Below are 144179 nucleotides of genomic sequence, written 5' to 3' on the forward strand. Positions count from 1 at the left end.
CTGGCTACAAATGAAGTCCATCAAAGTCACACTGGAATGGATGTTTAATATCTTTGTGAACGTGCTTATTTCATTGCATTTAGGTAACAGTCTCCAATTTGCAGCAAAATAGCAAATGAGACAGGACCAATGATGCCCCTGAATCACCAGACAGAAACTCAAGACAATGACACACTCTTGGAGCACAAGAGCATCAACCCAGACTGTACTCTTAAACCCTGGAGGGTGGCTCAAACCTATAATCTTCTGACTAAGGGGTGATAGTGGTATATACTGACTCACTTGAAGTAATGGTGGAGATATCTGAGAAGCCTATATCCCACGGAGGAGTTCACCATGTTTTCAAACACATACAAGGGGTTAAATTTTACATACACAAATTAGTCGGGTCTTGTCATCCAACCCCGCCTCCCAACATGAACATAAAATAGTGGGGATGTTGTGTGGACAATACAACGTCATCACGCCAGTCTCACAAATTATGAAGGGTGAGCGGGCCCAGAAATCGACAGCCCGCCTGACATTTTTAAATTAATAATGAATAAGTTATCGAGCTTGTTAACTAACGATCCAATCATCTGCAATTTTTTGTTGCCCGCTAAATTTTGGGCATTGGGCATGAAAACGTTTGGGAGTCTTTTATGGCAGCAATGACGAGGATGTACAAGAGTGGAAGAAAAGACCTGCCACTGGGACCGTGGTTGAATGGAGAGGCAGTTTCTGATGGGAAGGTAGAAACCTCTGTATGTTTTTTTTTATTTTTAAAATGATCTTGTTTTGTCTTCAATATAAAAAAAACACTGATTCTGAGAGCAGACTGCATTTACAATTCTAGCTGTGACCGAGTTTCTGATCACGGCATTACACCTCTGCCTCATGTTCCGACCTACAGTGCCAATTGGGTGCAGAGCACCCATCCCCCACCACATCCCCCCCACCGCATCCCCACCCTTTGCTTCTCTAATTGGCCTCCATCCCGCTGAACGGGCACTAATTGGCCATCCGACGCTTGCTTGGACAAACTGCGACAGTGGGACCAAGCGGACTCCTTAGTCTTCGTTCTGCCTCCCTGACCCAGTTTAAGGTGAACTCGAGTAAAAACTCTTTTGCCCTCAAGCAATCACTTGAACCAAATGGTGAAACATATGGCTGAGATCTTCCGGTCTCTGAATTATCGCAGACTGGACGTACAACCCAAGATGAGTGTCAGGACCCCGTGGAAGTCCCGATGTGCTGAGTACTTTACTCAGGAAATGTTAGACAGAAAAATCCCAGTTGAACTCCTCGGTAACAACAAAACTGACGCCCTCCCCCCCAATCAGTCACACTGTTCCCCGAGTCCCCCCTTGAATCCCTGACTGCCCCTCATGACCTTTGCCCAACCCAACAACTCCATTGACCACCCAACTGCCCCAACCTCCGATTACCATCCCGGCTACGTTAACCACCGACTGCCCCCCGACAACACCTGACTACCCCAGACCCACTTCACCTGCCTGCCACCCTACCCACCTGCCCACTTACCTCACCCACCTACCCACCCTATCACCCTAGCCATTCATTCATTCATCTACTCACCCATTCATTAACATTCACACTGGACATTTAAACTTACTTTATGGCATACTAGTGCCATAAAAAGGGGGCATGTCCAATCTTCCACGTAAATGATTTGGAGGAAAATGTCACTGGGTTAATTAGTAAGTTTGCAGACGACACTAAGGTTGGAGGAGTTGCAGATAGTGAAGAGGATTGTCAAAGGATACAATGGGATATAGATCGGTTGGAGACTTGGGCGGAGAAATGGCAGATGGAGTTTAATCCAGACAAATGCGAGGTAATGCATTTTGGAAGGTCTAATACAGGTAGGAATTATACAGTAAATGGCAGAACACTTAAGTGCATCGACGGGCAGAGGGATCTGAGTGTACAGGTCCACAGGTCACTGAAAGTGGCAACGCAGGTGGATAAGGTAGTCAGGAAGGCATATGGCATGCTTGCCTTCATCGGCAGGGGTATTGAGTATAAAAGCTGGGAAGTCAAGCTGCAGCTGTATAGGGCCTTGGTTAGGCCACACTTGGAATATTGCATGCAATTCTGGTCGCCACATTACCAGAAGGATATGGAGGCGTTGGAGAGGGTGCCGAGGAGGTTTACCTGGATGCTGCCTGGTCTGGAGGTTATTAGCTATGAGGAGAGGTTGGAGAAACTCGGATTGTTCTCATTAGAGCGACGGAGATTGAGGGGCGACTTGATAGAAGTTTACAAAATTATGAGTGGCTTGGACAGAGCGATAGTCAGAAGCTTTTTCCCAGGGTGGAAGAGTCAATTACTAGGGGACATAGATTTAAGGCGAGAGGAGAAAGCTTTAGAGGAGATGTGCGGGGCAAGTTTTTTACGCAGAGGGTAATGAGTGTCGGGAATTCGCTGCCAGAGGAGGTGGTGGAAGCAGGTACGATAGTGGTGTTTAAGAGGCAGCTTGACAAATACATGAATAGGATGGGGATAGAGGGATACGGACCCCGGAAGTGCAAAATGTTTTAGTTTGACAGGCAATATGATCGGCGCAGGCTTGGAGGGCCGAAGGGCCTGTTCCTGTGCTGTACTTTTCTTTGTTCCCCTTACTCTAATCCGCTGCAATGGAGTTCTCTGATGGATTGTGTGCCCTGCATTTCTGGAGAAGCTGGGCTGGGAAGTCCTGGCCAGAAATGCGGAACTGCCTCAGAGCAAAGAAAAGCGTGGTCGGAGTAGTAATCAGAAGGTGATTGCTGCTTCTCGGAAGAACTCAGCCAGTTTTCATACAACAGGAATTTTATGGTCTGTGGATCGTCAGCTAGAGCATTCTTTGCATTGCACTGTGGAATACTGATGTACAAACACTTAACCACCTCAAACATTGTCTCCCTCAATTAAATTGGGAGAGGTGTCAGTTAATGTATTTTAAATTGATTAAACCAAGGTTGCACATACAAGACTAAAAAGGGTGCGGAAGAGAGGTTGGTTGATTGAGCTGAGAGATTTCCTGCAAGTCACAACAGCTGCAGATTTAGATAACCTCTGATGTGGCAGTAAATATACTTGTCAATAGCGTAAACAGGATGAATGGTCGTTAGTTCAGATATTAGAATTCACCACTTCAAATGATTGCTTGAGGGCAAAAGAGTTTTTTCTGGAGTTATGCAGAAAGAGCAAGGAAGCAGTTTTCATTGCAAATCTTTATCAAAGAGCTGGCACAGACATGATGGGTTGAATGGCCTCCTCCTGTACTGTAAGACCATAAGACCATAAGACATAGGAGCAGAAATTAGGCCATTCGGCCCGAGTCTGCTCCGCCATTCAATCATGGCTGATAAGTTTCTCAACCCCATTCTCCCCGTAACCTTTGATCCCCTTATCAATCAAGAACCTATCTATCTCGGTCTTAAATACGCTCAATGACCTGGGCTCCACAGCCTTCTGTGGCAATGAATTCCATAGATTCACCACTCTCTGGCTAAAGAAGTTTCTCCTCATAGAGTCTATGAATCTATGATTCAGAGTGTGTGTTCTATATCTTTATCTTCTGTTTTTTTCTTATATCTACTTATATCTTTTCTTATATATACTTTACATCAAGTGTGAGATTTACAGGAGCTGATAGGTATCAGGAAGAACAATTATTTATCATGTGTCTTTCACGTCTTGAATACATGCAAGGAGCTAAGTTGGTTCACTAAATTTGTCCCATACTGTCACAGTGTGACTTCTACAAACTATCAGTTTTTTTTTATTCATTCACAGGATGTGGGCTTCGCTGGCTGGGCCAGCATTTATTGCCCATCCCTATTTGCCCTTGAAAAGGTGGTGGTGAGCTCAGTTCCATCTGCTATTCTGACCCACGAGCAACTTAGTCTCCTGAGAAGGCTAAAAAATACCCAAAAAAACCATGGAGTGCATTTTATGGGCGACATATCCCTCTTCCCCCCAATCGAAAAGTGATGTCGACTTTAAATCTGAGGTGCCCTGCAGCAATAATACACTGTGGGTGGGGTGGGGGAGGGGATGACCTTAATGAGGTAAGAGCAAATCTGATTGGCCAGCAGCTCTGAACAGCCAGCAGTGCCGGAACACAATCGTGGGCACTGTTGAGATTACAAGGAGTCCCGAGAGGAACTGAACATGTCTCCTGGTCTTAATGTTTGTCCAGGAATGAATTAGCCCCAGTGAGGGTGGTGGCGGGGGGGCGCGCGCGCGCGGGTGGCTGCAGGATAGAGGGTTGGGTTTTAAAGGTCAGGTTGGAGGCACAAAGAGGGTGGGGGGGTACCATCTTGGTGTTGGTGCCCCTCCGTGGGACACTGGGGTCCCCCCTCCTCCACAAAAGGAAGTAACCCCATTCCTTCCTGCCTCTACAGTGAAACCTGCTGGGCTGCTCGCCTTCCTTCCGCGTCATTGCACCTTCCCCTGCGCACATATTATAGCAGTGGAGGTGGTATGAGGTCCTTAAATGGTCATTAATTGGCCACTTAAGGTCCTCGACAGGCTGAAGGGTGGGCAAGCTGCTTGATGCCTTACCCAAGCCCCTGTAATATGGGGGACAGGGCGGGAAGGTGATTGTCTGGTCACCTGCTTTATTTTACGTGTACCCCCACCTTCAAACATGCTGGCGGGAGGCTGTAAAATTCACCCCCATGTTGCAATTTAGGAAAAATCTTTTTGATATTTTTGCAGAGAAGTCTGAAGTGATTCATTTTGGTAGGCAGAACGAGGAGAGGTAATATATATCAAAGGATACTACAGTGTATTGCACTGACAAAAGACTGATATGGGGATTCACTGTAAACAGCCATTATGAAACTAATTTTATTTACACCTCACTAACAGAGAGGATAGCAGAAAGGGATCTATGTTACACTCCCTCCTCATTTTAAAAAGATACAACATGTACATCAAAATCTAAAATGCAACGTGTGCATAATTTTCCAGAATATAATATGACTAAACCAATATCAACAATGCTTGAAATTTAACAGGTTGAGTTTCAAATTTGTTTTTACTGTAATCACAACTAAAACATATAGGACCAATATTTCCAGAGTAATTTACATGTAAAAATGCTTTTCCTTAACCTCAGTATGTACTTAACAAAAATGTCATCATTTGACAAGAAATAATGAAAAGAACAATCTTTTCTTCTTCCTTTCTACATACTTTCAATTAACTTATCTGGCTTCTTTCTGTCTGGATATCTTCATCATTTCCATGAGCTTGACTTTGCTCTCTCAACATCTCTGTGTCAAAACTGAACTTTGACTTTGGCTACCAATTTCACCTAATGGTTGGGACTGAGACAATATGATTAGTCTTAATCAAAGATACTGGTTTACTTCGTTCTACTGGTATATTTTGTGATACCAACAAAATTTCAGTTTCTTTCTGATTTTCCTTTTCGTTCTGATTTTCACTTTGGACTCAAGGAGGGTTATCATGCTCTTCTTTTGTCTGATTTCCTCTCTCAAGCAAATGATCTACATGACACGGCTGCAGATTCTCTCTAATCTTTACTAGATATGTAAATTCACCCAATCTCTTTACAACAACAAGGACTCAACATTTATGTACTTGCTATAGCTACCGACCAAAACAAGGTACTCTTCCTTCCATCTGAAAGAAATCAACATACACTTGTTCCCACGGTTTTCTTGTGTTTGACCATGGAATGAAAGGAACATTGGTTGGATCATTTCTCATTCTGAACACACTTCACAACTTTCCCCTTCTTAATTGTCCCTGTTCTTTCTAATCTAACCCGCTATTTACTTACAGCTTCTAAATGTACGTACACTAGCCTAGCCTTGCAAAATGTTGGCTGTACATTGCCCTATCCCTTGACTTCAGCCTTGTAAGGCCTCATTTATTATTTGGTCTGCCTTGCTCAAAGACCACTTTGTGCTCTCTTAACACTTTTCCAATTTCAGGCATACTGTTACTGGTCCCTATTGTAAATAACTTGGCCCAATTTAACCATATCTGCTTCAGCCAATTCCTTCACATCAGGGAGACTTTGTTCCCTCCTGTGACTACAATGGCAAGAATTAAGATGTATCACCATATTCCACCCTAACACTAAGTTGACCTAAGAGTGGAATACTGTTATTGGAGTAATAGTCAGTTTCACACCAGTTTTTACAGAAGGGAATGTGACTCAGGGATTTCTTGCACATCACCGACTCTCCTGTCTACTGAAATCCTATGGACCTTCCCTGCTGGCTCAAGAAAATAATTCCCTTGCAATTTACAACTCTCTCTTTCTGCCATTTCCATGGCAGTGGCCTTATCACTGGCCTCAATCCTTCCAAATCAGCTTGGAAACTTGGTCTGGATTTTATTGTTCTTTAGGCCTACTCCGAATGTGTCTCTAAGGTTGAGTACAACTCTTGATCTTCCTGCTTGATAATATCAACTTCTGTTTCCACGGTCAGAATCGTCCCAGATTTGCACTAAGTGCGGTAGCGGCCTGCTAAAATGACATTTTACCTGCCGGCCACAATGGCGGGCTTTCATGCCGTATTGTCCGAATCCCGCCACATTACTTATGCATTGCCAGAAAACACGCTGTTTCCATGGGGGAGAGCTCTCATTCGCCTGCCCATCATCACCTTGCCGCTTCATCACGCTAGGGGCCATATTTAAAGCCCAGCCACATGCTCACATCTCAGTGTTTCCACGACTGCTACAGAGAAGATGTCACGACAGGTAAGAAGACTGCAGTCCCCAGGTTTGGCGACACAACCCTCGAGCTCATTTTGGATGCCGCGGTGTCCCACTGGGATGTCTCGACCCCGCTCTGGCCATAGGGTGGGCAGAGGCATGACCAACCAGGCTTGGGAGGTGGCGGCAGTGGTGGTCAGTGCGAACACCCTTCAAAATAGGACAATACTGCGGGAGGATGAATGATCTCCTCCGTTCCACCAGGGTAAGTCACTCTTCTCATCACTCTCAACTCACACACTCACAAACCCATCACACACCCACAGGGATCTCACTCACTGTCTGTTCAAGGGACATCACCATTCACTCTCTCACACTCACCGTCATTGTCCTCATCATGTCCATGGGACCACTCACTACCCATACATGCCAGGCATACTTATCATCCGCCTGGCAAGCATCCTGCTTACGCTTTCTCCACCTCTACTCATGCAGGACAAGCTGGCACACAACAACAGGGAGAGGTCACAGATAAGTGGAGGAATGCCTGAAATCAAGTTCCTCATGGACTTTGAAAACAGAGCCATCCAGCTGACCAGCGACAATCTGGACCAGTCCTGTGCTGACGGTGAGGTCGGCACTGCTCTACTAAGTGAGGGTCCAGTAGTGCAACATCCATCAGGCAACCATGCTGTGAGTGATGTGTCCTGCTTCACAGGCCACTGCTGTGCACTAATTATCTCCCCTTGCTTCTGCAGGCACATCTGGGAAACAGCCGATGGAGTCCATGATCCAGGGCCTCCAACCCCAAAGAAACCTCTGAAGAGGAGTCTGGAGGCACCCTCCTTGAAGTCCCGTCACAGTGCTCATCCACACCCTTCACCAGTGCAGAGATGCACACTTAGGTCCTTGGTGGGACCTAGCTTTAGAATAGCCTCGGGATCACAACCTGGTGAGCACGTCGCACTGTCTGATCCGCAGCAGGTGGAGGCAGGGACTTCCCAGGTGTCCAGCACTCGGAAAACTGCTGGAGGCCAGAAATTTGCTGAGTCCAAGTCGGATGATGAGCCTCTGGACTCGGTCATGTCACAGTTGCTGGAGCCGCAAAGACAAGCTCGGCAACATCAGGAAGGGATGCCCGCTGCACTCCTCAGAATGCAAAGCACGATGGAGGAGTCCGCCTGCCTTCACTCTGAGGTGATAGCATCGGCATGCCAAAGCAACGAGGTCAACACTGGTAGGATGGCAGCTATCATGGAGACCTTGGCCCTGGACGTCACTCCTGCACTGCTGCGCGGGCTTAACTCCATCACTGATACCATAGTTGCCCTCCAACAGTGTGTATGTGAGAGGGGTGCCAGGCAACTCGATCTCACTCCAGTTACCCCTTCTCCTCAAGAACTCAGTCTGGGGCCCTCAGGCACCTATAGGGAGGAGGATCAGCAGGTGCACACCCCGGGGCCATCCAACCAGGTGACTCCAGGAGTGTCCAGCCCATCTGAATCCCCTCTTCCTGCAACCCCAGCAGTTCCAGCTCCACAGGCCAAGGAGAGTGCCACTGCCCCACAGCAGGACCCTGAAAGCAGGCTGGGGTCCTCCACGGCTCTGCCCTCCAGAGGACGCCTGCCAAAGTCCTCACAGACAGGGTGTTGCAGTCAGCAGGCTGTCTCCACCTCTGCTGTGGTTGTCCGGGGAGCACCAAGATGTAGCGGTAGGGCTAGGAAAGTTAAGAAGAATTGGTTGCACAGCCTGGGTGTCAATCACTTGTACATACTGTTCACTACTGTCAACAAACTCTGGTGAAGAGTCATACGGACTCGAAACGTTAACTGTATTCCTCTCCGCAGATGCTGTCAGACCTGCTGAGTTTTTCCAGGTACTTTTGTTTTTGTTTCAAACTCCCAAGAATGTCTCTCTGCCTATGGTTCATTCTTCAGATGAGCAGTGTTCTTGTCACTCAGGTGTGAAACCGTTCTGCATAAAATAAAGGCAGGTGTCTCAGTCCAGGGCCTCTTCTCTGTGTTTTGTGCAGCCTTCAGTCCAAAGTGATGGTCCTACCTCACACTCCCTGGACACATTACTGATGCCTGCACCTTGTTGGTGCTTGTCATTGCTGCCAGAATGTAGTGGGCAGGTGCCAGAGTTCCGTCATTCTCTGTGTGTGCTCTCAGCACCTTTAACGTAGAGCTGGCCCCCAGTTCTTCAGCATCTGTGACCTGTGATGCTGTGCTCCTGAACGGCTCAGGTGCTGAAGGCGGACAAAGGATCAGATGCTTCTAAAGTTTCATGGCTGCATCTCTATGATATGACCCTGATCACAGAGCACAAGCAAGCTGCCCTCAGCCAGACAGGAGTCAGAAATTCTCAGAGGCTATGTGAAGATTTATGGAGTGTCCTTACTGCATGTTGTCATCATCCTCCTGCAATCAAGGAACTATTAGGGCCTCCACTTGTCTCCACGACAGGAGCATTCGCACAGAGGGTATTTGCGCTATCATAAGCCAGACTGGAGTCAAACGTTCAAAGATGCAATGTGAGGATCTATGGGGTCACCTCACTGCATGTCGTCATCATAATCCACAAATCTAGCAGCTATGAGGGCCTCCTAAGCGCGCCTGTCTCATCTGGCCATTGCGAGGGCTTCATCCCCATCATCGTCACCTTCGAGGACTCCTCACCCTCATCCCCGTCAGCGTCCTCATTGGAGGAGACCTCCAGCTCCTCCATCTCCTGCTCAGCCAGCTGCTCTCCCCATTGCAGTGCCAGGTTGTAAAGGGTGCAGCAGATGACGACGATGCGTGACACTCTGTGCAAACTGTATTGCAGGGCTCCACCAGACCGATCCAGGCACCAGAACCTCATTTTCAGCATCCCGATGGTCTGTTCCACTAAGCTGCAGGTTGCAGCATGAGCCTCATTAAACCATCGCTCTGCTGCAGTCTGAGGCCACCGCATGGGTGTCATCAGCCACGTCTCCTGCAGGAAGCCCTTGTCTGTGAGGAGCCAAACCTGCAGCTTCTGTGGATCCTGTAAGACATCAGGGATCTGAAACCTACTGAGGATGTAGGAGTCGTGCACACTCCCTGAAAACCGTGCGCACACCTGCAGGATGTGTTTCTGTTGGTCACACACCAGCTGCACATTCAGCAAGCGGAACCCCTTGCGGTTGATATGGTCCACTACATGTTGCGATGGAGATCTGAGCACCACGTGAGTGCAGTCAATGGCACCCTGCACCTGTGGGAAACCCACGATCTGGGCGAATCCAATCGCTCTTGAATCCTGGCTGTTCTAGTCCCAGGCAAAATGCACAAAGTTGTGTGCCCTCACAAAAATGGTATCCATGACCTCATGGATGCATTTGTGGCTGGAGGCTTGTGATATCCCACAGAGGTCACCTATGGAGCCCTGAAAGGAGCCACTGGCGTAGAAATTGAGCACTGGTAGTGGATGCCCTCCATGCCCCCGTGGCGCCAAATCCTGCAGTAGCTCGCAGATGTGACCGACCAGTTCCCTAGACGTACGCAGTCTTTGGCGACACTGGTTCTTGGTCATCTGCAGGAATGAAAGGTGGTGTCTATGGACCCTGGGTGTCGCTAGGTGCCGGCCAGCGATGGCTGGCTGTGGTTCTTGGGCAGCGTGTGCGGAAGCCCCAGTGCCCCTTCTTCCTGAGGTTGCTGCTCCTGCCTCTGGGCAACCAGGAGCCTCAGTCGCTCTCTCCTCCATTGTCTTTGCTCTCTGTAGGCCATCAGGCATACAGCTAGTTCACCAGGCTCCATGATCCTCTTGTACCCCTCCTGCAGGATGAAAGAGAAAGACATTTGGCTAGCATGGGCGTACTAAGAACCTGTCCTGGTTAAGTGTGAAGGCCCTGTAACGCTTCCTGGATAGTGCTGGCCACTACTTGAATGGCCATAGATTAGTGCACTGCATGGCTGCTCATGACCCCGCTCCACTCCACCTGACCGATTGGTGGCAGCTTTGCCCATTGGACTGCATGCTGTGCTCTTTGCTCAGGTGCAGGCATTCTCCTAACCCGCACTGCAAGGCTGCGCTGTTAGCTTGAACCATCAGGGAGACTGGTCCAAACCGGGATTCGGATATTGCAAGGGGCTGTCAGCGCCTCCAGTAGTGACTGCTCCTTGGCCCAGCTTTAGCAAGGAGATTGTACGATGTGTGCAGTTGTCCAACTGTTCTGCAGTCCACCTAAAATGCTCGTGACTTTGCAGTCTGTGCTGGGGGGGTGAAAAGCTTTGGAGCACTTGGTGGCATTTTGATTCCTCTGCGTTGCTTGAGTGGGCAGAGAAACTAGAGGCCTGACTCCAATCATATCAATGAGGCTGCGCCTGAACTGTCTCAGCTGCAGAGGAATGGTCACTTTATACAAGTTTCTCCAACGGCAGGCCACTCCCCCCCGCCCCAGCCATGTCGCCTCAACTGTAAGGCAGCCCTTGCACGCCCCCCCACTCCCCACTACCAATGCTCCTCAAGCTTGAAGTCCAAAGGCGACCCTGGCAAGTGCTGCACATTGTTGCTGTGTACTCAACTCTGAGTTCCCCTCAAAGAGCAGCCCGACAAGTGCATGCTTTTTATGTGCTGTTGTGAAACATGTCAGCGGGAAGGATGGATGATCCAGAGCAGGTGGGGGAGGGGAACGATTCCGGCAGGCTGGCCTAATAATATGCAGATGTATTACAATGAGGTTTCCAATGTCCGATGGTGGGAAACGTGGCCCACTGTCAGCGGGCTGAGCAGATGATTGCAAACTGGTTTCACACTGTTGATATTGTCCGCTCACGCCACCAAACATGCCTGACGTCGGGGGGGGCACGGAAAATCCCGGCCCATATCTATCATATGTGCACCGATTTCCAGCCTCCTGAGCAAGCTTTCGATTGACCACAACCCCAACTTGGTGCATTCCTGTGACCTGGAGCAAATGGAGGCATTTAGATGGTTGGTGGCTACCATGGCGACAATAACATCTAAATTTCTGACTCTGAGGCTGTGAACTTGGCTGCCGTAGCCTGATTCCTTTTGAAATCCAGTGGACCTCCCCTGCCAGTTCAGGAAAAGAACTCTCTTGCAATTTGCAACTATCCCTTTCTGCCATTTCCATGTCCATGGCCTCAGCACAGGCCTTCTTCTACGTCAACTTATTACCTTTACTCAAAAGCTCGGCCTGGGTTTTATTGTTCTTTAGACATCATATGAATGTGTCCTTAAGGTTGATTTCTAAGTTTACGCAATACCACCAACAGCGATGAGAGAATTTCTTTAACTCGAGAATGTAATCTGCAATAGTCTCACTGGACAACTGTTTTCTTTGACGGGATGCAACTCTCAGTGTAATTTCCAAATGTCATTCTTAGTCATGCCATAATATGAGTCCAGGATCTCATTAATTTCAGCATAGTCCATAGTACTGAGGTCTCATGGACAACACTAATTAAAAGCTACATCAAAAGCATGTAGCTCCATCATGCGAGGAAAACATTTACTTTATTCTCATCTCCTACTTTATTAGTTTTCAGCCTCTGTTTATAATTACACAACTCCTCTTTCTGAGGGCTAAATTTCACCATTCTCGCCAAATATGTGTTCTGTTCCATCTTTATCAATTGCATAACATGCTGACTCACTGAGCTGTAAAGGGACATGATGTACATACACAAAGCCTATTTCAATTCGCTCAAACTTCCCCAAATCAACTTTAGAAGTTTGAAAAAGTGCATCACAATGTTCTTCAGTCCTCAATTTTTCAAATGAAAGGGAAAAGAGTTCTACCCCATCCTTGTTGTCACCTTTCTGTCATATATTGCATTGAGAAAAGACTAACATGTGCATTCACTGCAAGCAACTATAGTAGCTGCAAACTAACTTCGTGAAGTAACACCCCCAACAGAGAGGGCAGCAGCGAGGTCTCCATTCTACAGATACAATTCTAAAGGGGGATGCAGGAACGAAGAAACCTGGGCGTATATATGCACAAATCATGGAAAGTGTTGAGAAAGTGGTTAAAATCCTGGGCTTTATAAATAGAGCCCTAGGGTCCAAAAGCAAGGAAGGTTATGGTGACCCAACTCTGGTCTGACCTCAACTGGTTCTACTAGTGGTTCAAACCTCTATTTTGTCCAATCCTTGTAATATTCAATATCTTACCTCTTCATGAACTTTCCGTCTACAAAACCTGACTGACTGTTGTCAGATTTGTGGATGAACTTTATCCATTATAACTCACTCTGCAGACATTTATAATAAACAAACTGGCTCTGTCCGCTTATCATGCTGTCAATACATCCTCCCACCAGAGCCCAGCTTTGCATTTGCTTTTATTTTTTTCATGGGATGTGGGCATTGCTGCCAAGGCCAGCATCTGTTGTCCATTCCTAAAGAGGCTTGCTAGGCTATTTCAGAGGGCAGTTAAGAGTCTTCCACATTGCTATGGGTCTGGAGTCTCATGTAGGCCAGACCAGATAAGGAGGGCAGATTTCCTTCCCTAAAGGACATTAGTGAACCAGAGGGGTGTTTACAACTATCAATGACAGTTTCTTGGCTGAGACTAATTTACCGTTGCAGATATTTATTAAGTAATCAAACTTAAATTCCATCAGCTGCTCTGGTGGGATTTGAACCCATGTCCCCAGGCTAATACTAGTCTAGTCACATTACCACCAAATCTCCCAGTCTTTCAGCGTGGACACCTTTGGGTTTTTTCTCTGTTTTTCATTAGCCCTCCCAGAAGACTACTTGGTTGTGGATAGGACATGGAGAGAGTGTGGGGGTGGAGGGGGAGATTGGAGTGGGGGAGATGGTTGTGAGAGGCAGAGAAATGTCCAGTCATAATACTCCAGCTATCCTGATAGCTGTTAGAGCTGGTCTATTCTCCCCATCATCTTCTTCTGTCTGTACGTATACCCACCTCTCCTAAGTTTTGTATTTAACTAAAAATAATAAAATAAAATGGAAATGCTGGATACAAATAAGGGGAAAATGAATGAGGTTTAGATGAGGAATGATTTACCTCAGCAGGGTCAGGCCCAAATCTTCCCTGGTCTCTAACCCTGCTTCAGTCAAAGGTTACCACTCCACTAGATATAAAATCTGTTGAGATTTTAACCATTTGACATTGAACCTGATGGGAGAAAATTGAGGCCCTGTTGGAGGTGCTGTGCTTCAAAGGGGAGAAGGGAATGGAGGTAAATAATGGTAGATTTAGATGAGCAAAGATGGGAAGATGATCAAGTGGAACATAAACACCAGTATGGACTGGTTGGGCTGAATGGCCTGTTTCTGTGCTATATATCCTATGTAAGTGAGGATCCTCCTCCTCCTTTAGGTATAATGCTTTATGGGCTTCGATTGCAATGGTCCATAATTATGCGTGGCAAAGAACTGCAATGGTTTGCCATTGGTAAGTGAAGATACAAAGACAAGATGAGGGCTTACCTACACCATGGGGAAAAGCTCATGCGATTTTAATTCTGAGCCGATCAAAACCTCACCAAATCTGGCAACCAGCATGGTCAAATGTTCCTTTTGGTCTCATCAGGAGACCAAGGACTTCCCCTGACCTGGGCTCTCCACTGTCCCCTCCACGTCCCCTCCTCACCCACCCCTCCCTATTGCCTCATGCCTTGCTCACATACTTTGCAGGGGTATTTCCTTGATTCTACAGCTGTGTGGATTCCTGCTATCGCCTGTCGACATCAGCACCCTCCCCGCTGGCTTCAGATGAGAGTCCATGAGGGAATGTTAGGCCTGGGCCTCACATTCTGGAGGGATTGCTGGATGGATTGTAGCCCTGTTTCCCACCCCAGGTTAAAATCGGGTCCTTAAGAATCAGCCGGTGATCCGACTTTGGAAAACTCAGCCAAGCCCCAATCTTGTCCTTGACTTTCCCACACACCACTTCTGTCTGGGGAGTTGTGTGGTGTGGGTTGGGCTGGACTGAATGCCTTTCCTCCTCTCTATCGCTGGCTCTTTCACAATAAAAGAAGATTAGAATCTTCTTTTAAAAAGTAAAGAAAATAAAATTCTTCAGTAGCTTCTGTTAAGAGAGTGGTTTCTGCTGGGAAATGACGAACCTAAAAAAACTCCCCTTAGTAATTATACTACCTCCGTCTGTGGGAATGCAGCTAGCTAGTGTAGATTACAACATTCTCAACCTTTACTTTCAGACTTCTCCATGGCCTCGCCCTGCCCACCACCACCCCCAATTCTCTGTAACCTCCTCCAGCCCCACAACCCTCCAATGCCTCTGCACACCTCCAATTGTGGCCTCTTGCACATCCCTGATTTTAATCATTCCATCATTGTTGGCCGTGCCTTCAGTTGCCTGGGCCCTAAGCTCTGGAATTCCCTCTCTAAATCTCCCCACCTCTCTACCACTCCTTTATCATGCTCCTTAAAGTCCACCTCTTTGATCAAGTTTTTGATCACCTATCTTATTACCACCTTACTTAACTCAGTATCAAATTTTTGTCTGATTCTGTGAATGTTTTACTCCATTAAAGGTGCCATATAAAGGCAAACCATTGTTGTCTTATCTTGTTTGAAGTTACTTCTTAGTGGGAGGAGATGTGATGGTCTCAGCTGCTACTGGGTCTTGTTGTCCAATAGGGACTGTCATGGCCTTTCACCTTTGAGGGAGAGGTGTTACATCTGATATCTCTCAGACGTTCAATCAATCCTTTGAGCAGTTGGGCTGAGTGGGAGGACATGAGGATGTGGTCAGAGAGGAAGGCTCCTCTGGCAGGGATTTTCCAGTGTTGCCAGGGCAGGACTCGTGGTGGGTGGGTGCACAAAATTTGCAGTGATGGCAAAAGTCAGTTTTCTCCCAGTGGGAAAATTAGTTGGAAGATTCCCCTCTGGACTTTCATGGAGGGTCGAGTTTCCCGCGGCTCCAAGTCAGCAACTGCCTTTGCATCTCATGAATATGTATTAAAAACCCAGCCCGCCTGGCTCACATTCACATTCCAAATCTAATTGCCCTGTCAGCGGGTAATTAGACCAGTCTGATTCACGGCCTGATATAAGTGGCGTGCATCTGGCGACCTGCACTTTAAGGTTTACACACACAGTGTTCACCTACCTTTCACTGCACTGATCTCATGACTGCCCTGACTCCATGCCAAGGCTGCTCAGGCAAGACCGGCAGGAAGGGGAGGGGTGGAAGGCAGACGTTTGTCTAGGGGGAAGGATGGCTGAACAGAGGCAAGCAAAGGGGTGGAAGACAGATGCTTGACTGGATGGGGCGGGGTGGTGACTGGAACCCAGAAGGTAAGGTGTGGACAGAGACACATGACTGTGGGCATTGGTGACTGGAGCATGGAAGGGAAGGGGGTGGACAGAGACACATGACTGGAAGATGGGTGTTTTAAACGAAGAGGGGAATAATTGTGAGTCAGTGAGGGCAGTGAGCAGTACAGTGTCGGAGCCAGAATTTATAGACAGTCCTGGGGCAGTGCAGACCATTTTATAGGGCTATACCTGACACAGGTGCCTTGATCCCGGTCCATGGAGGGGACAGTCTGCAGTGTTAGTTGTGCGCAACATGGTGTGCAGGGTGTGGTCAGTTTCTCACACATTTGGGTCCTGGGGGTTGGTGACCTGGCACTGTCACGGTCAAGGGAGGCATCTGTAATCTAAATGGAGAGATGGTAAGTAAGAGGGGGGCACGCAATAGCCTCATAGGTGGGAGGGGGGTTCTCGGTAGGTCACTGTGCATAGGGCCTCAAGATGGGGAGGGGTGATGTCGACATGGGGCATGGGGACATCGACAGAAAACAGTTCAGGAGAGAGTAGAGGGATATCGACTACAATGGCGATGGGCTCCAGGGTTAAAGGGGTAGGCAGGAGAGTGATCAGAGGGAGGAAAACCTACACATGGTGAGCTTCGAGGATGATAGGAGGGACTTGGATGGTGACTGAGGGGAGGTTGGAACTGGTTTTGAAATAGAATCGAAGCAGTACCATCTCGACAGCTGATGGAATGATGCAGCTGACAAATAATCTTGGAAAAAAAATCACTGGCTACAAAGAGCAGTCCCTGTGGTGTCTTCCATGTGAATTACACCCATTATCATGGCCCTTGGCAGAACCAGTCTGTCAAATGGTCCTGAGAGGGCAGGTGCCTCAATGTTTAACGTATCATCTAAAAGTCATGCAGCATTCCCCAGGTATTGTTCTGGAGTATCAACCTAGATTTTGAGCTCAAGTTCCTGGTGCAGGATCTGAACACATGACCTTCTGAATCGGAGGTGAGATTGCTGCCCATTGAGTTATAGCTGACACCTTATGAGGTGCAATTTACCATCATTCAACTTGCTGCTTGTAACAGGCTGCTAGAGTTTGTGGAGACACGGTTCACAGGATAAATTATCACAGAGGAGGGGAAGAAACCAAGTAGGGAAATTCTTAAAGCAATGGTCACCGGAGTTAGGTGCTGTTGGGATTGAAGAGCTGTCGGCCATCTGATTGGCTAGCAGCTCTTGGTGGCATGACATCTGGCCTCACAGAGGTGTCGGACATGACATCAGGAACAAATGGCCCTGAACCGTGTAAAATGCTGTGGCTACCAGGGCAGGCGGAGGCGGACTTCTCCTGGACTTTCCAGTTGGTGGGCGGGGCTATCGCCTCCGTGCCAAATCCCGCTTCCGTTTCCCTCTGCACAGATGCTGTCTGTCCTGCTGAGTATTTCCAGGGCTTTCTGTTTTTATTGCAGGTTTCCAGCATTCACAGTATCTTGCCTGAAGTGCCAGTATTTAGTCTTAGAGTTTACCACCCACTCTGGGCTACATTCACAAGCAATCTGACTTTGAGAAAACTCGAGCCAGGGGCCTCATACCATCCACAGGTTAAACCTCAATCAGATAAGCTTCATCACAGAATTTTAACGGCACAGAAAGAGGCCATTTGGCTCAGCGTGTCTACACCGGCTCTCCAAATAAGCATTATGACCTAGTGCCTTTGCCCTACCTTTTCCCCATAAACCCTGCACATTGTTTCTATTCGAATAGTCATCTCATGCCCTCTTGAATGCCTCGATTGAACCTGCCTCCACCACACTTCCAGGCAGTGCATTCCAGGCCCAAACCACTCGCTGTGTGAAAAAGTTATTTTCACGTCACATTTGCACATTTCATGAACTCTGTTTTCAAAGTTCTTCTCTATGAACTGTGAAGAGGATATTGATAAACTTCAAGAGGACATAAGTGGAATGGGTAGACACGTGGCAGATGAAATTTAATGCAAAGAAATGTGAAGTGATTCATTTTGGTTGGAAGAACGAAGAAAGGCAATATAAAGAGTGCAGGAGCAGAGGGACTTTTGGTTATATGTACATAAATCACTGAAGGTGGCAGAACAGGTTGAGGAAGAGGTTAACAGGATCCTGGGATTTGTAAATAGGGACATACAAAAACAAGGAAATTATGTTAAACCTGTGTAAAACACTGGTTTGGCCTCAACAGGAGTATTGTGTCCAGTTCTGGGCACCACACTTTAGGACAGAGGTCAAGGCATTAGAGAGTGCAGAAAAGATTCACGAGAATAGTTCCAGGAAGGAGGAACTTCAGTTGGGTGGATAGATTGGACTAACTGGAGCAGTTCTCCTTCAGAAAAGGAGATTAAGAGGAGATTTGATAGACGTGTTCAAAATCAAGTTCACAAATCAAAATCTGTCAACAGGGAGAAATGGTTCCCGTTGGTTCTCAATCCTTCCACCAAAGGACACTGATTTAAGGTAATAGGCAAAAGGAACAATGGAGACATGAGGAGAAACTATTTGTATGCAGCAAGTAGTTGGGATCTGAAATGCTGTTCCTGAGACTGTGATGGAGGCAGATTCAGTTGTGGCTTTTAAAAGAGAATTGGGTAATTAGCTGAAGAAAAAAGATTTGCAGGCCTATGCGGAAAAGGCGGGTGAGTGGCACTAGGTGAGTTACTCTTGCAGAGAGCTGGCACAGACATAACAGGTCTAATGGCCTCCTTCTGTGCTGTTCTATGATTCAAAGTGGAAGTGTATCTCAATGATATATTGCGATCCATACCTGTCAACAGTTTAATGAAGTGGCTGGTCCTTTGATTAATAATACAAAGTAAAGTGGCCATTAGAGGTTCTGTGTGTACGCATTTTGTGGAAAGGTAGGTCAGAACCAGAAATGGGAAATTCTGAACAAGAAGTAGAAGTTCTAAATGGGAAATAAAATCTAGAACAGTTGCAGTGAGTTCCTTATTTTGACTCACTCACTGGGCTGAATTTTCCCCAGGCTTCGAGGCGCTGATGTCAGGAGCAAATTGGGACCCGAGCTCGCACTTGTCATCAGGGAAACTGGTAAAGGGATATTCCCAGAGACAACACCCGATTCTCCCACTCTGAGCTCAGTGTTGAATTAAGGATGGCGGGGACCTCCAAATGCTGCTGGCCCAATCAGGGGGCTGTCAGCTCTGAAGCCTCAGCAGCCCCACCTAGAGAGGTGGGCACTGCTGAGGCATGTCAGAGAACGTGAGGGTGCCTCAGCACGGTGAGTTTTAAATAAAAACTTAGAGGGGCCAAGTGAGCAAATGGGACTGCCTTTCCTGCCTGTCAGTCTCTCTTCGCACTGAGGAGCCTTCGATGGCCCCATGGATTGCTCACAGGGAGGCCGCTTCCATGGAGCTATTGGCCGCCCTAGATTGTCCAACTGCAAACTGAGCATAATGGGGTGATACAAATATTGTCCTTGTTTACAACTGGGACAAGTACAGCAAATCATAATGGAGGCAACCAGATTAATCGCTGGGATGGCGGGATTGTCGTATGAGGAAAGATTGAGGAGACTGGGTCTGTATTCCCTAGAGATTTGAAGAATGAGGGGTGACCTCACTGAAACTTACAAAATTCTTGCAGGGCGTAACAGGGTGGATATAGAAAAGATGTTTCCCCTGGCTGGTGAGACTAAAACCAGGGAACATAATCATAGGATAAGGGATAGACCATTTAATACTGAGATGAGAAGGAATTCTTTCAGTCAGAGGGTGGTGAATCTTTGGAATTCTCTACTCCAGAGGGTCGTGGAAGCTCAATCATTAAGCATACTCAAGACAGAAATCGATAGATTTCTGGAGACCAATGACATCAAAGGATTGGAGATAGTGCAGGAAAGTGGTATTAAGGTAGATAATCAGCCATGATCTAATTGGAGTGCAGATGCTGGAAATCTGAAATAAAAACAGCAAAAGCTGCATGTACTGAGCAGGTCTGGCAGTACCATGGAGAGAGAAACAGGGTTAACGTTTCAGGTCGGTAACCTTTCATCAGATCATTACTTGATTTTAGTTGGTGAGTAAAATCATAACATCACTGAGAATCTGCAGTTAATTTCAGCATTTTCTTTAGAAACCAGCAAAGGACAACCAAAAAATTGCTAAAAGGAAAAAAAGAGAGGAAACTAGCCAGTAAAATAAAAAGAGATTGTAAGAGCTTTTATAAGTATATAAAAAAGAAGCGAATTGTTAAAGTTAATGTTGGTCCATTAGAATCAGAGACAGGAGAAATTATCATGGGGAATGAAGCATGATAGAAGCAGCGAACAAATATTTTGTGTCGGTCTTCACAGCAGAAGACAAGAGTTTCATTCCAGAAATAAACGGTAAACCAGGGACTAAAAACAGCGAGGAAACTAGGAAAATTAATGTCAGCAGAGATAAAGTATTGGAGAAACTTAAGGGACTAAAATCTGACACTTCCCCAGGGCCTGATGACCTACACCTAAAGGAGATGACTGCAGGGATCGTGGATGCGCTGGCTGTGATTTTCCAGAATATGTTGGATATGGGAATGGTCCCATCAGATTGGAAGTTGGCAAATGTTACACCACTTTTCAAGAAAGGAGGGAGAGAGAAAACAGTGAACTACAGGCCAGTTAGCCTTGCATTAATTGTTGGGAAAATGCTGGACTTAATTATTAAGGAAGAGTTAACATTGCACTTAAAAAGCTTAGTAGGATTAGAACAAATCAATATGGTTTTACTAAATGGAAATCCTGTTTAACAAATTTATTGAAGTTTTTGAGGATGCAACTAGTAAGGTAGGTAAAGGGAAACCAGTAGATGTAGTATACCTGGTCTTCCAAAAGGCTTTTGATAAAGTGTCACACAACAGGCAAGGTAAAATGTGCATGAAATGGGAGGTAATGTATTAGCATGGATAGAGGATTCGTTAACAGACAGGAAGCAGAGTGTGGGCATAAATGGGACATCTTCAAGTTGGCAGGTAGTGAGTAGTGGAGGACCACAAGAGTCAGTGCTGGGGCATCAGCTATTTACATTCTATATTAATGACTTAGATGAAGAGAGAGAGAGAGTAATGTTTGCTGATGATACAAAGCTTGGTGCAAAGGTAAGCCGCGGAGAAGGCGCGGAGAAGGCACAGAGAGGCTGCAAAGAGGTTAAGTGAGTGGGCCACAAAATGGCAGGTGGATTATAATGTAGGGAAGTGTGAAGTTATTCACTTTGGTTGAAAGAATAGAAGAGCTGAATATTTTTTAAAAGGTGAGAAACTTAAGTGTTGATGGGTATGCTCGTACATGGAGCACAAAAAGTTAACACACAGGTACAGAAAGTAATTAGGAAGGCAATAGGCATGTTTGCCTTTATTGCAAGGGGAAGCGGTATAGGAATAAAGAAGCCTTGCTAGAGTTGTACAGGATTTTTGTGAGACCACATCTGGAAGTAGTTTTGGTCTCCACATTTAAGAAAGGATATACTTGCATTGGGGGCGGTACAGTGAAGGTTCATTAAATTGGTCCCTGGGATGAGGGGGTTGTCCTATGATGAGGAGCTGAGAAAATTGGGTATATTTTCTCTGGAGATTAGAAGAATGCAAGGTGACCTCATTGAAACATACAAGATTCTAAAGGGGCTTGATAGGGTAGATGCTGAGAGATTGTTTCTGCTGGTCGGGGAATCTAAAACACAGGGGCACAGTCTCAGGATAAGGGGCCGATCATTTAGAACGAGGAGAAATTACTTCACTCAAAGAGTTCCAAATCTTTGGAATTTTCTACCCCAGAGGGTTGTGGATGCTCCATCTTTGAACACATTTAAGACTGGGATAGACAGATTTTTGGTCTCTCAGGGAATTAAGGGAAATGGGGAGAAGGCAGGAAAATGGAGTTGAAGCCCAAGATCAGCCATGATCGTATTGAATGGCAGAGCAGGTTCGACCGGCCATGAGGTCTACTCCTGCTCCTATTTCTTGTGTTCTTGTGTTAAAATGTTCAGTTTTAGTAAAATGGCAAAAGACTTAAATCAGGCCAACTGGTTAAAGAAAGATTTGCATTGGTATAGTGTCTTCCATGACTGGAAGACACTCCAAAGCTCTTTAGTAAGGAATTGCGATTGAAGTATAGTCATTGCTGTGATGTAAGTACAGCAGCTGGAAATGCGATAATGAACAGACAATGGGGATGTTATTGGTTGACACCCACAGCCAATTGGCAGCCGATTTTTCAATGCGCCAGGTTTTATTTTCCATTGATTTGGAAAATATTGTCAAGGTTTTTTTATGGCAAACCAAGTAAAAGCAACAGTGAGACCAGGAAGCGAGTCTCCAAAAACAGCTGGAACTATTGTTCAGTGAACTTCAGTGGAAAGAAGATCAGGCATGGTGAAAAACTGATGAGCCCATTCTGCACTGCCAAATTCCACCAATTTCACTCCCAATCTCTTGTCAGTGATGTTGGTGAAGGGATAAATTTTTTATCCATGCTACAAGGGAGAATGTCCCTGCTCTTCTTCGAAATACCAGCATGGGATCTTCCCCATCATCCACCTGAGAGGGCAGGTTTAACAGAAAAGCAAAATACTGTGGATGCTGGAAATCTGAAATCAAAGCAGAAAATGCTGGAAAAACTCAGCAGGTCTGACAGCGTTTGTGGAGAGAGAAACAGAGTTAACATTTTGAGTCCAATATAAAAACTGATAGCGCAGCACTCCCACACACCTGATTTTAAATTCCACTGTGATGAATAGTTCTGCAGCAGTAGATCAGTTTATTTTTTTAATTCAACCTTTTACTTCAAAGAACAATTAATTCCAATATATATCTTTGCTTAATTCACCTCAGGGGATAATTGACCTCATTTACCTGAAAACTGTGGATCATCAGTGATAGGCAGCATAAAGAAAAAAAATCATATTTGCCAGTTGAGTTTTGTCCCTTTGAAGAAAGATTGATTGAGAATTTTCTGCTGGGAACTGAAACATCCAATAAAATTTTTTAAATGTGACTTCTGAGGCCAATAGTTAATTTAGGTGATGAGGGGGTGGTGAGAACCTCACGTCGCCTCCTTTGGGAAAGGCCAAACAGGCACTTAAGTGGTCAGTTGGGGGCTTTCCTCAGGCCCAAGGACCCTAGGAGATGAAATCCTGCCCCCTCGCCCGCCACGAGAGCTGTCAGCCAATCAGAGGTCGGCAGCTGCCCATTGCACGCAGCGCCAGTGGGAGTGCTTGTAGCTGCTGGTAATGTACCCACCTAAATGAGGGATCCGAGGTCACCGGTAAGGGAGGCCGGGATGGAGGCCGTGGGATGGGGGTCATGGGAGGGAGCAGGGGATTTGACAGCAAGGGCATGGGGTGTCTCTCATTCCCTACCCATTCCCTATTCATGGTTCTTTGATCAGGCAATGAACGCCTGACAATAAGGGACCCCTCCACCAACCCTCCCCATCCCCTGGGAGCCCACAAGCAAACACAACAGGGTATGCTTTACCTGGGCTTCCTGTGTGGTGACTGCCCCGCCCGCCACTGGGTGAATACTATTAAATGCTCACTTAAGGGCCTCAATAGGTGGCAGGGCAGCAAGGCGGCAGGGACCCCAGCCAATAACCTCATGCCAGATTAAATGCCCCCACCTCCAAACTTGCCTTGAGGGCATTAAATTCTGCCCAGAATCTTTCCCACAATTGCTCTGTTGCTTCAGTTTTGGATATTTTCTTTATTTATTCATGGTATGTAGGTGTCACTGGCTAGGTCACCATTTATTGCCCATCCCTAATTGCTCTTGAGAAGGTGATGGTGAACTGCCTTTTTGAACCGCTGAAGTCCATGTGGTGTATGTACACACGCAGTGCTGTTAGGGAGGAAGTTTCAGGATTTTGACTCAGCAACATTGAAGGAATGGTGATATATTTCCAAGTCAGGATGTGTAGTGTGTGTATTGGAGGGGAACTTGTAACTGGTGATTTTCCCATGCATCTGCTGTCCTTGTCTTTCTAGATGGTAGAGGTCATGGGTTTGGAAGGTGCTGTTGAAGGAGCTTTGGTAAGCTCCTGTAGTACATCTTGTAGATGGTTCACACTGTATGCTATTGGACAGTCTGAGACAATGAACTGAAAACCTAGAGGGTATACCCAAAACATAACACTAAATCAAGAAACCTGGTGCTCTTCGAAAGGCACTTCATAGGGCAACAACTTATCCCTTTTGATACAGACATTTTCCTTCTGTAAAACTTGGAACTTTTTGACAAAACAAAATCAATATTTGTAGAAACAGTTTAGGCACTTATTCCAGATTCCACCTTATTTTCTTTGCTGAACATCTCTCTTCATCCATTTGTCTTTCTCTTTTACTCTCTCTACCTCAATCTCTCTCTTCCCTTAGTGTTTTCTCCACACTCTTCCTCAGTTCCCATTTATCTCTCCATCATTATCCTTCTTTCTCTTCTGCCTCAATCTTCCTCTGACTCTGTCTCCATCCTGACCTTTTTTTTCTGTCTGGCTCTCTCCTCAGAGTATTTTTCTCTACATGCTCTTCGTCCTGCTCCATCTCTCTTTGGCTTCATCATTCTCCTCCTTTCTCTTGCTTCCCTGCATTGTTTGTTGTTTGTTCATTCTCATTTCTCCTTTTAATCCCTCCCTCATTTTCCTTTATTTTCTTTTGCCCATTCTATTATTTCATTGGGAGTGTCTTTTCCCCTCGTGTATGTGATATTTTTCGTCACTATATTTTTGCGCAACACCAATTCTGGCCCCTTGAACATGCCTGATATTAATTGCTGTACCGTTGGTGGCCTTACCCTCAGCTACCTCACCGCTAAGCTCTGGAACCTCCTCCCAAAACCTCTCCACCTCTCTTTCCTCCTTTAAGACATTCCCTAAAACCTTTCTCTTTGACCAAGCTTTTGGTTATCTGGCCTAACATCTCCTAGCTATCAAATTTTCTTTCATGATAATGCTGCCAAGTGTCTTGTATGTTTTACTATGTTAAAGGTGCTATATAAATGCAAGTTTTTGTTGTTATATGTCTGAAACTATGATCCCTTAGATTTCACAAAACAGCATTTTCCCACCATGGCAGATGGTGGAATCCGAATTCAATAAAAAAATTCTGGAATTAAAAGTCTTATGATGAGCAAGAAACCATTGCCGATTATTGTAAAAACCCATTTGGTTCACTATAGTCTTTCATGGAAGGAAATATGCTGTCCTTACCTGGTCCGGCCTTGCAGATGACACTAAGATTGGCCGAGTAGTGGATAGTGTAGAGGATAGCCATAATCTCCAAAACGATATAGATGGGTTGGTGGAGTGGGCGGTAAAGTGGCAGATGGATTTTAACATAGAGAAGTGTGAGGTCATACATTTAGGGAAGTCAAACAGTTACAGGGATTACAAAATAAATGGGAATATACTAAGAGGGGTAGATGAAGTGAGAGATCTTGGCGTACAAGTACACAGGTCCCTGACGGCAGCAGTTCAAGTGGACAAGGTTGTAAAGAAGGCATATGGAATACTCTCCTTCATTGGCAGAGGTATAGAATATAAAAGTAAGGATATAATGTTGGAATTGTATAAAACACTGGTGAGGCCACAACTGGAGTATTGTGTGCAGTTCTTGTCACCACATTACAGGAAGGACGTAATAGCTCTGGAGAGAGTGCAGAGGAGGTTTACAAGAATGTTGCCAGGGTTAGAAAAGTGTAGTTACGAGGAGAGATTGGAGAGGTTGGGGTTATTTTCCTTAGAACAAAGAAGGCTGAGAGGTGACTTGATTGAGGTGTACAAAATTATGAGGGGAATAGATAGGGTGGACAGGATAAAATTGTTTCCCTTGATGGAGAATTCTAGAACTAGATTCAAGATAAGTGGCAGAAGGTGTAGGGGGGACATGAGGAAGAACTTTTTTACGCAGAGGGTAGTGGGTGTCTGGAATTCGCTGCCCAAGTTGCTGGTAGAGGCAGAAACTTTAAACTCTTCTAAAAAGTACCTGGATTTGCACCTAAAGTGCTGTAAGCTGCAGGGCTATGGGCCAGGTGCAGGAAGGTGGGATTAGAAAGGGCACCTGGGTGTCCTCGGGCTGGCATGGACAAGATGGGTCAAATGACCTCCTTCTGTGCTGTAACTTTTCTATGGTTCTATATGGCTCCAGACCCTCTGAAATGCCCTCTGAACAAGGGCAACTAGGGATTGGTAATAATTACTGGCCTGAACAGTGATGCCAACATCCGATTTTTCACTGAATGAATATTTTTAAAAAAATCACATGTCATAGAATCATAGAATGATGCAGCACAGAAGGTGGCCATTCAGGCCATCATGCCTATGCTGGCTCTGTAAAGAGCTTTCCAATTAGTCCCACTCCCACATTCTTTCCCCATAATCCTGTAAAGGATGTATCCAATTCCATCTGAAAGTTACTATTGAATTCTCTTCTGCTACCTGCTCAGGCAGTACATTCCAGACTATAACAAGTTGCTGCATAATAAAAATCCTTTCATCTCGTCTCTAGCTTTTTTTTTGCCAATTATCTTAATTAATTTGCACCTACATTTCCCCAGTTACTCCAATTTTCCAACAATATTTGCATTAGAAATTCCTGGAGATGTTGTCACTTGTATAAACAGCTCCCTGTCTATCTTGGCATCTAAAGGTGGGGTGCAGCTGACCAACTATTTCAATGTCATTTTTTTCCGAGAATACAACCAACTCAGAAGGAAAGAGGTGTTAGGAAACAAAGAGGACGGTCGGCTGAAGGACTCAAAACTCTATGACTCGATTTAAGGGGGTGAATATATTTCCATTGATGTCACACGCCTAATGATGTGCTTTGATGTAATTTTTTGTCTTGCCCACTCTTAATAAGAAGACAAGAACATACACTAACACTTATATGAACACTGTGCTCATTTTAAATCCGCAAACATGCAGCTATATTTAACTTGCAGCATTGTGGCTTTTAGACCCGAGTGCATTTTTAGGAGTCAGCCACAAAACCAGACAAGCATGAACAGAATAAGGCTCAGTGTGCACAGACCTGTCACTTCAGTCCTAGATTTTGTTGATATACATAGAAACAAGTGACTTGGAGTTTCAAAAGAGCCCTGATAACTTTTTAATTGTTGTGTAGAACTGACACTGTTTTTCCTTAAACCTTTTGTTATTTAATTGCTTCCGCTCTCCGGTCGATTTGCTTCAGTTCTTTCCTTGTCCCACTTTCCACATTTGCTTAAACCCTGTTCCTCCTTTAACATCTACCAACTCTGACAAAAAGTTACCAACTTGAAATGCTAGCTCCACTTATCTGCCTACAGATGTTGCCTGACCTGCTGAGGATGCTTCCAGCATTTTCTGTTCTCATTTCTGCATCCGTAACATCAACGACAACACCTCTACCAATCAGAGTCCATTTGCCAACCAATCAGAACCCTCTTCCCATGCAATATAAATTGTTGTTCCGTTTACAATTGGCATTCTTGCGTATCTGTCCTGATGAGTGCAAGATGAAAAGCTTCGACAGCATGTCTGTTTTTTCAGCAAGATTAAAGGGCATTGTTAAAAATTACAGCTTGTTTTTGCTGCTTCATTTTCTTAGAATGGGTGAATAACACCCACCGAAGAAACCAATGGAAGTGGTAATTGTATTTGGTCATTCCCTTTTAATGATCATGAGTTTGCAGTTAGAGAGAAACACACAAAATAAAACAGATGTGCATTCCCTCAGCATCTGACACCCACTCTGGTTTCCCACATTGTTTTCCATCCTATATAAAAACAAAAAACTACTGCGGATGCTGGAAATCCAAAACAAAAACAGAATTACCTGGAAAAACTCAGCAGGTCTGGCAGCATCGGCGGAGAAGAAAAGAATTGACGTTTCGAGTCCTCTTGACCCTTCAGTAGAACTGAGTAAAATTAGGAGAGGGGTGAAATATAAGCTGGTTTAAGGTGGGGGGAGAGAAGTTGGGGGGGTGGTTGTAGGGACAAGTAAGCAGTGATAAGAGCAGATAATCAAAAGATGTCACAGACAAAAGGAACAAAGAGGTGTTGAAGGTGGTGATATTATCTAAGAAAATGTGCTAATTAAGAATGGATGGCAGGACACTCAAGGTACAGCTCTAGTTGGGGTGGGGTGGAAAGACTGTCAGGGTATTACAGTTATAGATTTAAAAATAATGGAAATAAGTGGGAAAAGAAAAAAAAAATTTATATACACGACTACAGCTCCTCACACCCCACTTCCTGTAAAGACTCCATCCCATTCTCTCAGTTCCTTCGCCTCCGTCGCATCTGTTCTGATGATGCCACTTTCAAAAACTGTTCCTCTGACATGTCTTCCTTTTTCCTTAACCGAGGTTTTCCACCCACAGTAGTTGACAGGGCCCTCAATCGTGTCCGGCCCATCTCCCACGCATCCGCCCTCACGCCTTCCTCTCCCTCCCACAAACATGATAGGCTCCCCCTTGTCCTCGCTTATCACCCCACCAGCCTCCGCATTCAAAGGATCATCCTCCGCCATTTCCGCCAACTCCAGCATGATGCCACCACCAAACACATCTTCCCTTCACCCCCCCGGCGGCTTTCCGCAGGGATTGTTCCCTCCGGGACACCCTGGTCCACTCCTCCATCACCCCCTACACCTCAACCCTCTCCCACGGCACCTTCCCATGCAACCGCAGAAGGTGCAACACCTGCCCCTTTACTTCCCCTCTCCTCACCGTCCAAGGGCCCAAACACTCCTTTCAAGTGAAGCAGCATTTCACTTGCACTCCCTTAATTTAGTCTACTGCATTCGCTGCTCCCAATGCGGTTTCCTCTACATTGGAAAGACCAAGCGCAGACTGGGTGACCGCTTTGCGGAACACCTTCGGTCGTCCGCAAGCATGACCCAGACCTCTCTGTCGCTTGCTATTTCAACACTCCACCCTGCTCTCATGCCCACATGTCCGTCCTTGGCCTGCTGCATTGTTCCAGTGAAGCTCAACGCAAACTGGAAGAACAGCACCTCATCTTCCGACTAGGCACTTTACAGCCTTCCGGACTGAATATGGAGTTCAACAACTTTAGATCATGAACTCTCTCCTCCATCCCCATCCCCTTTCCGATCCCCCCTTTTTCCAATAATTTATATAGATTTTTCTTTTCCCACCTATTTCCATTATTTTTAAATGTATTTCCTTTCCATTGTTTTATCTCTACCTTTTAGCCTATTTCAATCCCTTCCCCCCACCCCACCCTCACTAGGGCTATCTGTACCTTGCTTGTCCTGCTTTCTACCCTCAATGTCACCTATTAGCACATTTCTTAGCTAATATCACCACCGTCAACACCTCTTTGTCCTTTTGTCTATGACATCTTTTGGCAATCTCCACCTATCACTGTCCCTCTATCCAGCTCTACTTGTCCCACCCCCCCCCTTAAACCAGCTTATATTTCACCTCTCTTCTATTTTTCCTTAGTTCTGTTGAAGAGTCATACGGACTCGAAAGGTTAACTGTGTTCCTCTCCGCAGATGCTGTCAGACCTGCTGAGTTTTTCCAGGTATTTTTATTTTTGTTTTTGTTATGGATTTCCAGCATCCGCTAGAAACCAATGTGTCAGTGCATGGGGCAGTTTAACATTCAGCAGATTCCGTTTAATGTTTCATCTGGGAAATGGCACCTCCGGCAGTGCAGCACACCTTTATGTGTTCACATCCCACCATTCACTCAGCCAGAGACAAGGATATTTACTGAAACAGTTGACCTGGTCATTATCCCATTGCTGTTTGTGGGATCCTACTGTGTTAAGTTTGACAGTGGTTCCTGCATTACACCAAAAAGTACTTCATTGGCTGTAGAGTGCTTTGGGATGTCCTCTGGTCATGAAAGGCGCTATATAAATGCAACTATTTCTCAATTTCTTTCATAACAGTGGGAGCTTGCTAAGGAAGGTTCTGTGTTTTCTCCCCTTTATCTTTTTTCTATCTGATAGACTGTAATTTCTAATTCTGTTCTAATGGTTTGTTTCTCAGTCTCACAGAATCTTCTCTGTGACTGAACACGGCATCTGACTGCCCTCTACTGGAGACCTCAGACAGTGCAGTATCTAATATATACAGTTCAGCGAGCTCTCCCCCTAACAGCAAATGAGAATGATGGCATAGTCCTTGTTATATGGCACAAAAAGATCCCACAAGCAGCCACGTGATGAATAGCCAGTTAATATTGGTTTCGGTTGAGGGAGGAATCGTGGAATAATGCCAGGGAAAGCCCCACGGACACTTAAACATTCAGCAAACTCTATTTAACATTCCATCTGACAGATGGCACCTCAGACAGTGCAGCACTCCCTCAGTGCTGCACTGGAGTGTCAGGCCTGGAATATGTGCTCAAGTCCTGGAGTGGGACTTGAATCCATAACATACTGAGCTCAAGTTGAGGTGGCTGCCAAGCTGAAGTTTAAGTCATTATGATACCAAACAGATATATAATTAGACCAAAAAATCTACGATGAATTAAAAACTTTGTATAAGCATGCTGCTTACATTCTATCACTGTTGAGATGTCACACATCAACATATTCTGTTTCTCTGAAAAGGTCTTAAATGTGTTGTCACCTCCCAAATCAGTGCCCATTAGTCCCACAACTCCATGTATGATTTCCTCTAATTAGGTTTCTGCCCTTGTCACTGTACCAAAATGGCTCTTATCAAAGTCACAAATGACATCCCATGTGATTGTTTCAAAGGTAAACTTTCCCTCCTTGTCTTTCTCGATCTGTCTGCAGCCTCTGACACAGTTGTCCACACCATCCTCCTCCAATGCCTCTCCACTGTTGTCCAGCTGGGTGGGACCGCTCTCACCTGGGTCCATTCTTATCGATCTAATTGTAGCCAGAGCATCACCAGCAATGGTTCCTCTTCCTGCTTCTGCACTGTTAGCTCTAATGTCACCCAAGGATCTATCCTTGGCCCTGTCTAGTTCTCATCTATATGCTGTTTAGTCATTCTGCTTGTTTGACATCTAGTTTTGGATGAGCAGAAACTTCCTGGAACTGTGCCCAGTACAAACCCCATTCCCTCGCCACTGACTCCATTCCTCTCCCTGGTGACAATGTGAGGTTGAACCACACTGCTCGCAACCTTGGTGATATTTGATCCTAAGATGAGCTTCCGACCATGCACTCGTGGTATCAGTAAGACCACCTATTTCCACCTCAATAACATCGCCTGACCTCTCCCCGTTCACACCTCATCCGCTGCTGAAACCCTCATTCATGCATGTGTTACCTCTAGACTTGACTATGTGAACACATACCTGGCTGGCCTCTTCCATCCTCCGCAGACTTGAACTCGTTCAAAATAGCACTTTCAGCGTGGCAAAACATCGTAAGGTGCTTCATTAGTGTGTTGTTCATCAAAGTTTAACAGCGAGACACAGGAGGAGCTATTAAAGCAATTAAATAAGAGAGAGAGGTGGAAAGGTTTAGGGAAGAATTTCCAGAGCTTAGGTGTTGTAGGGTGGCTGAGTTGCACTATTAGTAACAGAGCTGAACTGAAGACACTTAAGTGGAAACATTAAGTTTATTTACAACATACTCAGCAGCAACTACGCGTGTGCTTTCAACTCCAACCCGAGCTCTACACTGACTGCTGAGGGAGCCCGCACTACTCTCCTATTGGTTACTACAGATCATGTGATCTTTCCTAACAAGCATTATTCTTAAAGTTACGTTACACACTAAATAAAACCATAATTATTACATTAGGGCCTTGGCAGCTGAAGGCATGGCCGCCAGATTTATGTTCTAAACTCACCATCAGCAATATCAGGACAGATCTATTCATGGTATTTGGAGGCCAATTCTTTGTTCACATTCAGCTGTTCTCACGGTATTTTGTTTGGCGTTTCACAAAAATCTTCTTCTCTGTCACCGGATCAGGCAAGTTCAGAGTGATCCACAATTGGTCTGCTGCTGTTTTCTTAGAAACTATCGCCATCAGCTGGAACCTCTGCAGTTTATCCATTTGCCTCTGGAGAGCTTCGGAGAATTTGAGACAGATCAATGCTGGCCTCTGTTGGTGAACAAAGGGACTGCAGCTGTATTTTTTTTGCCTGGACAAAATGCTCTTCTCCTTAATGTAACCGAAAGCTCCAATTTAGTCACATTCTGTAATAAAAAGATGTTCCAAGCAACTAGGCTAAAACAGGCGATATGACCACTATCTGTTTGTGGGATCTTACTGTGCTGAATTTTGCTGCCATGTTTACAGTGACTACACTTCTAAAAGTACTCCGCTGGCTGCAAAGCACTCTGGGTCATCCTGAGGTTGTGAAAGGTTCTATATAAAGGTCTGAAACCCGGAAAGCTGTGTAAATATCTCAGAGGCTCTAAAGCGCTGGGTGTTTTACCAGAAGTGGCTAAACTGTGAACTGGGCTGTTAATAGTTGGCTGGTTGTAAAGGAACTCTGGAAAGCTATACCGTCAGGGCTGTCGTGACCTGACGTAGGGAGAGTTTGTAGAAATGTGCCTTGCTGATGATAATTATAATTGTGAAAATAGAAGGTAAAATCTGTTATTGGTTAGGCCTCCTGACCTAACCTATGTGAATAAAGAAAAGCATATTGTTGGGCTGTGTAGCTACATGGTGCCACATTTGTGCGCGGAGTGACGCGGGTGCATGTGGTTGTGTAAGACGTACCTTTGTTGTATTGACAATTTAAAGTGAAATTTACCTTTTAATTTGAGGTTTTGTTTGCCTGTTAATTCATATTTAATTTGTGTTGGTTCCGATTCGTATCAAAGTAAAAGTTATAAAAATTGTTCGAATTTCTTCATTTGGAAGTCATTCAGTAAATTTGGTTATTTTAGTTTACAGATCGTCACCATTCCTCTGTTCCTCACCTTATTTTTGTTAATGGTATAGATTGTCAGAGATGCCCAGGAAATGAGACTGCACCTCAACACAATGCATCCGCCCCGCCTTCATTGTTCAGAATTCGATCATCATAGACATGATGGATCCTAGCGGGCCGGAGGAGAGTCATGGCTGATGACACCGTCCTGTTCCCCACAATGCAGCTTGGGAAGGCTCTCACTGAACACCCGTCAGGCCGTGGAGGCGGGTGACTCCTATTGGAGAGCTGACTATCTGTGCCAGGTGGGCAGGTTCAGGGGTGTACAGCGGAGGAAGTGACTCAGACTGTTGTAGGCTTCCTGTCCACTAGATTCTGCCTTTAACATGGCTGAGAATTCTGACGCACGGGTCCTGGAACCCAGGGGTGAGGGCCATTTGGAGGAACCATTGCTTACAGCTGGTAGAGGGCAGTCTCGAACAGAGGTGGGGGTCACGAATTGATTGTCCTCAAGTTTCAGGACTGTGATGTCAGTTATGTCAGATGACAGGGCTGTGATGTCAGTTATATCAGATGACAGGGCTGTGATGTCAGTTATGTCAGATGACAGGGCTGTGATGGCAACGAACAGCAACAAAATCTTGCATTTATTTAATAAAGTGAAATGTCCCGACATGCTTCACAGGAGCGTAATCAAATCATGTCTGACACCAAGCCACATAAAGCAGGTGAATAAAACCTCAGTCAAAGAGGTTCAATTATGTCAAGAGGACCTCAAAATAATTTAATCGGGGTCTGATTGAGGAAACTGTTGCTGTTTTCTGCTGAGGTAGCAGCAGGACTGGAAGGGGCTCTTCTGGTAAGTGGACAAGTTTCCTCATTCAGCTGTGGCTCAGCGGGTAGCACGCTGGCCTCTGAGTTAGGAGGTTATGAGTTCAAGTCCCACTCCAGAAACTTTTAAACCCAGTACTGAGGGAGTGCTGCACTGTCAGACATGCTGAGTTCTGAGTGAACAGTACTACCTATCAGCACCTGACCACATTCCAGAGACATCTACAAACACCTGACCATAGACAGTGCCATCGGGCATCTCTGGGCCACGTTCCCTTAATCGCTCCATCTAACAGCTCCTGGCTCCCAATCTCAAAACAGCAGCACCTACCAGAACCTGCTGATGTTCCTTAAACAGTGCAATCTAACAGCACCTGATGACATTGCATAAACACTGCCATCTACTGCTGTTTTTCAGAACTGCGCCATCTGCCAGCAACTGGCAACATGCCCTGAAGAGTGCCTTATCTACTAGTATCTGATTACATTTCCTGAACAGTGTCATCTACCAACAAATGGTCGCATACAGTAAACAGCGCTAACTACAAGCGCCCTGTCACACTCTGTCAACAGCAACATAAGCCGCACTGCATTTCTGGATCAACACCATTTACCTGGAACCTGACAATATTGCCTAAACAGAGCCATCTACCAGCAAAAAGACCACATTCCCTAAAAAGTGCCAGCTGCCAACGCGTGGCAGTGGACTGTAACTTCCGAGCTCCAGGGAGTCTTATTGTGGGGGTACCCCAAAGGTGCACTGGGGAACCCCACTTGGAAGTTCACAGGTAAGAATTGCAGAGCAATTGCCTGGAAGCATAAATTCCCATGGACAATTTAAATTGCAAACTTCAGAAGGTTCCGACTATGGTACCAATACTTACCCAGAAAAAGTTAGAAGAATTAAAACCTCTTCAAACTTCTGGGTAACTATTGTACAGTCCCACATCGACCCCCAATGGGTTTCCCCCTATACCTCTGAACCCCCAGTGGACTCCCCTCAGCCACCGACTATTCCCCCCACGGGACTCCTGCATCCTCCTGACCCCCAGGGATCTCCCCACACCACCCAACTACCCTCCCATGGGACTCCCCCCACCACCCCCAAGGAACTACACCCCACCGAGGGAAACTCCCCAACCAATGGGATTCCCCCCACCCCATGGGGACTCTTCCAACCACAACAACAACGAGGCCCGACCCAATATGACCCCACCCCTCCCCGAGGCCAAACCCGACCCAACAGCGTCCCCCCCCCCCCCCCCCCGCCCAAGGCCTGATCTGACCACCGCACCGACCTGACCCTCCCCACCAGACTGACCCGACTCGATTCCCTCAGACTTAATCCCCCTGAATCCTCCCGACACCCCCACCCCCACAAATCCTATCCACTTACCTTAGACATTTAAAGGATCCTTGACAGGCCAGGGGGAAGTTAACTTTCCTGGTTTACGACAGCTGGCACTGTGAAAAAAGGGGGTGATGCTTCCTTCCCTTCCACTCTCCTGCGCTTGGCGCTGGGCCCCAGGGACGCTCTTCACTGCCTGGATCTCACCCAGCCTAAGTCAGAAAGTTGGGCGAGACAGGATTGAAAAAGGTTCAGGTACAAAACCAGGAGTGGAGAGGCAATCCGACACTGATTGCCACTCCGAGGAAGTTCAGTCCCAGTGTTCCCAAAACAACACCAGCTCCCATACATGATCACATTGCCAAAAGAATAATCTACCAGCATCTGCTCACACGCACACTAAACAGTAGCGTCTATGAGCCCCTGACCACATTCCTTGAGCAGTGCCAGCTATCAGCACCTACCCACATTGTCAAACTGGAGGTATTTACCATAACCTCATCATAGTTGCAAAACAGCGCGATCTACCAAAAACTGCCAATACTCCTGAAGAGTGCCATCTACCAGAACTTGACCACATTTCCTAAACAGTGCCATCTACCAGAGCCCAGCTACATTCCAGAAACTGTGCCATTCACAAGCACCTGGTCACTTTGCTTAAAAGAGTGACATCTACCATTACCTGACGAGTTCCCTGGGCAGAGACAGCAACCAGAACCTTTCCACAACTTTTCCTGAACAGCGCGATCTACCAACATATGAGCACAGTGGGTAAGCAGTGCCACCTATCAGCCACTGCACAAATTCCACAAATCCTCACCATTTCCCAGCCCCCCGACTACATATACTTAACAGTATCACCTTTCAGCCCCTGGTTACATTCACTCAACAGCGCCTTCTAATATCGCCAGGTCACATTGCCGAAACAGCAGCACCTACAAGCACCTGTCAACTGTCCTGGAACGGTGCCATCTACCAACACCTGATCAAATTCCTTGAACAACACCATCAACCTGCACATGGCTGCATATACTAAACTGCAGCAATGACAAGTCCCTGATCACATCCCATAAACAGAACCATCACCCAGAACCTCAACACATTCATAGAGCAATGCCATAACCAGCAATGCCATAACTAGCATCATAGCCTATAGTGCATTCTCCCAGCAAATAGTCTTCTTCCCTAAACAACAGGATCGGCCAGTGCTTGTTCATATCCAGCAACAGCTCCACTGACCACCAGCTGACCATACTGCATGAACAGAACAGTCAACTAACACCCAGTGACATGCCCTCAGCTGCTCCATCTACAATAAACTGCCCCATTCCATAAACAGTGCCAACTAATACCACTTGGGCACATTTCAGAAACTGTGCCATCTACCAACTTCTCATCATATGCTCTGAACAACACCATTTACCAGCACCTGGTCACGTTCCCTAATTGACACCATTGATCAGAAACTGGTCATATTCCCAAAGAGCTCCCCTATAGCAGCACCTGACAACTTTGCTAGAACAGCAAATTTACCAGCACCAGAACACATACACTAAACACAGCTGGTTACCAGCCCCAAGCCACAATCCCTGTACAGCGTCTTACACCAGAACCATGAATATTCCCTGAACAGCTCATTCTACTGTAGGGGTCCAGCACACAAAGGGTTAATGTGGAACTGAGTACACGACCGCCACACAGTGATGTAAGAAAACTTACAGTAAAGGTCCCGCACCTAGGGGTCAGTGTTGTGTTGGACAGAGCTGTTTGTAGAAGCAAGCATGGAGACAGCTTGTAGTTTGGACCTTTACTGTACCTATGTATATAGTTTCCAGTAGTTAATAAATACTTACTGTTGAACTAACTAAGGCTACGAATATCTTGTACCTACCAAACTATGCCCAACACCTTACAACATGGTGGCAGCGAATGGAACAACTCAAAACCCTGCGGAGACTGCAGAAGAAAATTAAAATCCTGGAAAACTGAAGGAAAAATCAAAGAAGCATTCTTACCTGAAGAAAAGCTCAAGAAATGAAGGCATAGAAGGAAATTGCCAAAGAAAAGCTCCAAAGAAAGGCTTGGAAACTGAAGGCAGAAATTAAATTCTTCACTGCAGCAGAAGACTCCACTGAATCCCGTGGAAGACCAGCTTCAACCCAGAGTATGCAGAGGTGAACTAAAAATTTAAAATTCCTGGAGAACACAAGTCCTGAAAAAATTCAAATGCTGCAGTGGTCAGAAATTGCTGATTAAGTCGCAGTCCAAGAAACCCAATTCCCGAGTTGGTGCCTGAACACGTGGCAGCCGAACTCGCTCTGAACAGAGAGATTAAAAAAATTAATTAAAATGAATTGAGACTGAGTGCGCCGCTTAAAAACTCAGCAAAAACTGCAATTCCAAGACCCGGGAGCTTTGTGCTAAAGTGGGAAAGACTCTAACCAGCCGATGCGGACAGCCATTGTCGCAAAAATTTAAATGCTGAGATCATTAACTCATTACTGCGGGAGCCCGCCAAAACCAGCAAGTGCGGGAAAACCCTGTGTGAAGAAGAGTATGGCGGCGCCACCTTGGATTTTCGGAAACCTCTTTAGGCTGAACCAGCAATTTAAAAAATTTAACGATGGATCAGAAGTCCACTCTTCCAGATCAATTTGGACTTATCCAAGGCCCAGATCAATTACAAAATTGGGGGCTTTGGAGAAAGAGATTCCTTAGATACATGATTGTTTCAGCCCTGGATACAAAGACAAAAGCTGAACAAGTTAACACACTGCTTTAATCAGTAGGCCCAATAGCCGATGGTAAACCAAGGAACCAATGAATCATTGGCAAAATTTGATGAGGTTTTAACCTCAGAAGTAACAAAATCCTTGAAATGGCTAAATTTAATAAATGTGTTCAGCAACCGGGAGAACCGCTGATTCCTTTGTTAATAAGCTGTACAGAATGACTGAAAGCAGTGACTACAGTGACCTGAAATCTGAGCTAATCAGGGATAGAATAGCTGTCGGAGTAGCGGATGACGCACTCTCAGACATACTTCAAGCGAAGGAAGATCTAACTCTTGAGAAAGCCACCCAGATTGTCAAGCAATCTGAAATCTGTTTGCAACACAGGTCCATATTCAGGGGAGAAAGCAAGCCGTGGTATAAGGTAAACCCCACTGCCCAGTTAGTGAAACAACGCAGAAACAGGAACACTCCAAGCTAAGGGAAACAATAGACTAACCAACCAGCAAAGTGACCATGCCAGCGTCCCACAGGGATGATCAATGTCCAGCAATTTTCAACCCAATGCCTTCAATGTAAACGAATAGGACACTTTGGGAAGCTGGGCAAAACATCAAAATGCACAGAAGATCCCAAGAGGATTCACGAGGTCAAGACAACAAAATAACAGGACATACAACCATGCTTCGTGGGTGAGGTCAAATATCCCGGATTTTCATTCTGGAATGCAGATATCTCGGTTAATGGCCATCTCACAAACTTTAAGTTGGACATGAGAGCCAGTGTTACTCTCCTATCGAACAGAGAACTGTGGCTGAGAGACCTCTGGCTACGAATAACAGACACACCCCTTGATGGGCCCGGAGGAATCTGACTTCCGGTCATAGGCATGATTCTGGAACCACTAAGGTATGGCAGCAAACAAATCTTCGAGTCGATGTACGTTATCCGTAACCAGTCTTTTTCTCTCTTGAGCTGGGTTGCCTACGTAGCCCTGAATCTCCTCAAAATGGCAGAAGATGTCAAGACAACCACTGTTGTAAATCATACAGAACTGCACATTCCCAATAGCTCCAACAAGAAAGATTCCTTTGACTGGGACTTCAGCTCTGAATTGTCTCCCTCTCTTTGCAGAGCAGGTTTGTCCACTTTCATTACAGGTGCCAGAAGCCCCTCATTGGTCAGACCAGCCAACCACTCAGATGGTTACCACGGCACCTCGAGAAGATGACAGTCAAGAGAGGAACCAGCAACGAGAAGAGCCTCAACCTCTGGCTCCGATGCCAGTGGGAGAGAAAAACCCTGAGATCACAGAGCAGAGACTGCAATTCCCAGCCAGCATAACAGAGCCACAAACATTGCTGGAACTGAGTAGTAGCCATCCATTGACAACAGAACACCACACAGCCAAACGCAGAGGTGGCCTGACCACCAAGTAACAGAACAGGAAGAGCCACCTTCCCCCCTAGTTTGTGTCATGGCAAACCGCATGAAGGGAGAAAAAAACACTATATAGACAAGCCCAGAGCTTGTTTGCCCAATAAAGAGCAGGATAAACCAACTGCCATCTATCACTACAATTGGGGAATTGACAACGAGGGATTCAATGCCAAAGATCAGAAAAAGAGGATGAAAAGACACCTAGACCCAGAACAACCTCCAATTCAACAAAGTTTACCTGCAGCAACAGAGTCTACCACTCCTCTGACAGTAATGAGATCAAGCTCTGGAAGGGTTGTAAGGCCTCCAGACTGCCTGAACCTATGAACTCGGAGGCTTAAGGGGTGGGGTTGGGAAATAGGCTGGTAGTAGTGATATTGTAAATACATGGGATAAATTGGGTTAACTTGTAAGTAAGATGAAGTAACTTATAAGATGAAGACTTGGGTGGGGCGGGGGGTGTAGTATAAGGGTCTGGCACATAAAGGGTTAATGTGGGACTGAGTACAGCATTGCCCACAGTGATGTAAGAGAACACATGTCCCACACCTAAGAGTCAGTGTACTGTTGGACAGAGCTGTGTGTAGAAGCAAGCATGGAGACAGCTCCTTGTTTGGACCTTTACTGTATCTATGTATACAGTTTCCTAGTAGTTAACAAACTTACTGCTGAACTACCCATGACTACGAATACCTTAATAAGACCTACCAAACTACTTCCAACACCTTACAATATCTAACAGCACTAATCACCTTCTCTAAACAATGTCAGCTTCTATGAGGAAATGCCAACATTCCCTAAACAGCACCATACCTGAGCATCTGACCAAAAGCCCAATACAGTGACATGTATCAGCACAAGACCACATTCCCAGAGGCAAAAAACATCTACTGGTATCTGGCCACATGCATTAAACAGCGCCATCTATAAACACCTGAGCACATTCCATGAACAATACTTTTTCAACATAGCTGTAAAAAAAAACACTGTCGAAGCTTTTCATCTTGCACTCATTACTCAATGATCTTAAGTTCCACTGACAGGATGTTGTCGTTAAGCCAAAAAGACACTGTGCCTACTACACAAATCAGTAAGGGGTATATGTATTTCAGTGCTGGTGCGATGCCACGTCCAAAGGCCATAAGTCCCAATGACTGGCCTTTGGCTGTTCACAATAGGCAGAGTACTGACCGTAGTCAACCAACCTGTGCTTGCAAAACTCAGAACATAATGTCTAATGTTAGAAGTGATTCTGTCATTAGACAGCATTTGTTGAACAATTCTGAGAATGCCAAGAATTACACTAACAACCAATTTAAGATTATCAGTCTGGCTCACTCTTACACTTTTCTCATATATTCATATGCAGGGGCCTGGCCTCTGCAGGTAAAAGGAACATGTCCAGGCATTGCGCTTTTTTGAATTAAACAAAAGCTTGGGGGACAGTAGTTCCCTGGTGCATTCTCTATGGCAATGCCTTAACCAATCAGAGTCAACTTGCCAACCAATCAGCACCCTTTTCTCATACAGTATAAATTCTTGCCGCTTTGAAATTTGGTATTTTTGTGTCTGTCCTGATGAGTGCAAGATGTAAAGCTTCAGTAACACTCAAGGTCTGTGCTACCAAGTGAATATTTCAACATTTGTTATTTTTCATCTCAAAGGGCTAGAATACAAACCGTTGGAAACTATGCCCCAGTTGCACACTGCTCCATTAAGACGCATCTGGAGTATTGTGTTCAGTTCTGGGCACTGCATCTAAGGAAGAATATATCGGTTCTGGAGGGTTGCAGTATAGATTCACCAGAATGATACTGAGGATTAGGGGGTTAAATTATGAGGACATAATGCGTAAGATTAGGCTTGTATTCCCTTGCATATAGAAGCTTAAGTGTTGATCTAGTTGAGGTGTTTGAAATTTAATCAAGATAGATAATATCATAGATTAGATTGAGAGAAATTATTTCCTCTGGTGAGCAAGTACTGAACAATAGGCATATTCCTAAAATTATAGTTAAGACTGTTCACGGTCTAATGTCAGGAAGCACTTCATCGCACAAAGGATAGTGGAAATCTGAAAGCTTCTCTGCCAAAAAGATGTTTTTTGGATAGGTTAATTGAAAAGTTTAAAAATTTGAGTGATATATTTATGTTAATTAGGTTATTGCAAGTTACGAAAGCAAGGCGACTAGATTGAGTTAAAGGTGTAGATCTGTCATGGGCATGGGAACAAGCTCAAGGAGATGAAAGGACTATTCCTGTTCCTAAGTTTATCAAGGGATATGGATCAAAGGCATGATAATATATCTGAGGTTACAGATCAAACATGATCTAAATGGGTGGTGAAATGTGCTTGAGGAGCTGAATGGTTTATTCCTGTTGCTGTAAATGTATACAACTACTTCACATCAATTGTAGGAGGTAACGAATCCCATTGCTGCCCGTTGCATGCCCTCCCTGTACTCTAGGATGTCAACACATGGAAACCTCTTATTGCATTCTAGCACAGTAATTCATCGTATGCTAAATGAATCCCAGGGGCTTGCCAAATACAATTTCATCAAGACCAATTTAACTGAGGGGTGAAACCGTGATATCACAGTGCAAGTCTCCCCTCACAATGCATATTACAGTGAGATCAGACATCACAATACCTTTGTAAATTTGGGTAAATTTGAGGTAGCAAGCTTGTTTTCTTTATTCATTCATAGGATGTGGGCTTTGCTGGCTAGGCAGCATTTATTGCTCATCCCTAATTGCCCTTGAGAAGGTGGTGATGAGCTGCCTTCTTGAACCACTGCAGTAGGAACACCCACAGTGCTGTTAGGGAGGATTTTGACCCAGCGACAGTGAAGGAATGGTGATATATTTCCAAGTCAGGATGGTGTGTGGCTTGGAGGGGAACTTCTAGGTGGTGGTGTTCCCATCTATCTGCAGTCTTTGTCCCTCTAGATGGTAGTTGGCATGGGTTTGGAAGGTGCTATTTAAGGAGCCTTGGTGAATTCCTGCAGTGCATCTTATAGATGGTACACACTGCTGCTACTGTGTGTCGGTGGTGGAGGAAATGAATGTTTGTGGATGGGGTGCCAATCAAGCGGGCTGCTTTGTCCTGGGCGGTATCAAGCTTCTTGAGTGTTGTTGGAGCTGCACTCATCCATCACACTCCTTGTGCCTTGTAGATGACGGACAGTCTTTGGGTAGTCAAGAGGTGGGTTACTCATCACAGGATTCCTAGCCTCTGACCTGCTTTTGTAGCCACAGTGTTTATATGGCTGGTCCAGTTCAGTTTCTGGTCATCCCCAGGATGTTGATAATGGGGGAATTCAGTGATGGTAGTGCCATTGAACATCAAGGGGCGATGGTTAGATTCTCTCTTGTTGGAGATGGTCGTTGCCTGGCACTTGTGTGGCACGAATGTAACTTGCCACTTGTCAGCCCAAGCCTGGATATTGTCCAGGTCTTGCTGCATTTGGACATGGACTGCTTCAGTATCTGAGGAGTCGCGAATGGTACTGGAACGTTGTGCAATCATCAGCGAACATCCCCACTTCTGACCTTATGATGGAAGGAAGGTCATTGATGAAGCAGCTGAAGATGGTTGGGCCGAGGCAACTACCCTGAGGAACTCCTGCAGTGATGTCCTGGAGCTGAGATGACTGACCTCCAACAACCACAACCATCTTCTTTTGTGCTAAGTATGACTCCAACTTGTGGAGAGCTTTCCCCGATTCCCATTGACTCCAGTTTTGCTAGGGCTCCTTGATGCCACACTTGGTCAAATGTGTCATTCATGTCAAGGGCAGTCACTCTCACCTCACCTCAGGAGTTCCACTCTTTTGTTCATGTTTGAACTAAGGCTCTAATGAAGTCAGGAGCTGAGTGGCCCTGGCGGAACCCAAACTGGGCATCAGTGAGCAGGTTATTGCTAAGCAAGTGCCGCTTGATAGCACTGTTGATGACCCCTCCATTACTTTACTGACAATCGAGAGTGGACTGATGACGCGGTAATTAGCCAGGTTGGATTTGTCCCGCTTTTTGTGTACAGGACATACCTGGGCAATTTTCTACATAGCCGGGTAGATGCCAGTGTTGTAGCTGTACTGGACCAGCTTGGTTAGGGGAGCGGCAAGTTCTGAAGCACAAGTCTTCAGTAATTTTGCCGGAATCTTGTCAGGGCCCATAGCCTTTGCAGTATCCAGTGCCTTCAGCTGTTTCTTGAAATCACATGGAGTGAATTGAATTGGCTGAAGACTGGCATCTGTAATGCTGAGGACCTCTGGAAGAGGCTGAGATCGATCATCCACTCAGCACTTCTGGCTGAAGATTGTTGCGAATGCTTCAGCCTTATCTTTTGTTCTGATGTACTGGGCTCCCCCATCATTGAGGGTGGGGATATTTGTGGAGCCTCCTCCTCCAGTGAGTTGTTTAATTGTCCACCACCGTTTGCAACTGATGTGGCAGGACTGCAGAGCTTAGATCTGATCCGTTGGTTGTGGGATCGCTTAGCTCCGTCTATCACCTGCTGCTTATGCTATTTGGCACGTAAGTAGCCCTGTGTTATCGTTCAACAGGTTAACACCTCATTTTTAGGTACGCCTGGTGCTGCTCCTGGCATGCCCTCCTGCACTCTTCCATTGACCCAGGGTTGATCCCCTGGCTTGATGGTAATGGTAGAGTGGGGGATATGCCAGGCCATGAGGCAGCAGGCTGCACAATCATTAACACTATACAGTCGATTCAACTTATGGTTGCTTTCATTGAAAGGTTTGTCTCAACACGGTTATGTTATTTTAAAATGTGAAGGACTTAAAATAACTCAGTAATACTGCTGCACTATGTGGTGGAATAGTTGTGCTGCACTGTGTGGTGGAATAGTTGTATTTTTTCTCACAAGTAATTCTTTCGTGTCATTGCTCATAGGGTAGTCAGCTTCCTGAAACCTGATTTCTGATGGTTACTCAGCTCCATTGTCAGGTTCCTCCTTGGAGTTCCTGACTGACTATCTCGCTTTCAGTCTGTGAGTTTGGTGCTCATGCCTTGACCTTAAATATACTCAGCTACTGAACATCATTGATTGATCTCCCATAGCATTGTTTGGGTTATTCTGGAGGTTGGACCAAAGTTATCAATTAGTTTTGTCGACACAGTCTAAAGCGCCAGGAGGACATTTATCCCCTGTTATCTGCATGTACAGAATAGAACATAATGAACTGGTTCATCTCACATAGCTTTCTCTTTGCAAGGACTTGTTAAAAAGCCTCGGCTCCAACAGCAGGTAGAACCAAGCAAGAATTGATTCAGCTCCATGTAAGGCCTGCAACAGCATCAGTTGCACTCGGCCCCATCGCTGGCACCAAGCCAACATCAGTGGATCCTGCTCAACAATATCCGGGATTACCGATGATCTGGAGTGCTCAACTCCACAATGCTCCAAACCCAGGAAGCCACAAGCACTTTTTCAAACGACACTGACAAATTGAAATCAGCCTTTATTAGAAAAAAAATGCCAGCTTGTACCAGAAGTTGCCCCTATCACCTAAATGGTGCCCTCTCCTAGCATCTGACCAAAACCCTGATACAGTGCCATGTATCAGCACATGACCATATTCCCAGAAAAAATGCTGTCTACCAGTGCCTGGCCATTTGCATTGAACTGTGCCAAGTACCAGCCTATGACCACATCCCATGAGCAGAGCCATCTTCACAAATGTTAGTTTTAATCTCAGAAAGGCTGCAATACAAATGGTTTGAAGCTGTGCTGCAGTTGTACAATGTTCTGGAGTATTGTGTTCCGTTCTGGGCACTGCACGTGAGGAATAATATATTGGTGCTGGAGGCTTGTATTGTAGATTCACCAGAATGAGGACATGTGTAAATTAGGCTTGTATTCCCTTGAGTATAGAAGCTTAAGCATTGATCTAGTTGAGGTGTTTGAAATTTAATCAAGATAGGTGATACCATGAGAGAAATTATTTCCTCTGCTGAGTGAGTACTGAGCAATGGGTATATTCCTAAAATTAGTTAGATTGTTCATGGTCTAATGTCAGGAAGGACTTCATCACACAAAAGACAGTGGAAATCTGAAAACGTCTCTGCCAAAAAGCTGTTTTTTGGCTAGGTTAGTTGAAAAGTTTAAAAATTAGAGTGATATATTTGTTAATTAGGTTATTGCGAGTTATGGAAGCAAGGCGGGTAAGGTTGAGTTAAAGGTGCAGATCAATCGTGATCTAATTGAACAGGGGAACAAGCTCAATGAGCTGAAAGGACTATTAATTTTCTAAGTTTATCAAGGGATATGGATCAAAGACGGGATAATACATTTGAGGTACAGATCAAACACGCTCTAAATGGGTGGTGAAATGTGCTTGAGGAGCTGAATGGTTTATTCCTGTTACTGTAAATGTATACAACTACTTCACATCAATTGTAGGAGACAAAGAATCCCATTGCTGCCCATCACCCAGTTCTCTTATTGCATTCTTGTACAGTAAGCTATTCTACCCTCAATGAAACCCAAGGGTTTGCCAAACATAATTTCATCAAAGTATGGCCCCTTTAACTGAGGGATGAAACTGTGACGTCACAGTGCAAGTCCCCCCCCTCATAATGCACATCACAGTGAGATCAGACATCACATTTGTAAACTGGGTAAAAGGAGGCTTATGTGAAGGAAATGGAGCTGCATTGACGGTTTCTATCTGGCTGATCTATCTAGGAATGAATGCGGTCAGCTGGAACATCTGAATAAGTTTACTTTGTGGAGGGAGTGTGAACAATGATAGCATCATCAACTCGTAGGTTCAATGGAAGGTTATGGACATCGAAAGATTTGTCTTAATATGGTTACACTGTCTTGTGTTTTGTGAAGCACATAAATTAATTCATTCTGCGGCACTTGGAGTGGAATAGTTGTATTTGTTGTCACAAGTAAATCTTCCATGTCATTGCCCATAGGTAGTCAAGTGCCTAAAGCCTGATTTCTGATAGCTAATCAGCCCCATTTTCAGGTCCCTCATTGGTGTCCCTGACTGACTGTCTTGCTGTCAGTCTGAGTTTGCTGGTCGTGCCCTGTTCTGTACCTATATTCAGCTACTGAACAACATTGATAGATCTCCCATGGCATTGTGTGGGATATTCTAGAGGTTGGGTCAAAATTATCAATGTTTGCTAGACCTACTCTAAAGTCCCAAGGGTACATTTTCCCCTGCTACAGAGCTAAATGAAAATGATTAATCTCCCATAGCCTTTCTCTTGGCAAGGACTCGTTGAAAAGTCTCTGCTCCAAAAACAGGTTTAGTGCAATAAGAATTTGATTTAACTTGATACAAGGCCCCAATTGCACCGATTGGCTCCCCTGTCTCTGGCACCAACTGTGTCAGTGGATCCTGATTAATGGTATCCAGCAGCAATGATGATCTAGTGTCTAGCTCTACAATGCTCCAAACCAAAGAGACATATTTCAAAGGACATTGAAATCATCCACCACCAAGAAAAGGAGGCACAGAAAAGGCAAACAATTCCATCGAACCTGCTTTGTTCACTGGGTTCTATTGGAACCTCATTTTATATTCTAGCTCATTCTGACATGATCACCTAAATTAAAGCCATGGTTGCTTGGCCAACACTTACATCAAGGTGAGCCTCTTTAATTGGTTGAGTCAAACCATGACATCAAAGAACAAGCCTCACCCTTACACTGCACATCAAAGTGAGATCACACATCACAATAAACTGGGTAAATTTGAGGCAGGAGGGCTACACAACCAGTTTCAGCGAAAGATATGGAATTGCAGAGATTGTTATTAACTAGCTGATCTATCTAGGAGTGAAGGTGGTCGGCTTGAAGAACTGAACAGGTTTACTTTGTGAAGGCAGTATGACCAAAGGCAACATTATCAACCCATTGATTGGACAGAGAGCTGAGGACATTTAAAGGTTTGTCTCAACATGGTTACCTTGTATTGAAATTTGTGAATGTCATAATGAGCAATATGATCAGAATAACAGACCCAGTAATACTGATGCAGAGTCGGGTGGATTAGCTGAAGTTGCTGTTGCTAGTAAATCTTCAATATTGTTGCTTATTGGTAATCTGGTTACTGATGGGTACATAGCTCCACACTCAGGTATTTCCCTGTTGTCCCTCACCGACTGGCTGCTCCCTGCCCTTAAACTTGGTTCTCACTCCAACTACTTAATATCATTGGTGGATCTCCCCTGGTGTTGCTGGTGTCCATCTGAAGGTTGGGCAATAGTTACCAGTTTTTACTGGGCCCCATGTTAATGCCCCATGAAGGCATTTATCCCTCCGTTCTCTGCATGTACATGATAGAGCTTAACAGAACTGGCTCATCAACTGTGGCTGCATCTCAGGGCAATAACTTGTTGAAAAGTCTCTACCTAAACAACACATATGGTGCTCTTGGAATTGGATTCACTACCACGTAAGACTCTGCCCATCCCTCACCTTACTGATGCCAACCAGCATCAGTGGGTCCTGATCGATGGTCTCTGGCACCATCAATGATTTGGAGTACACACTCTACAATGTTCCAAACCCAAGAAACACAATCGCTGTTTCCAAAGGACATTGGTGGCGGAATGATCCTTCACCAAAAAGGAGGATATGGAGAATGCAAACATTCCACCACTGCCCATTGCCCTCGGGCCCTGGTCTCTGGCTTGTAACTACATGGAAACCTGTATTTACATTCTATCTCATTCTATCATTATGACCTAAATGAAGCCCAGGTTATTTGCCCAACACTTTCATCAAGGTGAGGCCCTTTAACTGGATGAGGGAAACAGTGACATCACAACGAGCATCACAGTGATGCCAATTGGGTAAATTTGAGGAAGGAGGCAGCACAACCAATTTCAGTGATGGAAATCAAGCTGACCTGATTCTTACTCTCTGGCTGATCCCTTTAGGATCTAATTTAATACAAGAGAGAGCAAATCCTGACCAATAACCCATCAACGCCAATAGAGATAATGCAAAGGAGGGAGCAGTGCAACTGAAATTCTCCTAACGTCATCCCTCTGTGACCCATCCATTTCTTAGTGCCAGCTCGATAACCTTTAATTTATTTTTTAATTGACAGTCAACAACTTCCCTCCCCATGACTTATCCAAATACTTTGTTACAGGGAATGATTGAGGCAAAGACCATTGCATCATTTAAGAGAAAGTTGGATAGCTATTTGAAGCAGTGGACTTTGTTGGTCACACTGTAGAGTCTCACAGAGGCTTCCTATAGTCTGTGGGTTTGTTCTGAATTACTGAGGTATTCATCCTTACCATCTCCACCATCTTATTTCTATTGTTCATTGTAAAGCGCCCCCACCCATTTAAGGCTCGCTACATATTGGTACTGGCGCTTCACCCAATGATGCAGACTGCAATGGTAGGGTTTGGCTAATGACAAGCCTTAATGAGCCCATCTCACCCTACACCTTTGAGGTAACAACTGGGGCATCTATCTCTCTCTCTCTCCAGTGCTCAGGTCCTTGCAGCACCATCAAAAACCAACGCTACTCCCACACCAGGCTTGGTTTGGTACTGTTTGGTGTTAACTGCAATGGCACAATCTCAGACATCTCTGAACGATGTCAAAAATGAATAGGAGAGAGAGCAAGAGAGGGAGATAGATGCCCCAGTTGTTACCTCGATGGTGTAGGGTAAGTTGGGCTCATTAAGGCTCGTCATTAGCCAAACCCTGCCATTGCAGTCTGCATCACTGGGTGAAGTGCCAGTACCAATATGTAGCGGGGCCTCCCAGAATAAAGGGGAAGGTCCTTCTTTGGCACCAGCTCTGAGGTGGGCTGTGCATACTGGTGCCAGAATGAGCTCCCCCAAGCACCACCAACTACTATCGGTGTGTCCTTCACCTGAGGCATCCACTGTCCCTCAGAGGTCTGGACCCTGCTCAGGGTCAGTTAACTGTTGTTGAATTCCACTTTGGTGAAGGCAATCGCAGATCTTTTTTATAGGTTGGTAACTCCCTTCGCCAAACCTCAACCTACCACTTTGGAGCCACCTTCAGCTGCTCCCTCTATTCAGTCATCTAGGTTCCAAGGGCTCTCACTCGCAGGGGCTCATACCTTGAGGGTTTAAATTGATTGGTACTAATAATTATGGGTCAGAATTTTTAGGATGGCGAGGGCTCAGCCCCTGTCACCTGAAGAGTTGGCAGGAACACATCCCTACCAACTCAGAGTCCTATTGCTATTTTACGCACTTAACGAGTGATTATTGGCAGTAGGTGGGGTTTCTGCTTGGGAGGAAGTCCTGCCTTGGAGAGCTGCTGGCTAATCAGATGTGGCTGAGTTAAAGGGCCATGGTAACATCCGCTATTGAATCAAGCGGGTTCCCGGCCCACTAATGACCCCTCTGCTATGTGCGGGTCGGTTGGGATAAGATTTTATCCACTGCTTCCCAATGGTGCTTGAATCACGGGGATGAATTTTAATGTGGGGGCAGGCACACGAGCCTCCCGATGCGCCGCAAAATAGATCGTGATGATGTCGGGAGGGAGTCCCAATGTCATCATGCCGCATTATGCATGCCCTAACTCAATAAAAGGTCAGTTGAAACAGTTAAGGAGCCAAGCCACTGCTATTTTAAGCAGCTCCTGTGGTTTTACAGGCAGCATATGGGCAGGCGGGGACCTCACAAGGAGCAGTTTCTCCATCCAGGGTGGGTTAGAAGGCTGCAGGAGAAAAGAGTGTGGAGGCAGGAGTTTAGATTCATTACTTCAGTTTAGCCTTTCTGGTTTTCAGGCCCATTTTGGTATTCTGTTTTTTTTTGGTAAACAGATTTCTGGCTTTAAAGAACCACTAAGAGACTGACCATAACATCAGTCAGTCTGCACCTCAGCAATCCAATCCTCAGTGTGAGAGATGGACAAGGCACCTGGTGTTTTGCCTAGCTGCTTATCCATCTATGGTGAGCAGGGAGGTCCAAGCAAACCTCATGTTGGTGGATGAGTGGCAGCTCTCTGCATCGCTAGTCTCTTCTCAGCATGCTCCTGATGGTGATGGCAGCTCTGCCGCCCCTCCGCCTGTGACTCAGGATTCCGTAATGACTGAGGACTGTCCTGCCACTGTGCAACCCTCTCATGCCCAGTCAGAGCCCTCACAGCCGCCGCAATTAGGCCAATGGGGCATCTGAGTCAGCAGCCTGCCTCCCATGCAGCTGCCAATGATGGGGGAAGCACCAATACAAAGCACTCATAAATAGTTTAAGAAATCACAGTAAACACAGAAGGGTAATTACAGGTGATAGATAGTGTTGTGTAAGTTGAGTGTTGTGTTCTACTGCACTTTATTAAATGGACCTTCCATACGACATGCTGTGCTTGTGCTCTGAGCGGCATGAAGAGCGGAGACCTGCAACTCAATCTCACAAAGTAATTCAGCATTAACATTGGGATTGGAGGCACAGGCTCAAAAGGGCAACAGAGGTGATTCCTGTTTTCTGAGCAATGATGTAACTGCAGCTTTTTAATGACATGACTTTGGAAGCCTCATGGAGGCTCCTCTGAATGAGTGCTTCCCCGGCTCTCAAAAGCTGCTGCCTCCTCAACATGACCCTGTGGCTGTGCTGGTTCATCTTCGGAGGCTGTGTTCGATTTGTCATCACACATCTGTGGCTGTTCATCCCAGTCTACCTCCTCCATCTGATCTTTCCAAGAAAGAGCTAGATTGCGCAGGGCACAGCACACAACAATGAGGAATGCACAAATGTGATGGATCTTGAAGTGAACCATCAGACCAGTCCAGGCAATGGAACCTCATCTTCAGCAGCCAAATCATCCCCTTGATTATAGTTGTGGGGTCATGGCTTGTGTTGTACCTCTTTACAGCAGGAGTTCGAGGATGTCTGAGAAGTGTCATGAGCCATCTCTTCAGAGGATATCCTTTATCCCCCACCAGCTATCCAATCATGCAGGAGGCTGAAAAGCCTTGGGACCTGGGAGTGACTGGAGAATGTAAGAGTCACAGCAACCCCCAGGATGCCTTGTACAAACCTGGAGGACCAACTGCTGATGATCATACACTAGCTGGACTTTGAGCGAATGAGACCCTTACGATTCACGAAGGCCCCGGCTCCTGCGGGTGCTATAAACGCCACATGTATGCAGTGAATGGTGCCCAAATAGACCTATACATGTGATCATTTCTTAGTGAACTAAATAGGATCAACTCCCAATAAATGAAAGGAATGGCATTTGACCTGAGTGAATTAAAGAAATGGGATCAGCTTGATGTCTTTATTTATTTATACATTCACAGAACGCAGGTTTCACTGGCAAGGCCCAGCAGTTGGATAGGGAGCACACCAGGATTTTGAACCAGCTGCAATGAGAGCACAGTGACATAGTTCCAACTCAGGATGGTGTGTGGTTTGAGGGGAACATGCAATGGGAACTTGGGGCTGAGATGATTGGTCTCCAATAACAATAACCATCCTCCTTTGTGTTAGGTAAAACTCCAACCAGTGGAGATTTTTCCCCATGATTCCCATTGATTCCAGTTTTGCTCAGGCTCCCTGGTGCCACACTCAGTCAGATGTTGTCTTGATGTCGAGGGCAGTCACTCTCACCTCACGAATTCAGCTCTCTAGTCCATGATTGAATCAAGGCTGTAATGGCGTCAGGAGCCGAGTGGCCCTGGCGGAACCCAAACTGAGCATCAGTGAATAGGTTATTGCTGTGTAAGTGCCGCTCGATAGCACTGACGATGGCACCTTCCATCGCTTAACTGATGATTGACAGGCTGATGCGTCATTCTCTCCTGACTGTGTAGCACTGTGGCACCCCCTCAGGACATACCCAAGGATGGTGGTGAAGGATTTCTGGGATGCTAGGTGATGGGTGTGATTCTGTAACTTTGACTAAGCCAAGCTGTTGCTTAACTCATCTGTCAAACAGCTCTCCCGGGTTTGGCACAAGTCCCTAGATGTTTGAGGAGGACCATCTAGGCTCGACTGGAGCGATGGTGCCTTTGTCCTGTCCAAATCTGATCCATGGTCAATTTTGTGTGGCCCAGCTATTATTATTTCTCTTTTTTCAAGTGATTTTGATAAAACTGTGTGGCTTTCTAGGCCATTGAGAGTGGATCTAGAGTCACACATAGACCAGATTGGGAAACCATGGCAGGTTTTCAGAAAAATCTGATCACCTCACGGTCAGCGTTACTGATGGAAGTCTTTTCTCCTGAGGTTTATTTAACGAACTGAATTCAAATCCACAAAATGCCATGGTGGGATTTAAACTCCTGCATCCCATTATTAATCCAGGCCTCTGGATTATTAACCCACTAATTTGACCATTATATTTCCACACATGAGATTAATGTAATAGGATCAGATCCCACTTAAAGTTAAAAGGATGTTAAAGCTGGCACTTTCAAAAAAAAATTGAACATTTTTGTTTAAGCTATAACACTGAAGTGATAACTCAAATGGACAATTTACCAACAGCTTTCAAGCCATAGACAAATATTCAGGAAGTGGCTGCTGGCACTGAGCTTGACTGGAGATTGTTGGAACCCAGGAACTGGAGACCCTTTGTTGAGGTGGTGTCTGTAAAGTAGGAATGGAACAGCAATCCCCTTTGAATACATGATCTTATTAGGTCCAGAGTGATCTCCTGGACTAGTTTCTGATTGCCTAAGGAGGCTGGAGAGGAAATTCCCAGAAACATTTTTTAACCTGCTTAGTCGATTCACCCAGAGATCTTCTCCTGACCATCATTCTTCATATGTTCCTATGTTTCATTTCAATGACTTAAATGTGAGAATTTAAACATCCTGAAATAAACATGAAATGAAAATGAATGAACTGTTTGCAGTCTGATTTGTTGATGGATCACAGCAAAGAACAGATAGAGGAAGAGATGAGTTCTCACCGTTGGGGGATTGCAGACTGGGGATTGTCACTGGGATCAGTTTCTGATTGTAAGTGAACTCTTTGAGCTACACACCAGGCAGGGCCCAGCACCTGGTCACATTCCCTAAACAGCATAATCTAACAATAGCTGACCATATTCCCAGAAAAACATGATCCACCAGCACCTGTCCACAGACACTAAACAACATCATCTCCCGCTATCTCTCTACATACACAGAGCAGCTCCATCTACTGGAACATGGTCATATTCCCCAAACTGTGCCATCACCAGCCAATGGCTATATTGTTTAGACATTAAACACAGTAAACAGTGCTAACCATAAGCTGCCAAATTAGCACCATCTCCCAGAGCCTCACCACCTTTGCAGAACAGCACCTGGCTGCATAACCTAACTATCACCATCTCTCAGAAACTGGTCTTATTCTCTAAACAGTGGCATTGGTAACCAGAAACAGCCCCATTTACCACCAGCTGACCATATTACATAACTAGTGGGATCTGCCAGCACCTGGCAAATGGCCATCTACGATCAACTTCACCCATTCCATAAACAGTGCCAACTAACACCACTTGGGCACATTCCCAAAACTGCCCCATCTACCAACTTCTGATCACATCCCTGAACGGTGCCTTGTACCAGTAACGAGCTGAATTTACCAGCAACTGGTGACAGGCCCTGAACAAATTAATCTGCCAACACTTGGCCACATTTCCTAAATGGCTCCATTGTTCGGAGCTTGGTCTCATTCCCAAAACAGCTCCCCTTACCAGCCCATGACAACATTCCTGGAACAGTGCCAATTCCCAGCGTCTGGCCACATACACTAAAGAACGTCATCTGGCAGACTCAGATCATATTATATAAACAGCAACATGTCCCACCACTTGGCCACATACATGTTACACTGTGATCTACCAGCACCAAAAGCTTCCCTGGCTAGCACATTCTATCAGCAACTGGCCACATCGCCAACAACAGAACCATATACCAGCACTCGGTCACTTACACTAAACAGCAGTGTCTACAAGCTCGAGCCACATTCCCTAAAAATCTTAACCTAAACGCTCTTAGATTCACTAGGTCACTTTGAGCAGAGCTGAAGCTGCAATAAAATGATCTCGGTCCCATGGCCGGACTCATTCCCGATGGAGATCAGTTAACAGAAACATCTCCTTCCGAATAATAAAGGGATCAGGATATCTGGCAGATTCAGACAGTAACACTGATGAGGAAAGCTCACATCACAACTCTAATCTCAACATTCCAGATTCCCCAAACACCTGCAGTAAGATATTCCCTCTCGGGGTGGAGAACAGAAGGTCAGGACTATTTCCAGGTCCCAAACCCACCCCTAGGGGAATATAGTATTTCATTGGGAGTTTCAGAGGGGTGCCCCCTTAATAGGTATGAAGACAAGTTCTCTGTCCAATTAATGGTGGTGGGTGGGCTCTTTAAGCTGCAGGCCAATTGGAGGCCTTCCTCCTTGAGAGAAGCAGGGTGCAATGGAAGGTAAGTAAGAGAGAGGTTGTGTCAAAATGGAGGGACTCTCTTGCCAACATTTTTAAATCAAAAGTGAGAGTCAGCAGCCCGGCTACTACTATCGAACAATTGAGGTTGGGGGGTGGAGGGATCCTTCCACAGAGTGACCTGAGCCTGCCCTTCGCCCAGGCAGGGAGGCAGTACATTCAGGCATTTAAACTGACACCCATCATTGTGGGCAATTGGAAGGCAGTCAGTCTCTTTTAATTGGACTAAATGACCTGGAGATGGAACGGAGCCAGGGAAATGGTTAATATTCAGCCAGAGGGGCTAATTTTTGGCCTTAGCCATCTCCGATTCAAGTCCCCACTGGAATCAAAAATCCAGCCCAAGGCATCTTTCAACTGCTGAAACCATATGTGTGGGGAGATGAGGCAAGTGGGAGGGTCTGGGCAGGAAGGCAGCGATCAGGAGGGTCAGGTGAGGCGGCAAGCAGAAGGGTCAGGAAAGGGCAGGTGTGAGTGGGAGACTCAGGTGAGATGGGGAGCAGGAGGTAGGAAGTAGGAAGGAGGAGGTAAGTAGAAACAGTAAGTTAGCAAATTAGTAAGAGAATTTTTAGGCTCAAGACAAATAATAGGTTTTTCATGTAAAGGAACCTAACCCACCCTTATTGCGTGATTTCCTATAGGAAAGTGATTCTCATGTAGCATGCAGTTATTTAGAAATACATTAGGAATGTTAAATGAGGATTGGTTTATTTCTTAGTCGCAAGCCCAAGGAATATTCCAATCATTCAAATTAGTTTAAAAACCAACAATATTTCACAAAAATAATACACAAGTGAACCGTAAACAAAGAAAGAACAATTAAAAACTTAAAACAGGATACACTTGAGGAAAAGACATTGGTTAAAATTCTTAATATAAAAAGCTTAACATCAAAGTCTAGACTACAAGGGGTTAAATGGCTTTTTATTCTTTGAAAAGAACAGTGGGTGGTGCTGACACCGAAAACAAACATAACACAGAAGTCAGTCTTTAGTTCCTGCGTTAGGAAACTTTCCACATTCACATATACTCCCAGAAAGTAAAATACTCTTTCTAAAGACAAAAACTTTTTAAGGTAAAAGGCATGGATGAGGGTTTCAGCTGGAGAGGAGCTGAGGTACAGGTGGAGTTGTGACGTAATGGAGGTGGAAATAGTTAGGGTTAGTCACCAGTGGTTGGAAGCTCACCTCGGGGTCAAATGTGACACCAAGGTTGCAAACACACTGGCTGAGCCTCAGGCAGGTGCTGGGGAGAGAGATGTAGTTGTTGACAAGGCACTGGAATGTGGCAGGGACCAAAGACAATGGCTTTGACCTTCCCAACATTTAGTTGGACAAAGTTTTTGGTCATCCAATATTGGTCGACAGACAAGCAGTCCGGTAGTTTAGACACAGTAGAAGTTCATGGAGAGGGCAGTGAGGTACAGCTTGGTGTCATCAGTGTACATTTGAAAAGTAACAGTGTTTTCAGATGATATCAGTGAGGGGCACCATACAGATGTGAGATTGAGTAGAATGTACCTATACTCTCTGACATTTGGCAGAATGAAAGATAATCTCATTGAAACATAGAAGATTCTGAGAGGGCTTGACAGAGTAGTTGCAGAGAGCGTGTTTCCCCTTGACTGCAGTCTGGGACTGGAGGTCCCAATCTCAGGAAAAAGGGGTTGGCAATTTTGGGTGGAGATGAGAATTCTTCACTCAAAAGATTGTGAATCTTCTGAATTCTCTACCACAGAGGGCTGCAGGTGGTTGATCATGTGCAAGGATGAGGTAATAGTTTTTTTGGATTCTCAAGGAATGTAAGGATATGGGGATTAGTCAGGATCAGACATGATTTTATTAAATGGCGCAGCAAGCTTGAAGCATTTTAACCAATATCTTTCCTCAAGTGTATCCTGTTTTAAGTTTTTAATTATTCTCTCTTTGTATAACATTTCACTTGTGTATTATTTTTGTGAAATATTGTTGGTTTTTAAACTAATTTGAATGACTGGAATATTCCTTGGGCTTGCGACTAAGAAATAAACCAATCCTCATTTAACATTCCTAATGTATTTCTAAATAACTGCACGCTATGTGAGAATCACTTTCCTATAAGAAATCATGCAATAAGGGTGGGTTAGGTTCCTGACCTGTAACTTTTACATGAGAAACCTATGGCCTATTCCTGCTCTTATTTCTTAAGTTACGTTCTTATTAGAATTACCAAGGAGCCAAGGACAGATCCACGGGGACACCAGAGGTATTTCAATTGATATTCTGCCTATGGTTATATCGATAAGAAGAACCAGGCGAGTGCAGTCCCACCCAGCTGGACAACAGTGGAGAGGCATTGGAGGAGGATGATGTGGTCAACCGTGCCAAAGGCTGCAGACAGGTCAAGGAGGATGAGGAGGAAAAGTTTCTTTGTCACAGTCACGTAGGATGTCATTTGCAACTTTGATAAGAATACTCTGCAGGGGTAAGGGATTAAGGTTTTCAGATGTTTGGAAGTTAAAAAAAGGACCTCAAATTTCTATATTACTTCCAGTGGTAGTGAGAGTAGAAGATAGGGATGATCAATGCGTGGCTTGAGCCATGGTGCAGGAGGGAGGGCTTCAGATTCTTGGGGCACTGGGGCCGGTTCTAGTGGTATTGTCGCTGGATTACTAGTCCAGCGACAATACCACCATGCTATTGCCTCCCCTTTGGGGGAACACTTGGGTAAAAGTGATCATTGTATCATAAATTTAGGTTAATAATGGAGAAGAGCAAGGAACAATCTGAAGTAGAATGTCTAAACTGGAAGAGAGCTAAATTCAATGGGGTAAGGAGGGGTCTAGCCAGAGTGAGATGGAACACAAGAAATAGGAGTAGACCATTATGCCCATCGAGCCTGTTCTGCCATTCAATACGACCATGGCTGATCTTGGGCTTCGACTCCACTTTCCCACCCTTTCCCCATATCCCTTGATTTCCTGCGAGATGAAAAATCTGTCTATCCCAGCCTTAAATGTATTCAACGATGCAGCATCCACAACCCTCTGGGATAGAGAATTCCAAAGATTCACAACCCTTTGAGTGAAGTAATTTCCCCTCATCTCAGTTCTAAATGATCCTGAGACTGCGCCCCTGTGTTTTAGATTCCCCGAGCAGTGGAAACAATCTCTCAGCGTCTACCCTGTCAAGCCCCTTCAGAATCTTGTACCTCTCAATGAGATCGCCTCAACTGTCTAAACTCCAGAGAAAAATAGATCTAATTTGCTCAGCAAATTATGGGTGATCATTAAGGAGGTGCTTCAGGCACTGGCTAGGTAGCCAAACATGGATGCAAGATAGGGGAATGAAAGCCAGGACTCCTTGGGTGACGAGAGTGATGGAGAAGGTGATATGTGCTCATGAGAGTGATGGAGAGGGTGATACGTGCTCACGAGAGTTATGGAGAGCATGATACGCCACCATAAGACATAGGAGCAGAAGGTGGCCATTCAGCCCATCAAGTCTGCTCTGCCATTCAATGAGATCATGGCTGATCAGATAATCCTCAACTCCACTTTCCTGTCTTTTCCCCATAACCCTTAATTCCCTTACTGATTAAAAATCTATCTCCACCTTGAATATACTTAATGACCCAGCTTCTACAGTCCTCTGAGGTAAAGAATTCCAAAGATTGACTAACCTCTGAGAGAAGAAATTCCTCTTCTGTTTTAAATGGGTGACCCCTCACTCTGAGATTATGCCTCTAGTCCTAGACTCTCCCACAAGGGGAAACAACCTCTCAGCATCTACCCTGTCAAGCACCCTAAGAATCTTATATGTTTCAATAAGGTTGTCTTTCATTCTTCTAAATTCCAATGAGTACAGGCTCAACCTACTCAACCTCTCCTCATAAGAAAATTTCTCCATACCTGGAATCAACCTAGTGAACCTCCTCTGGACTGCCTTCAATGCCAGTATATCTTTCCTTAGATAAGAGAACCAAAACTGTTCACAGTATTCTAGGTGTGGTCTAACTAGTGGCTTGTATAGTTTTAGCAAGACTTCCCTATTTTTATACTCCATTCCCATCGAAGTAAAGGTCAACATTCCATTTGCCTTCCCTATTACCTGCTGAACTTGTATGTTAGTTTTTTGGGATTCATCCACAAGGATTCCCAAATCCCTCTGTGTTGCAGCCTTCTGCAGTCTTTCTCCATTCTTCCTGCCAAAGTGCATGACCTCAAATTTTCCCACATTATATTCCATCTGCCACTATTTTGCCCATTCACTTAACCTGTTTATATCCCTCTGTAGACTCCTTGTGTCATCCTCACCACTTGTCTTCTCACCTATTTTTGTATCATCTGCAAATTTGGCAAGAGTACATTCACTTCCCTCATCTAAGCCATTATTATATATTGTAAATAGTTGAGGCTCCAGCACTGATCCTTGTGGCACTCCACTAGTTACAGGTTGCCATCCTGAAAATGCCCCCCTTATCCCAACTCTCTGTCTTTTATTAGTTAGCCAATCCTCTATCCATGCTAATATACTACCCCAACACCATGGGCTCTTATCTTACATAGCCTTACATGCGGTACCTTATCGAATGCCTTTTGGAAATCCAAATATATTACATCTACTGGTTCCCTTTTATCTATCCTGCTAATTACCTCCTCAAAGAATTCTATTTGTCAGGCACGATTTTCTCTTCATGAAGCTATGCTGACTCTGCTTGATTAGATTATGTAATTCTAAATGCTCTGCCATTACATCCTTTATAATAGGCTGTAACATTTTTCTAATGACAGATGTTAAGCTAACTGGCCTATAGTTACCCGTTTTTTGTCTCCCTTCCTTTTTGAATAAAGGTGTTACATTGGCAGTTTTCCAATCCTCTGGGACTTTTCCAGAATCTAAGGATTCTTCGAAGATTACTATCAGTGCATCCACTATCTCTGTAGCTACTTCCTTAAATATCCTAGGATGCAACCCGTCAGGTCCAGGAGACTTATCGGCCTTTACCCCCATTAGTTTCCCTAGTAGTTTTCTCTAGTGACAGTTATTGTATTTATTTTCTCCCTCTCTTTTGCCGCTTGATTATTTAGTATTGAAATGCTATTAGTGTCCTCTACCATGAAGACTGAAGCAAAATATTTATTCAAATCCTCTGTAATTTCCTGGTTCCCCACTATTATTTCCCCAGTTTCATTCTGTAAGGCACCTTCTCCATCACTCTCGTGAGCACGTACCACCTTCTCCATCACTCTCTTGAGCATTATTACCTTCTCCATCACTTTCGTGAGCACGTATCACCCTCTCTTATCACTCTCGTGAGCACGTATCACCTTCTCAATCACTCTCATGAGCACATATCATCACCTTCTCCATCACCCAAAAAGAGTCCTGGCTTTCATTCCCCTATCTTGCATCCATGTTTGGCTACCTAACCTGTGCCTGAAACATCCCCTTAATGATCACCCATAATTTTGTTACTTTTTCCTGTCCAGTTTTAGTTGCTGAGCAAATTGGGTCTATTTTTCTCTGGAATTTAGAAGGTTGGTTAACAAAATTGAGGCTCATGGAGTAGGAGGGTCAGTGTCAGCTTAGATTTTTAAAAATTGGCTTATAGACAGAAAACAGCAAGTTGTGACAAATGGCTGTTCTTCAGATTGGAGGATGGTAGACAGTGGCGTGCCTCAAGGATAGTGCTAGGACCACTGCTTTTTATATAAATATAGAAGTAACTTGGATATTGTAATACAGAATAAAAGTTCAAACTCTGCTAATGGGCAGACAAGTGGCAGATGGACTTTAATACACAGCAATGTGAGGTGATGGAATTTAGCAGAGGGATACAAGGAGAGGCAACTTAGCTTTAGTGACACAGTTCTAAAGAGTGTGCAGAAGCAGAAGGACAAGCTGGTGCACATGCATAGATCTTTGAAGGTAGCAAGACATATTGAGAACATAATTAACAAAGCATGTGGGATCTTGGGTTTAATAAATAGTGGTATTGAGTACAAAAGCAGGGAAGTAATGCTGAACCTTTAAAAGGCTTTGGTTAGGCCACAACTAGAGTATAGCATCCAGTTCTGGTCAGCAACTCTTTAGGGAGAAAGTGATAGAGGGAGGAATAGGACTGACTGGATTGCTCTACAGAGAGCCAGCATGGTCTTGATGGGCTGAATGGCCTCCTTCTGTGCCATTAGATACCATGGTAATTAATAGACTGGCCCTTAAGGTGTCCAAGATACCTGGCTTTGTACCAGGAAGCCCCATTTTTAGCTGGACTGGTCACTACCCACTACCAGATGGTTTAATATCTGGTATTTTGACCGTTTCTCAGCAAAGCACCAGCAGGAGTTTGTGCTCTCTGCAGCAGCTTTGATGGGATAGGTGTTATAAAGGTTCATTTAGTCTCTCACTGAGGCTTTGAGACTTGTATGTTTAAACATTAACCACTTACTGTTTTACTGTTAACCCACAACCATGTACATATTCCAGGCACTGCCATGCATGGGTGATGCCTCTATAATTGTCCTTCCAGACCCTACCCCATCGTCTACTATCACATGACTCTTTACATCATATGGTGGGTGGTACTGTTCCCACATTTACCCTTGCTCTGCCTTTATACTACAATAGCATGCTATTACTGCTTAAAAACATATACAACAGTGGGGATTCAGAAAATAGTTTTATTTTTAATACTTTTTTTCCCGCTGTTCCCTTCCACTTGCCCGCTGGCCATTGTCTCTGAAATGGCACCGAATCTCTGAACATGATGCCGTCCCTCACCCCACCTGTTGCTGCCATGTCTGTTAAATGATGTTCATTATTTTTGGCATCTAACCACTTGAGTTGTCTTCAGGGTTGCCGACTCTGGTTGGACATACTCCGGGAGACATGATGGAAAGCCGGTGGTGTGGCATGAGCAGGTTTTAGGTCTATGAGTTAGCTGTACAAACAGAGATACATAAATACAAATCCTGCCCCACCTCCTCCTACTGCTGTCAATGTGTAATAATGGGGTGGGAGATACTGGAAAGATCAGCAACAAAATAAATTTCAATCTCATATAAAAGCAAAACACTGCGGATGCTGGAAATCTAGAACAAAAACATAAATAATTGAGTTGCTACTTACTCTCTGCCATAGCCGTATCCAGCTGCTATTCTCACACTTTACTTCTGGTGTTTCATTTAGTAAGTCACCAGTATCAGTACCAAAGTTCACTGTCCTGCTCTCACCCCATGGCCCTGGTGGGTGATGTGTTACAGTTCACTCAAGGTGTCCAAGTTGCTGTGGCAACATGCACTTTTACAGGTTGTAGTCTGGGGCTATGGGTCGTGTTTCCCATCACATGGCTGACCAGGAATCTCTCTGCTTCTTACCCTCTGCCATTAGCGTGTGTTGGAGGGATTTATAAATTGATCCTCAACCTGTTTGGGCGCGTTATGAACACACCTTCCTTGGCCACCAATCCTGGAGTGAGACTTGAACCCGCAAGCTTCACTGATCCACAAGACCACCCCATAGCCCTGTACGAATCCTAAATTTTGCTGCTTTTTATACTGAGATGAAGGGAATGGACATTTTGGAAGAAACTCAACCTCCCCCAACTCGGTGCACAAATCCAGAGTGGGCGAGGTGACAAAGCGCATGCGCGGTGTGGCTGTCCAGGACAGCACCCGCGCAACGTGTCGAGCCGGCGAAACGCCTGCGCAATGTGCCGGGCCGGCGAAACGCCTGCGCAGTGTGCCGGGCCGGCGGGGGCGCCTGCGCAGTGTGCCGGCCCGGCGGGGCGCCTGCGCAGTGTGTCGGGCTGGTGGGACGGCTGCGTGGTGTGAGGTGTTGCTGGGCCCTGGCCATGGCGTACCAGTTGTACCGGAACACAACCCTCGGCAACAGCCTGCAGGAGAGTCTGGATGAGCTTATACAGGTACAGGTACCGGGGGCGGCGGGAGGCATGGACCCCAAGCGGAGCCCGCGGCCCCTATGCCCTCGCTTTGGACAAGACGAGTAATCACCCCCCCCCCCTCCCCCCACCAAAAAATAAATTACCCCAAACCCCCCCACAACTACCACAACCTTCTCTCCCTAACAGCCCCTCCCGATCAGGCCTCAGTTGCCCAGTGTTTTCTATTTACCCTACCCCCCTCACTTTGCCCCTACGCCCCCCCCCCCCCCCCCCCGGTGCCCTCAAATTCGGGCCGCGACATTTGAACATTACTGTGGTGGTTTTTGCTGTGTACTATTTCTCATTTCCCATGTTGTTTCACACAGTCCCAGCAGATCACCCCTCAGCTGGCTCTTCAGGTCCTGCTGCAGTTTGACAAAGCAATCAACAACGCCTTGGCCCAGAGAGTTCGAAACCGAGTCAACTTCAGGGTGAGCTCCCTCTGCCATCTAGCAGATTCGTACATTTCTCCGTTGGATTTACGGTTCACATGGTTAAATTGTATTTACAGAAACAGGCCAACCAGCCCATTCTTCACCTGTCCCGTCTCACACCGTTCCTCACCTCTGTGCAGTTTTGGTCTCTATATTTAAGGATATATTTGCATTGGAGGCAGTACAGTAAAGGTGCACTAGATTGGTCCCTGGGTTGAGATGGCTGTTGCATGATGAAAGGCTGAGTAAATTAAGTCCATATTCTCTGGAGTTTAGAAGAATGAGAGGTAATCTCATTGAAATATTCAAGATTCTGAAGGGGCTTGACAGGGTAGACACTGAGAGGTTGTTTCCTGTGGCTGAGAAATCTATAACATGGGGACACATTCTCAGGAATGTCATTTAAGACTGAGATGAGAAATTTCTTCACTCAAAGGGCTGTGAATCTTTGACATTCTGTACTCCAGAGGGTTATGGATGCTGCATCACTGAGTATATTTAAGACTGAGATAGACAGGTTTTTGGTTTCTCAGGGAACGAAGAGATTTGTTGAGTGGGTGGGAAATTCGAGTTGAAGCCAAAGATCAGCCATGATCGTATTGAATGGTGGCTCGCTGGGCGGTATGGTCTACTCCTACTATTTTTTATGTAATTACATTCTGACTCCATCACCATTTTCCTTTCTTCCTCAGGTGTTTATCTAATTTTCCCTTACCATTTTTAAAATGTATTCTTTCATGAGATGTGGGCATCACAGGCAAGGCCAGCATTTCTCGTCCTTCCCTAATTCCTTGATGTGAGTGGCTTGCTGGAGGGGTGCAGTCACCCTTGTTTCATGGCTGTGGGTCTGGAGTCACATGTAGGCCAGACCAGGTAAAGACGGCTGATTTCCTTCTCTAAGGGACATTAGTGAACCACACGGGCTTTTTTTAACGACAATTGATGGTTTCATGGTCACCATTACTGAGACTGGCTTTCAGTTCCAGATTTTATTAATTGAATTTAAATTCCACCAGCTGCCGTAGTGGGATTTGAGCCCATGTCTCCAGAGCATTAGCCCAGGCCTCTGAATTACTAGTCCAGTGATATTACCACTACGCCACCATCTCTTTCACTTCATTCCCCTCAGTACCCCGTTGTGTTAGCAAGTTCTGCATTCTTATTGTTGTCTAGGATAAGAAGTTTCTCCTGAATTCCCAATTGGATTTATTAGTATAAAAACAAAAAGCTAAAAGCTACTGCGGATGCTGGAAATCCAAAACAAAAACAGAATTACCTGGAAAAACTCAGCAGGTCTGGCAGCATCGGCGGAGAAGAAATCAGTTAACGTTTCGAGCCTTCATGGCCCTGAAGGGCCATGAAGGCTCGAAACGTTAACTGATTTCTTCTCCGCCGATGCTGCCAGACCTGCTGAGTTTTTCCAGGTAATTCTGTTTTTGTTTTGGATTTATTAGTAGCTCTCTTATATTGATGTCCCCTAAGACTTGTACTCCAGAGTTAGCTGCACCCTTAGCCAAAATGTTCCAGTACAGCTACAACACTGCCATCTACCCAACAATGTGAAAAATTGCCCAGGTATTTCCTGTCCACAAAGAGCAGGATAAATCCAAACTGGCCCATTATTCCCTCAATAGCAAAGTAATGGAGGGTGTTGTCGACAGTGCTATCAAGCAGCACTTATTCAGCATCAACCTGCTCACCAATGCTCAGTTTGGGTTCCACCAGGGCCACTCAGCTCCAAACATGGACAAAAAAGCTGAACTCCAGATGTGAGGTGAAAGTGACTGTTTTTGACATCAAGGCAGCATTTGACTGAATGTGACATTAAGGAGTCTTAGCAAAATTGAAGTCAATTGGAATCAGGGAAAACTCTCCACTGGTTGGATTCATAGCTAGCACCAAGGAATATGGTTGTGGTTGTTGGCGGCCAATCATCTCAGTCACAGGGCATTGCTGCAGGAATTCCCCAGGACCGTATCCCAACCATCTTCAGCTGCTTCATCAATGACCTTCCCTCCATCAGAAGGTCAGAAGTGGGGATGTTTACTGATGATTGCACAATGTTCTCTCCCTGTGCTGTGGGTGTACCTATATCACATGGACTGCAGCAATTCAAGAAGGTAGCTCACCACCACCACCTTGAGCAATTAGAGATGGGGAATAAATGCTGGCCTAGCCAGTGACAGTAACATGCCAGGAACGAATAAAAAACATCATAAGATTAGAAGTGGGGATGTTCGCTGATTGCACATTGTTCAGTATCATTCAAATGACATTCATGTCTCATAAATGAATATAGAAAATTCTGATCAGCATTGTAACACATATTGATTTCAGTTAATATTCCATAAATTTTTCCATTCTATAAACCTGCTGTGTCTGTGTCACATTAATATGGAAAATATATTGTACGAATTTAATTTTGTAATCACATAATACATTGCATTGGCTAAGGTTCAGTATTTCTCATAGTGAGATTTGGTGGTGGTGTTCAAATTGCACTATCGGTAAAGCTTTAGGGTACTGAGGTGTAATGTGTAAATTTTTTTGCAGTCTGTTCCTAACTTTCTTGAAATAATTTTTGGGTTTGACACCTTTTGCATCACCCTTTGATACGCTCTGCAGTTGGTGAGTTGTTTCATGGTTTTATTTTAAAGGGCTCCTTGAATACGTACAGATTCTGTGATAACGTTTGGACATTTGTCCTAAATGATGTGGAATTCCGAGAAGTCACTGAACTTGTTAAAGTGGACAAAGTGAAGATTGTAGCATGTGATGGCAAAAGTGAGTTGGAATTTGTTACAATTGAATGCACCTTTTTATTTGTGATTTAAATTCCATTGCGAGCTTCTTATTCTCAGCTGTATGTGGAACATCCAGTGTTTTTCTGCATCCATGGGAAACTGTATATAGCACATCAATATTAGCAAGACCTGATAACTGTTTACAACACAAGGTGTCATTGAAGAGGGGGCTTTTGAGAAAGGCTTTAGTGAGAGTGTGTGGAGTGTTCTGGATGGGGAAGGATTCATACCTTGAAATTCCATCACCAAAATTGGGTCCTATAGTGTTGCAACGAGCAAATAACTCTCCTCAAATAATTAATTAGAAATAATTAGCTACCTTTTTCCCATAGTCTCTCGCCCTTTTTCCCATATCCAGTGTTCATGCTGCACACGAGCCTCCTCCGACCCTACGTCACCTCAAATGTCTGTATGAAGAAGTTTTTCTGGCACTCTATTCTAAATTTCTTACATCTAGTCTTGTAATAATGGCCTGTCATTGCTGACACCTCCCCTGCCCACCCAATCTGATTCTATCTATCCATCCCATTCTTAATTTTGAACACTTCTATTGTACTGCCCTGTCATCTGTGTTTCAATGCTGAAGGTCCAACTTCTCCACTTTCAATTATTTTCTTTTTTAAAAGTTTTATTTCCTTATACCTGACAGCATGCTCATGTGTCCGCTGTACTTTCTCCAACTCACTGATATTGACTCTTTTCAGCTCATTTCTTCATCTTTTCAATATCCCATTGCAGCTTTCAAAGATTTAACTACACTCCCTAATTTGACATCACCTGCAAATTTTAACACACTCTCTCCAGACCTGTGCTCTGATCATTGATCATTATTCCTGGACCTGCATCAATATCGTCCCTCAAGTTCCGACGTTGCATCCCTGACACTTTATCCCCCTTTAACCAAACTAACTTCTCTGAAATGGTCCTTTTCTCCATCACAATTTTGCGCTCAGTCCCCTCTTCCCCAATACCCTGCCCTTCAATAACGACTGATGCAAATTACTTTTTAACAATTATTCCATGTTTTAATGAGCTACTCATTGATGATCATGTCCTCTGGCACCTCCGTATGTTAAAAGAATCATGCAGCACAGTGTGAAGCCTTTTGGCCTGTCATACCTATGCTAATGCCCTTTTAAATTTATTTACAAAATTGACTTCCACCACTTATTTTGGTGGAACATTGCAGATCTTGACAACTGAGTGGGGAAAAAAAACTTCTCGTCCCCTCGAGATCCTTTGCCGATTTCAAATCTCTGACCACTGGTTATGGCAGAGATTTTTGAAAATTCACATACAGCACGTTCACTAGTTGCCCCTTATCCATCCTACAGATTACATCCTCAAAACTCTGACAGATTTCACAAACACAGTTATCCTTTCATTAATCCACTTTACTTAATCATACAATTTTCAGAATGTCCATTTATCATATCACTCGTAATGGATTCTAGCATTTTGCCTACTGCAGATGTCCAGTTAACTGTACTTTCTTCCTCCTTTCTTAGTGGAGGTTGTTTGCTACCTTCCAATCCTTGGGTACTGTTCTAGTATCGAAAGAATTCTGCGAGGTCAAAACCAAACATCCACTATTTCTACAGCTACCTCTCTTAAAACTCCAGGATGCAGGTTGTCAGGTCCAGGAGATTTGTAGCCATTTAGTTACAATCTCTCCAAAAAGATATTTGCAGATGGAGGAATTGTCCATTCTATCAGGCTGGCTTGGAATATGAGATGAAAGACCAGTGTCAGTGGTGGATAAATTGTTGAAAAATATTCTGAGGCAATATGAATTGTCATTTAGAAAGGCACTGATTAGTCAGGGACAGTCAGCATGGATTTGTTATGGGAAGGTTGTCGCTGACTAACTTGATTGATTTTTTTGAGGAGGTAACAAGAGGATTGATGAGGATCACGCATTTGATGTAATCTACATGGATTTCATAAAGACTGACAAGTGAGAATCAGTGGGATCCAATAGCAAGTGGCAAGTTGGATAGTGATTGGAAGGTTGTTTCCAGTGGGGTTCTACAGGGCTCAGTATTAGGCCCCTCATTTTTTTTGTGGAATATATAAGTGGCTTAGACTTAAATGTAGGGGCCATGATTAAGAAGTTTGAAAATAAAACAAAAACTGGTTGGTTGATAGTGAGGAAGAAAGCTGGCAGGAAGATATCAATGGGCTGGTCAAGTAGGCAGAAAAAATGGTAAATGGAGTTCAATCAGGAGAAGTGTGTGGTAGGATACTGAAGATAGTATAGAGGAACAAAGGGTCCAAAGACCCCGGAAGTAGGACAGGTGGATAAGGAAGGTGGTTAAGAAGGCATACGGGATACTTTCGTCTATAAGCTGAGGAACAGAATGTAAGCGCAGGGAGGTCATGCTAGAATTGTATAAACGCTTGATCGGTCACAGTGAGCATATTGCATACAGTTCTGATCACCACATTACAGGATGAATGTTATCGTATTATAGAGGGCACATGGAGATTGATAAAAATGTTACAAGGAAATGAGAATTTTAGGTGAGGAAAAATTGGATAGGCTGGGGTTGTTTCCTTACAGGCATACATATGAACATAGAGCAGGAATAGGCCATTCGGCCCCTTGAGCCTGCTGCGCCATTCAATAAGATGATAGCTGATATGATAGTAACCTCAAATCTGCATCCCACCAATCCCCGACAACCTATCCCCCCCTTGTTTACCAAGTTTTTATCCACCTCTGCCTTAAAAATATTCAAAGACTCTGCTTCCACTGCCTTTTGAGGAAGAGAGTTCAAAGACTCACGGCCCTCTGAGAGAATTTTTTTTTAATCTCATCTCCATTTTAAATGGGCGACCCCTTATTTTTAAACAGTGACCCCTAGTTCTAGATTCTCCCACAAGAGGAAGAAGCGTCTCTACATGCACCCTGTCAAGACCCCTCAGGAACTTGTATGTTTCAATCAAATCGCCTCTTAACTCTTCTAATCGCCAGCAGATATACGCCTAGCTTGTCCAACCTTTCTTCATAAGACAACCCAGTCATTATGGATATTAGCTTGGTAAACCTTCTCTGAACTGCTTTCAACACATTTACATCCTTCCTTAAATAAGGTGACCAATACTGTACACACTACTCCAGATATGGTCTCACTAGCGTTGTGTATAACTGAAGCATAACCTCCCTACTTTTGTATTCAATTCCCCTCGCAATAAATGATAACATTCTATTAGCTTTCCTTATTACTTGCTGTACTGGCATACTAGCCTTTTGCAATTCATGTACTAAGACACCCAGATCCCTTTGCATCTCAAGAGCCCTGCAATCTCTTACCATTTAGATAATATGCTTTTCTTTTATTCTTCCTGTCAAAATGGACAATTTCACATTTTCCACATTACACTCGATTTGCCAGATCTTTGCCCACTCACTTAACCTATCTATATCTTTTTGTAGCCTCCTTATGTCCCCTTCACAACTTACTTTCCTATCTATCTTTGTGTCATCATCAAATTTGGCATCCATCCATTCATCCAAGCCGTTTATATAAATTGTAAACAGTTGAGGTCCCAGCAATGATCCCTGTGGCACACCACTTGTTACACTTTGCCAACCTGAAAAAGATCCATTTATGTCTACTCTCTGCTTCCTGTTAGCCAGCCAATTTTCTATCCATGCCAATATGTTACCCCCTACACTGTGAACTTTTATTTTCCACAATAACTTTTGATGTGGCACTTTATCAAATGCCTTCTGGAAACCTAAGTAAATTACATCCACCTTTATCCACAGCATATGTTACTTCCTCAAAGAACTCCAATAAGTTGGTTAAACATGATTTCCCTTTTACAAAACCATGTTGAATCTGCCTGATTACTTTGAACCTATTGAGGTGCCCTGCCAAAGTTTCTTTAATAATAGCTTCTAACATTTTCCTATGACAGATGTTAAGCCAACTGGCTTGTAGTTTCCTGCTTCCTGTCTCCCTCCCTTTTTGAATAATGGAGTTACATTTGCTATCTTCCAATCTAATGGAACCTTCCCTGAATCTAAGGAGTTTCAGAAAATTAAAACCAATGCATCAACTATCTCACTAGACACTTCTTTTAGGACCCTAGGATGAAGTCCATCAGGATCCAGGTGCTTGTCAGCCTGCAGCTCCAACAATTTACTCAATATCGCTTCTCTGGTGACTGTAATTTTCCTGAGTTCTTACAAACCTTCCATTTCCTGACTTATAGCCTCTTCTGGGATGTTACTTGATACCTGTTCATCTGCCATTTCCTAGTTTTCCATTATCAATTCTCCAGACACACTCTCTATAGGAGCAACACTCAATTTGTTAACTCGTTTCTTTTAAGTATTTATAGAAACTCTTGCTATCCATTTTTATATTTCTGGCTAGCTTTCTTTCGCACTCTAATTTTTTCCTCATTAATCTTTTAGTCATCCTTTGCTGTTCCTTATATTCTGTCCAATCTTCTTGGCTTCCACCTATCTTTGCACAATTGTATACTTTTTCTTTAAGTTTGATACTATCTTCAACCTTTCTAGTTAACCATAGATGAATGTGTCCGTCCTTTGGACTTTTTCTTACTCATTGGAATGTATCTATTCTATGTATTTTGAAATATCCCCTTAAAGTTTGCCACTGCATCTCTGTTGTCCTATCCCTTAACCTAATTTACCAATTCACTTTAGCCAGCTCTGCTTTATGCCCTCATAATTGTCCTTATTTAAGATTAAAAAGATAGTTTCGGACCCACTCCTCTCTCCCTCAAACTGAATGTTAAATTCAATCATGTTGTGGTCGCTGATCCCTAGGGGTACCTTCCCTATGAGGTCATTAATTAATCCCATCTCGGTGCACAATACCAGGTCTAGTGTAGCCTGCCGTCTGGTTGGCTCCAGAACATGCTGTTCTAAGAACCTATCCTGGAACCATTCTCTGAACCCTTAGGAACAAAGGAGGCAGAAGGGAGTTTAAATTGAGGTGTATAAGTTTGAGGGACCTGGATTGGGTGGAGGAGGTCCTGTGACGTGGTGGATAGAGCCCCTGCCTCTGGGTCAGAAGCTCTGGGTTCAAGTCTCGCTCCAGGACTTGATGGTCAAGGAAGGTGCGTTCATAATGTGGTCACACAGATTGTGTATCAATTTGTAAATCCTTCCAACACACCAATGGCAGGCAGTAAGAGGAGGAGAGATTCCAGGTCAGCCATGTGATCAAAAGAAATTGGAACCTCTACCATCACTATCCAAAACTCCAGACTACAACATGCATGTAAAAATGTACGCTGCCACAGCAACTCGGACTCCCGGGGCGGCCAGTTGGTTCAGTTGGCTAGTGTGGATCAGATTGGTGCCAACAGCATGGGGTTTGATCCCTTTTCTGGCTGGGGTGGATTCGGGACCTGCCTCCTTGTCCTACCTGTGGTGGAGATTGTGGCACTGTGGGTCAGACATGCCTTCAGGCAGAGAACTGAAAATTACAATGATTGAGTGGAAGGGAAGCACCCGTTTCTCTTAGCAGAGAATTAAATTATATTTAAAGCAATTGGCAGAGGATCAGAAGGGGAAGTGAGATGACTTCACTCAGCAGGTGATCGGGGTCTGGAACTCATTGCCTGAAATGGGAGGAGAGGCAGAAACCCTGACTGCTTTGGGAAAAAAAAGTTCTGTAACCCACAGGGCTACAGACCAAGAGCTGGAAAGCAGGATTAGGCTTGATAGCTCTTTTTCGAATGGTGCAACACAGTGGGCTGAATGGCCTTCATCTGTGCTGCAAATTTTCATTTCCATGTCTAACTAGTGTGAACCACTGTTACATCATCCAGTTCTGGGGAGTCGGGTTTTAAAGGCTGAAGTGAGTTTTCATGCTGTTTTTTCCTTTGTTTATAGACACTGGTTCGAATGCTGCAGAATAATCCCATACTGGATGAAGGCCTTTCAATGAAACAGCATACACAGCAGACGTATTGTGAATAACCCTGACTATTATTTAGCAGCTACCTGATCTGTAACTGCTTCGTTCAACACAGGACAAGTGGTGAGGGGTTAAATGTATCCCCAGATGTACAATATCAGTGAGAATATTACTTTTTATAAATTCAACTTCTGGCTCTTTTTTTATGTTTGAAAGATGAATCTGTAATAAAGTTTTACTTAACTGTTTTCTTTGCTTATCTTGGACGATATATTTTAGCTTTGTTTAGGAGTGACGAACTCTCAGTTCTTCCCTAAAAGATCTGTGCAAATGGGCCTCCCAGCCCGCGTAGGGTGGGACTGGAGTCGCATCTAGGCCCAGTGGATTTCCTAGTGGGATAAAGAATGTGTTGTCGCTTCCCAAATCCATGCCCATCTTTCCCAGAACTTCACAGTTGAATTCCTCCAATCAGCTTTCTGCCCCCACAACAGTACTGAAATGGCTCTTTTCAAAGTCACAAATGACATCCTTTGTGACTGTGACAAAGAGAAATTTTCCCTCGTCATTCTTGACCTGTCTGCTGCCTCTGACACGGTTGACCATACTACCCTCCACCAATTCCTCTCCACTGTCATCCACCTGTGTGGGACCGTTGTCAACTGGCTCGATTCTTATCTACCTAATCATAACCAAAGTATTATTTACAATGGCTTCTCTTCCTGCTCCCACATTGTTACCTCTGTTGTCCCCCAAGCATCTATACTTGACACTCTGCTACTTCTCATCTACCTAATTGCAGCTTGGCGACATCACCTGAAAGCATAGTTATTTTTCACATCAGTCATTGCAGGACAAAAGCATTTGGTCCATCAAGTCCATGTTGGCTGGCTGTAGAGCAATCCAGTCAGTTCCATTTCCCCCATTCTATCCCTGTAGCCTGGAAAGTTTGTTTTCCTCCAAGTGCCCATCCAATTTCCCTTTGAAAGCATTGCTCGCCTCCACTTCCACCATCTTCATATGCAGCGAGTTCCTTCTCGTTACCATTAGCTGTGTTAAAAAAGTTCTTCCTTACATCCCCCTCCCAATATCCTTAAATAACCTTAAATCTGTGTCCACAACTCCTTATACCATCAACTAATGGGAACGGCTTTTAATTTACAACAACAGAAAATGCTGGAAAAACTCAACAACATCTGTGGAGAGAGAAACAGTTAACTTTTCATACAAGCAGGAGTAAGCCACTTGGCCCCTTGAGCCTGCTCCACCATTCAATAAAACCATGGCTGATTTGAATGTAACCTCAACCCCACATTACTGCCTACATCAATAACCTTTCACCCCCTTAATCAGGAATCTATCTAGCTCTGCCTTAAAAATATTCAAAGACTCTGCTTTCACTGCCTTTTGAGGAAGGGAATTCCAAAGACACTCAACCCTCTGAGAGAAAAAATTTCTCCTCATCTCTGTCTTAAATAAGTGACCCCTTATGTTTTGTTTCGAATGCTACATGTGTTTAGGTAGATAGAGCCTTTAGTTTTGTCCTTTTATTATTTTTGTAGTGCCTAGCCTTATCTGCTGATTTACTGTTAGATTTGTACTCTCTGTCCCTTCCTCTCTGTCTGTTTATCATTTCCCATATTAATACCTTTCTCTTTTGCCTTGTCTCTACTCTTTGCTTTACGCTTGCCCCCACTATTCAGTTTAAAACCCTCTCTACTTCCTGAGTTATGCGGCTTGCGAGGATACCAGCCCCAGCACAGTTTAGGTGTAGACCATCCCAACAGCATAGATCCAAGTTTCCCCAATACTGCTGCCAGTGCCCCACGAACCTAGCCCACTTCTCCAACATCAGTTTTTGAGCCACGCATTCATTTCTCTAATCTTTTGCCCTCTACTAATTTGCACATGGCTCAGGAGAACTATTATTACCTTTCAGAAATTATTACCTTTGAGGTTCTGCTTAATTTGGTCCCTAGCTCATCTTACTGTCTATGCAGAGCCTCCTGCCTATGTTGTTGGTACCTACATGGACCACGGACCACTGGACCCTCACCCTCCCACTGCAAGTTGCTCTCCAACCCTGAGCAGATTTCCTGAACCCTGGCAGCGGGCAGGCAACAAAACCGTCTGGACTCTCGCTCTTTGCTGCCGAGAAAAGTGTCAATCCCCCTTACTATACTGTCCCCTATTACCACTATGTTCCTTTTTGCTGCCCCCACTTCAATGGCTTCCTGTACCCCGTGCCATGGTCAGTTTGCTCATCCACCCTACTCTCAACCAAACAAGCTGAGAGAACCTCAAACCTATTGGATGATTACAGAGACTCACACTCCTGCTCTCTGGGTCCCCTTAACTGCCTCACTCTCAGTCACATTCTCCTGTCCCTGGCCACTGACCAAATCAGAAGACCCTATCCTAAGTGGTGTGACTGCCTCCTGGTATAAAGTATCCAGGTAACTTTCCCCCTCCCTGATGTGTCACAGTGTCTGCAGCTCAGACTCCAGCTCAATGGCTCTGAGCCAAATTTCCTCAAGCCACAAACGCTTGCTGCAGACATATTTGCCCTGGATCACACTTATCCAGGAGCTCCCACATGCTGCAGCATTGACACATCACCTGTCCTGCCATCCTTAATGTGTTTTAAATAATTACTTAATGATATTAATCACTTATTTATGTTGCTTTGTTATATATTTTGTTAACTTTACCACCAATTTCTATACTATTTTAAACCTTAGGGATAGAATAGAACTTACCCACTTTCTCTTAACCAGATATTCACCAAACAGCTAGCTCCACTCCCTGTAGTAGAGCGAGAATCAATTTCTGTGGGGTGAGAAAGATAGAAAAAGGAAACAAATACGTCTCCCCCTTCACTGAACTCCCCCTCTCACCAAACTCCAAGTCTTCACTCAGTTAGCTCAGCTGCATTCCGTTTGCCAAGGCTACACTAAAGAACCCTGAATTTATTGCGAACTGAACTGTGGCCACAGTAACCAGATTCAACCAGTTAGCTAATAACCTATTCAGCTCCTATAGCTGAAAGTGAGTTTACCCTGTCTAAACTGCAAGAAAGAAAGAACTTAGCCTGCTTACGCAGTTACTGCTAATTACAGACTAGATTGGATTGTAAGAGAAAAATCTAAGCACAAAATTAACACTTAAAACTCCCCTCTCACCAAACTCCAAGTCTTCACTCAGCTCAGCTATGCCCCGTTTCAGAAAATATTGGACTTGGAACGTTAACTCTGTTTCTCTCTCCGCAGATGTCCTTCTGAGTTTTTCGAGTACTTTCTGTTTTTATTTCAGATCTCCAGCATCTGCAGTATTTTGCTTTTATTTTCTTTATTTACATTATCTAAACCTGTCATAATCTGTACACCTCTATCAAATCTCCTCTAAACCTCCCTTGCTCTAAGGAGAACAACCCCAGCTTCTCCAACCTAACCTTGTAGTTAAAGTCCCCCATCCCTGGAACCATTCTGGTAAATTTCTGCACCTTCTCAAGGATCCTCACATCTTTCCTAAAGTGTGGTGATTAGAATTGGACTTATTATTCTAGTTCCAGCCTAACAGAGCTGCATAAAGATTCAGCAAAACATCCCTGCTTTTGTACTCAATACCTTTATGAAGTCCAAGATCCCATATACTTTGCTAACTTCTCTCTCAATATGTCTTGCCACCTTCAAAGATCTGTGCACATGAACCCCCAGGCTCTCGCCTCTCTCTCTGCCCCTGCAGACTCTTTCGAACTGTTATGCCATTAAGTGTATATTGGCTGTTCCTATCTGCTCTTGTAAAAATGTATCACTAGAGAGTCAGAGCTGACGGAATGAATGAAATAACATAACTTAAGAAATAGGTGCAAGAGTAGACCATACTCGAACCTGCTCTGCCATTCAATATGATCATGGCTGATGATCTAGCTGAGCTCCACTCCCATCCGCTCCCCATATCTCTTGATTCTTTGGGCGACCCAAAATCTCTATCTCAGCCTTAAATATATTTCACGATGGAGCATTCACAACCCTCTGGGGTAGAGAATTCCAGATTCACAACCCTTTGAGTGAAGTAATTTCTCTTATCTCAGTCCTAAATGATCGGCCCCTTATCCTGACACTGCCCTGTGTTCTGGATTCCCCATCCAGGGGAAACAACCTTTCAAGTGTCTACCCTGTCAAACTCCATCAGAATCTGCTATGTTTCAATGAGATCATCCCTCATTCTTCTGAACTAACCCCACTGTCCCATCTGCATTGCCTGTCTCCTATCTTAGGTCTTTTGCCCCTTGTATCATATCTCCTATACCCTGGCTCCAGCCTCCATTGCAGCCATGTCCCAATCTCCTTTCTTCTTCCTCCTGAAGTGGTGTCTCCTGCCGCCTTTCCACTCCACCCTCCCCACTCCCACTCTTGTCCCCAGTCCTATTTGACTGTCTCGTCACCATGTATTCTGCTCATCTGTCGTCTGTCCCTTGTTTACGTATCTGTGCTCGTTCTCCTTTCTATTCTGCTCTTTTCTGTCCCATTCCCCTGGCTCCTATTACCCATTTCCTGTCCCTCTGTTTCTTTCCTTTTCTACCTGTCCCATGTCTTCTGTCCCCTGAACTTGTCCTACCTCATGTGTCTTTTCCACTGTCCCCTACTCATTTGTCTCCTGTCCCCCATCTCTTTGATTCTCCCTTTCTGATATCTCCTTCCCCTGTTTCCAATTCCTCTATTTCATACCCTCCTATCTCCTATTCCTCTGTCCTTTGCCTGTTGTTCCCTTGTTTCTGCCCCCTTTTCCGATTCTCCAATCCTGTCTCTGGTCTCTGCCTCCTATTCTCCTTCCAATTGTCCTGTCCCCTCTCTGCTTGTCCTCCTCTCTCTTTTCCTGTATCTTCTGCCCCATCCTCCCCTGTCCCTTTGTCCCCTGACCTGTCTACTGTCTTCAGTTCTCCCATTCCCCCGTCTCTCATTCCCATGTCCCGTTGTTTCGTTTTCTGACACCTCTCTTCTATCTTCCTGTCTCCTCTATTTGATTTTATTATTCCCTTGTCCTTGTGTCACCCTTTCTACGCTCTCCTGTCTTGTGTTCCTTATGTCCCTATTTCTCCTGTTCCCCCTTTCGCCCTGTTCTGCCTTTCGTACCCCTTCCCCAGATTCCCCCTTTCGCCCCATTCCCCCTTTCGTCTCTGTTCACCCAGTTCCCTGTTCCTCCTTTCCCCATCCACCCTTTCACTCCCTTTTGCCACCGTTCACCCTTTCGCCCTCATTCTCCCTTTCGCTTCTGTTTTCCCACACCCTTCCTGTTTCCCCCCTTGCAGTCCCCATTTCCTGGCTTCTGTCCCCCTGTCTCCTGTCCCTTCTCTGTTAATTCTCTGAGTTAACATTCGAGTAAAGCTATTTGGACATTTGTCTTATTGTATAATGATAGCAGAATCCAGTTGAAGGAAATGATTTGCTGATTCATGTTTGAACATTGATGCTGGCTTTTTAAGTTCTGATCCCCTTAGTTTCAGGATTGCAAGAAACTTCACCGTGCTGACAGTGGATAATGTATTTGCAATGGTCTATGAATACCATACATGAGCAGAGAGGAGACGACAAGAGGCGGAGAGAGGTCTGACACATAGCGATTTGCTGAAATACAAGCTAACTGGAGCCAGAGATCATTACCCTTGTGACTGATGGGGAGAGAGCTGGGGCTGAGCAGTTTTATTTGGCAGTTCCAGCTGATGTCCTTGTTCAGGGGCTGAGCTGACAAGTCTTTCAAATCTGATTAGCACTTCAGTGACTTGATTGTAAAATGTGTCTGTTCATTTACCCCCTTCAGCTGGGTCACCTATAAGGTCAGGCTCATGAACTGGAGAGCTGAAAGTTAAATCTCTCTGCTGTTTGTCAGTTTGAGGATTGAGAATACAGAAAGTGAAAATCCTCTGTGCTCTACATTGTGACCACTACAGTAAGGTAACTGTTTGCAGGAGCACCATCTCCATAGTTATACCCTTTGGTGTCTTTTAGTTCACACTCACTTTCTCTTGAGCTCTGGGAGTATCAAGTTTATCACTCCATCTAATCAAAGTGCTGAACTCAGGAGGTTGTTTCTTGATAATCCTGGAGTCTGGCCCTGAGGACCTAGCTGCAGTGTCACAAAAGGTTCAATGACCTTACGTGAGTCATCAAGGTCATTGAATGCATCTTCAAATGGAATCTCCTATCTAACATGTCACCAACCTTTCACACCACCCAATGCACCTCGCCCCCAACACTCACCCAGCAGCAATCTATCAGTCATGACTTCTGCCTTACATTTTGGTGCTCCACCTAACTGTCACATGCTTACCAATGCTACAAACCTCCAATCCTACATCTCATAGCTTCCACATACTTCTAGTGATTGGGCTATTGTAGGCACATCACCCAAACACATTGCATCACACTCATTGACACTCTTCCCTGTCTTTTGAAGGACAAGGTGGGCCATAATAGGAGGGACAGCAATAAATCAGTGGGAGACAAGCATAGCTGCATCCCCTGAGCCTCTTGGAGGAGGCAGTTCTCTGAATTACTAGTTCAGCAGTCACTGAGGCTGCTGTAACTGGCATCACTGAAACTATTTGGTTTTATGCAGTGAAACAGGACTAAGACCTCACACTCTATATTTTTATAATATATATATAGATACATATATATAGATACATATATTCTCATGGCTAATTTCTAAAATTTTAAAACTGGACAATGACCTTTTAAAATGGCTGAAGCTGTGTCTGGCTGTAACCCTCGAACAATAAGAACTATTTGGCAGTATTGAAGAAATTTGCACCTCATTATCTCTGAAGGGATGGAAGTCATGTGGCATAAACCTGTAGCTGGGAGAACCAGTTATAGTGTCTTACGGTACTGCAAAGCCCAGTCTGCCATCTTTCCATCTACCTAACAGCAGCACAGAAAAGGGGCCCTGTCCAGGTTTGAATGCCTGGCCCTATCTACACTGTTTACACTAGAACTTCTGAACCATTGCCAACAAGACAATTATCTCGCATCAGTTCAGCCTGGCGACCTCTGTGAAGGACTACACCATTGGACTTTGATTCTGGACTCTGGACACACATGAAACATTAATTCTTTTTTCTGTGGTCTTTGCCCTGTAAATCTTTCTTTCTCTATCCCCTCTTTTATTGTTTGAGTGAAAAGGAGGCAATGTTGCTACCCTCCTCCCAACGTTTGAGCGTGTGCAAATAAACTAACCCTCTGAGCCCATCCTATCATGAGTTTGCTATGGGGCTATTAATAGAAATTGGATCACACCGAAACCGAGAAGTTGGGAAATACGCCGCCGCTTATAACGGGGGAGGCAAATCAAAACACCTTTCTGTTAACCTACGGGTGGTAAGAGGAGAAATCAGGGCTTTTAAAATTAAACACCCACTTCCCTCTGTAACAAAAATTTGGAGCTGAAATCCAGGATAACCCGTTTGAATTTGACCAGAGTCTGAGTTAAGACGGGCCAAATCTGATATAAAAGAGTCAATTAGAAGCCAAAAAGGGGAAAACTTGGTGGCTGAAACAAATTTTAAAGCGCAAGTAACTTACCACAGCAAATTCCTTTACCCTAACACTAAGGAAATGGCAACTTTTGATGCCCAGATGTGGGTCAAACAAGGGAATTTGAACGGCGAAACTCTGGCAATCCTTAACACAGAACTGTGCCAGCAGTAGCTAGGGAGGTACGGTTAAAGTTGCCCAGTAAAGTAAACTGATCCAGTTATTGGTAGAACATTTGGATTTCACATTACCAATAGAGCAGTTAGATGTAGCACCCAATCATGACTCCGAATCCCTTCCCCTGGCCAATTTCGAGCTGGAAAAGCTCAGATTGCAGCTAGAATTTCATGAGGGAGAGAAAAGGAAAGAGAGAGGGGGAGAGAAAGGAAGGGAACAGGAAGCGAAAGAAAGAAAGGGAGAGAAAAGAATTCCAACTTTGAAAATTGGAAATGGAACTAGCAGCTCAAAGGGAGAGAGAGACCTGACAATTGGAAGCTGCAAGAGGAAATCCCCGTCTATCCTGTAGCACTTACTATCTCTCTAACTCTGAACCACTCTTTGAGGCCCTCAAGTATACTAGATTCATTCCCAAATTAAAAGAAAGTGATTTGGAGTCATTTTTTGAAATTTTTGAGAAAACAGCAGGACAGCTATAATGGCCCTCGGATATCTGGACATTTTTAATTCAAGGGCAGCTGTCAGCGAGGTCTACTCCTTGCTGGCCCCTGATGTGTCCATAAATTATGATATGCCATCCTAAGTGCCTATGAGTTAGTCCCGGAGGCACATTGCCAGCAATTCCGGAATGCTCATAAGAAGCCCAGACAAACCTACGTTGAGGTCGATCAGTTGAAGCAAATCCCGTTCGATTGATGGATACGATCCCTAAGAATCCCAAGCACCTATGAGGGGTTGCATGAGTTGGTATTGTTGGAAAAATTAAAAAATTAGCTACCCTCCAACCTGCGGATGCACTTAGAGGGGCAGAGAATCCTCACAGCAGACAGCTATGGTCTCACCCATAGGCCTGGAAACTCAGGCAGACCATTTCCAAACCATTCCCATGAGCATTGGAAAGATAAGCAAGGCGACCTAGGTAGGAAGGGCTTCCCCCATCCAGAAAAGAAAACAAAGAAGGGGGCGAGAAGCCCTCCTGCCATCCAAAAGGAGAACCCCTGGAGACCGGTGTGTTTTCACTGCAATAAAATAGACCATTCCAGATCTGAGTGCTGGAGATTGTGAGGAAAGCCTTTTGGCCTACTAGGGCTCCAGATGTGTACTCCCCAAAAGAAGGCCTCAATGGGTAGTGCAGCAGAGCAGGCAGAGACTCTTGGTACAGAGATTTACCCTTTGGAGGGTGTAGCACTCTGTGTATATGAGCTGGACAATCCCCCAGAGAGCTTCTGGAGTTTTGTCCTTTCCAGAGAGTGTCCCCATACCCATCCCAGGCTGTGAGCAAGTCCGTGGTACTGCTCCAGGACACAGAGGCCACTCAGGAGGGAAACTTAAACCTAACCCCCTCTGAATCCTCCACTGATCAGTGGAGTGGGCACCTCTCCATAAGGTCTATCTGGAGAGTGACCTTGTTTCAGGCCCTGTTACAGTAGGAATTGTCCCTCAACTACAAGCAGCAGGAACCGATTTCCTCCTTGGGAATGATTTGTCTGGCAGCCGGGTGAAAGAAGAGGTTAATGCCAACCAGCAGAAATCTGCAGGAGAGCCCAGAGGGCTGGGAAAGGTCCAGAGGCCCAAAAAGGTGAAACAGCACCAATAAACATTGAGCGAGGGCAGTAAAGTTAAAAGAGGTCTAGGAAAGGCCACTAGAATCTAAAATAAATAAAGAGTACCCCAGAATTAAACAGGAACCAGAGAAGTCCCAGAGCAGGGAAAGAGATTATGAGGGAGATGCCAAATGTAGTCGATGAGCCTGAAGGAAGGCAAGCTTTTAAACTAGGAAATAGAAAGGTTAAGGAATTGTCTGAAGTATGACTGACATTAAATAGGGACAAAGGAAGTTCCCAAACTGATGAGCAGATGGGGAGTGAGAGGCTTCCCCCAATTAAAAAGTCACAAAAGAGTGTAGCTGAGGGGGTGTCCACTTGAGGGTGCACCTCCACTTGAGGGCAGAAGTGTTCCAGGGCAAATGGAACAAATTAGGAGAGCGCCCCATCCAAAGCCAATGGTCCCAATGAGGAAATTAACGATTGGTTTAACCAGCAGCTGTCTGGTGAATTTAAATAGGGACTAGGAAAGTTCCCAAATTGGCCCAGAAAGAGTGAGGGTAATGCCTCACTTAGTTGAAAAGCCACCAGGAGGTACAGCAAGAGCTGAACATCCACTAGAGGGCAGTAGTGTCCCAAAAGCCACAGCACCTGCCACCCAACTGACCAGCAGAGGGATCCCAACCAGATTGAATCCCTTAATGCAGAATCTCAAGGTGACCTGACAGGTTTGCCCCCTGCAGTTAAAACGATCCATAACAACCCAACTCCATGACAGCATCTGATAGCTGATGTTTCAGCTTCCAGTGCCACCCAGGATCTGAATGCTGCAGTCGAAGCTCAGACTGCGGTGGTGAAATCCATGCTTGCTTCTCTCCGAGCTCAGACTGCTGCCATCATGGCTGCGGATCTCACTGCACAAGGGGCTCAGAGCAGTCCAGCAATCTGGCCTCCAGCAGATTACTGTGATTGCTGAGGCTATGCCCAGGGGAAGTAGCAATGGCTCAGTGGTTCGTGAAGCTGCTGCCCTCTCTCAGGACACCATTGTGCTGCCACCACTGCCAATTCACTGGTGCCCTTGCTGCTGGCTGTAAGCCAGGTAGTCCAGACTGCTGCTGCAGCCCAAAGCCAGAGCTGCTCGAGGGTATCCTGCCAGGTCATCTGCAGTTTCTCCCAGATAAAGTCAGCAGCCATACTGCAGCCCCAGGGTAGCACTGCATAGGAGCTGTAACAGGCAAAGGCACCTGCAAGACAGGTGCTAAGTTAAAGCAGGCAAATGAACAGTTTTGTACGTATTATCGGAAGTATTGTTGGATGAAGTTGTTATGAAATGGTTGTTTTTTTGTGGCTTTCATTTCAGGATTTATTAGGGGTCACTGAGATGGTTTGTAGCCAAGGGGCTGAAAGATGGGGGATTTTGGAGAAACAGTGATGTGGGGGTCTTTCCAGGAGAAATGGAGTCTGTTGAGCTATTCATGGGCAGAGTGATGATGACTCAGATGCCTCCTCCTCTTCCCACTGCCTAGGTGGAAAGGGCTGTGCCATCCTGATTGCCAGTTTGTGTAGGATGCAGCAAATGTGAATGAACATGCTCCAGTCAGTATTGGAGCACCCCCTCCCCCCCCCCCCAACACCCTACCCCAACTCCCTGCCCACAACCCAGCAATCCAGCCTTCAGAACCACTATTTGAGAATGATAATCTAATACCAGTGCTCCACATTTAATCCAGGGACAAAGTTTAATCACAATCAGTAATAGGTTTATTTTGCTATAAAGTACATTTTCAAAAAAAAAAGCTGAACATTGGCATTTGTTTTCAGAAGGTATAGTGGACTCATTATGCTACACCGACCATTAATTGAAGCCAACAAATAAAGTAATCGACAGGGGGACTACTTTTTTTACATGTGTCAACCCTTTAGCTGCTCATCTTTTGCAAATTGTTCCAATGGCATAACAAAGTGTTAGATTTCTTTAATTTTTCAAAAGAAATGCAGATTGAATCATGACACATGCTCCGAATTCTCCTGTAGCCACAAGGGCAGTTAAGCTGAAAAGTGCAGTAATTGCACTGCATTTTTCCCAAGGGCCTCTTTATAACCTCAATAGTTCTTTTGATGCATCCGAAAAAGATGAATTATACTTAATACCTTGTGCGCCACTGATTACAGTTTGGAGCATTTTTCTGAAATAAGTTCTGGTCTCTTCTGGATGCAGTTATTTTAACTTTAGTTTGAAATGTTTCTTACCTAACATTATCGTAATGTTTTCAAATTGCTTTAAAGTACAAGCTAAATTTAACAATTTACAACCACTGACAACCTCACAGTTGTCTCATATTCTGAATGATATATTTATAATCCTCACAACTGTCAGATACTCCAACTTCACAAGGTTGATGGGTAGTTGGTTGGGAATAACAGGCAGTTTGGGTAGAAGGCCCTGTTTCTGCTTGTAAACATTCATTGATTTGTCAAGGTTCAACATTTACAATGAGCAGTTCTTTAAAAGTAATTCATTGCACAACAGCAATTGCACAGGTTTACATACAACTCACAACTCAGCATCTCCACTCCCTCCAATAACAGGAGATTCTGCGACTAGCAGGACTAGTACACACCACACATGGACAATACAAGGACCAATACTTTTTGGAGTTTAGAAGAATGAGAGGTGAGCTGATTGAAACATATAAGATTCTGAGAGGAAAGCAAAAAACTGCGGATGCTGGAAATCCAAAACAAAAACAAAAATACCTGGAAAAACTCAGCAGGTCTGGCAGCATCTGCGAGAGGAACACAGTTCTGTTGAAGGGTCATTTGGACTCGAAACGTTAACGGTGTTCCTCTCCACAGATGCTGCCAGACCTGCTGAGTTTTTCCAGGTATTTTTGTTTTTGTTTAAGATTCTGAGAGGGTTTGACAGGATAGATACTAAGACTGCTTCCCCTGGTTGGAGAGTTTAGTACTAGAATCATAGTCACAGGAAAAGAGGTCAGCCATTTTGGACTGAGATGAGGAGAAATTCGTCACTCAGAAGTTGTGAATCACAGGAATTCTCTACCACAGAGGGCAGCAGATGATCAGTCATTGAGAATATTCAAGGCTGAGATCAATCAATTTTGGGACCCCAAAGGAATCAGGGAACATGGGGGTCATGTGGATTTGAGGTGGAGGATCACTCATGGGGCTGAGTCTTCCAGTCGGTGTGTGGGGGTGGGCCCGACACACTGATGCATAAAATGACGCGTGATGATGTCAGGCATGCGTCCCGACGTCATCACGCACCATCGCGATATTTCACTTGGCGGGCACGCGCTGGAGTCGGTTGCATGCCCGCTGAAATATCAATGGCCTATTAAGGCCATTAAGAATGTAATTAAACTATTTAAGAACACTGCCCGTCCAACCTTAAGGTTGGCAGGCAGCCGAAAAGCTCAAGTGGACTTTGCGTTTTTCAGGAAACCTCATCCATGGGCAGGATGAGGTTTCCTGAAGCTTTTATAAAACAATTAAATAAATTTCCCCACCTTTACAAACATGTCCCAACTCATGTGACACAGTCAGACAAGAGGACATGTTTGAATAATTTTTACATCATTTATTGAAGCTTTAAAATTATCTATTCAATCTCCCCGAGACAGCTCCGTGCATGCGCGAAAAAGCGAAGGCCCTGACTCTCCCTCCTCCCCCCACCCGTACAGGTAACGCTGAGCGCTACTAGCCGCGCGTTATGCTGGACGGGCCTTAATTGGCCCGCCTGCGTAAAATGGCGGCACGCAGCCGATCGGCTCTGCGCCCACCTCCGCTTGCTCCCGCCCACCACAGGAAAAATCCAGGCCATGATCTCAGTGAATGGCAGAGCAAGTTTGAGAAGCTGTATGGCCTGCTCCTACTTCTTATGTTCTTATATTTACATGATTCATTCCCACACAGGTGATATTAACTGGGACACACTATACATTCCCACACAGAGGACACTGTCTGAAAAATTCGTCCCAGTAATGCTGGTAATTTCAGCACCACCAGTGTGGATTCAAAAGCAAATCAGGGTCACCGCCAGTTCCAGCACTACCCATGCTGAACATCATGTTGCTGAGGGTGTTAGTGTGGGTATTACATACGTATGCTGGAAGTAGGCAGCACAGGCAAATTGTGAATTCAACCAGTGTCTAATGGTGATATCATGCCAGTGCTGCCAGTTTGTATCTTGCTGCTTTAGCTAACACCCTGTCTTAAACATACACAGAGCTGAACATGTATTCAATAGCACGAGGAACCTACTTAAAGGGAATGCCAACAATTTGAAGGTTATTTCTGACTCCTTTCTACTGGCTCTGCCTGAGTTTGTGTAAGTACTGGCAGTATTGAGGAGCTGGGTATAGTTGGTGGACTCTGCAATATAGGTGTTGCAGATGGAGCTGTTGGTTGGTACTGCAAGACTTCTGGGCACAGCACCTACTCTCAGTCATGCGCGCCATTGCGCAGGGGCTGCAGCATGGGAGGGAAGTGAAGCAGAGGCAGCCAAAAGGAGAAGCTGCTTGGAAGAGGAGGATGGGGAGAGGGGCTGTCAGGCAGGAGGGCTTATCCACCGAGCATCTTCAGGGAGCATTTCTTTTCCCGTCACCTAAACCAGGAGCACCAATTCGATGTCGACATTTTATGAAGAAGGTGCTCACTGAACTCTGCCACCTCTTGCAACCAGACCTGCAGGGCAAGGGCAGTGCTGCCAGTGGCAGTGAAGGTGACCGTCATCCTGAATCTCTTCATGAGCAGGTGACATATCCAACATCTCACAGTTTGCTGTTTGTAGAGGGTCAGCGAAGTGATAAAGTTTCTGTGTGAAAGCAGACTTCACGGTGTTCTCTCAGAGAGAATCAGGAGGAGTGAGTATGTGACTTTGCTCAACTAGCAGCCTTCCCACAGGGTGCTATGAACTGCAAGCAGATGGATTTGTGAGTGCCACATCTCAATGCTGAGATACACTGAAAACACAAAGATTACCATTCGCTGACTGTGCAGTTGGTGGGCGACCACTCCCTGCACATCACACTGGCGAATGCCCACTACCTTGGCAGTAGTTATGCTGCACTCCGCCCGTAGCAGTCTGTTGCTCCAGCAATCTTTCAGCTACCAATCACACAGTGGCTGTTGGGCGACAAGGGACCCTTCATCTGTCTGATGACACAGAATGCTGCAGATCACAATGAAGTGAGACACCCCCACAACCTGGCCATCATCAGAGTCCCCACCACAGATTCAGCGGCAACCTCAGGAAGAGGAGGCAGCCAGTGCATCCACATCCTGGATGGTTATCCATGGCTCCCTAATTCAAGTCTGTTCATCCTGACGATAATCCCAGGTCCTCATTATACAGCAGTCCCACACCCTACTGTTCCTCAGTTACAAAACGCCACAGTGTCCTCTTTGCCACATTCCTGAAACAAAAGCACCACAAAACAGCTATTCCATGTCAATTTTGTATGACAAAGAATCCAATAATCCAAACAAAACTCAACTAATCAACCTTGTGCATTCCCTGTCTTGTGGGTGGCTTTGCCTGTTCTAGTGCTCCTACACTGCACTATCCCAGTGGCTGCACCATGGCTGGGGGAAGGCTGGTGAATTTCACCGGGGGATCCTGTGCATGGCCTTGCAGGACCACCTCGATCAACTCTGGGCCTTGAAGATCTGGCTTTGGACTGCACCACCTGGACATGGGCAGCAGCTGTCTGGGCCGGTTGGAGGACAGGCAACAGTAAGGGCACTGGCAGAGTGCCAGTGGTGGGCACACGAATGCTGTCATCCTGAGACAGGGTTGCAGGTTTGTGCTCCATTGGGTCACTGCCAATCCCCCAGAGCTGTACCTCACCAAACTGAGTAATCAGTTAGAGGACAGATAGGTGGGCTGCTGATAGAGCTTGAAAGCCTCCTTAAGGCCCTCAGCCATGATAGCGGTGGTCTGAGCCTGCACGTCAACAAGCTGAGATTGCATGACCTGGGTCTGAGTTTCCACAGCAACTTCTTGACTGTGCTGAAATGGAAGCTGAGACATTGGCCATCAGACGCTCCATCATGGCCAGCTCTGCAAGTGCTCTCCTGGAGTTAGCCTCCACTTACATGCTGGAAAGGAGGGACTGAAAACTCTTTCCAAGGTCCTATGGAGCCAGACTCCTTCCTGTTTCTTGACAGCGACTTGTCTTTCTGGCAGGCCTACCAATGCACTGTGCTTCTCTGTGTGCATATCCATTAGCCTTTTTTTGTGTGCCACTTCATCAAACTCCTCACCATTGAAATGTATAAAATTCTCAGCAGTCTTAACAGGGTAGACATTTCTCTCTGGCTGGGGAGTCTCAAACTGGTGGTCATAGCCTCAGGATATCAGGTAAGCCATTTAGCACTGAGATGAGGAGAAATTTGTTCACTAAGAGAGTCGTGAATCATTGGGATTCTCTACCCCAGAGAGCTATCTCTGCTCAGTGGTTGGGCATATTCATGGCTGAGATCAGTGGAGTTTTGGACTTTAAAGGAATCAAGGAATATGTGGGTTGGGCAGGAAAGTGAAGTTGAGGTAAAATTTTAGACATGATCCTATTGAATGGGGAGCATGTTCAAGGGACATACTTATGCATATGCAGAGAGATATGCTTAGTGCATTGGCAGGCCTGTCAGAAAGACTGTTGTGCTGTCAGTTCTCTCATCCAAGCCATTAACAGCGCTTGTAAATAGGTCAGGCACAAACACTGATCCTTCCGTCAGGAGAAGGGAGTGAGCCAAATGTTGTGATACACATTGGTACTGATGACATAGAGAGGGTAGGTATTAAGGTCCTACAGTCAAATTTTCAACAGCTGGGGTGCAAGTTAAAAAGTAGGACCTTGAACGTCTTCCAGCACCCCCAAGTTAGCAAGAGTAGAAATAGGGATGATCAATGTGTGGCTTGAGGCATGGTGCAGGAGGGAGGGCTTCACATTCTCGGGGCACTGGGACCAGTTCTGGGGCAGGAGGCATCAATTCAAAAGGGACGGGTTGCACCTCAACAGGACTGGGACTAATGTCCTTGCAGGGAGGTTCACAAGTAAGGTTGGGGAGAGTTTAAACTAAATTCGCATGGTGATAGATGGGCACCAGCATATAGAAACAGAAAAAAATAAGGTGCTTATAAGGTGTGATCAAGCAGGTGAAATGGGCTGTGTTGCTAGGAATCACAGGAGTTTAAGACATGCCCACACACAGCAGATCCCGTGTAGCAAACGACAAAGATGGCGAACACCTACATCCATGCGGACAGTTTGCTTTTAAATTCAGCATCTCAGTTGACCCCCGTTTTTGAAGAGATCTTTTGAGGCTTTAAATGTCAACTTATACGCCTACATCAATGTTGGATAGTACTCAAGAAGGATGCAGTATCATATTAAATCGGAAGAGACAAAGAAGGACTACGAGGAATACAAAGGCAGGGTTACACCAAGCATGTCAATGCACAAAGTATGGTGAATGAGATTAGTGAGCTACAAGTGCAAATAACCATGTGGGAATATGATGTGGCAATAACTGAAACGTGGCTTAAGATAGGTGAGGAATTGGCACTTAATATACGAGGATAAAATTGTTTGGAAAAAATAGAGAAGAAAAAGGGAAATAAAAACAGAAAATGCTGGAAATAACATCGATGTAGGTGTATAAGTCGACATTTAAAGCCTCAAAGATCCCTTCAAAAATGGGGGTCAACTGAGATGCTGAATTTAAAAGCAAACTGTCCGCATGGGTGTGGGTGTTCGCCATTTGCCACACAGGATCTGCTGTGTGTGGGCATGCCTTAAACTCCTGTGCATCCTAGCAACACATTTCGCCTGCTTGATCACAATGAAGTGAGACACCTCCACAACCTGGCCACCATCAGAGCCCCCACCACCAAGATTCAGCAGCAACCTCAGGAAGCAGAAGAGGCAAACAGTGCATCCACATCCTGGACGGTTATAATATACCAGGAAGTAAAACATCCATTTGCTGGGTGAAAAATTGAGGCTCACTACTAATGCGTGTATAGCATGTCGTGGCTGAAGTTTATATGCTGAGTATATGCAAAAACATGGTTTTTGGGGCCAGTAAATGGAGTCGGTTTATATGCCGCAATTATGGCAGTCAGCAGGTCTGGCAGTATCTGTGGAGAGAGAAACAGATTTAATGTTCCAGGTTGTGACCTTTCATCAGAACCATCTTGCTTAAGGAATAAAGGAGTTGTGGTGGCAGTACTGATTGTGAAAGATATTGGGCCAGACTTCCAAGGAGTGACAATCATAGTTCAATTGGCACTCCGCTCCTTTTTACTTACACTAGAAAGCAGACACTCCTTTCTCACCCAACCTTCCGCCTTGGGTCGGGTGAGAGAAGTACAGTGCAGTGGATTTCCCATGCCTTCGATCGAGGACAGCAGTAGGAGGAAAGGAAGCCACATCCCTGTTTTTACAGCACTAGCTGCCATAAAGTAGGTAAGTTTAAAGGTCCCAGTCACTTTGAGAAACCAGGGAGAAGGTATGTGTGTAAGGTAAGTGGGTAGGATGGTGGGGGTTGGTCAGTGAGGTGGGGGGCCGGGTTGAGTGGCCAGTAGCAGGGGGAGGGTTAAGATGGGTCAGGGGGCTCGGGTGGTTTGGGGGATGGGGGTTTATTGGGAGGGAGTGGGGAGGGCAGTTGGGGGGTGGGAAAGTTGGAGGTTGGAAGGATAGTCAGGGGTCGCAAGTAGTAGTCAGGGAGTTGGGAAGGCAGTCAGGGGGTCAGAAGGGTAGTCGAGGGGGTGGTGGGTGGGGAGTTGAGAGAGTAGTTGGGAGTCGGGGGTAGTTAGGCGGTCAGGAGGGTGGGTGGGGGGATAGTCAGGGAGGTCAGGAGGGTTGTTGGGGGGTGGGAATTAGACAGGGGTTGGGGAGTCTCATGGGGACTCAGGACTATAGTTAGAAGTGGTTTTAATTGTTCTAACTTTTCCCAGGTAACTATTCTGGTAAGAAAGGCGGAACAATCCGAAGTCACCGATTTAAATTGGAGTATCGGATGGCTCCCAGTACAGGTTAATTCCCTACAGAAGTTTGAACTTCCTGTGCAATTCCCATGCAGTCCTTGCGTGGGGACTTCCAGGGGTTGGGGGTCCCCCAGTGCATCTTCTGGAGTACTTCTTGGGTATGACCCTCTGGGGACTGAAGGTTATGGGCCATTGTAGTGTTGGAAAGAGATGATGTCCTTGAGGGGGCAAGGACAGAATCCATTTGGTTAAAGTTAAGAAGCAAAAAAGTTAAGATCACATAAGACCATAAGACATAGGAGCAGAAATTAGGCCATTCGGCCCATCAAGTCTGCTCCGCCATTCAATCATGGCTGATAAGTTTCTCAACCCCATTCTTCCGCTTTCTCCCCGTAACCTTTGATCCCCTTACCAATCAAGAACCTATCTATCTCGGACTTAAATACACTCAATGACCTGGTCTCCACAGCCTTCTGTGGCAATGAATTCCATAGATTCACCACACTCTGGCTAAAGAAGTTACTCCTCATCTCTGTTCTAAAAGGTCTTCCCTTTACTCTGAGGCTGTGCCCTCGGGTCCTAGTCTCTCCTACTAATGGAAACATCTTCCCCACATCAACTCTATCCAGGCCTTTCAGTATTCTGTAAGTTTCAATCAAATCCCCCCTCATCCTTCTAAACTCCATTGAGTACAGACCCAGAGTCCTCAAACGTCCTCATATGTTAAGCCTTTCATTCCTGCGATCGTTCTCGTGAACCTCCTCTGGACCCTCTCCAGGGCCAGAACATCCTTCCTGAGGTACGGGGCCCAAAATTGCTCAGAAGATTCTAAATGTGGTCTGACCAGAACGTTATAAAGCCGCAGCAGCACATCCCTGCTTTTATATTCTAGTCCTCTCGAAATAAATGCCAACATTGCATTTGCCTTCCTAACGACCGACTCAACCTGCAAGTTAACCTGAAGAGAATCCTGGACTAGGACTCCCAAGTCCATGTGCAAATTGGCATAGGGATGCGAGAATAAGGGAAGTAAACACGAGGCTAAAGGAGTGGTGTGGGAAAGAGGGGTTCCATTTCGTGGGGCACTGGCATCAGTATTGGAACAGGAGGGATCTGTACCGTTGGGATGGTCTCCACCTGAACCGATCTGGGACCAATGTTCTAGCGAAAAGGGTATATAGGGTGGTCAACAGGACTTTAAACTAGAAAGTGGGGGGGAGGAGGGAAGGGTAAAACTCCAAGAAGTACGACTAATGGGAAACAAAGTAGCAGGTTAGCATGTGGGGGGGTGGATTCAACTTCATGGAAAATTATGAAAAAACTGAAAAGAAAGGAGAGCCCAGGAGAGGCTATTAAAGTCCCCAGAACACAAAATAGGACAGAGTGTTTGGAAAGGGCTAGGAATCTAACTTCAAACACATCAGATAAAGGGACGACAATGAGAAAGGGGACGGGAAATACAGGACTGAAGGTGTTGTATCTGAATGCATGCAGTATACGAAATAAGGTAAATGAACTTGTGGCGCAGATTGAAATTGGCAGGTATGATGTGGTGGGCATCACGGAGACATGGCTGCAAGGGGATCAGGACTGGGAGCTAAATATCCAAGGAGAGACATTCTTTCGAAAAGATAGGCAGGTTGGCAGAGGGAGTGGGTTGCTTTGTTAGTAAGAAATGAAATTAAATCGATAGCAAGAAATGACTTAGAGTCAGATGATGTAGAATCTGTGTGGGTAGAATTGAGGAACCGCAAAGGTAAAAAAACCATAATGGGAGTTATGTACAGGCCTCCGAACAGTAGTCAGGATGTGGGGCACAAGATACAGCAGGAGATAGAAAAGGCGTGTAAGAAAGGCAAGGGTGTAGTGATCACGGAGGATTTCAATATGCAGTTAGACTGGGAAAATCAGGTTGGTAGTGGATCCCAAGAAAAGGAATTTGTAGAATGTCTACGAGATGGCTTTTTGGAGCAGCTTGTGGTGGAGCCCACTAGGGAACAGGCAATTCTAGATTTAGTGATGTGTAATGAGGCAGATTTGATAAGGGAGCTTAAGGTGAAGGAACCCTTAGGAGGAAGTGACCATAATATGATAGAATTTACCCTGCAATTTGAGAGGAAAAAGCTGGAATCAGATGTAACGGTATTACAGTTGAATAAAGGCAACTACAGAGGCATGAGGGAGGAGTTGGCCAGAATTGACTGGGAGATGAGCCTAGCAGGAAAGACAGTAGAACAGCAACGGTAGGAGTTTCTGGGAGTAATTTGGGAGACACAGCAAAAATTCATCCCTAGGAAGAAGAAGCATACTAAAGGGAGGGCGAGGCAACCATGGCTGACAAGGGAAGTCAGGGACAGCATAAAAGCTAAAGAGAAAGCATACAATGCGGCGAAGAGCAGTGGGAAACCAGGGGATGGGAAGCCTACAAAGACCAACAGAGGACAACTAAAAAAGAAATAAGGAGGGAGAAGATTAAATATGAGGGTAAACTAGCCAGTAATATAAAAGAAGATTGCAAGAGTTTTTTTTAGATATATAAAAGGTGAGAGAGAGGCAAAAGTGGACATTGGGCCGCTGGAAAATGACGCTGGAGAAGTAGTAGTGGGGAACAAAGAAATGGCGGAGGAACTGAATAGGTACCTTGCGTCAGTCTTCATGGTGGAAGACATGAGTAACATCCCCAAAGTTCAAGAGAGTCGGGAGGCAGAGGTGAGTATGTGGCCATTACCAAGGAGAAGGTGCTAGGAAAACTGAAAGGTCTGAAGGTGGATAAATTACCTGGACCAGATGGATTACACCCCAGAGTTCTGAAGAAGATAGCTGAAGAGATAGTGGAGGCGTTAGTGGTGATCTTTCAGGAATCACTGGAGTCAGGGAGGGTCCCAGAGGACTGGAAAATCGCTAATGTCACCCCCCTGTTTAAGAAGGGAGTGAGGCAAAAGAAGGGAAATTATAGGCCGATTAGCCTGACCTCGGTCGTTGGTAAGATTTTAGAGTCCATTATTAAGGATGAGATTTCAGAATACTTGGAAGTGCATGATAAAATAGGGCAAAGTCAGCATGGTTTCATCAAGGGGAGGTCATGCCTGACAAATCTGTTAGAATTCTTTGAGGAGGTAATGAGTAGATTAGACAAAGGAGAGCCAATGTATGTTATCTACTTGGACTTCCAGAAGGCCTTTGACAAGGTGCCGCACAGGAGGCTGCTCAGTAAGGTAAGAGCGCATGGTGTTAGAGGCAAGGTACTAGCATGGACAGAAGATTGGCTGTCTGGCAGGAGGCAGAGAGTGAGGATAAGGGGTCCTTCTCAAGATGTCGGCCAGTGACTAGTGGAGTTCCGCAGGGGTCAGTGTTGGGACCACAACTTTTCGCTTTGCACATTAATGATCTAGATGAAGGAACTGAAGGCATCCTGGCTAAGTTTGCAGATGATACAAAGATAGGTGGAGGGACAGGTAGTATTGAGGAGGCGGGGAGGCTGCAGAAGGATTTGGACAGGTTAGGAGAATGGGCAAAGAAGCGGCAGATGGAATATAACGTGGGGAAGTGTGAGGTCATGCACTTTGGTAGGAAGAATAGAGGCATAGACTATTTTCTAAATGGGGAGAGAATTCAGAAATCTGGAGTGCAAAGGGTCTTGGGAGTCCTAGGCTAGAATTCTCAAGGTCAACTTGCAGGTTGAGTCAGTAGTTAGGAAGGCAAATGCAATGTTGGCATTTATTTCGAGAGGGCTAGAATATAAAAGAAGGGATGTGCTGCTGAGGCTTTATAAGGCTCTGGTCAGACTACATTTAGAATATTGTGAGCAATTTTGGGCCCCGTATCTCAGGATGTGCTGGCCCTGGAGAGGGTCCAGAGGAGGTTCACGAGAACGATCCCCGGAATGAAAGGCTTAACATATGAGGTACGTTTGAGGACTCTGGGTCTATACTCGATGGAGTTTAGAAGGATGAGGGGGGATCTGATTGAAACTTACAGAATACTGAAAGGCATGGATAGAGTGGACGTGGGGAAGATGTTTCCATTAGTATGAGAGACTAGGACCCGAGGGCACAGCCTCAGAGTAAAGGGAAGACCTTTTAGAACAGAGATAAGGAGAAACTTCTTTAGCCAGAGAGTGGTGAATCTATGGAATTCATTGCCACAGAAGGCTGTGGAGGCCAGGTCATTGAGTGTATTTGAGACCGAGATAGATAGGTTCTTGATTGGTAAGGGGATCAAAGGTTACGGGGAGAAGATGGGAGAATGGGGTTGAGAAACTTATCAGCCATGATTGAATGGCGGAGCAGACTCAATGGGCCGAATGGCCTAATTTCTGTTCCTATGTCTTATGGTCTTTGCACTCCAGATTTCTGAATTCTCTCCCCATTTAGAAAATAGTCTAGGCCTCTATTCTTCCTACCAAAGTACATGACCTCACACTTGCCCAAGTTGTATTCCATCTGCCACTTCTTTGCCCATTCTCCTAACCAGTCCAAATCCTTCTGCATCCTCCCCGCCTCCTCAATACTACTTGTCCTTCCACCTATCTTTATATCATCTGCAAACTTAGCCAGAATGCTCTCAGTTCCTTCATCTAGATCATTAATGTATAAAGTGAAAAGTTGTGGTCCCAACACTGACCCCTGCGGAACTCCACTAGTCACCGGCCGCCATCCTGAGAAGGACCCCCTTATCCCCACTCTCTGCCTCCTGCCAGACAGCCAATCTTCTGTCCATGCTAGTACCTTGCCTCTAACACCATGCGCTCTTACCTTACTGAGCAGCCTCCTGTGCGGCACCTTGTCAAAGGCCTTCTGGAAGTTCAAGTAGATAACATCCATTGGCTCTCCTTTGTCTAACCTACTTGTTACCTCCTCAAAGAATTCTAACAGATTTGTCAGGCATGACCTCACCTTGATGAAACCATGCTGACTTTGCCCTATTTTATCATGCACTTCCAAGTATTCTGAAATCTCATCCTTAATAATGGACTCTAAAATCTTACCAACGACCGAGGTCAGGCTAATCGGCCCATAATTTCTCGTCTTTTGCCTCACTCCCTTCTTAAACAGGGGGGTGACATTAGCGATTTTCCAGTCCTCTGGGACCCTCCCTGACTCCAGTGATTCCTGAAAGATCACCACTAACGCCTCCACTATCTCTTCAGCTATCTTCTTCAGAACTCTGGGGTGTAATCCATCTGGTCCAGGTAATTTATCCACCTTCAGACCTTTCAGTTTTCCTAGCACCTTCTCCTTGGTAATGGCTACCATACACACCTCTGCCCCCCGACTCTCCTGAACTTTGGGGATGTTACTCGTGTCTTCCACCGTGAAGATTGATGCAAAGTACCTATTCAGTTCCTCCGCCATTTCTTTGTTCCCCACTACTACTTCTCCAGCGTCATTTTCCAGCAGCCCAATGTCCACTTTTGCCTCTCTCTTAGCCTTTATATATCTAAAAAAACTCTTGCAATCTTCTTTTATATTACTGGTTAGTTTACCCTCATATTTAATCTTCTCCCTCCTTATTTCTTTTTTAGTTGTCCTCTGTTGGTCTTTGTAGGCTTCCCAATCCCCTGGTTTCCCACTGCTCTTCGCCGCATTGTATGCTTTCTCTTTAGCATTTATGCTGTCCCTGACTTCCCTTGTCAGCCATGGTTGCTTCGTCCTCCCTTTAGTATGCTTCTTCTTCCTAGGGATGAATTTTTGCTGTGTCTCCCAAATTACTCCCAGAAACTCCTGACGTTGCTGTTCCACTGTCTTTCCTGCTAGGCTCATCTCCCAGTCAATTCTGGCCAACTCCTCCCTCATGCCTCTGTAGTTGCCTTTATTCAACTGTAATACCGTTACATCTGATTCCAGCTTTTTCCTCTCAAATTGCAGGGTGAACTCTATCATATTATGGTCACTTCCTCCTAAGGGTTCCTTCACCTTAAGCTCCCTTATCAAATCTGCCTCATTACACATCACTAAATATAGAATTGCTTGTTCCCTAATGGGCTCCACCACAAGCTGCTCCAAAAAGCCATCTCGTAGACATTCTACAAATTCCTTTTCTTGGGATCCACTACCAACCTGATTTTCCCAGTCTAACTGCATATTGAAATCCCCCATGATCACTATAACCTTGCCTTTCTTACACGCCTTTTCCATCTCCTGCTGTATCTTGTGCCCCACATCCTGACTACTGTTTGGAGGCCTGTACATAACTCCCATTATGGTTTTTTTACCTTTGCGGTTCCTCAACTCTACCCACACAGGTTCTACATCATCTGACCCTACATCATTTCTTGCTATCGATTTAATTTCATTTCTTACTAACAAAGCAACCCCACCCCCTCTGCCAACCTGCCTATCTTTTCGATAGGATGTATATCCTTGGATATTTAGCTCCCAGTCCTGATCCCCTTGCAGCCATGTCTCCGTGATACCCACCACATCATACCTGCCAATTTCAATCTGTGCCACAAGCTCATTTACCTTATTTCATATACTGCATGCATTCAGATACAACACCTTCAGTCCTGTATTTCCCGTCCCCTTTCTCATTGTTGTCCCTTTATCTGATGTGCTTGAAGTTAGATTCCTAGCCTTTTCCAAACACTCTGTCTTATTTTGTGTTCTGGGGACTTTAATAGCCTCTCCTGGGCTCTCCTTTCTTTTCAGTTTTTTCATAATTTTCCATGAAGTTGAATCCACCGCCCCACACGCTAACCTGCTGCTTTGTTTCCCATTAGTCATACCTCTTGGAGTTTTACCCTTCCCTCCCCCCCCCACTTTCTAGTTTACAGTCCTATTGACCACCCTATTTACCCTTTTCGCTAGAACATTGGTCCCAGATCGGTTCAGGTGGAGACCGTCCCAACGGTATAGATCCCTTCTGTTCCAATACTGATGCCAGTGCCCCATGAAATGGAGCCCCTCTTTCCCGCACCACTCCTTTAGCCACGTGTTTACTTCCCTTATTCTCGCGTCCCTCTGCCACGCTAATGGGATATTCCACAGGTCTCCAGATAGTGAGTGAGAGAGAGAGATAGAGGAACAAATCTGTAAGAAATATAGAATTGTGATATTGGGAGACATTAATTATGCAAATACCAACTGGGATAAAGTTAGAGTAAAGAGTAAAGAAGGTGAGAAATTTCTGAAATGTGACGGATACATGGTCAAATTTTGAGACATTTAAGGAAGGACATTAAAGCTTTAGAAAGGGTGCAAAGGAAATGTACACCCTCACCAGGGTGAGGGACTTCAGCTGTAGAGAGACTAGACAGATTTGCTTTATCTTCCCTTAAGCAGAGAAGGGGAAAGGGGAGATTTAAGAGCGGTGTTTAAAACATAGAAAAATAGGAGCAGGAGTAGGCCATTCGACCCTTGAGCCTGCTCCGCCATACAATATGATCATGGTTGATCCTCTATTTTAACTCCATACTCCCAGTCTCTCCCTGTAGCCCTTGATGCCTTTAGAGTATAGAAATCCATTTATTTCCTTTTTAAATATATTCTGTGACATGGCCTCCACAGCCTTCTGTGGTAGAAAATTCCATAGGTTCATCACCCTCTGAGTGAAGAAGTTTCTCCTCATCTCAGTCCTAAATGGTCTGCCCCATATCCTGAGACTGTGGCCCCTTGTTCTAGACCCCCCCCAGCCAGAGGAAACATCATCCCCGCATCCAGTCTGTCTAGTCCTGTCAGAATTTTCTATGTTTCAATGAGATCCCCTCTCATTCTTCTAAATTCCAGTGAATACAGACCTAGACAGTCCAATCTCTCCTCATACAACAATCCAGCTATCCCAGGAATCAGTCTGGTGAGCCTTCGCTGCACTTCCTCTATGGCAAGTATATCCTTTCTTAGGTAAGGAGACCAAAACTGCACACAATACTCCAGATGTGGTCTCACTAAGGCCCTGTATAGCTGCAGTAAGGCATCCTTGCTCCTATCCTCAAGTCCTCTCGCAATGAAGGTCAAATACCATTTGCCTTCTTAACTGCTTGCTGCACCTGCATGCTTGCTTACAGTGATTGGTGTACAAGGACACCCAGGTCCCTTTGTACATCAACATTTCCCAATCTATCACCATTTAAATAATCCTCTGCCATTCTGTTTTCCTGCCAAAGTGGATAACTTCACCCTTATCCACAATAAACAGCATCTGCCATGTACTTGCCCACTCACTCAATTTGTCTAAATCACCTTGAAGCCTCTTCACATCCTTCTCACACTCACATTCCCACCTAGTTTTGTGTCATCAGCAAACTTGGAAATATTACATTTGGTTCCCTCATCCAAATCATTGATATATATTGTGAATAGCTGGGGCCCCACTAGCCTGCCTGCCATTCCGAAAAAGACCCATTTATTCCTAGTCTCTCTTTCCTGTCTGCTAACCAATTCTCAATTCATGCCAATATATTATCCCCAATCCCCTGTGCTTTAATTTTGCACACTTACCTCTTATGTGGGACTTTATCAAAAGATTTCTGAAAATCCAAATACACCGCATCCACTTATTCTCCCTTATCTATTTCGCGAGTTGCACCCTCAAAAAATTCCAGTATATTTGTCAAACATGATTTCCCTTTCATAAATCCATGTCAACTTTGTCTAATCTCATTGATATTTTCTAACTGTCCTATTATCACATTCTTTATGATAGACTTTAGCATTTTCCCTACTACTGATGTTAGGCTAACCGGTCTGTAATTCAATGTATTTTCCCTCCCCTCTTTTTTAAATAGTGGGGTTACATTTGCCACCCTCCAATCTGCTGGGACTGTTTCAGAATCTACAGAATTTTGGAAGGTGACAACCAATGCATCCACTACTTCCATGGCCACCTTCTTTAGTATCCTGAGATGTCGATTTTCAGGCCCTGGGGATTTATTGGCCTTCAGTCCCATTAATTTCTCCTGCACTTTTTTTTAGTAATACTAATTTCCATCAATTGCTCCTTCTCACTAGACCTTTGGTTCCCTAGTATTCCTGAGAAGTTACTTGTGTCTTCCTCCATGAAGACAGAACTAAAGTAGTTATTTAATTGCCATGTCTTTGTTCTCTATTATAATTTCTGAATAATTTCTGATGTAAGGGACCTACATTTGTCTTCATTAATCTTTTTCTCCTTGCATACTTATATAAGCTTTTATAGTCAGTCCTCTTTTATGTTCCTTGCAAGTTTATTCGCATACTCTATTTTTTCCCTCTTAATCACCCTCTTGGTCCTCCTTTGCTGAATTCTAAACGGCTTCCAATCCTCAGGCTTGCTATTTTTTCTAGCAACTTTATATGACTCCTCTTTGGCTCTAACACTATCCTTAATTCCTTTTGTTAGCCATGGTTGAGCCACTTTTCCTATTGTGTTTTTGTACCAGAGAGGGAATATATGACTGTTGCAATGCATACATTTGTTCCTTAAATATTAACCATTACCTACCCACCATCATGCCTTTTAATGAAGTTCCCCAATCTATCTTGGCCAACTCACACCTCATACTTTTGTAGTTTCCTTTGTTTAGATTTAGGATCCTAGTTTCAGATTGGATTACTTCACTTTCCCTCCTAAGGAAGAATTCTATCATGTTATGGTCACTGTTCCCTGAAGCACCCCGCACAACAAGATTATTAATTAAGTGCTTCTCATTGCAAAAAACCAAATCTAGGATAGTCTGTTCCCTAGTTGGTTCCATCTCGTACACGCTCCAGGAATTCATCTGCCACAGTATTATTGCTAATTTGGTTTGCCCAGTCTATATGTAGACTAAAATCACCCATGATTACTGTAGCACCCTTGTTACATGCGTCTCTAATTTCCTGTTTAATTCTGTCCCCTACCTTACCATTACTGTTTGGAGGCCTACATACAACTCCCACGAATGTTTTCTGCCCCTTGTTGCTTCTTAGCTCCACCCAGGCTGATTGTGCATCTAGAGTTTCTGAGCCAATATCTTTTCTCACTATTGCACTGATTTCATCCTTAACTAACAACCTAATTTTCCTTTTTGCCTGTCCTTCCTAAATATCAAATACGCTTGGATATTCAGTTCCCAGCTTTGGTCATCCTGCAGCCATACCTCTGTAATTGCAATCATATCGTACCCATTTATATCTATTTGCACTGTTAATTCGTCTACCTTATTGCGAATGCTCTGTGAATTCAGATACAGTGCCTTTAGACTTGTATTTTTAACACTTTTACACACTTTTTTGTACTATGGTCCTATTTGCTGCTAGCCCCCCTTTCCTCTGTCTTCCACTTTTGCTTTTTACTTTTCTGTCTTTCACTTCTATTTTTGTTTCCCTCTCTTGTGTCTCCGCACTCAAGTTCCCATCCCCCTGCCACTCTAGTTTAAACCCTCCCCCACAGTACTAGCGAATACCCCTGCGAGGATATTGTCCCTGGTCCTGCTGGGGTGCAACCCGTCCAGCTTGTACAGGTCCCATCTTCCCCAGAATCAGTCCCATTGCCTCAGGAATCTAAATCCCTCCCTTCTACGCTATCTCTCTATTCTATTCTCCTATTCCTTATCTCACTAGCACGTGGTACTGGGAGTAATCCTGAGATTAGGTCCTGCTCTTTAATTTATTTTCTAGCTCCCTGTATTCTGCTTGCAGACCTCATCCCTCTTTTTGCCAAGGTCGTTGGTACCGATATGGACCTCGACCTCTGGCTGTTAACCCTCCCCCTTCAGAATGTCCTGCAGCCGCTCAGTGACATCCTTGACCCTGGCACCAGGGAGGCAACATACCATCCTGGAGTCACGTCTACAGCCACAGAAATGTCAATCTGTTCCCCTTACCATACAATCTGCCATCACTATTGCTCTCCCACTCTTCTTTCTCCCCCCCCTCCACCCAAATCTGTGCAGCTGAGCCACTTGTGGTGCCACGGACTTGGCTCTTGCTGCATTCCCCTGAGAAACCATCAATATCCAAAACGGAAAATCTGTTACAGAGGGAGATGGATCCAAGGGACTCCTGCACTACCTGCCCAGTGCCTTTACTCTGTCTGGTGGTCACCCATTCCCATTCTGCCTGAGCATTCTTTACCTTTGGTGCGACCACCTCACTGTACGTGCAATCCACGAAGATCTCAGCCCTGTGGATGCTCCACAGTGACTCCAGCCGCTGCTCCGAAACATGGATTTCAAGTTGCAGGTGGAGACACTTCTTGTACACCTGGTCACCATGGACACTGGAAGTGTCCCTGACTTCCCACGCAGGAGGAGCATTCCACATGACCGAATTGCCCTATCATGACTTATCCTTAAATTACTCCCTTTACTTTTAATTTCTCTAGTTTAGAGAATATTAAGGACTGTAGAAATACTCACCAAGTCCTACTTACCAAGGAAAGGTAGAAAATGAAAGGATCACCTCCTTCCCTCTTGAGCAAACTCCCTCACTCACCAAACTCCAACTGAAGCACTCAAATTCAGCTCAAAGCAGCTCTCTGGTGCAGACAAAAGCAACACTGTAGATGCTTGCTTTTTTGCTGTCTGAATCTAGCTTCTGAAAATCTGTTTAGGCCAGTTAACTAATTAACTAGCTGCAAGCAGAGCCTGAATAAGCCCTGTTTCAAAGCTAGATTAAAACTCACCTTCTCCCAAGCCAAAGGGCAACTTTTAGTTAATTGCTTAATTAAAGAAAGACTAGACTGTAGTTAGAAATTAACCCTTAAATTAAGTTAATCCTTAAAAGTCCCTCACTCACCAAGCTCCAACTGAAGCACACAAATGCAGCCCAAAGCAGCGCTCCTGTGCAGACCTATTATAAAGGGTTTTGATCGAGTAATTAACTAAACCAGGTCCAGTGTTGGAAGGGTTGGTAACCAGGGGACACAGATTTAAGGTAATTGGCAGGAGAGCCAGGGGCAAAATGGAGAAAACGTTTTTGTTTAAATACAGCGAAATATGATCTGGAATGTGCTGCCTGAAAGGGCGATGGAAGAAGATTCATTTGTAACTTTCAAAAGGGAATTGGATAAATACTTGAAGGGGAAATTTTACAGAGCCACGGGGAAAAAGCAGAGGGACTAATTGGAGAGTTCTTTCAAAGAGCTGGCACAGGGACAATGGGTGCAGATGTCTCCTTCCATGCTGCAAGTTTCTCTAATTCTAAAAACAGGGTGTTTGGTGCCCAGAGCAATATTTATTGATTAACCAACATTATTAAAAAAAACGCAAAGTATCTGTTCATTAGCGCATTGCTGTTTGTGGGATCTTGCTATGCATAGATTGGCTGCTGCGTTTCCTACATTGATGGAGAGACTGCATTATAAAAGCACTTCATTGGCTGTAAAACATTTTGGGACATCCTGAGGTTGTGAAAGGTGCTATATAAATGCACAAATATAAATTCTCTCTTTTGGCTGCATTGCACTCACCATATCCTATTATCACCATTATTACTTCTACTGCCATCTCTCTGTGTGTAGCTTACAATTGTAGATAATGTTGGCCTGATATCCCATGAGTATCAAATACTCACAAGAATTGACCTCCACTTATTCACTTCATTTTAATGACCGGGTGATTTATAGTACAGCCCTGAAGAGTTGTCGGGCAAGAAGCTGAAGTTGATATAAAAATGTAAAGATTACCTTATCTTGTCCTAGAGGCAGGAGAATATGGTAACGAGGGCTGGAGGACAAAATGTCCAGTTGGTATTGGACGAATGGCACTGGTGAGTTTGGGGATTTCAGTGCAGCCAGTGTCACCTCCCTGCCTTCTTAGGGACAGAGGATGGAGAGTGAACAGTGAGGGAGCTATAACCCAGAACAAGGTTTCAGGTAGCTCCCATTGGTATAGATGGAAAAACTGTCAGGTAAACACTTGCTATTCAGAATTGGCAGTTTAAAAAAAAATTGAATTCAAAATGACAATTTTGAAAATAATTAATTTGTCCTAAATCCTCCCAAACTGCTAAAAGTAAAAATTCTTCAACCATATAACAATGTATATATAATCTAATATTCACTGCAGTACCTTTTGGAGTCCATTGTACAGTTGGTGATGAAAGTAAATGTGTGTCAGTCAGTCCCAACACGAGCACACAAAACAATCCAAGTGCATTGTACAAGCGTCTGTGATTAAAGAGTTTCTGTCAATTAATCCAATCCCACAGTCAACTATTGCTGTTTTATGACAGCCTCTCACAGGCTAACATTAAACTAATATGTACTTCCTTCAAAATGATATGAAGAATGCAGGACAGACTGAGAGCCCAGTTTAAAGATTTCAAGGACAAACCATTCGAACAGATTAAACAATATTCACTCTCTGTCAAGAGCACAGCAACAAAGCTGCCAAGCAAGAGGGAAACGAGCCCCGAGTCAGACCTTGCTGTGCATGGCAGTATAAACTAGCACGTTTCCCTGCCGCAAGGAATCTAGATAATGAAATAATCTTTAATCTGTGTCCCTTCAAGGCACTTTAACACCTGTTATCCTTGATAGTGTCCTGGGCAACACCGTGTGGAAATTCATCTTAAGCCTGGTAATTATTCCAGCTAATTATTCATTTTGGCTCAGGGTTTTCAGAAAGCTCCTTCAGGTGCTTCCCGAATCACTTTTATCTCAGCTGATCCACATAGCTGGAGCAATAAAATCCCTATTTTCCCCAGAAATATCTGACCTCATATTTATGCGATGTCTACTCAGAAAAATGCAGCTGGAAAAGTTAATTGGTGAACAAAGCCTCATTTTGTGACAATTGTAAGTGGCAGCCTGACCAGGAAGGGGTGGATCATCTTCAACCATTTTAATCAGGCAGTGTTAACAGTTTGTTCTGAAGAAGAGTCATATTGGATTTGAAATGTTAGCTCTGTTTCTCTCTCCACAGATGTTGCCAGACCTGCTGAGTTTTACTCTATTTTACTTTTAGTAACACTTTGTACAATGGGTGCGCCTGCTGCACCATTGACTAGACACGTTGATTAAGCAACATTTAACATTTCATCTGTGTTAAGGACATCAGTTTAATTTCTTTATGCCATCTTTATGCCACTATCAGCACCTTCTTTAGCCCTTACCACTACCATTAATACTCCCTTTGTCTTGTGTCCAAGACATCTTTGTCAATCTCTCCTTAGCCCCCACCTATCGCTGGCCTTCTATCCAGCTTCACCTGCTCCACCCCCCTTAAACAGTATAAATTTCATCACATTTTTACTTCTCTTTAGCTCTGAAGAAGAGTCATACGGACTCAAAACATTAACTGTTTCTCTCTCCACAGATGCTGTCAACTTTGTTTCTCTATCCACAGATGCTGTCAGACCTGCTGAGCTTTTCCAGCATTTTCTGTTTTTATTTCAGTTTATCTAAAATGGTCCAGTGCTAAATCACAAACTGAAATGGACAAAGGTGTGAAATAGATTTTTTTCTTGGTTAAGGAATTCTATAAATCTTCCTTGAAGTCAAAAGCTAGCTTCTATTATAAACATGAGTCTTAAATCCAAAATAAATTATAAAAATTATTGTTTTGCTACCTGAGTATGGTTACATTTTAAACTGATCTGACATATCTTCTCCTTAGATTATCCTTTGCTTTACCTTATGTTAGAGAACAGGTGAGACATTAAACAGGAACAAGCAAAACATGACTCTCCCTCTCTCACCCTGTCACACATCCTTTCTTCTCAATCTGTCTCTGTTTCTGACTCTCTCTCATAGTCTCTGACTCTCACAGTGTCTCTGATTCTCACTCTCTCACACTGTCACGCAATCTTTCTCCCAGTTTCTGTCTCTAACTCTGTCTCTCTCTCACACACTGTCTTGGGCGTCACTCTCTCACACTGTCACACATTCTTTCTCTCTCTATCTCTGACTCTTTCTCACATTATCCACTACTCTCTCTCTCACACTGTCACACTCCGCTCTCACTCTCTCTCTGTTTCTGACTCTCTCTCTGTCTCTGACTCTCACACTGTCTAGGGCTCTCACTCTCTCACACTGTCACACATTCCTTCTCTCACTCTCTCTGTATCACACTCTTTCTCACACCATCTCATTCTCTCGCTCTCTCACATTGTCACACATTTTCTCTCTCTCTCTCCCTCACTCACATTGGTTTGGGTTTTGGTCAATGAGCAGGTATGGGAGTTGGAAAAATTCCCAGCTTGGCCCACCCGCCTCAGTAGAAAGTGCCCACATTGCTGGAGCAGGGGTGGGGGAGGCCGTGGGCTGGAGTCGGGCCAGCAGATCCAGGAAAGAGGTCAGAGGCAGCCACAGGAACTTCCAGATGCTGAGGTGGGCTGTTTAAAAGGCCCGCCTCGGTGCTGTGGGACTTTGTCCCAGTTAAAATAAAAACAGAAAGGCCCTCCAGTCCTCACCCTCACATCCCCTCACCCCCACACATCCCCATGCTCCATCCATGCCAACTTATGCCTCTCCGCACAACCCCTACGCCAAGCTATGGCATCTCCCTGCCTATTGACCCACTACACGCTGTAGAGAACCAATGAAACCTATAGTGACAGTAGTATGTAAAGTAATACAATAATAGTATAAAAAAAGCTTTAAAAAAGTATCCCGAAATTATTTTCCACTATGTTAAAAAAATTCCTTTTATCTAACCTTTTCTAAATCCTTTTGCAGCATCTTTGTGTCCTCCTCACCACCCCCTTTCCTACCCAGCTTGGATATATTGCATTCAGTCCCCTCATCCAAGTAATTGATATAGGTTGTAAGTAGCTGAGGCTCATGTACTGATCCTTGTGTATTCTACTAGTTACAGCCTGTCAACATGAAAATGATCCATTTATTCCTACAAAATGGTTTTGTGTCCATTAACCAATCTACAATCCATGCTAATATATTACCCCCAAGCTCAGGAGACTTCATTTTCTGTGGTACTGTCTTATTTGGCACTTCATTGAATGCTATTGGTTTGCTACCATTTTGCTGCTTTCTGTGTTTTCTACCATGAAGGCAGATACAAGGTACTTGTAGAATATCTCTGCCATTTCCTTATTCTTCATTATAAGTCCTACTATTCCTACTTCAGAGGAGTAAACCCTATGTCTACTCTTGCTAATCTCTTCATTTTCACGTCCCTACAAAAGTTTTTACAATTTATCTTCTATTTCCTTAGCAATGTTTTTGCCATCCTTTGCTGTAATTTTAAAATTCTCCCAATCCTCAGGCTTAATATTCTTCTTGGCAACATTATAAAGCTCTTCCTTTAACCTGATACTGTTTTTAACTGCTCTTGTTATTCATGGTTAAAGCACATTTTCTATGGCGGGGTTTTATTCCTACAGGGGATGTGTAATCACAGTGAATTATTAATTAACTAGCAGAGGCCCGCAAAACCCTTTGTGATGAAATTAGTATCCTTATTGCAACAGTACTCCTTTAAATCCCCATCCCATGCCATTCCACCTTTCCATACCATCCATCTTATGCCAGTCCCATCCCTTTCCTTTCACCCATTTCATCCCACCCCTTCTTCCAATGCCATCCCATCTCCCATTTCCCCCCAACCAAGCATTTCCTCCCTCTCATGAATTTCACCCTCTGCCATGCTATGCCTCCCCCAGGCCATGAGCCCCTTAGTCCCCCCTCCCTCCATGTGTTCCCCTTCTGTGTATAGCACCCCCATGCCTTTCCCCCTCACACGTGGCCCCCATACCCCATGTCTTCCTGATCTGGCCTACATGTGACTTCAGGCCCACAGAAATGTGGTTGACTCTTAAATGCCCTTTGAAATGGCCTAGCAAGCCATGCAGTTCTCAAGGACAATTAGGGATGGGCAATAAATGCTGGCCCAGCAGTGACGTCCACGTCCCATGAATGAATAAAAACAAAAGGGCTAAAGGGCCCTCACTGACCATGAGCAACTGATTAGTCATTAATCAGAGATGGGAGCACAGAGCGAGGTTGGTCACTCATCTCACTCATCCCATGCAGGGCTCAAGATGTTACATCTATGATGCCATCTTGGTCACCTCGATGTGTGTGCTAGTGTCTCAGAGACAAGGTGGCATTGACCACCATGCAAGTAGGTCAGGAAAAACTATGGACCCTTACAGTCTCCAAGCGTGTCATCTTCCGAGCTTTGCTTTCTTGCCCCTTGCATCATTAATGTCTTCAATGTTTCCTTTCAGAGAGAAGGCAAAAGCAAATATGGATCCAGGGCTCAATGCTGCCTTTGTCAGGGTCCTAATGCAATGGGGGTGGCGCAGGAGGGAGAGGTGACTCCGTGCACTGCTCCAGCAGGAGGGATATGGTCAAGAGGAGGCCACAGCATGAACAGGAGGATCAGGAGGAGAGACCCAGACAACAGGGTGGGGGAGTGACTCACCAGACCTAGGATTTATTGTCCAAGAATCTCCTATTTTACAAATGAGCGAGAGGCAATGCCGTGCATGTCTGCACTTGTCCCGAGCTCTGGTACATCACATATGCCACATTCTTTGTGCAGACCTGACTCCACATGGAGTTGGAGAGTATCCCCTGCCAGTGACTTTGAAGGTGACCGCTGTACTCAATTTCTTGGCCTCTGGTTCTTTCCAAGGATCAAGAGGCGACCTGTAAGGCATCTCTCAGTCCGCAACGCATCGATGTATAAAGGAGATCACAGATGCCCTTTACAGGAAGGCCCATCATTATGTCAGGTTTTCTCTGGATGAAGATAGCCACGCTGCGAGATTCACCAGCTTCACTGCCACCTCAGGCTTCCCAAGAGTGCAGGGTGCAATATACAGCACTCATGTGGCCATACAGGCTCCATGCAGCAGGTCCTAATGTTCATAAACCGCAAGGGCTATAATTTCATCAATGTACAACTGGTGTTTGAGATCACTGGAAGCACATACTGCACGTTTGTGCATGGCACCCTGAGTGTTGCCATGACTCCTACATCCTGAATCACTCCCAGGTGGCTGAGATTTTCGAGGGGCCATTACAACTGCAAGGTTGGCTGCTTGGGGATAAGGGGGACCCACTGAAATGCTGTCAGATGACACCAGTGCGTCACCCTCAGAGTTGTTTCGAGGACAGGTAAAATGCTGCTCACAGCTCCACATGCACCCTTATAGAGCAGACCATGGGGCTTCTGAAGATGCGTTTCAGATGCTTGGACCACTCAGGTGGCTCACTCTAATACACTCCCGACAGGGTTTCCCGCATCGTCGTAGCGTGTTGCGCCCTTCATAATCTGGCTATGCAAAGAGGTGAACCCCTGCCAGAGGATGACCTGGAGGAGGATGAGAGCTCATCAGAGGATGAAAACACAGAGGCCCAGGAACCTCAGGAGGCTGCTGAGGGTCAGTATGAGCACGATCACAGCATGGAGGATGGAAGATGTGGGAGATGTGCCCATCATACGTTAATCGCTGACAAGTTCCAGCAAGAGTGAAGTCAAGTGAAGGAATATGGCCACATCTCTCCTAGCCCTCAATGCCATTTTCTTTCAACTCAGGAGATGTCCACCCACTTGCAGCAAGAACAAGTCCTGCATTCACACTTGCCTCATGAATCGCCAGGCCATGGTATTTGCTTTGGTCCATGGGGCCCTGTGAGTGAGCTCACTCTGGGAACTGAGAGTCCACTTAGGAACAAGAGCGATGCGAGAGAAGACTTGAAGCCTTCACCGCCATTTAATTATGCAAACACTGATGTGACGGAGATGTGGACATGCCTAGGGATCTCTTCCTCCCGTGCATGTCTTTTCTTCTGCCACTACCACTGAGGAGACACACATGCTGATAGATTATCAATGCTGATGAACTGCCCTCGCTCAATAGTGTTCTTTGAGGAAGAAGAGTAGAAACACTTACATCACACACTTCCAATAAAGATTTAAAGCATCTCCCTGACATCACACAAGGGGTGCGGATACTAATTCAACTGAGGTTGACATCACAGGAATGTGAATCTCACAGTGGGACACTATCACTGAATGGGAGGAAGGCTAAACCTCGAAATAAGAGGATTCCAAAGTACAAAATCACAACCCCTTCAGTTGACAGAAACATTCAAATAGCCATCAAATATATTCACAAAAGTGCAATTTATTTACATGTCCAGCACATCTGTGGCCCAAAAGTGACATCAATTTTTCTTAACTTTCCTAACCCAGTGCTACGCCTGGGTGCAGCCCCGACATCCGCAGCAGAGGTAGAGGCAACCTCCTGACTGCTACGTCCTGATGCCTGTGATCACCTTGGGAGATGTCCTATGGCGGCCCATGGCCTGAAGGGTCCTAGCTTGATAAGGATCACCGGCTCAGGCAGAAGCGCCCTCGGTGGTCTGAGAAGCTGGAGCGGATGGGGGTCGCAGGCAGAGGGGGCCGTGAATGGTTGCACACCCTTGGAATGTTCTGAGAGAAGGCCCTTGGGGTGACTGGCTGACGCTCATCCTCCCTGGAGGTGCCCGAGGAGCCCCCCTGACTCCTGCCTTCTGAGTGCTGGAGACCTGAGCTGTCCCTGCCTTCAACTGCTGCAGGGATGTGTCAGTGAAGTGTTCCCCAGAAAGTGAGCCCGAGCCTAATTCTACATCTGTGCCCCACCGACGTGTGTGTCTCTGAGTTGATGGAGGGTGCATGTGAGTGCCATAACGGTTCTTCTGGATCTTCCTCCACGGATGAAGTCTGGGGGCTCACACTGGCGGTGCTGGACTGGATTGGGGGCCTCGATCTGCTGGTGCCAAGAAAATAGAGTTTCAGCTAATGAGCATGAGCTAGATAAGACTGCATGTGACTCACTGTGAAGTTCAGGATTTGATGAAGTGATGGAGCTATGATCCGTACTAGGTTGGTGAGAGAGGGGCAATCACTGTCCTCTCCAGCCAGCTCGGCTGCAGCCTCCTCAATCTCAGCGAGGGAGATGATGTCGGCCGTCCCTCCACCTATCTGTGCTCTTTTGTGCCTGTTGTGCACCAGCTTGGCCAGTATGAGGAAGAAGGAAAGACATGTAATGAGAAGAGTTGGAGGGATGGAGCAGAGTTTGGGTGAGATGCATGTCCCTTGTGTGTGGTAAGCCCTCCCCAGTAGGGCCAGAGGATGGAGTGTGAGCAACATGACAGATGGGATGGTGGTGATGTGAAAGTCTCGGTGACAGAACACGTGCTGATATGTATCCCCCGCTTATGGTTGCATGAGATCACTGAAGAGAGTAGCCATTTGCGTGCATGATGCCATGATGAGAGTTTGGTATTGGAGGGTGTTGAAGGATGACTTACTCTGGGGGACCGAATGAGATCATTCATCCTCTTCCTGGGTGGTACTTAGGACCCAGGTGCCAGCCGCGCTGACCTGCTCCGCAACGGTCTCTCAGGCCGGAGAGGTGAGGCTGCTATACTTCCTGGGATAGAGCACTTGCCTGTGTGCCTGCACCCCTCTGATCAATGCCTGGAGGGCCTGGTGCATGAAGCGGGGTACAGCCTTGTTCTCAGGCGTTCGGTCTTCCTCTTCTGGCTGCCAGACATCTCTGGTGGGCTGGAGAGAGTGAGACTGTGTGTTGGATTGGCCTTTAAAAATGGCGCCCAAAGCTGTGAATCCGCCAGCTGATGGCGGGCAGATGAATCAACTCCCGACGCACCAGGTGATTTGGACAATATGTGCCTTTGCATAGTTAAAGAGGCTCTAAGCGCAGATTCGGGCGCAAGTTCCTGCCATTCCAGCCAGCAGGTTGGGCACTGCCGAAACCGCCCGCCACCGCACTTAGTCTCATTTAAGGAAAATTCCGCCTGTGAACTTATTGAAACATATAGGGCAGGATTTTGAGGTCGTCAGGCGGGTGGGCCGGGAGCAGCCGGGAAATGGCCCACTGCCGATGATCGGCCCCCGACTGTGATTTAACGGCCAGCCAGTGTGAAAGGCGTGCTGAAAACTCAGCGCTGCCAGGGTGGGGACGGGAGGAAGGTGAGCGCTGAAGTCAGCGCAGGCATGGGGGAGCGCACAATGAAAGCTCCCTGAAGGCAGAGACCTGCCTCAGGGAGCCAAAGAATTTTAAATTAATGAATACATTTATTAAAAATGTGGAAAAATGTCCATACATGGGGCTCACTCACCCTATCATATGGATGACAAAAATGCTGCACAAATATTTTTATTTCATTTTTAATTAATATTGGAAACCTCAAAAATTCAAAGGCCGCTTGGCCGATTCGCTGGCCCTCCGACCATAACGTTGGACAGGCAGCCAAAAATTGTGGCCAATTAATTGATTAATGGCCTGAATAGGCCTCTTAATTGCCGACAGGCATGCTGTCAACACTCGTACGTTCCCGCCGACTGAAATATTCGTGAGTGCGTGATGATGTCGGGATGCTCGCTCAATGTCATCGCGTACTATTTCACACTCGGGCACGTCGGGTGCATGTCTGATTGCCGAGTGGAAAATCCTGCCCTAGGATCCTGAGGGGACTTGACAGGATGAATGCTGAAAGGATGTTTCACCTCATGCAAGAGACAGGAATTAGGGGACACTGTTTAAAAATAATGAGTTTCCCATTTAAGACGGCAATGAGGAGATTTTATTCTCTCAGAGGGTCGTTAGTCTGTGGAATTCTCTTCCCCAGAGAGCAGTGGAGGCTGGATCATTGAATATTTTTACAAACATATGAACATATGAATTAGGAGGAAGAGTGGGCCACTCGGCCCCTCGAGCCTACTCTGCCATTCAATAAGATCATGGTTGATCTGATTTTAACCTCAACTCCATATTCCTGCCTACCCCTGATAACTTTTCACCCCCTTGCTTATCAAGAATCTATCTATTTTTGCCTTGAAGATATTCAAGGACTCTGCCTCAACCTTTTTAAGGCTGAGTTAGGTAGATTCTTAACTGACAAGGGAGTCAAAGGGTATAGGGAGTAAACAGGAAAGTGGAGTTGAAGCCACAATCAGACCAGCCATTATCTTATTGAATAGTGGGGCAGGCTCAGGTGGCCAAGTAGCCTACTCCTGCTCCTAATTCGTATAACTCCTTGTTTTCTGTCCTTAAACCAATTTTTTATCCAAGCTGACAATGACACTCCAATTCCATGAGTCTCAAATTTTGTTAACCAGCCTTTCGGGTAACGTTTTGGCAAAAGCTTTCTGAAAATCCATATATTCAACATCCATTGCATTCCCTTCATCAGCCTTCTCTTTTCAATTAAAACACATTATGCTTGACTAATCGATCTTTTGTAATTGTGATGGCTTTTCTTACTTAAGCCTCTCCAGTAACTTTTTTCCTGATTATTGTTTCTAAAACCTTACCCATCCTTGAAGTTAATTTGACTGACTTCCAGTTGCCTTTACACCCTTCCTTGAATAAGAGGGTCACTTTTGCCACTTTCAAATCCTCTGGCACCTCCCCAATTTATCTAGGCAAGATTGGAAGGTTATGGTAAGCCCTTCCGTTATCTCCTTCTCCACTTCCTTTAGCAACCTGGGATGCAAGTCAGCTGGACCAGGTAACTTATTTACTTTAAGCATAGCCAACTTTTGCAATATATCTTTTCTATAAAGTTTCACCCCATCCATTACCTCTACCATCTCCTTCTCGACTGATATTTTGTCAGCATCCTCTTGCTTAGTAAACATCAATACAAAGTACTCATTACTTAGCCTGTAGTTTAGCCTGGCCCTGTGTCTCTAAGCATACATCACCATCTTTGGCCCTAATAGGGCCTACCTAGCCTCTTACGAGTTACATTTCAGTAGAAGATTTTTGGGTTTCCTTTTATGTTAACTGCCAGTCTATTCTCAAAATCTCTCTCTTCCAGTCTTCTTTCCTTCTCAACTTATTGTATTTGGCCTGGTTCTCGGTTGAAGAATTCACCTGACATGCATCATACACTCCCTTTTTCTGTTTCATCATGTTCTCTATCATACAAAGCTTCTCTAGTTTTGGCTTCTCTAGTTAGAAAGTACCTAGGCTGTACCTGAAACATCCCCTCCTTAATGGTTACCCATTGTTTCATTACAGTTTTTCCTGTCAATCTTTAGCTCCATTTTACTCTGGTTTGCTCCCTTCCCAACCCATTGAAATTAGCCTTCCTCCAATTTAGGCATTCTATTTTAGATTGTTCCTTGCTTTTCTCCATTATTAATCTAAACCTTATGATACAATGATTACTCTTACCCAAATGTTCCCCCACAGACACTTGGTACACTTGGCCCACCTTATTCCCCAGCACCAGGTCCAGCAACTGGTGCATAATTGGTTAGTAATCATGGACAGGGCGGGTGTGGTTGCACATCAGGAAGCTGAGGGGAGCCCAGGTACAGTGCTGGAGGAGTCCCAACCTTTGCCCTTATTCCATAATCATGAGATTCTTGCTGCCTTTGGAAGATGATGAAGCCTGAATTGTGAATGAGCTAACTGACCATGCCACCATTCAAGTGGGAGGAGTGAAAAGGAATGTGGTGGTGGTTGGGGATAGGGAATAGTCAGGGCAATAGCTACTGTTCTCTGCAGCCAAGACCAGGAATTTTGAAGCTTGTGATGCCTGCCCAGTACCATGTTAAATACCTTTCGTCGTGGCTGGAGAAGAACTTTGAGACGAAGAGGTGGTTGAGGATTGAGGGAGGGCCGGAGGTTGTCCAGTTGTCATGGTCCATGTTGGAACCAACAACATGGTAGGATAAGGAATGATGTCTTGAGTGAATTTGAGGAACTAGGATTGAAAATGAAACACAGAACCTCACAGACAATAATAGAAACATAGGAACAGAGGACTTAGGAGCAGGAGTAGGCTATACAGCTGTTCTAACCTGCTCCACCATTCGATAAAATCATGGGTGATGTGGTTGTGGTCTCAATTCCACTTTCCTGTCTGCCCCCATAACACTTGACTCCCTTGTCAGTCAAAAATCTAACTCAGCCTTGAATAAATTCAATGAACCAGCCTCCAATGCTTTCTGAGGAAGCGAATTCTACACATTAACGACCCTCTGAGAGAAAAAGAAATCTAATTTCTGTCTTAGAAGGGACACTCTTATTTTTAAACTGTGTCTCCTAGTTTTAGTCTCCCCCACAACAGGAAACATCCTCCCGGTATCCACCCTATCAAGTCCCCTCAGGATCTTATATGTTTCGATAAGATCACCTCTCACTCTTCTAAACTCCAAGGGATATAGGCCCAACCTATTCAACCTTTCTTCATAAGATAAGTCCTTCATCCCAGGAATGAGTCGAGTGAACCTTCTCTGAACTGCTTCTAACGCAACTATGGGCAAGATTTTTCAGTCGGCGTGCGGGGGCGGGCCTGACACAATGACGTGTAAAATGATGCGTGATTACATCGGGCTTGCATCCCGATGTCATCGCACTGTCTCACGATGTTTCAATCAGTGGGCACGCGCTGGAGTCGGCTGCGTGCCCGCCGATATTTAAACAGCCCATTAAGGAAATAATTCATGCAATTGTTAACGCTACCCATCCAACCTTAAGGTTGGCAGGCAGGTGAAAAGGCCAAATGGCCTTCACATTTTTTAGGAAACCTCATCCATGAGCGGGATAAGGTTTTCTAAAGTTTTTATTAAATAAATTTTTAAAATTTCTGAGATATAAAAACATGTCCCATCTCATGTGGTACAGTCACATGAGGGGACATGTTTAATTAAATTTTTTCTCCATTTATTTAACTATTTCAATATCAATTCAATCTCAGCTCCGTGCCTCAGGGAGGTTGAAGCGTTCTTTCGTGCTCATGCACGAAAGAGTGCTGGCCCTGACTTTCCCTCCTCCCCCCCATCCACACAGGTAGTGCTGATGCTACGGCTCGTGTTTTACACTGGGCGGGCCTTAATTGGCCTGCCTGTGTAAAATGGGGCGTGGAGCTGATTGCAGGCGGCAATTGGCTCCGTGACCACTCCTGCCTGCTCTCGCTGAGCTCGTCCACTGCCTGAAAAATTCAGGCCTGTATCTTTTTACAAGTAAGGAGAACAAAACTGTACATAGTGCTCCAGATGTGGTCTCACCAATTCCCTGTACAGCTGCAGTAAAACATTCCTACTTTTATATTCCATTCCCCTTACAATAAACACTAACATTCCATTTCCATTCCTAATCACTTGCTGTACTTACATACTAACTTTTTGTGATTCATGTACCAGGACACTCAGATCCCTCTGTACTTCGGAGTTCTGCAATCTCTCTCCATTTAAATAGTATGCTGCATTTCTGTTCTTCCTGCCAAAGTGGACAAGTTGACATTTGCCCACATTATACTCCATCTGACGAATTTTTGCTCATCTACTTCCCTGTGCAGACTCTTTAAGTCCTCTTCAGAACTTACTTTCCTACCGATCTTTGTGTCATCAACAAATTTAGCAACCCTACATTCATTCCCTTCATCCAAGACATTGGTATAGATTGTAAATAGTTCAGGCCCCAGATCTGATCCCTGTGGCACTCCACTTGTTATATCTCGCCAGCCTAAAAATCACCCATCAATCCCGTTAGCTAACCAATCCTCTATCCATGCTAATATGTTACTCACATGAGTCATATTTTGTGTAGTAACCTTTGAGATGGCATCTTGTCGAATGCCTTCTGGAAAACCACATCTACAGGTTCTCTTTTACCCACGTTGTCATGGTAAGTGGTTATTTCTCAAACTGGTGGTGTTCCCCAAGTGTCAATACTAGGACCAATGACATTTTTGATATATCTAAGTGTCTTGAATATTAGAATGCAGAGTAAAATTTCAAAATTTGCTGATGATACCAAACTTGGAGGTGTGGCAGACATTGAGGCTGATACTAATTGACTGCAACAGGACATAGGCTAGCAGAATGGACAAACAATTGGCAGATGGAATTTAATCTAGAGAAGTGTGAGGTGATGCATTTTGGTGGAAGAGAAAGGAAAATGCAATATACAAAAGCAAGGAAGTCATGCTGCACTTTTATAAAACTCTGATTTACCATAACTAGAGTCCAGTTCTGGTGACCAGACTTTAGGAAGGATCATTGAGCGGGTGCATAGGAGATTTACCAGAATGATTCCAGGGATGAGGGAAAGTTTATCTACAAGGTTTGGGTAGAGAAGCTGGGGCTGTTCTCCTTGGAGCAAAGGGAATTGAGGGGAGATCTGATAGAAGTGTACAAGATTTCGACAGTTTACATAAGTTAGACAAGGAAAAGCTGTTCCTGTGAGCTGATGGTACAAGGGCTCAGAGACACTGATTTAAGATTTTAGGCAAGAGATCCAGTGGGGGTGAAAAAAAATGTTTTCACACAGCGCATGCTAATGACCTGGAATTCACAGTCTATGAGATTGGTAGAACAGGAGATGATGAATAATTTCAAAAGAAAAGTGAATAGGCCCTTGAGGGAAATAAAATTGCAGAGCCACAGGGATAGAGAAATGGAATAGGACTGACTGGTTAGCTCTACGGAGAGCAGGCATGGACTCAATGGGCCAAATGACCTTCTTCTGTGCCATAATGACTCCCTAACCTAAGGGGTATTCTGGAACAAAATGTCCTGGTAATTAACCCTCCCTCTCCCTAATGCCTCACAATGCCTGTATCTCAGAGTCTAGCTCAACAATTCGGTGTTGAAGTTCCTCAAGTTGCAGACCCTCACTGCACACATGCTTGTCCAGGATCACTATGCTCTGCACAAACTCCCACGGGCTGCAATTGTAACACACCATCATGTGCAGTGCTGACTGTAAAAAAAAAATTTGATTTATATATTTATGCAGTTAACGTTAATGTGTTTAATCAACTTAGATCACTTTTAGTTTTTAAAGCAATTACTTGATCTAGTTATATATATATATATAATATATATATATATATAGATTAAATTAAATGTTTACCTGTAGACTTAACTCCGCACCCCTTCTGTAACAGTGTCCCCTGTTCTAGATTCCCCCCACATCCTCTCAGCATCTACTCTGCCAAGCTCCCTTATAATCTTATACATTTCAATCTGTCCACCTCTTATTCTTCTAAACTCCAATGAGGTTAGGCCCAACCTACTTAACCTTTCCTCATAAGACAGCCCCTTCATTCCAGCATTCAATCGAGTAAGCTTTCTCTGAATTGCCTCCAATGCAAGTATATCCCTCCTTAAGTAAGGAGACCAAAACTGTACTAATTGGGGTTTCACCAATGCCCTGTACAGTTGCTACAAGACTTCCCAACTTTTACAGTCCATCCCCCTTGCAATAAAGGCCAACATTCCATCTGCCTTCCTAAAGACTTATTGTACCTGCATGCTAATTTCCTGTGATTCTTGTACAAGGACACCTTTGATTACCATATTTAAGAGTTTCTCACTATTGAAAAATCACTTTTTTTTATTTGTTCATGGGATGTGGGTATCACTGGCTAGGCCAGCATTTATTGCCCATCCCTAATTGCCCTTGGGCATTTAAGAGTCAACCACATTGCTGTGGGTCTGGAGTCACATGTAGGCCAGACCAGGTAAGGATAGCAGATTTCCTTCCCTGAATCGTCTCAGTGGTTTCGTGGTCATCATCAAACTTTTTAAGTTCCAGATGTTTATTGAATTCAAATTTCACCAGCTGCTGTGGTGGGATTCAAACCCAGGTCCCCAGAGCATTACCCTTGGTCTTTGGATTACTAGTCCAGTGACAATACCACTACGCCACTGCCTCCCCTTCTCTTTAAACATAATTACACTTGGAGTGAAGGGAAAATTTCCCCAGACAGCAGAGCATAAACTTGGAGGGTCAAGACAAATAAATCCTGAAAGTGACCAATATTGGAGATGAAAGTTGAACTTGCTTTGTGTTATGAACATTAAAAGAAAGTGTTTGGGACTTGAATTGACCAAGGACTCCTGTTCGTAAGGAAAATTAAATTCTGATATAGTCGAACATTGTAGGCAGAATTTTTAGGTTAGCATACGGGCCTGCATCTGACACATCCGAGTGAGAAATAAAGCGCGTTGACGTCAGCCGAGCATGCCGTGCACTCTTGCGATATTACGTTAGGCGCGCGATAAAGCTGGAGGCGCGCCCGGCATTAATTAAGTGCCAGTTAAGGCCCTTGAGACACCAACTTTCTCAAAGTTTATGTAGCTCGTGCGATTTTCAGGCCGTCGCCCGGGCTAAACGGGCAGGTTACGTTTTCAAAAGCCTCATCCACGGTCGGGATAAGAGGGGTCAGTGGGCTTGTAAATGCGAGTAATTTGTAGTTTAGAATATAACTTGCTGCTGCTTGCTTGTGTGAACAGGACATCTTCATTTCGCTTCAGAGCTGCCTTGACAGAAATAAGAGGCTTCAGTTCAGGACTCAGTGTTGTTTTCCAGACCCATGGAGGATTCATACCACTTGGGGCCTTCCAGGTAGCAAACAGCCTTCCCTTACCCTGGGAATGGGGATTGTGGTCTCTGCTGGAGGCACCTCCCCTGAGGAGGAAGAGAGGGCCAGAAGGGTGAGGAGGCCAGGTGCCCCAGTGCAGGTTTCAGCAGAGTGACCTGTGGGAAGAGAGGCGCGGGCACAAGGGGAGCAGGGCCAACAGGAAGTCCAAGGCGGAAGGGGCCGTAGAGCATGCCACTATCCTTCTGCCAGGGTTACAGGCGGCGATGCAGCTACCTCAATATATCTGAGGTGCAATGCTGAAAGAGGCTCCACATTTAATGCTGTGGTGCTTGGCATACATAATACAAATGAAATTGAAAGGTGTTATCCATCACACCAAATAATATTTAATGTAAAACTGGGGGAAAAAAGTATCACTAGTGATAAGCCCGAGTTGTGCTTAAGGTGCTTTAACTTTTCGCTTGTGGGTGCTATGTCTAGGTGCTCCCCCCTCGCTGGCACTGGCATTGGAGACAGCCTGCTCACTCTGCTGTCCTGTTGGCCTTGATGACCTTGGCGGGCGTCCCCTGGTCCATGGAGCCTGTGCTGGCCCCACCTGGGAGGGAGCGGCTAGTCTCATGCTGGCATCTCCCCAGTCACTGCAGCCTCATCGGATGCCACAGTCACTGGCAGAGGGGCGGAGGAGCTGCTGCCATCATCCGGAGTGCCCTGACAGGAGCCCACAGAGACAAAAAGCAGTTTGTGCACCAATGTGAGGTTGCTGTGGACCTCCCTGCTCACCATTGATGAATGGGCACCTAGCTGGGATACTGGGTGCCCAATCCATCTGAAGTCATTGCCAACATGGTACTTGCCCTTCCCGATCGTAGGAGATCATTGAACCGCTTATGGCACTGCACCCGTGTGCGCCTCACCACATCATGGGTGCTCACCCTGGGTGCCACCTCCTCCCAGGCATTTTTGGTGAGTTGGGGGGGTCCTCTTCCTCCCGTCCCTGGGGACAAGGATCTCTCTCTGTGCAGCCACCTCCTTCAGGAGGGCAGTGAGACACTCATCAGAAAAACGTGCGGCCGACTGCCCCGCCCACCTGGTCTCCTGCCTGCCATATTCACCAGTAACAAGCTCCATGATGAGGTGCGTCTGCTTCACTGGCAGCCTTTGTATGGCTGCCGTGGCCGCTTTTGAATCAGCTGCTGGGTTGCCATTGAATCCGGCAGACGTTGAGCTCCTGCCCCTGCCCGCCCCTTCTCCCTGTTGCCGCTGTCGCATCTTACGCTGGGCAGGCCTTAATTGGCCTTCCCATGTAAAATTGGGTGCGGAGCTGATCACGGTAAGTGGTCAGTGGTCAGTTTCCCGACCGTAGATGTGGTGCACTTGGATTTACAAAAGACATTTGAGAAGGTGCCACATCAAAGTTTACTGCACAACATAAGAGCTCATGTTGTGCGATGTAGCATATTAGCATGGATAGGGGATTGGTTACCTAACAGCAAGTTGGGATAAATGGCTCAGTTTTGGATTGGCAAGCTGTAACTAGTGGAGTACCAGAGGGATTAGTTCTAGAGCCTCACTTATTTACAATCTATATCAAAGACTTGCATCAGGGTGCCCTTGTCTTTCCATTATCAGTGGGGATTCCAAGTTCAAGGCTCATATCAATATAGAAACTACAGTGGAATGGTTGCAATTACAGACATTCTCACCTCAGTGCACTGCACCTCCCTGTGGCACCCCAACCTCACCGTAGCCAGTTGACCAAGGCACATGGTGCCTCTCCAGCTCCAGGGCCTCCTGCTCATACTGACTGAGGATGAGTAGGTGGGGCGGTCCCCTTCCGGTCCGCGACCTCTCTGCATTGCTATGGGATGTTTTCTCCTGAAAGGATAGAGGAGCATTGATTAGTCTACTCTGTACTTGCAGCGCCATTGCAGCCTGGCCAACCCCACCTGAGGAACACCTCGCAGGGCTCAGCCGATTCGTGACCCTGGAGCCGCAAGACACTCAGTCCAAGCAGCCAGGGCTCACCCCCTTGGCCAGCTCCTGCCTCACTGACATTTGCCACACGCTCTAAGACCTCTGAGGTCTGAGGTGGGGATGGGCAGCTCTTAACTGCTCTGAAAAGTGACCCATGCCAACACAATACTCACCCTTCCCGATTGCAGGAGGTCATTGAAGCACTTCCGGCACTGCACCTATGTGCTCCTCACCACATCGTAGCTGCTGACCCTGGATGCCTCCTCCTCCCAGGCCTTTTTGGTGAGGTGGGGGGGAGCCTCCTCCTGCTGTCCCTGGGGACAGGTGTTTCTCTCCTAGCTGCCACCTCCTCTAGGAGGGCAGTGAGGCACTCATCACAGAAACGCGGGACCAACTGCCCCGCTGACCTGCGCACCCGCCTGCCGCGTCAGCCCACAATGCTGTCCATCATGAGTTCAACGTCCTTCACTGGCAGCCTTCCAAGGGCTGCCACGGCCACATTTGAATCGGCTGCTGGGTCGCACCCGCCCCCGCCTGCCCCTTTGTGCTCATTAATTGGCCTGCCCACGTAAAATTGCAGTGCGGAGCCGATCGCGGATGGTAGTCGGGTTCCCCACGCGCCCCCACCGAGCACCCCCACCAAGGGCAGGGGGTGTATCCTTTGCCCTGTGTGGAGTTTACCTAGTAAGATATTTTCTGAAGTTTTTTTGGACACAGTGACCAGATTTAAAAAAATACTAGTTCCAAAAATGTAGCAGCTGGTGTAAAGCTGGATTTTACTGAATGCTATATAACAAATCATTAAATAAGAAATGTGGTCCCAGAAATCCACAGGTATATCTCTAAAATCTTTCCGAGGAATTGACAATTTCTGACAATAATTTGAGAGCCTTTGTCACAGAGACCCTAATCTCAGGACCGGTAAAGATGCAGATTTACTCTCAGTACCACGACTCAAGACTAAATAGTCGCTCACACTCTTCTCACTGATTGCTCTGCTCTGCAATGTCAATTTTTCCCAAATAGCCACAGATGTGTCAAGTCAGAGTCAAGAGCTCTTCTGAACATTGCTACCTTTTCTCAAAGGCTGCTCCTAAAGCCCTAGTTTATTACAGTACAGACCCAGAGGACAGACTATTCAGTCTTAAGGGAAACAGAATAATGGTGTATTAGATCCTTAATGTCTCTGAGTTACAGGACTCGGGAGAGGAAATCCGCTCATGACCCAAACATCCTCTTCTTCTCCTGGCATCTGCTGATTATGGAATCAGTACCTCAGCTCTGAAATCATAGCCCAAAGCGAGTTCTTCATAAACCATTCATCAAAGCCCTGACCCATTCACACTGCAATAGAAGTAGACAGAAGATACAATAGGCTAATGAATTTATTAAATTAAAAAAGAATCTATGTATGGTACAGGAAATAACGTGCCGAGGAAAAAGCAGGTGAAAGAATCTCCTTGTAAAGGGGCTAATTGTGGAAAATAACTGCAAACAGAAACACAATACAAGAAGTGTCATTCTTTCTATTTTTTTGTTAGTTCAGCAGAATAAGGTAACAATCTTGGAGGACAATCATGAATTGAAATTTGCAACACAGTTCAGGATAATTAGTAATGGCTGGGCAAGCCCAGTTTCTCAATATCTAATAATACGGCTTAAAGCTACACGGACCAGTGATTTCCAGACAGTGCTTGTCAAACGCCAACCCTCCCACAAACGAAACACTTCCCTCAGTCTCTACCCTTCCCTCAGAGTCCGACACTCCCTCAAACCTCAACTCTCCCTCAGACTCCAGCCCTCGCTCAAACCCCAAACCTCATTCGATTCTCAGAAAACAAGGCACTGTCCAATCTCACAGACAGAGAGGTTGTGCCATTAGTTTATTACAGTAACAGGAGTGGTGACAGAACAGCTGATCGGACACAATGCGTGAACTTGAAAATATTGTCATCCAACTACCAAACGGAGAGAATGAAGCCACACTGAAACCAAAGTAACTGCTTCGGGGTGGGGCAGAGATTAGGTAAATTGGGTAAATGCCTGCTGCTTCATAGGATTGTTGTGTACAGCAGTGCCGCCGACGGTGTTCACTGACTGCACTTATCAGCAGGAGGCCTGAAATTGTGAGCAGCTAGCATTACAACATTGTGAGTGGCTAGCATTATGATATTGTAAGCAGCTAGCATTACGATATTGTAAGTAGCTAGCATTACGATATTGTAAGCAGCTAGCATTACGATATTGTAAGTAGCTAACATTATGATATTGCATTATGATATTGTGAGTGGCTAGTATTATGATATTGCGAGTAGCTAGCATTGCAATATTGCAAGCAGCTAGCATTAAAATATTGCGAATGGCTAGTATTACAATATTGTAAGTGGCCAGCATTACAATATTGTAAGTGGCTAGCATTACAATATTGCGAATGGCTAGCATTACAATATTGCGAGTGGCTAGCATTATGATACTACGAGGGCTAGCATTATGATATTGCAAGTGTCTAGCATTATAATATCGTGAGTGGCTAGCATGATGATAATGTAAGCGGCTAGCATGATAATATTGTGAGTGGCTAGCATTATGATATTGTAATCAGCTAGCATTACAATATTGCAAGCAGCTAACATTAGAATATTGTGAATGGCTAGCATTAGAATATTGTAAGTGGTTAGCATTACGATATTGCAAGTGGCTAGCATTATGATATTGCAAGGGCTAGCATTATGATATTGCAAGCGACTAGCATTATGATTTTGCAAGTGGCTAGCATTCCGATATTGCGAGTGGCTAGCATTACAATATTGTGAGAGTTAGCATTACAATATTGTGAGAGTTAGCATTACGATATTGAAAGTGGCTAGCATTGCAATATTGTGAATGGCTAGCATTACAATATTGTAAATGGCTAGCATTATGATATTGTGAGTGGCTAGTGTTACAATATTGTGAGGGCTTGCATTATGATATTGCAAGTAGCTAGCATTATGATATTGCGAGTGGCTAGCGTTATGATATTACAAGCGGTTAGCATTCCAATATTGCAAGTGGCTAGCATTACGATCAGGTTAGGAACCATTAACATTTAAAGAAAAATTGGAACACCTACACCACAAGATTTCACCAATTTTTTTAAACAGTACAGACTTTATTGTATAGAAAAATTAAATAAACAAGCACGATTAACAATATGGTTTATAACTATGTATGTTATGCACCCGGGTTTACCTCTTACTTACCCCAAGAATTCTCTTACAAGCCACATCAATCTTATATTTATTTATTTCTGTAGGGACCACCCATAAGTATGCCACAATCCTTTGGATAATTTTCCTCAGCTGTTGCTATTCTCAGAGGTAATACTTTCATTTACCATCTGTTGCTCTGGTTACTTTTCAATACTTCCAAGCTAATTCAGCTAATTACTTTATTTTGCAATAAGACACTGTGAGGACACTGTGTAGATTCTCCCACTAACTTCAAATGAGGCAATCTTTCAGCTTCTGTTCCCTCACAAGATTCAAACTGAGATTAAGCCTCACACACATTCCGTACAATGATGAAGTTAGCTCTTTACTCTGGTTACAGTGCAGGTCTATCTAATTGTCATAACGTTGGCTAACTTCTCTCAGTGAGTTGCAAACTGTATTAGTGACTGTGACTAAAAACTCTCAGCAGATGCCCTGATAAATTGGAACCAGAGAATTTTCCTAAGCTCCATCCATCTCCATGACAATGTAGCCTGCTCCAGGCTGACCTCAAATCTATCTATTAGATTAATTATCCCTCATTTCCAATTTATTTTTGATCTGATGAAGTAAATGGGTTTTACAACATTTCAGGGTTTACTGAATGCTTTTAAACTAATTTCATTCCACCTCTCAAAACAGAATCATCTCTCTGGACTGCACTTTCTCTTCCATGCATTGCAGATATCAGGTCTCCAGCTCTTTAGCTGAGTAAGCCCACCTGCTGTTTGATGGCTCTGTCTCTTCTATTTGACATTATTAAGCAAACATGGGTCACCCTTTGAACCACCATTTCTTGAGATTTCTGGCAATGTCTAAAGTCCAGGATTTTAATTATCTTACATTTTTAGCTGTTAACCTTTTGAGGCAACATAGCCACAACCTTTTAAGTGTAATGGACTCCAAGCTTGCTTTAATTGCATTTATCTCATTTTCTACAGTTAAACTTTAATTTCTAAAACTAAAAATTATATTCTAAAACACATGATCCATCAACTAGATATTTGCAACACTAGTGTTACTTAAAGTGGCCTCCATCTCTTTAAGTGCATCGTTGCTTCCAGAAATAGTGGGGGTCATTTGAAAACTGAATTTTTATTTTGATACTTTGAGGAATGACTGAACATTCAAGACAGCAAACATCAAGATTTCCAGACAACATATTGGAAATCTTGAGATGAGATGTCCTGAACCCGTGGGGAGGGGGATGGGGGGGGGGGGAGGAGGGAGCGGTGGAGCCCCTCTAGCCAAATACTCAGGAGGCAGTGGAAAGCAGTTACAGCAGAGGCCAATGCCAGCAGTGTTGCTGAGGAACATGGATGCTGTGCAGGAAGAAGTTTAATGATCTGACATGAGTTGTCAAGGTGACTGGCTACTCAGTGAAGTACTAACCTGCTCATTCACAAAATCCTCATCAACCACCTGCCAACAATCTTCATTAATCAGCACTAAACTCTTTCCTTCACACTCACACACTATCCCTCCTCCCCCATCATTGCTGCAAACCTTGAGCCCACTACTCAGAGCTTACACACATTGGCAGATATTCAACCAAGCAGTCACATCAGCCAAACATTGTAGGACACTCACTCACACACTTCCTTCTTTCTTGTACAACAGCAGGCATCAGGAAATAACTGGAGAAGGACAAATGTGACTATTGTTTACCCCTGTGGAGGGAACCATGCTGGAGAAAGGGACATCACTGAGGATATGGCTACAGATAGGGTTGAAGCAATCGATGATGGTGCAGCCTGGGTCGCTGAAGAAAATAACGGTAAAAATTGCAGAGGTGTTGGCCCCAATTTTCCAATTCTCCTCAGAGACAGTGGTGGTGCCAAATCTGAGAATTGAAAATATTACCCTTTTGTACACAAAAGGGAGAAGGATGCAGCTGGCAATTACTGACCAGTCAGTTTAAGGTAAGGACTGGGGAAGCTTTTAGGAACGATAATCCAGAAGAAAATGAACAACCATTAAGACAGGCATCTACTAATAAAGGAAATTCACTGGGGATTTGTTTTGGGAAAATTCTGTTTGACCAACTTGATTAAGTTTTTTTGATGAAGTAACAGAGAGAGTTGATGAGGGCAGTGCAGTTGCTGTTGTGAATGTGAACTTTCAAAAGGCATTGGCAAGATATCACCCACAGGTCTTTATCTGAAACCCACGGGGCCAATTGCATTTCAGATTTCAGATAATTTCTGTTTTTGGATACCGCGTATAAACTTACATTACAATAGCCTAAGACTAGACTAGAGGGTACCCGTAATAAGTTTCTTTTTGACATATTCACCATAAAAATTGCAAGGTAAACAGTGCAGACAAACAACTAGACTTCGCACTCTAAAGGTCGATGAGGTTGAAAAAGTGCAGTTTTTGGACGTGTTCGGTTTTCGGGTTTACAGATAAAGGAATGCTCGACCTGTATTAGGCTTGTTAGAAAAATCGAAGCCCAGGGAATGAAAGGAGCAGTGGCAGCATGGATACAAAATTGGCTAAGGGACAGAAAACAGAGAGTTGAATGGCTGTTTTTCAGACTGGAGGGAGGTGTTCAATCGAGGACCCCAGGGTTTGGTACGAGGACCAGTGCTATTTTTCTACATTAATGACTTGGACTTAAGTGTACAGGACACAATTGTGCAATTTGCACAAAACATGGAAGTGGCAATAAACACTGAGGACGATAGTAATAGACTTCAAGAGGACATAAACAGGCTGGTAAAATGGATGGACAGATGGCAGGTGTAATTCAATGCAGAAATGTTTGAGCTGTTACATTTTGGTAGGATGAGTGAGGAATGACAGTACAAGATAAATGCCACAATTTTAAAGGGGGTGAAAGAAGAGACATTTGGGGGGTGTTTTTGTACAGATCTTTGAAGGTGGTGGGGCAGGATAGTAAAGAATTTAATAAAACAAATGGGATATGGCGTTCTAAATAGAGGCAAAAGGTTTATGTTCCCCGCAGTCAGGTTTGAAGGTGGGAAGACGTGTAAAATCCAGGGGGTGACCTTCCCATCGCCTGCCCACAACCTGTCTGAAATTTTATGAAGGGTGCAAGGGGGGCAGCGCATCAGGGGGCCACTCTCCCCCCTCCCCCCCTTGGGCCTATTGAGGCCTTTACATAGCCAATTAATGGTCATGTGAGGGCCTTATCCCACTGTCACCAGTAATTTACCTGAAGGAGGGGAATTGACAGGGTGGATCGTGAAAGGATGTTTCCCTTTATGGAAGAGACTAGAACTAGGGGACACAGCTTAAAAATAAGGAGACTCCCATTTAAGATGGAGATGAGGAGAATTTTTTTCTCTCAGTGGGTCATTAGGCTGAGGGATTTTCTTCCCTAGGGAGCAGTTGAGGTTGGGCCATTGAATAATTTTAAGGCTGAGTTAGACAGATTCTTGACTAATAAGGGAGTCAAAGGTTATCGGGGGTTGGCAGGGAGTAGAGGTCAGGCCAGAATCAGATCAGCCAGGATCTTACCAAATAGCGGAGCAGGCTCGAGGGGCCAAATGGGCTACTCCTGCTCCTAATTCGTATGTTCGAATGTTGGAAGCCCAGCAGCTTTAGCTGTGTGGGCTGGTGTCAGGCAATGGGGGCGGGACCTCCTTTACAGGCTACCTGGACCGTGGGAGGTACACTGCCCAAGGTCATTTCCCCCCTTTAACCCACCTCCCCTGCCTCTTGAACCCAGCCCCCCACTAAGATCCCTGACCCCAGACTTGGCTCCTTGGTGTGGTGAGACCACTTGTAGCCCCAGCAGTGGCCACTGCTCCTGATTGGCGCTGGTGGGACGACAGAGCTGCCGGCTATCTGATTAGTCGGCAGTTCCCTAAGGCAGGACATCCTCCCGAGAAATGGGTGGGTGTCTCACCTTAAAGCAATTAATGCTGCTCCCAGTGTTAAATTGCTGCGTGGCGGCCGTCAAAATCGTGGGTGGGCTCCCATCCCCTGACTTTTTAGCTGGGTGGGATGAGGATTGCAGTGCCCCTTAAAGCCCAGGCCATAAAGTAAAAAAGCAAGGAAGTTATGCTCAAACGATATAAAATATGTAAACGATATAAAACACTAGTTTGGCTTGAGCTGGAGTCTTGCATCCAGTCCTGGGGATCACACTTTAGGAAGGACGTGAAGGCTATTTAGAGGGTACAGAGAGATTTTCTAGAATGGTTCTGGGGATGAGGGATTACAGTTACGTGGATAGACTGGAGAAACTAGGGTTGTTCTCGATCGATTGGTGATGGCTAAGTGGAGATTTGATTGAGGTGTTTCAAATCATGAACGGTTTTGATAGAGTAAGTAAGGAGAAACTGTTTCCCTATGGCCGAAGGGCCAATAGGGAGGGAACAGATTTAAGATGATTGGCAAAAGAACCAGTCGAGATAAGAGGAAAAACATTTTTACACAATGAGCGGTTAGGATTTGAAATGCACTTTCTGATAGGGCAGTGGATACAGATTCAGTAATAACCTTCAAAAGTGAATTGGGTAAATGCTTGAGAGAAAGAATATTGCAGTGAGATGGTAAAAGAATGGGGGAATGGGACTAACCAGATTGAAAGTGCTGGTGCAGACTCGATGGTCCGAATGGCCCCCTTCTGTGCTGCACTATCTCAAGAATCTCTGATTTTATGAGTGTGTCTGTATACCTAATCTTCTCTCTGTCATTCCACTTCTCCCTCATCCCACAATCTCAGATACAGAGGGAATAAATACACACTTGTTACTTTCTCCTCTCTCTTCACCACAACCCAACCCTTGTCCCTTTTGCATTTCTGAGACCCAAGAACTGGAGTTTTCCCAGTCAGTGGAGGCAGAGGAAGAAGACTGTGAAGATGAAGAGACACTGGGTGGAATCAAGCCATATTTGCACTAAGTGTGGTAGCGGGCAGGTAAAATGACATTTTACCCGCCGGCCTCAATGGCGGTTTCTCACGCCGTATCATCCCAAACCCATCGCATTAATTATGCATTCCCGGAAACACACTGTTTCCATGGCGGACAAGCTCTCATTCGCCCGCCACACTATCACCTTGCTGCTTCATCACGCTGGGCACCATATTTAAAGTCTAGCTGCACGCTCACTTCACAGCGCTTCCAAGCTAGGACTGCTGCACAGAAGACATGGCCCTGAAAGGCAAAAAGACTGCAGCCCCAGGTTCAATGACACATCCCTTAAGCGCCTTTAGGATGCAATGGTGGCTCACCATGATGTCTTCTACCCTGCTCTGGCTGCAGGATGAGCAGCAACCTCATTAATCTGGCTTGGGAGGTGGTGGCTTCGGTGCTCAGTGCCAACGCCCTTCAAAAGAGGACACCTACCCAGTGCTGCAAAAGGAAGAATGATCTCCACTTCACCAGGGTAAGTCACTCTTCTCATCACTCCCAACTCACATGATCACAAACCCATCACACATCCACAGGGTCCTCACTCACTGCCGGTTCAAGAGACATCACCATTCACTCTCTCACACACACCTTCGTTGTCCTCATCCAGTCCATGGGACAACTCACCACCCATACATGCCAGGCACACTTATTATCTGGCCTGGCAGGCGTCCTGTTTACACTTTCTCCATCTCTATTCATGCAGGACAAGCTGGCACACAAGGGGAAGAGGTTGCAGACTGGTGGAGGAATGCCTGAAATCAAGGTTCTTACAGACTTTGAAAATAGAGTTATCCATCTGGCCGGCGATGATCTGGACCAGTCCTGTGCTGACAGTGAGGTTGGCCTGCTCTACCAAGTGAGGATCCAGCACTGCAGCATCCATCACAGAACCATGCTGTGAGTGATGTGTCCTGTTTCACAGGCCACTGCCATGCACCAATTATCTCCCCTTGCTTCCACAGGCACATCTGGGAAACAGCCGACAGAGTTCACAACACAGGGCCTCCAATCATGCCCCAAAGAAAACTCTGAAGAGGAATCTGGAGGCATCCTCCTTGAAGTCCCATCACAGTGCTCACCCACACCCTCCACCAGTGCAGAGACACACACCTTGGTGGGACCTAGCTTTGCAGAAGATTTGGGATCGCAATCTGGTGAGTACATCGCACTGTCTAATCTGCAGCAGGCGGTGGCAGGGACTTCCCAGGTGTGGGGGACTTGGAAGACTGCTGGAGGCCAGAAATTTGCTGAATCCGAGTCAGATGATGAGCCTCTGGTTCTTGGTTATGTCACAGTTGCTGGAACTGCAAAGGCAAGCTCGGGAACGTCAGGAAGGGATGTCCTCAGATTGCAAGGCATGATGGAGGAATCCATCAGCCTTCAGGCTGAGGTGATAGCGCCGGCATGCCAACGCACCAAGGTCAACACTGGTAGGATGGTGGCCGTCATGGAGACCTTGGTTCAGGACGTCACTCCTGCACTGCTGCGCGGGTTTAATCCATCACTGATGCCATAGTTGGCCTCCAACAGTGTGTACGCGAGAAGGTTGCCGGGCAGCTCGATCTCACTCCAGCTACCCCTTCTCCTCAAGGGTTCAGCCAGGGGCCCTCGAGTGCTCATAGGGAAACAGATCTGCAGGTGTACCCCTTGGGACCATCCATCCAGGTGACTCTTGGAGTGTCCCGCTCATCCGAATCCCCTCTTCCTCTGATCTCAGCAGCTGCAGCTCCACAGGGCGAGGAGGGTGTCACTGCCACACAGCAGGACCCTAAAAGCAGGCCGGGGCCCTCCAGGTCTCGGCCCTCCAGAGGATGCCTGCCAATTTCATCACAGACAGGGTGTAGCAGTCAGCAGGCTGCCTCCACCTCCGCTGTGGATGGCTGGGGAGCACCAAGATGTAGCGGCAGTGTTAGGAAAGTTAAGAAGATGTTGCTGCACAGCCTGGGCATGTGTTAATCACTTGTACATACTTTTCACTATTATCAATAAACTCCCAAGAATGTCTTCCTGCCTATGGCTCCTTGTTCTGATGAGCAGTGTTTGTGTCGCTCAGATGTGAAGCCTTTCTGCACAAGATAAAAGCAGGTGTCTAAGTTCAGGGCCTCTTCCCTGAGCTTTGTGCAGCCTTCAGACCAAAGTGATGGTCTGGCCTCACACTCCCTGGAAACATTACTGATGCCTGCACCTCGGCGATGCTGGTTATTGCTGCCAGAATGTCGTGGACAAGCGTCACAGTCGAGCGTTGAGTTCTGTCATTCTCTCTGTGTGCTCTCAGCACCTTTAAGGTGGGACTGGCCCCCATCTCTTCAGCATCTGTAATCAGTGACACTGTGCTCCTGAAGGGCTCAGGTGTTTAAAGTGGACAAAGGGTCAGATGCTCCTAAAGTTTCATGGCTGCGTCTCTATGATATGACCCTGATCACAGAGCGCAAGTGAGTTGCCCTCAGTCAGACAGGAGTCAGGCATTCTCAGAGGTTATGTGAAGGTCTATGGAGTGTCCTCACTGCATTTCATCATCTTCCTCCTGCAATTGAGCAACTATTGGGGACTCCACTGCATCTCCATGACAGGAGAATTCTCACAAAGGGTATTCACACTGCCATAAGGCAGACTGGAGCCAAACATTCACAGATGTAATGTGAGGATCAATGAGGTCACCTCACTGCATGTCGTCATCATCTTCCACAAATCTAGCAGTTATGAGGGCCTCCCTAGTGTGCTTGCCTCGTCTGGCCAGTGTGAGGGCCTCATCCCCATCATCGTCGCCTATGAGGACCTCTTCACCCTCATCCCTGTCAGCATTCTTCTCACCGGAGGAGAGCTCCAGCTCCTCCATCTCCTCCTCAGCCAGCTCCACTCCCCGTTGCAGCGCCAGGTTGTAAAGGGCGCAGCAGATGACGACGATGCGTGACACCCTCTGTGGACTATATTGCAGGGCTCTACCAGACCGGTCCAGGCACCGGAACCTCATCTTCAGCATCCCGATGGTCTGCCCCACCAAGTTGTGAGCTGCGGCATGAGCCTCATTGTACTGTCACTCTGCTGCAGTCTGAGGCCGCCGCACGGGTGTCATCAGCCACAGCCTATGCGGGTAGCCCATGTCTCTGCGGAGCCAAGCCTGCAGCTTCTGTGGACCCTGGAAGACGTTAGGGATCTGTGACTGACTGAGAATGTAGGAATTGTGGACACTCCCTGGAAACCATGCGTACGCCTGCGTTTGTGGCGGTCGCACACCAGCTGCACATTCAGCCTTTGTGGTTGACATAGTTGACCGCGTGTTGTGACTGAGATCTGAGCACCATGTGAGTGCAGTCGATCATACCCTGCACCTGTGGGAAACCCGAGATCCTGGCAAATCCAATCGCTCTTGAATCCTGGCTGTCCTGGTCCCAGGCAAAATGCACAAAGTTGTGTGCCCTCGCGAAGATGGCATCCGTGACCTCATGAATGCATTTGTGGATGGACCCTTGTGTTTTCCCACATTGGTCACATGTGGAGCCCTGAAAGGAGCCACTGACATAGAAATTGAGCACCGCAGTCACTTTCACGGCCACTGGCAGTGGATGCCCTCCATGTCCCTGTGGCGCCAAATCCTGCAGTAGGTGGCAGATGTGACCAACCAGTTCCCTAGACACGCGCAGTCTTCAGCAACACTGGTTCTTGGTCATCTGCAGAAATGAAAGGCGGCATCTATAGACCCTAGGTGTCACTAGGCGCCAGCGTGCGATGACTTCCTGTGGCTCTTCCGTGGTGTGTGCGGGAGCCCCAGCCACCCCTTCTTCCAGAGGGTGCTGCTCCTCACTCTGCGCAGCCAGGTGCCTCAGTCGCTCTTTCCTCCATTGTCTCCGCTCTCTGTAGGCCATTAGGCATACAGCTAGTTCACCAGGCTCCATGCTCCTGATGTACTCCTCCTGCATGATGAAACAGAGAGACATGTGAGTTAGTATGGGTGTATTAAGAACCTGTCTTGGTTAAGTCTGAAGGCCCCTTAATGCATCCCGGAGAGTGTTGGCCACCACTTGAATGGCCAGAGATTAGTGCACTGCATGGTTGCCTGAAACCCCACCCACCTCCGCCCGACAAATTGGCAGCAGCTTTACCCATTGGACTGCATGCTATGCTCTCAACTCAGGCGCAGGCATTCTTCTAACCTGCGCTGCAAGGCTGCACTATTAGCTTAAACCATGGGGCAGATTGGTCCAAACCGATTTGGACATTGCAAGGGGCTGTGAGCATCTCCATCAGTGACTGCTCCATGGCCCAGCTTTAGCAAGGAGATTGTACAACGTGCCCAGTCATCCAACTGTTCAGCAGTCCACTAAAACGCTCATTAGTTTGCAGTCTGTGCCCAAGGGGTGCAAAGCTCTGAAGCACTTGGTGGCACTTTGATGCCTCTGCGTTGCTTGAGTGGGCAAAGAAGCTAGAGGCCTGACTCCAATCATATGTATCTGGCTGCGCCTGAACTCTCTCAGCTGCAGAGGAATGGACACTTTATATAGGTTCCCCTAATGCGTGGCCACTTCCCTTGCCCACTCAACACATGCTTGTGCTTGCTCCCCCCCTCAACGCACCTCAACTGTAGGCAGCCCTTGCACTCCACCCCCAGCAATGCATCTCAACTGCAGGGCTTGCCCCCCCCTGCCACCAAACACGCCTAAACCTTGAAGTCCAACAGGCGAGCCGGGTGGGCGCTCTGCAACGTTACTGTGTACTCACCTCCGAGTTCCCGTCCAAGTGCAGCCTGCCAAGAGCACACCTTTTATATGCTGTTGTAAAACATGTTGGCGTGTAATCTTGCCGATGTGGACAGACGACTTGGGGGATGATTCCGGCTGGCTGGGCTTACAATGATATGCAGATGTATTACAATGAGGTTCCCGATGTCCGATGGTGGGAAATGCAGCCCGCCATTGGCGGGCGGAGGAGATGATCGCAAACTGGTTTCATGATATTGTGAAACCAATGTTTGGCCTTCTCGCAATATTGTCCACTCACACCACTGAACCCGCCTGACATTAGCGGACATGGACGATTCCGTCTAGTGTCATTGTCTCACAGCTATCAGCTCAGATCCTGATGAAGATGCAGAAAATTTGGATTTATTTTAAAGTGTCAGCCAGGACCAGCAGCTAGGGTGCCAAAGCATACACAGACAATCACAGCCTTACATGAAAGTAAAAACTTGTACAAAGGGCTCAGCTGTAAATTTGCAATTAGGAAATGGGAGACACACGGGTGGGGACACGGGATGACTCGAATAAGAAATGGGGATGGCCATTTAACACCGTCTGATAGCCTTGAGCCACATCCAGTCAGCCCCCGTTAACCGTTTGTATAAAACAAACTACATTCTTTGCTATCTTCAAAAGGACAATGCTTAGTCTCTGCACTGCAATTACTGTACAAGAACACAATTATCAGCCCACCGGGCCCGGGGTCATTGTGCTGTGGCCTTTGTCTAACTAACACCATTAAGTTGTAACTGATAGTAAAAATTATCTGAACTGTGCTCATTTGAACCTCGGTGGAGAAGCGCCTGGATTGCCCAGCGTTTGCTCCCCGCATGCGTAATAAAGGAACCACTTGAATATTGCATCCGGACTCCGAGTGTTGAAATTTTGTACCAGAGTATTCCTTGGAACTTTCGCTGACATTTGGAGTATTTTAGAAACATTGATAGAGTGTGAATCTGTACCTGGTGAGACGCTGGGCACAACTGCACAGGAACCAGGGCAGGGTGAAAGGAGAGCACAGTGCCAGCTTGCCGGAGGATGAGGTCACACACTGGTTCTGCCGCAGAGGACTCAGATGAGGAGTTCAATGGGCCAGGCTAAAGAAGGCTGATGGGTGTTTATTACCAACTGCTTAGTGCATTGGGAAGCCTATGCTCGCTATAAAGGAATATTAAGAAGTTCATCTCTAAGTTGACAAAAGGTTTTCCACAGAACTTAGAGCCCATTGTCTCCAACAGCTGTGGAATCCAACATGAAACAGCTTCTGCTAACCGGTGTCACAGTTTCCACTGCAGCACGAGTAGCTTCCACCAAAGCTCTGAGTGCTGCAATTGAAGCTCAGACTGCTGCCATCATGGCTCTAGATACTACTGTTCGAAGGTTCTTTGAAGGGTATCGCAGCAATCCATCTGTCTGTTCATTAACAAATAACTAGGATTGCTGAGACCTTGCCTTGGGAAAGCGGCAGTGATTCAGTGGAGCACAAGCCTGCTGTCCTCGCTAAGGATGACAGAATTCCTGCTCCCACCCCTGCCAGTCCATCAGTGCCCCTGTCATTGCCTGTCAGCCAAACAAGCCAGACTGCTGCTGCTCAGGCTGAGATGGTGCAGTCTGAAACTGGTTCCTGTGTGAGGTTATCTTGGAAAGTCATCCGCCGCCTCCTCCATTGAAACTGAGCAACCTTCCACCAGTCATGCTACAGCTACGTGCGAGGCACCCTCACAGAAGCGTGAGGAGAGGTAAAGGCAGGTATTAAGTGAATGGGGATGTGTGAATGAGATTCACGCTATCGCTCATGAATTATTTCATCATGTAGAGCCCTGGCAGAAAGTGGCTGTTAACAGTGTATCCTCCCTTCCTGTTCATGTTCCTCCACTCCCTCCTTTTCCTCTTTGGGCTCCTGCTCAGCTTCTCGCCTGTTATGTGGAGGTAAGGGGTGGTCCCTCATGGCAAGGTTTCGCAGGATGCAGCATACTATCATTAATCTTGATATCTGCTCAGCTGAGTACTGCAGAGCTCCTGCAGGGTGGCCCAGGTGGTGGAAGCATTGCTTGAAGACACTGATGGTGAGCTCTATCGTGTTCCCTGTGGCAGCTTGGCTCCCATTGTATGCCTGCTTAATTAGTGTGTGTGGGTTCCAGACCGGAGTCGTTGCGGATACTGTCATCTCTCAGTAGCCAACATTGCTGTGATGGGTCAAAAACAGGTGGCACAGAGGACAGCCACAGAATGAAGGAACTATGATGATTGCCAGGAAATGGGCATTGACCTGTACGATGTGCTTGCCTGTTGTCGCACAGCAACTTCACAATGAGGGAGTGGAAACTGATTGAGTTCACATGTGACACACATACGTCAATGTGCATATAGTCAATGACACTGTAGCATGGGGAAGCCTGCAAACCACGCAAACTATCGTGTTCATTTTGACTACATGTCTGTGGCAGGAGGGAATGAGATGAAGCTGTCTGTGTGTATCGACAGTCTCAATGACTGACACCTCCCTAGCCCCCTTATACAGCAGTGTGCTGAAAGCGATCAGATATTGTTTATATTTCCAGCAACAGCCTGGAAGGAGCCAGACAAATAGAAGTTAACAACTATGATCACATTGACAGGCACAGACAATGCACTACTTGTCTTATGTTGAATTTGCTGTTATGTCTACAACAGCTGGTGGATTTTAGACACAGATCCTTTAGTGAAGTGAAGATGTATCAAACATTGCTTGTTGCTGAAGCTGAGGTAAGAGAATGGCTCCTTAAATTTCCTCTGTGGATGTGGCCTCTTGCTGAGAGTCCTTCACCCCCTCCTCCTCCTTCCACTTCTAGCAGCTTGGCCTGCTCTGTGTGACCTCTCTTCATTTTCGTAGTTGTATTCAATTTGAAGAGGAAGGCTTAACAGGTTACCCATTTTTGAAAGCAACTTGTTGCTGCATAAGACTTTAAATCACCAAAAAACGAACCTGAAGACTGGCCAGACCACTTGCTGTAGATTATTCAAACTTTAGCAAAGTACAAGAGTGTTCCAAGAATTTGTACGATTGGACCAGCAGCGAGATGAAATAACCTGTAAATATTTCATGGATTGTAGGCAGGGGGTCCTTCATTCCATTACATGTGGTGACCAGCTGTGTGAGGTTAAGGCTGAAGTGCAGAGCTGCAAAATGACAGTACTGGTGACAAATCAGGGTCACACACTGACACCATAATCTGGTTGCTCTGTTTGCTGCTGGAAGTCATTAGGTGCGTGTTCCAAATCTTAATCAAGATGCTGTCCGGCACACTTCTTGATGGATGTGTGCACGTGCACCTTGGACCCCATTCTCATGTGTGAGGCGGCTGTATAGCACCTAAAATGCTGGTGCTATGCAGCTCAATTTCTCCCCGATTGATACTAAAATAGTCACAATATTCATCAAAAGGGCTAATTATGCCGTATAATGCCTTTGGATAAGACTTCCTCTCGGCCACACACTCCGTCAGTCTCAAAATGTAGCTGATATATTTGCTTTGAACAAGAAGCTGATATTTGACGTGGCTATTCCTCGGGCATGTTAATGTATGGCTATCACTTTTGTAGAAAGAATCTACATGGTTGGGGGTCCAGAATGTACAAGTTGACAGCTGATGATCTTTTTCTCAGTAATGAATGCATGCTGCTTCATACAGTATGTAAGTGATTAAGGCTCTTTCTATCACCAAAGGAGGAGATTAAGTTACAAGCACTAGAGACCTTATTATGCCTCTTATGATGCATGGACATGACAAAAAAAAGACCAGCAGCATCGCTGGTGGATGGCTGGGATCTGTAACTGGTCATTGTTGATGAAGGAATCAGGTGTCCTGAGTGCAGTTAAACTGTCATCAGTACCAATCAATTATATTCCAAGCTGTGGCCACCTAGCTACTGGTGTCAATGTTATTGATGTTGTTTCTGACGTACACACATTCATTTCCTTCCATCATACACTGAGATATTGAATCTTGGCTTTTTTTTTACTGGAATCTTGGCAACCATGATACTGAGTGAGTGATTCTGCAAATCGAAACTTTCACCTTGTTGCATGTCCAGTCAATGCAAGGAGCAGTTTTCAGTTAAGTGGAAAGTAGGATTTCCCGAGGGATCCATTTTCCAATCAGTGAACGCAATGCACTCGTCAGTGGCACTTTAAGGGAACTAATAAACCGTTCAAAATTTAAATTGAACAGCTCAAAGCAGAGGCCACAGGAGGGTCCAGAGAGGACAAAGACTCACCCATCACACAACCTTTCCATTTCTGCTCTTCATTCACAGTCAAACGTCAACATTGCAACCATCTATTCCCGATTTCCCAACTACTTCACAAATGCACTGTTAACAATGCAGAGGAAAAAACAGTTCAAAATTTTCAAATCCCAATAAAAAGCAATAATACTGGCACCAGTAATACTGGAGTTCCATTTTAAGGTATACAAGACCAGTTCGGACAAGTTTTACTGGTACTCTTTCATTTCCAAGTCCTACTGGTTTTTCCACTCTATAGAGAACATGGTGTTTCAGGTGGAAGTACTTGTGCTTAAAGGGTTAAATCGCAAGCCCATGTTGCATAAACTTGGCTTGTATTCCCATGAGTTTAGCAGAGACGGATAATCTAATTGAAATGTTTAAAACGTTAAAAGGATTCAACAGGTTAGAGATTCTGTTTCTTCTGGTGGTCGGGTAGGGAGGGAGCCCAGAACACAGTGCGGAGGGGGTGGCGGGGGAGGGCATAACATTGAAAATAAAGCTAGGTTGTTCAAGAGTGATGTCAGGAAGCGTTTCCTCGCATATAATGTAGTGAAAATCTGGAACTCTCTCCCCAGTAGGTTTTGCATACTGAGGGCGCAACTGGAGAATCCAAGCCAGTGATTGATCTGGTTTTGGTAGATAATGGGATCAAAATATCTGGAACTAAGCTGGATAAATGGAGTTGAGATACAGATCATGCATGACCTGTCTGAATAGTGGAATAGTTTTGAGGGGCATAATAGCTTCTTCTTGTTACAATGTTCTTATGAATGTACTGTTACTTATAGATTTCACTCCACAAGATTGAACAGTTAATTTTCCAGAGTGAATTGACAGTCATTTTTAAAAATTATTTGTTTATAGGATGTGGGCACCGCTGGCTAGGCCAGCATTTATTGCCCGTCCCTAATTGCCCTTGAGAAGGTGGAGTTGAGCTGCCTTCTTGAACCCTGCAGTCCATGTGGTGTAGGTACACCCACAATGCTGTTAGGAAGGGAGTTCCAGGATTTTAACCCAGTGACTGTGAAGGAACGAAGATACATTTCCAAGTCAGGATGGTGAGTTGCTTGGAGGGGAGCTTCCATGTGGTGGTGTTCTCATGTATCTGCTGCCCTTGTCCTTCTAGATAGCAGCGGTTGTGGGTTTGGAAGGTGCTGTCTAAGGAGCCCTGGTGAGTTTCTGCAGTCCATCTTGTAGATGGTACACACTGCTGCTACTGTGTGTCGGTGGTGGAGGGAGTGAATGTTTGTGGATGTGGTGCCAAACAAGCAGGCTGCTTTGTCCTGTATGATGTCAAGCTTCTTGAGTATTGTTGGAGTTGCACTCATCCAGGAAAGTGGAGAGTATTCCATCATTCTCCTGTCTTGTGCCTTGTAGATGGTGGACAAGCTTTGGGGAGCCAACCACAACCATCTTCTTTTGTACTAGGTGTGACTTGAACCAGCGGCGAGTTTCCCCCGATTCCCATTGACTCCACTTTTGCTAGGGCTCCTTGATGCTACACTCAGTCAAATGCTGCTTTGATATCAAGGGCAGTCACTCTCACCTCACCAGTCACGGACCAGACCTTATCAATGTAAACTGTTATAAATCAGAAAGCTCCTCTCCCACCCTGCAGTGTCCCTGTTCAATTGTCCTGTATTTGATTAGGTGAGTCAGTTTACAATTGATGCTCCCTGTGCTTGATTGCTTAAGCCTGGGTGTGGACTCAAGGAAAAGTAAACAAACAGTAGGATGAGCTGGAAGCCAGAGCTAAAGCATGGAGTAGACATTTTAAAGTATTGAGAATAAAACCTGTTACATGCTTAGAAACTAATGTCATCTCTCTGCATTGTTCTGACATATACGAAATAAACAACAGTCCATGTCCAGAATCAACAGTGCAACTGTGGCTGGCAAGGGAGGGGATGGGCATGGGAGGGGGAAGGGGAAGGGGTGGAGGCAGGGAGGGGTGGGGAGGGTGTTAAGGCCATGGGATGGGGAATAGAGGGTGGAAGAGGGGATGACACCTGGAGGCACAGAGGTCCTAAAGATTGGGTAAGCCAGAGGAGAGGCCGTTGTGGCCGTTCTCCAACAATCAGGAAAGATCAGATCCAAAAGCAAAATACTGCGGTTGCTGGAAATCTGAAGTAAAAGCAGAAAATATTAGAAATCCATGGAGCAGCAGCATCCGTGGAGAGAAACAGAGTTAATGTTTCAGGTCAGCGACTGTCATCATTAGATGTTGTGCAGGACAGGATGTTGTATGATCAAGGTAGCATGGAGAGGCAGAAGATTTGTTGGAGAATCCAGTGGGGAATCCCTTCCTCCTGTCTGTACTTCGCTATCAAGGTCCTGAGCTCTGGGAAACCTGGCTGGCAGCTGTTAATTTTAAATCAGATTTCAATCTGCAGATCAGGTTTAACCCCCTCTCCTTTAATGTTGTTTTCTTTAATCGTGTTGATGTTCCTATTTATCATCATCTCCTTTAACCTCATGTCCTTTAAGGACTACCTTATTAACTATTTCTACTTTAACCCCGTCAAATTTCATACCTTCCTCTTTAATACCATCTCCTTCAACATCATCTCATTTAACACCCTCCCCTTTAATACAATGCTCATTAACACCATGCCTTTTAATCCCATTTAATTTAACCCTGCCTCCTTTAACCGAGTCCCCTTTGATAACGTCCACTTCAACACAGTAGCCTCTAACTGAATGCCATTTAACACCGGCTCTTTTAACTCTGTTATCCATGTCCACTTTAACCTGGTCCACGTTAATATTGTCTCCTTTAATATGATCTCCTTTAACACTGCTCACTTTAACTACATGCACGTTAATGACGTGCCTTTACGACTGTCCCCTTTAACAACATTCACTTTAACAACGTCCTATTTATCACTATCCCCCTCAACTCTGCCCTGTTTAACCCTGTCCACTTTAACCATCTCTCATAAGGATTTAAGAAATAGGATCAGGGGTAGGCCATTCAGCCCCTTGAACCATTCAATAAGATCATGGCTGATGCCGCCCATCTCAACTCTGCCTTCCCATGATTTCCACATTTCCCTTAATTCCCTTAGTAATCAAATCTATTGAACCCAGCCTTAAACATACTCAATGATGGGGCAACCACAGCCTTTTGGGGTAGAGAATTCCAAAGATTCACAATTCTCTGAGGAAAGAATCTTCTCCTCAATCCTGAATAATCAGCCCCTTATCCTGAGACTGTGCCCCCATGTTCTAGATTCCCCAGGTAGAGGGAAAAACCTTTCAGTGTCTAGCCCCTTCAGAACCTGGTATGTTTCAATGAGGTCACCTCTCATTCTTCTAAACTCTGAAAACTTCATTGCACCCCTCTAAAGCAAGTATATTCTTCCGTAGGCAAAGAGACCAAATCTGTACACTGTACTCCAGGCAGGTTTCATCAAAGCTCTATATAATTACAGCAAGGCGTCTTTACTCTTATACTCCAACCCCCTCCGAACAAAAGCTAACATACCATTTGCCTTCCTAATTGCTTGCTATACCTGCATGTAATTTTCCATGTTTCTTGTTCAAGGACACCCAAATCCCATTGAATATTAGCATTAAACAGTCTCTCACCATTTAGGAAATATTCTGCTTCTCTCACTTTTAACTCTGTCCACTTTTATAGCATCCCCATAACAATCTCCCCTTTAAACCCAGGCTCTTAGGCAGCATCTATATTAACATCGCTTTTTAACCCCTTCCCCTTTAACTCTTTATCACTGTCTCATTTTAACCCCTTCCCTTTAATCCCGTGCCCTTTAAATCTGTCCACTTTAACCCCACTCTCTTTAACTGTATCCCAATTAATAACATGTCCTTTAAGAAATTACATTTCATCACCATTGACTTTAAGACTCTCCTGTTTAACGCTGCAAATTTAACCTTGTCCATTCACTTAGACACTGTTCAGGTTAACACTGTCCCCTTTAACCCTAACGTTTTCAACACTGTCCACATTAACAATGTCCCAGTTAATTCTCTCCACTTAAAAACCGTCAACTGCACATATAAAGAAAGAAAAAAGTGGAAGATTTACATTTATATAGCATTTTCATGACCACCAGATGTCTCAAAGCACTTTACAGCCAATGCAGTACTTTTTGAAAGGTAGTCCCTGTTGTAATGTAGAAAACACAACAGCAGATTTGCACACAGCAAGCTCCCACATACAACAGCAAAGTGATAATAAGCAAATAATTTTTTTTGTGATGTTGACTTGAGGGATAAATATTGGCCAGGATACTAGGAAGAACTCCCAGGCTTTTTATGTAATGGTGCGATGGGATCTTTTACATCCAACTGAGTGGGTAGACAGTGTAATGATTTAATATTCCAGTAAAAAGACAGCACAGCACACCGTCAGTGCCACATTGGAGTGTCAGCAAAGATTTCTGTGCTTAAAACTGGGACTGGGGATTCAGCCCACAACCTTCTGACGAAGAAACAAGAGGACTACTAAGGAGCCATGCCTTACACATATCCATGTAATATCATTTCATGTCCCTGGGTGTGATCACAGCATGTACCCAGATCACTGCACGTACCCAGGTGTGCTCACTGCATGTACCCGGGTGTGATCACTGCACGTAACTGGTGTGATCACTGCACGTACCTGGGTATGATCAGTGCATGAATCTGGGACTAATTACTGCATATATTTGGGTGGGTCAGTACACATACCTGGGCAGAAGATCTTTATCTTTATGATGTTCGTTGTGATATGAGGTACATGTACCTTTACGGATGCATGTATTAAATTGCTGTCAATCATTACCACCTTGACAGGATGTGATGTATTAGTCCCAGTACTTGTAGTCAGTCTGCAAGCAGCAGCATTAGAAGTCAGATGTATTTACTTTGCCCCTTAGTTAACATTATTTGAATATAGCACTATATAGATACAAAGAACCCATATTATTGTTTTACTAATCCATGTCATCCGATTAGTGCGTTTACTTTGCATAGAGAACAGAACAACATTTGCTCATTAAAATCAGCTGTGTGAAGATGTGGATTCATCACCCGTGAATACCCTCACATATCATGATCCCATCCTGGGTTAATGTCAGCACTATTCAGTCAGGAATTCACACAAACCATTTTATTATGATAGGAATACCAGCATATGCATCAAGTACCAAATGCACTAACTCCACTTTGCAATTTCCTCCTATTGTTAAAAAGCAAAGGGAAGGTGTGCACAGATAGGAACCTTTCAAGTCCCAACTTTTACACTCCAAATGCTGAAATAAGCACTTATAGAATTGACAGCCAGTGGCTACTTGGTGAATAAGGTACACCAACACAATCCATAATATCCTCTCCTTTTGTGGACACATTCCTGCAGGTCTTCTCCTTAACACTTTCATTTTGTCAAGAGTCTGATTCCCTTCTGTAATTTTGTCATTTGTTCTTTAGCACTTTACATCAGGCCAAGACTTTCGAAAACCTGACATGTGCTATAAATGGAATTCATTAATTGAGGTAGTTAGAGAACTTCATAGAACATGACACGATTGGTTCTTGATGAGGGATGTGGAAGTCAAACAGTCAATGAATTTACATGGAGACAAACATCAGCAAGTTCATTTACTGCTAAGGCACTATGTGACACCTGCATCTCAGTGAATAACCCTTCCCATCTCTGCTGGCCCATTATATCCATTAGACTGTGGACTCAGCACTGCTCAGCTCTTTACTTAATACCAGTGAGGCTTTTACTTTCCTTTTGGGAAACTGAGAGTGTAATTTTAGTGATTTCTTAGATCATTCCATGAGTAAATCAAACATCCTTTCAAGCACAGTTATAAAAATCTTGTCCTTTGATACCATATTCTCGATCAAACTGCAGTAATCCAGATTTACACACTCTAAACCTCAACTAACTTCTTACAACATCCAAGGAGATAGAGTAATTAAATTTGTACTTGATACAAGTCGTACTCAATAAATCGGAATAAATTAACAAGGCATTAGTAAGGCTGCTGCATTAAATTTGCATAGTGCATTTAATGAATATGCAACTGCAAGTGAAAAGGTCTACTACTGTGAACCTTCTAAATTAGCATAACTACTTCCAGCATGTTTCTTAAATAATGCACTCATTTGCACATCACTGAGTTGGCTAATTCTAACTTCAGTCAGGGTAGCCTTGTAATTAAGACTCTAGCTTTAATTTTTAATGAAGTTTATGTTGCATCAATCCTGACAGTAATGAGGGGACATGGAAACAAAAAGTCTACTAATAATTAGATTCACAAACCAGTTCCAGGGATAATCACTCCTGCGGAGAAATTACATGACTAATTATTAATTAAATATTCATACCATTGCAGGGCCAACTCACATGCCTGTCCAGGACACACTTTCCTGGCAACAATACTCAGATAGCAAATGTCTCTCTGTACCCATTCACACTTTAGGATTTCAGATTAATACAAAGGGGCCATTAATCAGATTAATGTGCGACCAAATGATTGTAATCAATATCTTATTGTCTAGCTGTCTTCATGTAATTCACTTCTGAAGGGCTACTTGAGTTACATCATAGAGATTTGAGGACAAATTAAAACATCTTTTTCACTTAAGCCAAACCTGACCTTTCTGAAATCCTAAATGTTTACAGAGGGACAAAACCAGTGAGATGAAGTTATTGAGAAATACATTCATCACAATCACACTGTCTCCTTTCCACCCAGGCTAACAAAAAAGCAGCTTCAGCCATCAGCAGCAACTCACCTTTAACTCTATTAGCAGAGGAAGGAGACAGAGCAAGGGGCTTCAGCCAGGACTAACACCATCCACAGGACACCATTAACTGACACACACTCATTGTAATCTCCATTTCCAGTCAGTTCCCCAGACAAAGATATCTAACACCACAGATATGATACACCAATCATAT

General features: G+C 45.2%; 1 protein-coding gene across 2 annotated transcripts; it reads left to right on the plus strand.

Moving 5' to 3' along the window:
• Nucleotides 1–567: 567 nt before the first annotated feature.
• Nucleotides 568–71896, plus strand: gtf2a2 (general transcription factor IIA, 2). Of its 2 annotated transcripts, none has more exons than XM_078532603.1 (4): nucleotides 568–731; nucleotides 62831–62935; nucleotides 65596–65722; nucleotides 71624–71896. In XM_078532603.1, the coding sequence occupies exons 1-4, from the start codon at nucleotides 642–644 to the stop codon at nucleotides 71647–71649; spliced, it is 348 nt and encodes a 115-aa protein (XP_078388729.1). In that variant the 5' UTR covers nucleotides 568–641; the 3' UTR covers nucleotides 71650–71896. The 2 variants fall into 2 exon arrangements, with proteins under 2 accessions (XP_078388729.1, XP_078388730.1); XM_078532604.1 differs by lacking the exon at nucleotides 568–731 and adding an exon at nucleotides 62328–62486.
• The last annotated feature ends 72283 nt before the right edge of the window (nucleotides 71897–144179 follow it).

Source organism: Cetorhinus maximus, chromosome 30 (genome assembly GCF_964194155.1).
Source record: "Cetorhinus maximus chromosome 30, sCetMax3.hap1.1, whole genome shotgun sequence".
Lineage (NCBI taxonomy): Eukaryota > Metazoa > Chordata > Chondrichthyes > Lamniformes > Cetorhinidae > Cetorhinus > Cetorhinus maximus.

Excerpts from the sequence above, each read along its gene's own strand:
- gtf2a2 (XM_078532603.1), top strand. The coding sequence starts at position 642 with ATGGCAGCAATGACGAGGATGTACAAGAGTGGAAGAAAAGACCTGCCA. Across the intron at positions 732-62,830 it reads AGGCAGTTTCTGATGGGAAG|TCCCAGCAGATCACCCCTCA; the intron begins GTAGAAACCTCT and ends TGTTTCACACAG. Across the intron at positions 62,936-65,595 it reads GAAACCGAGTCAACTTCAGG|GGCTCCTTGAATACGTACAG; the intron begins GTGAGCTCCCTC and ends TTTATTTTAAAG.